A 144179-nucleotide genomic window follows, 5' to 3' on the forward strand; every position below is an offset into this window, starting at 1 on the left:
GCAATGCTCATGGAATCGCCTTATCAGTATATACATCTTGTAAACAATTTAGTTTATTTTAGCCTTATCTTTATCATCGCCTCAATTTTGGAAGTTGATATACAAGACAATGACACCAGCTACCATCAATTTCAGCTGTATTATCTTGTTGACATAAGTATTGTCTAATGATTACTGATTCGTTTAAAGAAAAACTTAACAATTGAACGAAATAGTATAAATACTGATGTTTAGAGGGTGTATGCATCTCAGTTATCTTCTGCATTTGTTCTTTCAACAGTGCTGAGCTATTTCGGGTTATTGAGTGATACATAAGAGGTAATGGTTGAAGCAGTGAAACTACTGTGAAAGTCTTTTGCTTCTAGTGCGTACGATGTGAAATGATAGATAATGTCCAGGATTAATATTTAACAATTCTCTTTATATCTCTCTTTCTGTGTATTTGTGACATCCTTCGAAGCAATATAATGTTAAGTGTCAGCTTATAACACATTCCTCGTTTTTGGATTTTATGCTACTCGGTTATATGTTATTGTGTATTTTTGTAATGAATCTCTTTCAACTTTCTTCCATATTATTATCTTACATTTTCTTTCTATTTCCTTACTAAAATATTTAGAATTAAATTGGCCTGTAAATTTTGAGAGAGAAATCACAAGTTGTCTTTCTAAATGAAGAAATATTCGTTTTCTCGTTGTTTAAATTTCCCTATTTTCTTCTGTTACTCACAGATCCTCGTGTACCGTGGCTTATTCGATTTTATACGAAGACTAGAAGATAACTTGGAAAGAATTTTCACTAGTATTAATAATAATTTAATTGTAAATTGAAATTTGAAGAAGTCTAAATATTTACTACCAAGTTCCAATGTATGTTTAACGACTCTTTTTATCTCCCTATATATCTTTCCAGACCTGATTTAATGTGAAAAAACTTTTAGAATTAATATGTAAATTATATTTTAAGTTGTGATATCTTGATCTTGAATCATTAACAGTTAATTGTTGAAGACTGGTGATTTCTATTCTTCAAATGTAATTTCTACCATATCTTTGTTTGTCACACTCCATTTAATAGTAATAGAATGATTCAATCATATATTGAATATAGGGTACTATTTTACAATGCTTGGAATCTTCGATAGCAAGAAATATGTTTCCACATTATACCTTCGGACGGAATGAGAACGCAACCAATTTCTTACCATAGACAAATTTAGACCCATTCCGTTAGCACATTTTGAAACCAGATGGATTAGTTCTGAGCGCCCAATCATTTTGTTATTCTATGTTTATTGTAACTTCTTTGTAGGCATTGGCGTCAACAGTACATAAACTTTGGGGCTGCAGACTCCATGGGGACTGTGGTATAAAATTAAAAAAAAATAGTATTCGTACATAGCATTTTGACTTAAAAAGCAAAGAAAAACTTTAAAATGTTTGTGTTTTATTTTTACCCTTGATAGTCTAGTTCTTTTTCTTTTTTGTTTGGAAAATTTGGTACTCAAAAAAGAAAACAAAACACTTTACAGTTTGTTCATCAAACATAAAAATTCAACCATTTTTCACAATTTTAGTTAAACTGAAATGATATCAAGTGTATGTCAAAAACAGAATTTGCTGCTCGCTATTTAAACAATCACAGTTTGTTACTTTACGTTTTACTCCACCTTCACCTTCGTACTATTTTTTTATATCCACTTTGTTTAACATTGTTTTGTGAACGTAGCAAACTTCTACATGGTTGAGCCTATTTTGGGTCATAGTTGGCCTAAGTTACTTGAAATATTCGGGGCACGCTCCCGATGTCTCCTCTGGGATTGATACCTGTATTTCTAGGTCTTGCACGTTTTATTAATTCCAATCTATATTCCTTTAGTTTCATGCCCTACGGTTGCATCGTATACGCTTCATAGGGAATACTGGCATGTGTGTTAACTTATCGTTTAATTTTGAAACTAAGTGAATATTTCAGCGTATGGAAATATCATTATAGTTCAGATTTTAATACAAACTCCAGAGAGAATAATTATTTCTATAAATAATAATTCCACTGGACATTATCTTATAAAGCACCACAATGTGTGTTTATTGCCAAATATAATGCGAGTAATTAAATTGAACCATATGAGATGCGTGAAAATGTCGCGAAAGTTAGAAAATGCATGTCCGTTAATAGAACGTTAGGTACAAAGCTTCTTAGAAATGACTCTTCGGTAGGCCGAAAAGAGATTATGAAGATAGTGAAGAGGATCTCAGCGAAGAAGTATAAGAAAAATACAGAGATTTAGTTCGGGAAGGAGAGTGTAAAATATTAAGAGTTTGTTTCTGTGACATGAAACCTTTGGACTTCTTAGACCGCAGAATGTGTTGGTTAGCTATTATCTTATGAAAATTTATTAAAAAAGAATGTTTCTTGTAACATTGTAACAATAGCGTAGCCAACACATCACTGTAATATCAAACTTCGTTTAGTCCTATTTCTTATCTCTTGTTTTACAAAATACAACTTCAATAAACTAACACAATAACATCCTTTGTTTTCCTTCCCTTTTTTAAAAAATAAATAATATACGTCCAGTTGCTTTATTTACTTACCTTACAACATAATGAAAGTTCATACTTTGACAAGTGTAATTGTAATAGAAAAAATGATAGTTACTTTCTTTCTCTCTGTCTTTTATTCACACTCAGAAAGAGATAAAGAGAGAATAGAAGACTTATAATCTTGTACTGATTTGATTTGATTTTTTGAGTTTAACGTCCCTTTCAGCAGCGAGGTTATGTAAGACGTGGACCTACATCTTAACGTGGGATCCGAACCACATGAGCTTCAGCCAGGAAGCGAACCTGGGTCTTCCACTCCAAAACCGCGTACTTTAACTGCTTGCCAACGAGGAATCTAAATCTTCTGTTAAAAACAATTCAGGAACTGATAAGAAAAATATATCATACAGATAAATTATCTATAAGATATTTTTCTAAATATGTCAATGTCTTGAAATTTCCTGATCTTATAAAGCTGATATACGCATATGGAAATCATTGACAAGTTATGCAAAATTATCAACAAAAATTCCCAGGGAGTGATATTTGTCCCAGCTTGTTCCGAAAGGTTATAAAATTATGGACGAGTATTTTCGTACACTTTTGGATACAGAACTTTTTTCCAAAATTGACTGAGAAACGATCGCAAATGGTAAATGGTAATTTCATCCACTACACAGACAATGCACTTCGACACTGTGCTAACATTCTGACATCATTCTTGTCTGACCACGGTATTGAACTTCTGCCACACCCATTCTACTTATCAGATTTATTCCCGAGTGACTTCTGGTTGTTCCCAAACCTCAAGGATTGTCTTCATGGATGCCATTTTGCCAGTAAATCATCCCTGGGAGATGCTATATTCCAGTATCTGAAACATCACCCCAAAGTGAGTATGCAACATGTCACACAAAATGGACGGAGGATAGAAACTGTGTATTAATGTATCAATAAAGAGCGAGAGTTTGTTGGAGAGAGACACATTTTAGTTCCCTATATTTTCTTCCTTTTGGAAATTAGAACTACACTAATTTGGAAACTACACATACTTTTGGTATGCACCTTGTATAATATTGATATTTATTTAGGTCTCTTCATTTCAGACTTAACTCCAGCTTCGAGGCCTACTTAAGAAGAAGTTAATCATGACAACGGACGCAGTTACATTTACTGTGAACGGGAAAACGCATGAAGGTAAAGGAGCTTTTTGTTTTGATTCTTGCTTGTTCATAAAATCTTAACTACCTGATAATACCAAAATAAAATTATTATCTGAGTACTTTCTAGTGATACAAACAGAAGTAAAATGTTTATTATTGTGTCAGATAATAATGTTGACAACTTAGAATACTGTTGTTAACACTTTGTTACAAAACTAATGGTTTCCGTGCCCCTTCATAGCTCAGTAGCTATTGCTCGTGACCGAGGATACAATGCCAGAGTAGTTTTTCGTATCCCACTTTAAATTTTAGCTCCCGTTTTATATAGCTACGGTGTTGAGAAAAATGTTAAACTCCAATCAATTAACTAACGATTAGAATGCAATTATATTTCTTATATTTCTCAGTGGCTATTTCTTATATTCTAGAACAACAACTAACCGAGAACATGTTTGGATGAATTAAAGATTTAAAATTATTGTTATTTGATTTTCTAGAAGAGAAATCACTGTTTATCTTTTATTACATTGTATCAAATCTTTAGTTTATATTGTAAAACGCACTTCTCGAGAGTTGTAAAATTACAATTTGGCAAGGGAAATATTAATGGGAAGAGTAGATAGGAATTTTCCTCTTTCCATAAAATTTAATTGTTGCAGGCTAATTTGAATACTGAAACTCTTAAGTGGATTTCTTTGCTACTAAACATACTTCGAAACTAGCGAGTTTTCGTCTAGCAAGAGAAGATGATTTTTATTGGTTTCAGCAAATCACAGTACAAAGAATGTATAAAATTTGGATTTTATTGTGTTCTTTTATTGTCAAAATTAATTAATCTCTTGAGAAACACCTACAACTAGATGTTGTGAGGACGCATAAATAATAATTTTCTGAGAATTTGTCTCATCATTTACCTTCGGGTCTCTCAAATTAACATATTTGTTCCATATGTATTTACTCAAAAACGCAAACAGTGATTTGTTTTCTTGCAAAATCTTAACTAAGTTCAAGGCCCAACATTGATATTCCGTAACTCGAGAATCAATGGCTTGAACAGGAAAATGCACAGGAATGATATCCATACCAAGGTCTATCTCCTTGCCAAGCTTTTTCAAACTAGGATGATTTCTGTACATTGTGTACGAGATACACTGTCTTTTTGATTGTTTTATTTAAAAAGAAATTTCAAATCAAGAAGGAAATGTAACTCTTTCGACACAGTATGTATGCAAACAGAAATGTAGTTCAGAAAATAGAGAAGAACTCTCTTCTCGGTAAAAATATACTGTTCAACAAGTATGATACATGTCGGTAAAAATAAAAAAAAATATTTAAATAAATAACAACAAAAGAAAAAATCATGCATGATTCTTCATTAAGTAATATGATATCTACAACCATTTAGCCATAAACATTGACAACAGGTTTACCACGTTTAAATTAATATGGTTCGTTTAAATACATAATGATGTAAACGTTTGTTTATGAAAATGACAACTTTTATCATAGAAATTATTTTCAGGAAATCACGTATTTTAGGAAAATTAGAGTAAACTCACAACAAACCCGTTACGCATGATATTCACTGGATTGTATATTGAATTTTTAATGTTTTTATTTTAGATTTTTTTTTAAATAAGTGAATTTGGTTGGTAGAAAATATATGTTATTTCTAATTTTCTTTGAATAGTGTCACATCTTACGTGTATACTGTGTACGCTAATGTTGACTGGCTTCCCTAAAAATCACATCGTGGACCTTTCCACATTAGTAGCTACAACATGTTTTTCATCCAAGATAGTGTCTACCAAAAGAAATCGGATAGGGGAGTTTAGGTTGAAAATTTGTTATATGTTATCAATGCTACTATTCATATTTCCTGAAGTTTGTGCGTATTATGGACTTAGTTTATTAGAATTACGCTGCGCGGGCCTTATAAGAGTGTAGTGTTAGTACTTCCGTTCTTTCATTAGTCCACACGATAATTCCTCAGCAAAAGGAAAATTTTGAATTTTGTTTTTTGTAGTAAACAGTTAGAGCAACACGTTATTATCTTAGGGTAACGGTGATTTTATTGTGTTGTATCTGTTAAAATTATAACATTCCCTGGATTCTATGTAAGCTGTATACTATAATAGCAATTGTTGCTGCGCATAATTAAAGTCTATGCAACTGTTCTTACTCCAGAAAGTTTATTAGCCTTTTTATTAGCATCAGGCTAGTAGATCTTAATGTTAATTCGTACGTATTTTGCACAATCCTCTTTACTATCATTTCCAGAGTTCATTTTTCTTCTCATCTTGGAATATCTTATACTACCTTAAAATACTGGTATGTTATTTTCTTCTTTTCTATTTACTTCACAGTCAGGAATATACCACTGGAGACACCCTTGCTGAGATACCTCCGCGATGAAGCTAATTTGACTGGAACCAAACAACTTTGTGAGGAAGGAGGATGTGGATTTTGTACAGTATCTGCCAGATATCAAGATCCTGTGTCTGGAGAAGAAAGGGTCCAATCAATCAACTCTGTAAGTATTATCATAATGATAGAAAATTGTACTGAAATAAACATATTAGAACATAGTTCCTGAAATAAGAACAGTATAATTTATCTCCAAATATATATGTGGGTTGATCTGTTGAAGTTTAGATCCTTACAGCTTAAATTGGAATCCGACATGATCTTCTGTCTGGAATTGAACCAGAACCTCCCACCGCGAAGGCACGCACACTAACAATATACCCACAAAGGAGCCCTAAATATGCGATTGTCGTGTGATCTTATTGTTTGATTTACAATATAATAATCTAAATTCGAAAGTGTTTCATTATAACAAATACACATTCTCATTGTAAAATAAAGTTATGTTATATCGTCTGTAATTATAACCAACAACAAATCCTAATGTAACGATTGTACCTGTTTCTTTTTACTGCTTTTGTATAAATTCCTCCTCTGTGCGGAGCATCAAGGATATTATTACATACATCCATTTTGCTGTGTAATGTCCAATTGCAATTCAAGTACTTCATTTACATTTATTCCTTTAAAGCAGCTCCGTAACAACAATGAAATAACTGAAACTATATATTTTCATCTTTCACTGTTGTTTCTAAGATAGTTTCCTGGTAATCTTTATACATTCTTACTTACACTATTTGAGTTTTTTCAGACCAAATTTAGGTATATATTTCTTACTCAAATTCGTTCTTCATTACGTTCTTTTATAGCCATTTGCCGTTTCAACACAGCGATTTAAAGAGTAGTACGTATGTTTAACGTATTAAAAATCAGAAGTATTCAACTCTTGTTTTTCCCCTCAATGATCAGTAGGCAATATGGAAAAATAAAACTTTCTACTCATTTAGTGGTAGATGTTTCACATTTTCATATATTCGCCCTTTCTTAACACTTCGTTGTTTCTTTTACAAATCATGACCTCAACTTTTCCTCCCAACCCCATTTTGGTTGGCTAAGTTTATGGGCAATTATACCGTTCTTTTTCTCTATCATGGAAAAATTGCATTAATTCTCATTTGTTTTTATCAATATGACCTAAAATGCTCGTATTTTATGTTCATGAAAGCATCTGATTTTGAATCAGGAAATTTTGGAGTTCCGTGCTGTATTTATTTAACTTATTACATCAATTTAATAATTTCTGTATTTACCATCAAAGTGTCATACAAAATTGTACAGTATTTGTTAAGTTAATTAGCATCAAGTACCAAAATACACAATAAAGCACCAAAAACATAGGCATACGATAAAATTCAATATCGTATAGCACAACAACAACAGCAACTACTACTACTACTACTACTACTACTACTACTACTACTACTACTACTACTACTACTACTACTACTACTACTACTAATAATAATAATAATAATAATAATAATAATAATAATAATAATAATAATAATAATAATAATATAAAGACGGAAGTCAGGAATTTAGTTCTGTCTTTTTGGTGGTCTGGGGTTATAACTTTGCTTTCAAGATTATTATGTTGACATTATTCTCCTTATTTTGAGTAATGATGACGCCCCACACTAAAGTCGACGAAAATTCGTTAATACTGTGCCAGATCCTTCAATACGCCGCTGATAGCTGTAATGGCATGATATGAATTAGTAAATGTAGAAAAGTAATTATGTTGCCTTTGAATATAAATAATATCACATAGAATTAGAAAACAAATTGAGCAAACACTTGCATTATAGAAGGTAGATTTGTTACCATTAATAAGAAAGTTATGTTGTAAAAATAATTATGCTTGAAGTTTTGAAGTTATTAACATGCTTCGGATGTACAAGCTCTTCCTGAACGTGCGATTTGTTATTTTTTGTAAAATCATAGTGAATGCAATTTCACTGCATGTATTTATATTGTCTTAATACTCAAAGCAATTTGGGGCAAATGCCATAACTTATACATTATTCATTTTCATTGGACCAAGTAAACCTTACGTCATGTTATAAAACAGTGATCTTGCTTGACCTCCAATTTGTCATAAAACCATATTTAATGTTTAAAGTAGAGCATTAATAATTTGAATTGTTGTTCTCAGTGTCTCACTCCGCTTTTGGTGTGTGAAGGGTGGAATATCACCACAATTGAGGGTGTTGGAAACAAAGCTGACGGATACCATGAACTACAAACAAGACTTGCTCAAATGAATGGCACACAATGTGGTGCATGCACTCCAGGATTTATTATGAACATGTACAGGTACGCTTTATCCCTATATCGTTTTGCGGTACATTTGTGAGAATATAAACCTAAAACAGAGAACAACATTAAAGTCTTAAGGTCTCTACCTGTAAGGACTAATTTGAACAATATGGGCATAAATTATCCAAAGTGAACCAAAATTTTTATCATGGAGATACATTTGTAATAAAACGTTTTATTCTGTATGTATCTTTCAAACTTGATTATTCTATATATGATCTCTTTTTATTTTTACACGTAATACAATGGAAACAGTGGCGGTGTCATAGAAAACATCTTTTATCTAACTTCCTGCGTTTCAAGTATCTTATTGATGCAATTGTGTTTTATGATTTCCTATTTAGATCATCATTTTTATACTAGACCCCTATAAATGTTTTCATTGATGTGATCGAGATAACCCACACTGGGGATACATAATATTACTTGTATTTTATGTTTAACATGTTAAAAAGGAGAGATTATAGTAATGGACTTAAAAAGATTTATTATATATATGGTTATACACCCTTTAGTTAATGATTGTCACTGCAACATCAGAGTATGAATAATTGAAGACCTGAATTGCAACATCCCAAGTCCACCGGAGTACTTTTGTGATTTTAGAAGAAAGACAAGAAGATTATACTTGGCATGCTATTCTGTTTAGCTGAAGTTAGCTTGTATTTTTTTTTTTGAAGTTTTTGATATGGTTTTACATACTATGCAAGTGAATAGCCCTTAAAACATAGATGCTAACATAAAAAACAAACAACGCAAAATACGAAGAAAAAGAGTGGACTTCGGATGTTATGCAATTCAGGTTTTCAATTCTAACGTTAAATATAAGAGGATATCGACGTACAAAAAAGTTTCAAAGTGAGTGATTTACCAACGATGTAATAATAATAATAATAATAATAATAATAATAATAATAATAATAATAATAATAATAATAATAATAATAATAATAAAACTAACTTATCCCGTTGTAAGTTCCACTTTGTTTGAAACTTACAGAAGTTCAGGGCACTAATTGTTTGTACATACGTTTTTCTTTAGCTTGTTGGAACAAAACCCAAGTGTAACCATGGAAGAGGTGGAGAACCATTTTGGGGGAAACATCTGCCGTTGCACAGGCTATCGTCCAATATTAGATACATTCAAAAGCTTCAGTTCTGATGCTCCTCCTCAGCTAAAGAAGAAAGTTAAGGACATGCAGGTAAGTTCGTTTCCATTTACAAATATCAAGTTCAAAAATCATACTTTTAAAGCATATTTAACCTCTGAAAAGAGAAGAATTTTTTTTTTCATTTAATAAAGATACAATATTACGTTCGTATCTTACTGTTATCCAATTTTTACGTTGTTGCCTCACTTCGCCTCTTCAGAATGACAATGTAAATAGTAACGAAAAAATAAACTCTCCTCTTAATATTAATTGCCTTCTTGCTTCGAGCCAAGACCTTGAATCTTAATATTATTAGATGCTTCTGCGGAAAAAAAAGTCTTCATATAATTAGATCTGTGCTATTTGGAAAAAGAGAAAAATAGTAATCCTAATTTTGAATTCAAATTCTCACACACAAATATATACACCCTCCATTCCAAAAGAAACCGAACGTTTTAAAAAAACAAAAAAGCAATGTACATTTTGGAACAAATCATTTTTACTAATCAATGTATTCCCCTTCTGCATCGATACACATATTTGCACGCTCCAACAAGTTGTCAAACGACTTCTCCATGTCCTTTATTGGAATGGTCTTTAGGACGGCGGTCGTCGCCTTCTCAGTGGCATCAATCGATGCGTGCCACTTTCCTTTCATCGCCAAATGCAGTTTCGGGAACAGATAGAAATCGCACGGAGCGAGATCTGGTGAATAGGGCGGATGATGCAACCGAATAATGTGATTTTTGACCAAAAATTCAGTTACAAGTCGCGAACGATGTGATGGTGCATTATCGTCCAAAAGAGTCCAACTGCCGATTTCGCGATATTCGGGCCGAATACGACGAATTCTTGCCAGCAAACGCTTCATGACGCCCAAGTAAAACTCTCCAGTGACTGTCTGGCCGGGCTGAACAAATTCTTTGTGGATAATTCCTTTTGAATCGTAAAAACAAATCAGCATCACCTTAACTTTTGACTTCACCAAGCGACTTCTTTTGGGTGTTCCTTCATCCGGCGCTCTCCATTCAGCACTTTGGCGCTTTGTTTCGGGCTCATATTCAAAACTCCACGTCTCGTCACCAGTTACAATCGATTTCAAGAAGTTTCGATCCTGCCGAGCACTTTTAACGATGTCTTTGCAATGCGCAATTCGATCAACTTTTTGGTCTTGGGTGAGTTTGTGTGGTACAAACCGCGAATTAAGCTTCTTAAGGCCCAAAACTTCGGTCAAAATGCGGTATGCGGTTGTTTGAGGAATGCCTAATTCCATTTCAATAACTTTCACCGACGATTTTTTGTTATGTTTGATGAATTCACGCATTTTTTCGATGTTTTTTTCCGATAATCCGGTTCTGGGACGTCCTGATCTTTCGTCATCATCCAGCGTCTCTCTACCCGATTTGAATCGCCTGAACCACTCGTAAACTTGCGTACGGGATAGACACTCATCACCATATGCATTTTGTAGCATTTGGTGCGTTTCACTAAAAGTTTTACCCAGATTAACACAAAACTAAATTGCAGCTCGTTGTTTGAAACTTTTTTCCGACCGATGTACACAACACACTGACAGTTGAAACGCAATAAATTTGTTGCCGTGCATCCAAATGTCATGACATTTATACCAGTTGTCAATGAGGGACTACGCCATCTACCGGTAAAATATTACAACAGATGGCACTAGTGGTACTATTTGTTTTCAAAAGTTCGGTTTCTTTTGGAATGGAGGGTGTATATGTAACCTATGCATTAATATCCATTACTATGGAATATTAAAAATTGATTAATTCAAAGCGCGGAAGAATATTAAAGTTCTTTTCCCACGTTCACCTTATCCTTTAATTAGCAAGTCATATCACTTCTACTGAGCCTAAAAAGCTCGAACGAGGAAACTGGAAACCTACATTAAAAAAGTGAATAGTACCATAGTTAAATTTACTAATTGTTTTAGAGAAAGAATCTTCTAATTAATTTTTCTTAAAACATAACGTAAGTGTAATGAATCGATATGAATTACTTACTTTGTTGTATAATACACACACGATCAATATGTGCAAGCCAAAATAAGGAACTATACCTGAATATCTTTATTTTCCATGTAAGTACAAATTAAAACAGTATACTTATGTTTTCTTTTTCATCACAACAGGAGCTTTGGAAATTGAATTTTAGTCAACGTAACGGAATACAATGCAAAGGACTGTGCTCCCGTAAAAATGGTATCTTACGACGCAAACCTGTTAAATATTACCTGAAACAAGGCGAAACCGAATATTACCGTGTGACAACATTAGATGAACTCAACGAAGTCTTCAGCAGTATAGGAGATCGTACTTACATGCTTACATCTGGAAATACTGCTAAAGGTAACCGTTGAATATCACGCAAAGAGATGCGAGAAATTAAATTTACCAAATTTACTAGAATTTAAATACAAAATAATTCTCTAACAGTACTATTTTAGTTTTATAAGAGCATTTTGTGGAATGTTAATATAACATTAATATGTGTAGTGGTCCACTAATTTATAGATTTTTAGATAAATTATTTTAAGTTTTTTGTCTTTCTTGGATGTTATACGAAAAAATTAAAGAAAACTAATTAAATAATTAATTTTGTGATGTCTTTTGTAGTAATACATCAGTGCTTTCTCGTGTGATGCTCTGCCCTACTCCTCTGCAGAGGAAAGGACAATAAAATGTCTTTCCAGTCTTCTTAAGAAAAATTTAGTATAGTGTATACGTAATTATTAACTACATTGACAATATTAAAACAAGTATTCTCAGTATTCTCAGTATTGTTTCGATCTCGTAAAACACTCTATAGACTTCACTTCTTTTAGACTATTATTATCCTTCAATTGTATGTTATTCTTTTGTAGGAGTATTCCCAGATGACGGCCCTTATGATGTATATATTGACGTAAACAACGTAGCAGAACTTAAAAAGTGGAACTTGGACACGTCATTGACAATTGGTGGAAATGTCACACTCTCAGATGCAATAGACATTTTCAAAACTGTATCGGCAGATAATGCAGGATTTTCTTACGCGGTCGATTTCGTACCTCACCTCGAAAGAGTAGCCCATGTACATGTAAGAAATGTAAGTACATTCGTCCTTTACTATTTACAATTTAGTGACTTATTAGTCCCTTACATATCTTGATAAAGAAAAATGGGATGCTAATATTTTCTTTTGTAATATCAGTGTCTTGTCGCTTCACTATAAATTTTATACAAATGCAGCTTCAAATTCTGGTTATTGTATTAATATAATATAATCAAGATAAATGTATTTAAGTTTTCATAAAGGTAATATAACTATAATTAGAAAAATATTCAGCTTGAATCAGTCTTCACTGGAATAAATCATTAATATATTATTTTTCTTATTTCGTACAGAGAGGTAGCTTAGCTGGAAACCTAATGATGAAACACGATCACCACACATTTCAATCAGATGTATATGCAATGTTGGAGACTGTAGGAGCCACAGTCAATATATGTAAGTCAAGCTGGAAAAGTTTCTGTGATTGTAAAGTTCGATATAATTAAAAGTTCCAGTCGTTGATACAGATATTTAATTAAGTCAGAGCTGCCAACCTCAGAGAAGAATGAAACAAAATATGGCGTTCCCTTTCAAGTTTTCTATATGTACTCCTTTTTGAACTAATAATGATTAAATTTTATCACATGGAGATGAAAGAAAAAACTGAGTATATCACTCTAAGGTACTGAACATAACAAAGTAGCCAAATATCACGGTTGTAGAGCAGCTATTTACAGAAGCCATTGATCACAGCCTTGAAACAATTACGAATTTGACAAGGTGCTAGTTAAATGTTGTGAATTTACTTGAAGACTATTTTATTTTATGAATATGTTCGTATATTGTTTAGTTATGTCAAGATTTCTTAATATATTTAAGTATTGATCTGAAATTACTGATTGTTCGTCTGAACATATATCAACTTAATTGCTAATCTTCGTCGCTGAGTTGCAATATCAGTTAGATTTTATGTTGTGTGCATATTACAGAGTCAAAATTTCTGAATAGATATATATACAGGATGTCTCAAAAGTCCCCTGACATAGGGTAACTCTGTTATTATGAGAGTTACAACAAAATATAAGACGGGAAACCGTCTCCAAATATAATTTTTCAATCTAAAGTGAAGGATTTTTTTAAAATCGGATGATCCGTTTGGGCTGTACACTGTTTAAACGCCCAATGTTAAATGAAAATGCAACGTTGCCATTTACCGGGACCCACAACATAAGTGAATGAAGTTACTTTCCTTTACGCTAACGTGTCAATGGCCATCCCTCATTTCAAACATGCTCCCATTCATCACAGTCTTACAAAATTTATCGATCTCCTGGTAAATGGCAACGTCGAATTTTCAACACTGGGCACATAAAGAGTGTTCAGCCCAAACGGCAAGTCCTATGTAAAGTATTCCTTCACTTTAGATTAAAAACATCATATTCGAAGACGGTTTCCACTCTTACATTTTGTTGTAATTCTGATAATAGCAGAGTTACCGTATATCAAGGGACTTTTTAGACACCTTCTATCATTCTATCTATCTATCTATCTATCTATCTATCTATCTATCTATCTATCTATCTATCTATCTATCTATCTATCTATCTATCTATCTATCTATGTGTGTGTGTGTGTGTATATTTGTGTGTTTGTTTATGAGTGTGTGTGTGTAGGTGGGTTGGGTGAATGTATGCGTATAGCACTAGAACTCTACAACGCCTCGAACAATGCAACCAGACTTGTATACGATTCACTTAAAATCAAGAAAAAACACTACGGGTATAAGACACACCTAAGGTGGTTTGGGAAAGACTAAGGTAAAATAATATAAATCTACTGATATTAGTGCCGACTCTATAGTTTTAGGGGTCAGTGAGATAAATAGTAGCATTCTCCATGGTGTTCAAGTCTAAGTTCAACCATGATTGTCCCACGTAGACAGAAAACCTTTCCTCGTCAATCAATATCGACTTTATTTTAGATATGAAAAACTATATTTGGTGTATTAACAGTTCTACCTAATCTTTCAGCTGATGCAACAGGAGCTGTCACAAATGTAAACCTTGTGGATTTCTTGTCCACTGACATGAACAAGAAAGTGATTGTCAGCATAGTACTACCTCCGCTAGGAGAGAATACTTACATAAGAACATTTAAGGTAAGTTATCATACTTTCTTCTGCTGCTTTGACAATTATCAATAAGCTACTTGGTATACTAATATTGCTCTCCTCATTCAAATAAACACTAAACAGTCCATTTTAACTAGACGTTATAAAGAAATGGTCAAAATGTGCATTAAAGGGAAAGAAACATGACCACGTTCAAAAGTTATGTATATACAAGATGTCAAAGGGAAGGACTTACGACAATATAAGACAAAACACTAGAGGGGTGGGAACATCATTTATGTACAACAAGGAAAAAAAGGCATAATTAAAAGTAACGAGCGCAAAGGAACATCTCTGGAGAAATAGACAAATTTACTATTTATGATTTTATTTACACACAATAGAAAACTGAAAGTTCTGTAGGTCTATTGAGCAGGAGTTATTACTGTGAAAGTCCTGCGATAGTTAATTTCAACCAGGTACAATTTATGTGCAACACCAATGGATTTTCTTGTGGACAGGAATACCAGGCTTTTTAGCTTTTCCTAAAGCTACGTCGCAGCTGAAAGCCAAAGTTTATCTAAATGATTTTCAACTTTTCAGAAAATATACTGAGATTTTCTCATTATTTTCCAAGATACTCTATCATAGTTATAAAATTCTGCTATTGTATCATGAAAGTTCAGTATATCATTTTGAATATATTTATTATCAGTTTTTTAAAAGCGTTGGAAAATTCTTTAACTATTGTTATTAATGTTTTTAGTTTCTAGCCTTTGTTCTTACTTTTCTATCTTCTGTTTAGCACATTTGTTGCGTTTTTCTATTGTTATAATAGAGTTCGTCTTGCAGGGAAACTTGATGCATCTTGAGTTTTACAAATTATGAAGGGGAAATGTAATAATATTTAACAAGTATTAAAATTAAAAGAACGTACGTGGAAAATAAAGTATATAAAGTGATTATATTTATATGATACCTTTTATTTGCTAGTTTGACGTTATCTTATTCGCTTTGGAAAATACTGTATAACCTTATAGTGTTTTCGTATTAGAAACTTTAAAGTTGATTTATATTTTATATCAAATTTTATTACATTTATGCTATATATTCTCTGTTTTATAGGTGTCCAGAATGTACCATAATACCTACGCCTACGTTACGGCAGGATTCCTAGCAACAGTGGATAAAGAAAACAATTACACCATCACAGGAAAACCTAGCATTGTGTATGGAGGTATCAGTGGTGATTTTGTAAGTAAATACTATCATATTGAAAAGTTCTGCTTAATCATTTCTTCTTTCTAAAAATGTATGTTAGAAAAGCAATGAGACTGGCAACAATGTACATGGACCAGCAACCTTCCAGCATCTATCTTTTCCCGATGACTCAGTACAAGTTTGAACTTGCTTCAGTCGCTACAGACTTTTGTTGAGTGTCTGAAGGGAAGTTGTTTTTGTGAGGTTTCGACAATCACTGTCAAAATTTTGAGCAGTGTTTTGACGTCAAATTACTTGTAATGATTGCCCAATACGCTACTGTACCTAACAAAAAGCTACATATGGCTATAGAAGACTTTTTCTATCCCAGTCAGAACTATTCAGATGGAGCACCTCCTTTTTAGAACGTCGAGAATAAGTTGAAGATGAATGTACCGGTAATCGTCCATGATAGTCAGCAAAGCCTCACTGACAAGCTAAAAGATATTCCAGCAAAAGTCTTTTAGTACTGCTACGAAAAATAGAAACAACGCCTTGATCGCAGTGCAAATATCAAAGGATACTATTTTAAAGGTATAACTTTGATTTGTATAAACAATAAAATTAATCGTTAAGAGAAAATAAGTCGTATTCGTTTTCTAACACACCTCATATTATAGATATAGATTTAACTAAAAGTGCAAACGAAAGAAAATAATATTTTTAAAACGTAGCACAATTTCAATTAGTTTCTGCATAAATTTAATGCCAAATACATAGATTTGGAAAAAAACATTGATTATCTTAATACATGACGTACTTCATATTAGGATTATGAAAGTTTTAGCTTATGAATATATATATATATATATATATATATATATATATATATATATATATATATATGTAAATTTTTTCTCCGCCAAAATAATATATTATTGTGTTTGGTTTGTTTACGTTTCATTTACGATTCTATTACCAGATTCATGCAACAGAAACTGAAACCTACCTCACAGACAAAGTTCTAAATAACCAAGAGACAGTGACAACTGCATTAGACACTCTTCATTCTGAGTTGGCTGCTTCGGCTACGCAAACCTTACCCGAATCATCTCCTGAATATCGAATAGGATTGGCTGAAGGTCTCTTATACAAAGTAAGTTACAATTTTCTGAAAAAAAAATATTCCAGTAGTAAAAATGTTTTAAATCTATTTAAAGAAAACAAAAATATACTTCGAGTAATGATGCAAGATAACAGGGATTGGCCTTATTCACAGAAACAGAAACTATGTATTGTCATTAATACTCTAAACTCATGTTAACAACTACTAGTAATATCACAATATATTTCCATTTATCAAAAATTTAAAAAAGAAATACTTCAAAGGGTAAAAGAACGTAAATAAATACGACTGCCAAAGTTAAATAAATAACTGTCAAGCAGTCTGTTTCCAGCTAAAGGTAAAAAAAATACGATAATCTAGTTTTGGAATTTGAAAACAATTTGAAATTAAACTATTTATAATGTAATATTATTGTTACTATTGTTTTTAGTGAGCTTCCATTTTTTTCTTTTCAAGTTCTTCTTATACGTTCTGCAAGATGTTGTAGCAGACCAATATAAAAGTGGAGCTAATGTGTTAGAACGTCCTCTGTCCTCAGGAGTGCAAAGTTTCGAGACAGATGAATCGCTGTATCCTCTGAATGAACCTGTACAGAAAATTGAGGCAATAGCTCAAACAGCAGGTAAGAAAACAATGTACAAGTAGCATTCACATTTGAAAATGAAGTTTAAAAATATATTATGAAAGCAGAGTGAGTAATAATATCCCGGAGAATGATTGCCCATTCTCCCTTTACTCAGGTAATGCTTTATTCAAGTATTCATTGTATGTTTCGATTTTAAGGCTTTTCGTTAGGTTTGATGATATTGCTAGTGTTTATAATAAGATCATGAATGAGAACTTAATTGAGAATTTAAGATTATCCCTCAAATTTTGGAAAAATTTGTGCGGTCTTGAATTGATAATTACATAATTCTTTTTTATAAAAGTTTAAATTTATTAGAATATTCGTGTAAAATATGAGAATACATTAAAAGTTTTCATTTTGACAATTCCATAGACATAAAGAAAATTATATTAACACATGAAAAGAAATCTTATTATCATGTGTGTGTTGCATTTCTATTCAACGAACACTGCAACACTTGGACTCACATATGTGTGTGTTTGATTTTTTAAACAATTTTTGCGTTCATAATGATGAAATACAATATGAATTTTAATTAATGTAAATGTGAAAATAGTGACTATAAATAATTTTGATATTACTTGTTCCCAAATTCATTTAGAGCAGAGCTGCTTCTAGGATAATCACTATTGTATTGTTTTGTTTGGTAGGTGAGGCTTTGTATACTATTGACACTCCGAAATTTTTGAATGAACTGCAAGGTGCTTTTGTCGTGTCCACAGTGGCAAGAGCAACTCTTGCTAGTATGGATGCATCTGAAGCGTTGGTAAGTGAAGCTCTTCTCTTAATTGTAATCAGTGTTAAAACAATGTGATAACTACAACTATAAACTTTCTCGATCTAATTATTTAAACTAAATGGTGTAGTTATTAATGAAATATTTTCTAGATAAAATACATACCAAATTATAAGACATTTTTGTTAAACTTCGTACAAGCCACGTTGCCCCTAAAGGTAAATTATGCCTTGAAGAAGAAAAGAAAGAAATTTAAACCATTTATTAGAGTTATTAATGTAATATATATTTATAATATAACAGCAAAATAGCATGAGTCATATTTTACAAAACTCAAATAAACTCACTTTCAAGAGTAAAGTAACCCTTATGAATATTGTGATGGAATTATTTATGCAACATTATACGAATATTAATGAAATATTTATTTATGAAATATGATCAAAATCGCCTGAGCTGTTTTTGGAGGTATAGGCCTGGAAAACTCATCTGTCAAAATAAATTACCAATCGTACACTGTTTCGGGAATTGTATTGTCAGGATATTAATGAGATATTTATTTGTGAGATATGAACAAAATTGCCGAAGTCGATTTCGAGAAAATCGTCCGAAAAATTCAGCCCAAGGGTAAAGTACCACTTCTCGATTTGTCACATAGAAATTACTATCGCAATATCGGGTTGTCAGTGAAAGATTTTTTTCTGAAATGTAAATCATATCGTTCTAGCTGTTTCTGAGATAATAGCATTTGTTTATTTTCCCCCTTCAGTAAAGTACCCTTACTTTTAGAGGTAAGAAGAAACTTCGAAAGGAAACTGGAGAATCACATAGAAGCCTTAAGTTTAAAATTTTGTCTCGGTGCGTCTCGTACGATATGATTCTAGACGAATGCACATCCGAGGAACAGATGGACAAATGTAAAAATAAAATCACTTTTTTGGTTTCTATGGACCATGAAACGTGAAAAAATCCGCTGAAATCTCGAATTTTTTTCTCACGACAATCATAGTTTCTTCTCTTCTTTCGTCGCTTGAAAGTAAATATATTTCATCATAAAGGATTATAGATTAGTGCTTAAATAAAAGTACGTAATAATAATAGCTCGAGTTCGCAAATTATTGAAGAAGGATCATGATTTCTTACATATTATTTCGTTTTACTGTTTTATTACTTACATCTATATTGAAAGTCATTGCTAATAGCTTCAAATAAAATTAAAAGGGAAATCAGAAGGATGCGAAATAACACCTAAAAAGGAAAAAGAAACATGCATTCATATGTTACACAGGATTATTTTTACTTAATTGGAAACGTGTTATTTTGCTATAGTTTGTAAATATACTGTAATATCCTCTGATATAGTATGAAATAAGAAAAATAAACAGTATCTACGAGCAAATATCTCAATCTAATACTGTACTTACAAGTGATTATGGATATTTTTTCTTTTGCAACTTTGAGAAAAGAAAGGTAAACATTTTTGTTGTGTATTAATCAAAAACAGTATACATAAATATTTTGTCTTTGTGCACGGAACAGGCATGTCTAAGAACAATGATAACACATTCGATTGAAAGAAATCTTCCTGCAACTTATAATGTTTCATGTATTTAAACTCCCCTTTTATTGTAATATTGAAAACTTTTTTATATTAAAAATCATTAGAAACTAATATACTACTACTACTACTACTACTACTACTACTACTACTACTACTACTAATAATAATAATAATAATAATAATAATAATAATAATAATAATAATAATAATAATAAAATTTTTTTTCAGGCTATGCCCGGTGTTGTGGCCTTTTTCACTGCCAGCGATATCCCTGGATTCAACTCATTTACTCCAAAGTCGTTGAGCATTCATAGTCCATTGGGTTTTACAGCAGAATATCAAGGAAACGAAGAGGTAATAGACTTAATTTTTGTGGAAAAAACTCTACTTGTCTTTCAGATGTTTTAAGTTTACTTCTGTTAACATTCTATACTTCCTTTATTTTATTTTTTCCTTCACTCTCGATATTATAAACTTACTTGCTGAGGTGTATATATACTAGTTTTAAAATATTTATTATTCATTAAAATTTATTTCATTACAACTTTTGACCTAACTTGTCTTCGCGACTTTGTATAACATCAGAGGAAGCTTAATTAAAACTTAGAAATCGATGTACTTGTATCTACAAATTTGTGTAAACCTTCTTCACAAGTATAAATGTATCCAAGTAACCAAATGTATCGGCCAGTGGTCGGTTTTCGGTGTTGCTCACAAATTTCAATGAGGCTAATACGTTAATAATGTCCATTTTATCTCAGTAATTTTCGACCAACCAATTTTCAACTAAACGACCAACACAACAAATAACCAAATTGATAACCAATTTTCGATTTAATCTATAACACTAAACACTGTTCATACTGTGAAAACTGTTTGGTAGGATTCAACGAAATTAGCAACGACAAATTGTAGTTGAATGAAAAGAGGAACTCGTTGGTTGAAATCAACGGTTTTGACTTCATTAAAATGCTTGTGTCCAAAAGTTGTTTTGTGCACAAAAATCAATAGAACTACAAAGCAACGTAGGGTCCATCATTCTGGTTACTTGGATAAGTACTAAAGAGTAACAAAACCGAGATAACACTAATAGTGTGAATAACAATCTCTTTCAGGTTTTCTGTAGTGGAAATGTAGTCTATGCTGGTCAACCTTTAGGCTTAATAGTTGCAGAAACCTTAGATGCTGCTAAAAAAGCAGCAGCTGCAGTTAAAGTTGAATACACCAACATTCAAACGCCTGTATTGAATATTAAAGATGCAATTGCTGAAGAAAGCAGAGTAAAAACGAGGTTTCATGAAATCGTTGGAAATATGAAAGGTAAATTAAAATAAAATCATTAGGCTACCTCTTTAGTAGACGAGAGAAATATTGATGTCAGGATTATTTGAGAGCATGCAGAAAGTTACCTAAAAGCAAGAGGACAGGTATTTCTTTATTATTTCCGAATAAGATACTAAACATCCGAATGAATTATGTGTATTCAGGAAACATAATTTCAGTATGAAATGTCATTTTCCTTCTATGAAATAAACGATTATAAATTAATAAATTAACTTTATTTTACAAATCAGAATGACAATTATTATGAAATACTATTTAGTTTAAGCTTACTGTGGACATTTTAGGTGACAAACATCTTTATGATGACAATAATGAAACCCTATTTTCCTTAGAAAATTGTTTCCAAATTCTGTAGATTGAGTGCTGCTATTATATAAAAGAAACATCACGATTTTAAGTGAAGTTTGAAAACGTCAGGTAAACTTACCTATTTTGAACACAAGTGCTTTTAGGAAATGTTTAGTACAACAGATACATGGTAATGTGTTTCTTGTTCTCCTTTTCACATTAAACGTCTTGATTATTTCAAGCATTGTAAGCACCATGCACATATAATTTAGAATATTGCATAGTCAGTTGCAAGAAGATAAACACCAGTCAATATTACCTTTCATTGGTCGTGACATTTTTTCTCATTATAACCCAATAAAATTTTGGAAAGTAGGAATATAAAATACACGTTTGACGCATTACTCTTAAATATTGAAACTAAACTATGTAGCAAATTTATTTTATAAAAGTGTTAGTGTTTCCAAATATTAAAAAGATTATACAAATAAAACAGTATGAAAGCAAGTAGAAACAGAGAATATGGAGTAAGAAATGCATAAAATTTATGAAATATAGGATTGTTCGCTATTGTCTAGTGTATAACAACCAACATTTAGATTACAAATTTAACAGAACACAATATAATAAATAAAATTTTAGTTATCTTATCTAACGAGAATCAGTGAGTTTTAATTTATATAAGGAATTAATGATTTAGAAGATATATGTATTGTATATTTTTATTTTCTTTCAAGCTGCAAAAACTAAAGCCACTCAAGTGATAAGTGGAGAGTTTGAAATAGGAAGTCAATTTCACTTTAACACTGAAACACAAAATTGTATTGCTGTGCCAATTGAAGATGGAATAGAGCTTCATAGTTCCACTCAGTGGATGGATGAAGTTCAAAATGCTGTAGCGAGATGCCTGGATATCAAAGAAAATTCGTAAGAGACCTGATGTTTTTAAAATAAAATCTACTTATGTATTTACTAGCATATATTACCCGCTTCGCTGGGTTGAAATGAAAATTTAAATGCACAACTCCATATCTCATGTGTTTAATACCCGTGAAATATGCTTGCAGTAAATGTTAACATTATAGCGCCTGTCATTTATGTTAACCCGCCGAGTGACACGGTCATGCGGGTTGCATATCAATACGTTTATTTTTATACCTATGATGAGCTAACAAAGGATTTGTACGTTATGGACACTTGAATGGTCAATTATCTCAAGACACTGGTAATTAAAAATTAAAGTGATATGATAAAAACCATCTAGGGTCCAAATCCTAATAACCCCCCAAAAATGAAAGAAATTGGTTCAGCCGTATTAGCGTGATGAGCTAACAAAGGATTTGTGCGTTCTCTTTTATATAATAGATTTATAGAGAGTTACAATTTGCTATCTATATTACATCGACGTCGTTCTGGAAGAAGTCAATAAATTCCTTAATCTGAGTTTTTGTATGTTAAGGAGTTGTATGTTGCATTACAGGACGAGAAGAATGAAATTAAGAGTAGGGGTAAGAATATAATATACGATTAGAAAAAATATAGAACGCATGTTGACATTAATTAATATTTTCAAATTGGTTTTAGCAATGATTCGATAATTTTCAAATAGCTACATTTTAAAACGAGTATCTTAAACTTTACGGCTTCTACCAGGATGATGATAACACATTATTTACTGAACTACTGTTCTATATTATTTTCATTATGGACACTAAATAAAATTAATTCAAAATATTTGAAAGTAATGTAATACTCCGGCCTCTACCTTAAGAAACTCTGAGAGCGAATTATGTTATCTCTCGCTGAAGTTGGCTCTCAAAATTATTTTTCAAAAGCGGGGACGTAGCAAAATCACTTTTTTGTACTTCGAAATAGAAAACTCACATGATTTCTAGGAAATCTTTAAGCAATAAATTGAAACGAATACAAATTAATTGTTATTCACTTCGTATAAAATGTAGAATGTAGCTATATCCCTTAAGGGATCTTGGGTTTTGGGGGTACTTTTAGACTTTCAGTCAAGCAGCTACTGCATCGTCACTATTTATCCTAGGATCATGGTCCATACCTCGTTCTCTTTAGAATGAAGCTGGCTTTCAAATGGTACCACTTGCATGCCAATTTCATATACCAGAAGAGGGAAAATTGATGTCAAAGGGAAAATTTCCGAGGGAATTTTTTTCACACTTTGGGCTCCTCTGGAGCGGTCCTGTGTGAACGTACAGATCTCAGAAGAAAATCTGATGAATAGTACTTGGTAGACTAAATGTGTGTGCCAAATTTCAAGCTTCTATCTTGAATAGTAAGAGCGGGAGAAATTTTATCAAGAATCTCTACAATGCCCCAAATTACCGCGAAACACCATGATCTCAGGCAAAAAAAAAAAAAAAAAAAAATCCTGAGACATCCCTAATTACCCTAGGATCATGGTTTGCACATTATTTTCTTCAGAATAGAACTGCCTTTCAGACGGTATGACTCACGTGTCTCCATCATGTATCTAAGGCGGGAAAATTACGAAAACGGGATTTTTAGGGTAAAATATCCCTTTTTTCAACTTTTAGCCCCTCTGGACCCCCCTGTTTTAACGCAGAAATCCGAAAAAAATCTGGTAAATACTACTCGGTGGTCTGAATGTTTGCGCACAATTTCAATCTTCTACGTGCAAAAATAAGCCCGCCAAAAAAATCAGAAAATGCCCCATATTCCCCTATGCAGAAGTATATTTTGATAAAAATTCCCTGACACATCTCTAATTACCCTAGGGTCATGGTTTGCACATCATTCTCTTCAGAATAGAACTGCGTTTCAGACGGTATGACTCAAGTGTCTCCGTCATATATCTAATGCGGGAAAATGACGAAAAACGCACATTTTTGGGTAAAAATATCCCTTTTTTCTACTTTTAGCCCCTCTGGGCCCCCCTGTTTTAACGCAGAGATCTGAAAAAATCTGATAAATACTACTAGGTAGGGTGAATGTTTGTGTACAATTCCAATCTTCTACATGCAAAAATAAGCCCGCCAAAAAATATATAATCCGCCAAAAAATATATATTATATAAAATATATAATGTACCATATTCCCGTATACAGAGGGATATTTTGTAAAAATTTCCTGAGACATCCCTAATTACCCTAGGATCATGGTTTGCACATCATTTTCTTCAGAATAGAACTGCCTTTCAGACGGTATGACTCACGTGTCTCCATCATGTATCTAAGGTGGGAAAATGCCGAAAAATAGATTTTTGGGGTTAAAATATCCCTTTTTTCAACCTTTTGCCCCTCTGGATTCCCTCCTGTTTCAAAGCAGAAATCTGAGAAAAGATTCTGGTAAATACTACTCGGTGGATTGAATGCTTGTGCAAAATTTCGATCTTCTACGTGCAAAAATAAGCCCGGCAAAAAATCATGAACATAGGCTTCATAAGTGAAAATATATTTTAAAATTATGATGTCATCACCTCCTGTGTCTGGACGCAGGAAGGTGTGAAACCATACGTAATGTCTTCTACAATGCCTCTGGACTTGAAAAACAAAAAACAAACAAACAAAAAAAAAACGGACGAAAAAGCTCAAATAGAAGAGTTATAACGCAATGTACCATGAAACACCCGTATGGTACAAATTGTACCATAGGATCCCCAAAGGGATATACAAAACAAATAGGGACTAAATTTTAGCAAAATGAACAGGTGAAAGTCCTCATTTCTGGTACTTTGTACCACTATATCACGTATCATAGAAAAAGAAAATAGTTGAATAAATAACAATATATACTTAATGTTTCTAATTCTAATATTATTGTTATTCTTTTACAGGATTAATATGAGTGTGAAGCGACTGGGAGCTGCTTTTGGATGTAAAATTAGTAGAGCCAGTTTGGTTGCTTGCGCATCTGCCGTTGCTGCCTCAGCACTAAATCGACCTGTTCGACTTGCTCTACCACAGACAATAAATATGCAGGCAATTGGAAAACGTCATCCATACTACAATCAATATGAAGTGAGCATTTATTATTGAATGTTTTTAGCCTTACATTTACGTGTATTAATGTCTAATTATCATTGATACTTTTGTTGCGATTTTAGACATATTAAAATATAACAAGTTTTTAGATTACACTACACATGGGAAACGCATGACGAGTCATTACAATTCACTTCGTAAACGAATACTTATTAGCTCCCGGTGTAAGCATTCGGAAGATTATATTTTCATTCAAGGTGTATGTATATGTATATGTGGTACTTTATTTCTCGGAAACTACTGGGCAGATATAAACAAAATTTAGCAGTCTGGTAGGCTATTGTCTAGTACATAAAGATCGCTATATTTAATGATCGGGTTTGGTCTGGCACAAACTCGGCTTGGCGTGAATGAAGTACGAGGGCTAGTCAAGAAAGACTTGGACTGATTTTTTCTAGGCAATTTATTATTACTCAGCAACAGGCACATGATCCTTTTCAAAGTAGTCCCCGCCCATTTGAATGCACTTTTTCATTCGAGTCTTCCAGTCCTCAAACACGTGTCGCAGGCCATTCTTTGAGAGGTCCTTCAAAACCGCCTCCGATGCCTTCAGAACCTCGGAATTATCGGAGAAGCGGCGTCCACGCAGTCTGGATTTTAGGGCAGAGAATAGAAAAAAGTCGCACGGTGCGGTAGGCGTCTCCACCATCCTCAAACCTTTGCAACAGCTCCCTGCAAGTCTCCACTCGAACGGCCTTCTGCTCTGGTGTCAGGAGTCGCGGAATCCATCGCGCATACACTCGGCTCATGCGGAGGTGGTCATGCAAAATTTTGAAGGCACTGCCATGAGATATGCGTAGTGCGGCTGCCAGATCGTCGATACTGATGCGTCGATCTTCTTTAACAATGACTGCTGCCGTGTTAATGTTCACCTCAGTAACAGCTGACGCTGATACACCTGGTCCACCAGCTTTCGTGATTGTTATTCGGCCCTCTTTAAACTCTTTGAACCACCAGAACACGGTACTTCGTGGCAGAGCGTCATCTTTGTAGGCTGCTCTCAACATTCCTAGAGTTTCTGTTGCACTTTTCCCCAGGCGATAGCAGAACCGTATAGCTGCAAATTGTTCATCTCGTAATGACTCCATTTCTTCTACAGGCGACTTCTAGAGGCGGCGCAGAACATCACCTGCAATAAAAAGTCGTGGTTACCAAACATGCAATGATTCCTTAACAACATTTTATATATATGCACAGCAAGACCCACCCTACTTGTATGCCAAACTATGAAGCTCCAGCGTTAACAGAACTGCCGGGAAAAAAATCAGTCCAAGTCTTTCTTGACTTGCCCTCGTACTTCGTTTCAGAGTAGCTACTGTACGAATCTGAACGGAATTTGGTGGGCAAGTAACCCATCGTTCGAGGAATAAGAATCTATGGATTTGATAGCGGAACTTGGGCAAGGAAAGGCTCGACTCGACTTGTATATGATACTGTATTTCAAGATAAGTACTGGCTGGTTGTAAATAAGATCTAGTGAGCTTATAACCCATATGTAAGGAATAAAGACCTCGTAAAGAATATTTGGTGGCCTAGCTCGGTCAGGTACAGGCTCTGCTTCGCTCGGCTCGGCTAAAACTGAACGACGGGAACTTCTTAGTTGGGTTCGACGACTGTCTCAACCACGTATTTAAATCTCTTTATTTATTTGTTCATTGTTGTGATTTAACTTACTGTATATGTTACTTTGGCATTTGCCATGGTTTCGAAATTTTCAAATCAAAAGTAAGCTGCTTCTCTGTATAAATGCGTATCTAGTATTTTCTCTTGAATTTATATTGTTCATTCTACTAGAGATTGGTAGTAGTATATATGAGAGGCTCGTGCGAACACGACGGTAAGCGCCACTTCCGACGAAATGAGTAATTAGGTGGAATGGATTGGAATCAAACAAAACAACAGTATGCATGTTATTTTATTTCGCAAATGTGGCACAAGCCAATACATTTGCCATGCATGAATATCGTCGGCGGCAATTCAAAACCTGCTATGTGCATTTTGCAGGAGAAGCGAAAAACAGTATCCTGGTTAGCTTTTTGGCTTTATAAAAGTGATGTTATAAGTAATATTTGATGCTGCACGTAACTGGTACCTTCTCAAGTAACTTGAGAAGGTACCAGTTACGTGCAGCATCAAATATTACTTATAACATCACTTTTATAAAGCCAAAAAGCTAACCAGGATACTGTTTTTCGCTTCTCCTGCAAAATGCACATAGCAGGTTTTGAATTGCCGCCGACGATATGTATAACTTTATTGTCTAGTAACTCGTAAGCTAGAAAACGTTACATACTGTTGTGTTTCCTCGAGGCTCTCATATAAAAAAAAATCCTAATGAAGTATTTAGCATATGCTTGTGTGCATACGTTTTCATCCCATTATCCAAATATCGTCATAAACGTTTTGATGCTTGATATTTTTATTAGGTAGGAGTGTCTGAAAATGGTAAACTTGAATACGTATCAGCTAAGTTGTATGATGAAGTAGGATGGACTGACAACGAGCCTACAATAACCCAAGCAAAGAGGTTATTTCAAAATATGTATGATGCCGCAAGTTGGGAAATTACTGGTTCTACTGTCCTTACAGACAAACCTCAAAACACACCATGCAGATCACCTGGTATGTTCATTTCTCGAAATTTTAGTTACTCCTTTGATGAAAGTTTTTTAAACACATTTGTTTATATAGTTTAGAACAATAATGTTTTTAGTGGTACTTCTTTATAATGATAATATTAGAACCTTCTATAGTGATGTCAAGAGAGTAATTAAAATAATTATTTCAATTTTATCTTTTGCATAAATGTTACGCATCAAACATTTCTGTTTAATACATTGTATTCATATTTAGTAACATTATAGAATTACATATTTTCTTATTTATATAATTCAAGTGTAATAATAATAATAATAATAATAATAATAATAATAATAATAATGTTTGTCGAACCATCAATGTTCTAATTATTTTGCACATATTGGTGATATAAATTCCAGGTACGACAGAGGGTATTGCCAACATTGAGGTCATTATGGACCACGTGGCTGTTGCTCTCAATCTAGACCCAACTGATGTGAGGCTCGCTAATGTACTGACTACAACATCTGAGATGGTGGCTGGACCTAGATACTCCCTCCGAGATGAAAGTCCCATCCCACAAATGATTGAACAAATAAAAACATCATCAAATTATGATGCAAGAAAGGAGAGTATTGATGCATTCAATGCTGTACGTATCTACAGACACTTAGTTGTTTTATTTCCTAGTTAAGGCTACATACAAATTTATGACTCAGATGAAAATTCTTCTACTTTGACAATTATTTATTTTCTAGTTTCTTTTTAATGGCAATGTCGTTGAATCCAAATAGATTGAGATGGAATAGTCAAGAATAAAAGTTCCTTTTCCTTCAATTACATTATTTATAATTTTCATAGCACAGCAATAATTACACTTGATTTTTTTTATGTAGAGAATGACTTAAAATTCTTACGATAAGAATTTGAATTAATAGATATGTATCTCTATTAACTTCTGTGTCTTTATTCGTAGGTATGATTCTAACAAACAGATACGTATACATTGTATTCATTCCTCTTTTTCGTTTTTTTTTTTTAAATGAAAATGTACCAATGTTCTATCAGTGGGTGCGATTAGGGTGCCTTGAAATGAAAAGCTGTTGCTTATGTCCATAGAGTTGAACAAGAAATAAGATTATAATTAAGTTGAATAATTTATATGACATGGTGATAGATGTTGAAAATAAATATGGTGTGATATATTTCATCAATTTAATTGATCTCCCACAAGAATGAAATGAAACCGTTCAAAATGTTCTTTGAGTTTCGATAAGAAAGTTTTCCTCCTAGTTTGATTGTAGTGTGTATATATAAATCTACAAGTAAATTAAGCAACAAGATTACAAGGATTGTCATGAGGGAAGCTGGCTGTGTATTTCGCTATTTCAGTAATATATTATTATGGATACCTCTGAAACTTCAACAAGCAAAAAATTTCGTTTTTCTTTTCTAGGCCAACCGCTGGAAGAAGCGAGGAATTGCCTTGGTTCCAATTCGATATCCGCTGGACTATTCAGGGAATTACAGCTCTTTGGTATCCATTTTTCATGATGATGGAACAGTAGCAGTATCACATGGAGGAATTGAATTTGGACAAGGAACAAATACCAAAGTAAATATTTAAGCTTCTTGAAGATACACAAACCGGTTTAACGTACTTTAAAAAACTGAGATCTTGAACTCAAAGCAAAGTTTGACCCAACTGACGCGAACCTCATATTAAAATTTTACTTTGATAAATTACAAGAGTTGAAATATCTGAATTTTTTATCCATCTCGACCTATTCTATTGTCAGTTTGTTCGCTCAGACTTATTTTTGATTTTAAAAATCCAACCTTTTCAAATGCATTACTCTATCCCCAGTAAAAAAGGCTTCTTTTTATTTAAAGAAAATATACATAGTATGTATTAAACACCTGATCTATTATATTTCCTTAGGTAGCTCAAGTTTGTGCCCATGCTCTTGGAATCCCACTGGATATGGTTAACATCAAGCCCGCTTACAATTTTATATCACCAAATGGCTCTGTGTCATCCGGAAGCCTTACTGGTGATCTGTGCTCTTATGTAAGTATACAATTTACTTTACTTTGAAAATATTAATTAATATGAATTTTACGAATCTTTCAAATGAGGCGCCTAGTATCAAAAGTCGCCAAATCCATTTTCTTTTACGGAAATTGAAAAATGAAATGAAATCTTTGAGTTTTACGTCCCACGCTTATGCCGGTTAGGCTAAAGGAGACGGTGATGATGAGTAATGAATGAAATGGTGGAATGAAGAAAGTGGGAGGAAACGGGAGAACCCCGAGAAAACCCACGCACACGGTGTTTGTCCACCACAAAGTTCACTTGGCGAGGGCTGGGATCGAACCCGGGACCCCAAGCACCAGAGGTGAACGCTCTACCACTGAGCCACCGCGGCCCCTTACGGAAATTGAGTTATGTATCGCTTGTTATAAGGAATTCCACGGAAACAGAATTTTATTTAAAAGCTTAATATTTCATACTAAAAAAAAATCAAATATGGAACTTTGTACGCGTGTATATGGAGCTTCACTGGACGTTTTGCGAGATTACTCGAAACTAAGTGAAATGGATGTTGCTGATTTTGATGCTAGAAGTCTCAAATATAAACTAATACAACTATATGGTATGAAGGTCTAAAAGTGTTTCCTTTGTGAAATGTATTATGGAATAGTATTTATCATATGCTTATCCATGGTAATTGATATTCTTGAAGAAGATATCTAAATACTTTGTTAAATCTTGATCTTAAACAATTTTTTTCAGGCTACTTTGAAATGTTGTGAAACACTATTGAGCCGAATCAATCCGATAAAAGAACAAATGGATAACCCTACCTGGCAAGAACTCATTCAAGAATGTTTCAATCAAGGAGTTGATCTCCATGCTGAATACACGTAAGCGATTATTTACGTTTTAATGAACATTCGCGCTGATAAAATTTAACTTATGCTCTACTATTTTTAAATTTGTGTACCAACAATTTATTTTGTACGATATTTACGAAGTTGCGTGTGCATCTTAAATCATATAGTTGGATAGGACATATGTTGAAGTTTTTCTGCGTATCTATAAATGTTTGAAGCATAAAAGACAATTTGTAATGATTGGATTGTGAGATTCAGTGTTGTATACGAATAATTTTTATTTGTAAGCTATAACTTGTCACATATGTTCTCTGTTTTGTAATTTGGAAACCACGTTAGAAAAATTATTATAAAATTCGTAAATACGATTTTCGTTTATATGATATTCGAATTAGAGTTTATACAGGTAGCATCTTAAATAGGCGGAATTATCTCTTTGATGAGTTACACTTAACACGCAACCAAAAACTAATGTGCGTGAAGATAGGGAAATACACACTGCAAAACCGTATATTCCAGAATGTAAACGAATGTGAGTAGAAATCGCTATAAATAAATGAAAGAAACACAAATTTCCAGGTGTAGACGAAATTCTGGCTGAGTTAATTTTAGCTGGAGGCAAAAAATTGTGGAACAAGATACACGAACTCATTCTCCTTATCTGGAACAAGGAAGAATTGCCTCAAGAGTGGAAAGAATCAATAATTGTTCCAACTCACAAGAAAGGCGACAAAACTGACTGTAATAATTATCGAATCATTTCTCTTTTGTCAACACCTATAAAATCCTTTCAAACATTCTATTAGCGAGATTGACCTTATACGCAGATTGGATTGGAGATTATCAATGTGGATTTCGATGAAATCGATCAAATATTGACCTAATATTTACCATTCGACAAATACTCGAAGAAAGTGGGAATATAATACTCAGGTACATCAACTATTAATTGATTTTAGAAAGGCTTACGACTCGGTTAGGAGAGAAATATTGTACAACATTCTTATAGAATTTGAAATACCAAAAAACCTAATTAAATTAATTAAGATATGTTTAAATGAATCCGAAAGTAAAGTTCGGGTAGGAACTTTTTTTTTGTCCACGAGCTTTCACGTCGAAAATGGCCTGAAATAAGGAGATGCGTGTCGCCATTATTGTTCAACTTTGTTCTGGAATACGTTATAACGAAAATCAAAGATAGCAACCAGGACCTAGAGTTGAATGGTGTTCACCAGGTTATGCCGTACGCTGATAATGTAAATTTAGTAGGGGATGATAGGAAAACAAAAGAAATAGATGCAGAGGTATTATTAGACGCTTGCAGGGACATGGGTTTAGAAGTAAATGCAGAGAAAATTAAATACATGGAAGTTCGTCGGGATCGTAATACGGCAAATTATGGATGCTTTAAAATATCGAACAATACTTTTGATAAGGTGCATACTTTCATATATCTAGAATCAATATTAACAGACGAAAATTATATTCACGAAGAAATTAAATGTCGACTAAAAGCAGGGAATTCGTGTTATTATTCAGTTTAAAATCTCTTGTCGTCGCGAATTCTGTCGAGGAATTTGAAGCTGAAAGTATATAAAACGACAACCATGCCCGTTGTTCTGTATGGTTGCAAAACATGATCACTTACTTTGAGGGAAGAACATAAATAAATTGAAAGTATTTGAGAACAAGATCCTGAGACAAATATTCGGACCCAATTGAAACGGGAATAGGAAATGGCGGAAACTTCATAACGAGGAACTACATAATTTATACGGTTTACCAACATTGTTAAGGTAATCAAGTCTAGGAGGCTCAGGTGGGCAGGTCAGGTAGCCAGGATGGAAGAAAGTAGAAACGCTTTTAAAGTTTTAACTGGAAAACCAACCGGAAGACGATAATTAGGAAGACCTAAGCGCAGATGGGAGGACAATATTAACATGAATCTCGCAGAAAAAGTAATAGAAAATAGAAACTTATCCAGTTGGCTAAGGATAGAAGTCAGTGGAGAGCTTTTGTGAACGCGGCATTGAACCTCCGAGTTCTATAGGCCATATAGTTAATTAGTTTATTTATACAAATGTAAGTAATGTAACACCAGCAAATGGGTTAGAAGTCAAATGAAAACAAAATCTGAAGAAGGCGATTACATATAGCATGATACATAATATAAATGATTCTGTTACTTTTGCTTACTCTAACTAACTAATTAAGTCTATGGCCTACCGATCCCTAAGATTCAATGCTGAAATTACAAAAGCTGTCCGTTGACTTCTGTCTGTAGCCAACAGGATTCAGTTTCTTCTTTGTTTTCCTATTTCTTCTATTTCGATCCCAATATTCTCTTCCTATATGCACCTAGGTGTTTCTAATGTTTTCCTTTTATTAATTTTTATATAATTTGGATTCCAGTTGAAATTTTGAAAACGTTCCTACTTTACTCCATCCCGGCTACATGACCTGCATACCTGAGCCTCCTAGACTTAATGATCCTACCAATGTTAGGTAGGCAGTAAAAATTGTGTATGTCCTTGTTATAGAGTTTCCACCATTTCCCATTTCCATCTCCCTTATTAATCCGAATATTAGTCTCGGGATTTTATTTTCAAACACTTTTAGTTTCCTTTCTTCCCTGAAAGTTATAGACCATGTCTCGGAACCATACAACACAACAGGAAAAATATACTTTTATATATGGTAAGCTTCAAATTCTTTTCAGAATTCACAAAGACAAATAAAAACACGAATTCCCTGCTTTCAGTTGACAATTAATTCCGTTGTAGGCTTTACCTGTTAACGTTGACCCAGATCTCTTAATATCCTCTTTGTCGAACATATTACTTGATATTTTAAGGTATTCATAATTTGCAGTATTGTGGTTATGGCAAATGTCCATGTATTATTTTTCTCCACAGTTACCTCTACACCTATGTGATTGCAGGCGTTTAATAAAACCTCTATATTTTATTCTAATCTCATCATATAATCCCCTATCAGATTATCATAATCATCATGAGCTACGACCTGGTGAGTGCCATTCAAGTCGAAACCTGGTTGCTATCTTTAATTTTTGATATGGAGTATTCCAGAGGAAAATTGAATAATAATGACGATAACGCATCCCCTTGATTCAGGCCATTCTCGAAGTGAATTCTCGTGTTCAAGTAATTCTTTACTCGCAAATCTTATTTTGATTTGTGTTTGAGGCCGAAAGAAGGCTATACGAATTAGTTTACCAAAATTTTGAATTTGTGATATATCACTTTTTTTCACTCGGTTTCCAATCATAATTTCCATTATTATTTTAATTTAGAATTTAGGCAAAAGAAATATTGTTGATGTTTCCAATTTTGTAATGCTCAATAAATTTGGAATTTTGATAAATATTCACTTATGCGAACTCGCAAGAAATATTTCCAAGTCTTGCGTTGTTTGCATCTGAAGTTATAATGTAAATGTTTCTGTTTGAGATGGCACACAGATAACTTATTATTTTTTCCGATGTCTAAATTTTACTGATGAGTGTGTGAAGATGACACAATATTTAGAAACTTCATGATTCTATAAATTCATTGGAAAATTTAGTATAAGTTGCAATGTTGTTAAGCTTCCAATGTTACACATGTAAAGAGAATCATTGGAAAATGGCTCTAAGAGTATGTATGTTAATGTTTATGAATTTTGTTCAATGTGTTTAAGTAGATACATAATTTGATGTAATTTTACTTTTAGGTACTCAGCAAGAAAAGACGTTGATGTTAAACCGTACGACATCTGGGGAGTAGCAGTTGTTGAAGTAGAAGTTGATATTCTAACAGGAGAACGCAATGTAAGAGCCTCGTTTCTCAAACAAGAAATAATTTGAAATTTGTATTTTACAGTTATAATTTGTACTCGGTTTAACAATTTATCATTTCAAGTATTTGTATACACCATAATATGGTAATGGTTAGTTTTGCATAATCTTTTGCTCAAGTATGAGGGGGTTAGGACACGAAAGCCTTTTTTGGGTACGCCACTCTGAAATAGGAGTTAGTATTTAAAGTGAGATGTGAATAACTGTGCGGAAAAATGAAAATTTTCTTTATTACGTCCCACGATTACGCCGTGTACGCTGAAAGAGACGGATGATTAATGAAAGTGAATAATTATGAAAGAATTGGTGAATTTATAATGTGGGAAGAAACGGGATAACCCAAGTGTATTTACAGACACGATGTTTTCCATCACGAACCCACATGGCATCCAAGCAAACCAGGAACTATTCGCAGAAGAGTTCAACGCTGTACCACTGAACCACCGTGCCTCCGTACAACTACTCGTGTTTAAATTCGATGCTAGACACAACAGGAACTGAAATTTGGACCACCTGTACAGAAGCATATACATTATCCATGCGGCCGCGAAGGGGCACTGTGAGAAGTTTGGTACATGCCAATACAGTCTCAATAATAAAAAAATAGCTTACATCCTATTGGGCTTTCTAAACCAGTGAGGCTGCATTCCTTCCGAAACAATTCTAGAGACCATGCGTACCATTGAGATTGAATGAACCACTTAGTCGTAAGTTCTAAATAAATAATTGTTTATCAGCCAAAGTAGATGAGTCTCGAACTGAATTTATAATAACTTTTTATAATCCATTTTCTTCTATCTCATTACTAAACATAAAGCACTGTTGTTTTCTCTTAGGCAAATTTAGTGATTATCTATACTAAGACATATCTCTTGTGACTAAAGTTTCCAGAAAAGTCTGTTCTGTCTTGCTTGAAACTATCCTCAGATGTACAACATTTGTTTAGTGTTTTGTGAAGAATTATTGTTATAAACGAACTGTAAATACCATTTACGAATATCTATATAAAGTTGACAATGGCTACCAAAAAAAAGCACAAGGTTCCGTATACTGTCGTATCATATTGATTTTTTCTTTCATTTACTGTTGAGGCAATTTAATTACAACAATCTTTAATTTGGAAATATAAAAGTGAGGCAAAATATATTCTTACATACGTTTTTTTTAAAAATTCAAATTAATATGCAAATTAATTACTTTGTAGCTTATTCGTGCGGACTTGTTGGAGGATGTTGGAAGAAGCTTGAGTCCACTTGTTGATGTCGGTCAAGTTGAAGGAGGATTTATAATGGGAATGAGCTATTGGCTTAATGAGGAACTGATTTTCGATCCAGATACTGGAAGGTTACTCACAAATAGATCATGGGTAAGTTATATGGAAAGTCTACAAGTGTTACTGAAATACTTACAATACGTTAATGGTATTCGAATTTATATATATCGTATCCAATTTATAATGTCGAATTAAAAAAAAATGTTAATATTTAATGTATTGATGGAGCAAGTTTGCCTGCTTAGAAATATGTAATCACTTTTGAAATATTCAGTATTTTTACTCACTAATTACAAAATGATATGTCATTAAGATAGAAGCTGTAGTGACATTGGTTTTAAATTACAATAGTATTGACTATTACTTGCAGTTTTGATAAACTGATATATTTAGAAATACGCTTGTTTGAGTAGAATGACATTGAAAAACATTTTTAAACAATTGTAAAAGTGACAGTGTTGTTTTTTTTTTATCTAGGAATACAAACCATTTACTGCCAAGGACATTCCACTAGATTATAGAGTGTCTTTCTCGCTAAATACTATAAATCCCTATGGTGTTCTTGGATCTAAAGGTGAGAACTTATTCTAGAAGAGTAAGTATGAACACTGGTAATACATTTCCAAATCTACTGCGTAACAATTGATATAAATTACACCTGTAACCTGTTCCTTAAATTTATTACATATTTTTCTAAAATAATACTAATGGCAAAAAAATCTGAGTTAAGGTTTGCATTAATGATTTTTAGTATGGAAATTTAAAGTTTTGGCATTTTTATTGGTAACTGAAAACATGTAGAATATTTATAAATTAGAGCTCATTTAAAACATTTCTGAAAGTTGAAACATTCATTTTAGTTTTCAGCTTTGCATTGTTATTTTCCCAATAATATTTATTTCACCAGTAAAACAGACGTTTTTTGTTTTCACTTTAAATTCGGGTACCACATAAACTTTAAAATAATGTTTGTGAGAAATATGCATGTTATCTAAATTATTTAGTTGATTAAATTTCGTCTCTCTTTTATGTGCTGTTCAGAAATGTATGTCATGAGTGAAACAAATTGTAGATATATGAAAGGAAAACAGGAAAACTATTTGTAATTTACATGTAAGTTGTTCACTTATTTCTATATGTTATTATTTTGTGTACGTAGCAACTGGAGAACCTTCACTTTGCATGGCAATTGTGGCATTCCTAGCTGTCAAGAATGCTTTGTATGCTGCAAGAAAAGATGCTGGAACTCCTGGCTGGTTTGCAATGAGTAAGTATTACAGTAATATTATAATTCACTGAATAATTTTTGTAATATATTTTAGTTGGGTTCTCTGAGCACCGACGCCATATGAGACGTGGACCTGCTTCTTAGTGAGAAATCCAAAGTAGATGACCTTCTGCCGGTCTTCCACGAAGAAGACGCATGCGTTTAACGAGGCATCTTAATATACATTTCTATTCAGATTAATAGCATTCGGAACAGCAAAAGGGAATACTGAATATTGAACAATACCAGCATGTTGTTTCCGGTCGTAATTGTTTTATGAAAGTCTCAGATCACTAACAATTTAGTAACAAGTTAAACTCATGCGTATCCTTTTCAATAAAATTGCTGATAATTTGTTATTTTGATATTTTTTTGTATGTTCTTGTGCGTAATTGATTACATTTTGTGTGGGAAGTATAGAACGACCTAATACTTAATTTATCCTGGCAAATAATATTTAATAAATAAGAAATGTGTATTATCTATCGATTAACTCAGATATAACATTACGGAAAAATAGTTTCTTTCCTTAGTCGTACTCTTGTAAATTATGATGATTATTATTACCTGCAGATATGCCAATTCTTTCTTTGTACGGAAACTATAAAGCTTAATGAATACAGAACCAAAATTTCGAACATTGTAGAACTTATCACATTTCCTCTTTTTAAAGCGTAATTTTTGGAAACTGCAACAAGTTTTCGCTCATCTTCGATAAGCAGTTTATATACCAACTTCTGCATATTCAACTTAAGCAAAACTTCACATTAGATAATTTCTGAATAGAAAATCGTAAATTTAAATAGGCTATTATAAAAATACTGTCTTTTTCCATTGCATGGAGAAATTATCGAAAACGTAGGGACTTACAAGGAAATCTTACGACTAGCCTAAAGTGTCGCAAATGGATGTTACAAAATATACTAACTCTGATTTTAAATTTTACAGAGGCTCCAGCTACCCCTGAAAGGACTTTTCTCTCCAGTTTAACCGATAGAAGCCAATTCTTAATTTAAGATTTGTACTGCTAAAGAGGCTGGAAAGCATCATGAAGAGAAAAAAAGAGCATTTCAAAACTGAAAAATGATAATTCACTTATTTGGTGTCGGTAAACGATAAAATTCATTCCATAAATTCATATATCGATGATTGTTAACTATAATGTTCATTTATCAAGAATGTTTTAGAGTTGGTTATTATAGGATTATAATTAAGCAACAGTATTTTTTTAGTGGTGGTTAACTGAAATTGGTAATGGTGAACTAAAATATACACTTGACTATGTTGAATTTTTGAGCAATTGTTAATTTGAACATTCATGTAACAAAATTGATCTTTCTGTAGATGGTTTACTGTAATAAATTTAAACTGAAGTATGAATAAATTGAAAATTTCAACCAATATTTGAATTATTATTGCAAGACATAAGAGGTTTCTAACATCATCACTACCAATTCATGTTCTAGATATTTCTTTATGGAAATATAAAAGGAACAGCATATGTGGCCAGACCTATCTGTTAAAAGAGAAAACACAAGAAGGAAATCAGAAAAAATCATGGTAATGGAGTCAGTACAAGCGTCTGTAAATATTTATTCTAACGTATTATCCTCTACCCAAGCCGTTGTTACTGTTGTGTACCATAGAACAATAATTGTGATAAAGGTCTTGAATATAAATAAATAGTGATAGAAATTAGTTCAAGCTATTGCTTACAGTGTTTATAATATGGAAGTAAACCTATGTGCATGACTAGATTTTCTTGGAAAATTATTTCCAGAAGGGATTTGCATGACCTCGAGCACTCAGAACCACAGGAAAGTGTGCTTAGAATATAAAGGAAGCAAATTAGCCCAAGTGGTAATTCCTGCTGCCGACCATCCTGACTAGGGTTTTCCAGGGTTTCCCCTCAGTCCTACCAGGCAACTGCCGGGATGGTACCTACTAAAACAGGCCCTGGCCAATACCTTCCCAAATCCTCTTCATTGTGTTGTTGTTGTTATATATCCAGTATAAAATGGCTTGTGAACTGTATCTGGTGATTGTTAAATAAATAAATAAAACCACTCATCTGAAAAACAATGGCATCATCTATTCTCATACAAAGCTGCGTGTCTTACCACCATAGTTATTTGAATGATCATCTACGCGAGGTGTAAGAGAGGAACTTTGGTAACGGCAGGAAACAAATGTATATATATATATATATATATATATATATATATATATATATATATATATATATATATATATATATATATATATATATATATTGCAATGTCGGTACCGGTTGTTATATTTCCCTCTGCTTAAAATAATTATGCTATCTGAATAACATCTGAATAACAAACTTTTCTACTGACCTGCTGATGTTGCGCCGCTACTCAGTCCTCAAAGTCCAGGTGTGGGATTTGAATAAACTGGTCAAAGCAAAGTGGAACAGAGGAACAAAACAAAATGCACATGTGACTAAAGCCACTTTTTAACATTGGATAGCACTTCTTCATCCAAACAATCCAATATCAAACGCTATATTATGGGGAAGCAGTCAGATTCTTGTTGCTTTTTTGGGTTTAGTTTGACGACGTGCCCAACGGTGGTGACTGCGGATCCATGCAGAATATTGAAATTACGAAATTGTTTGAATTCGCCGATATTATGCCTGTGGTACCACAACCTCGTCCTTTATTTGGTTTCAATAAACATGCCATTACCTGTAACTATACAAAAATATTTTCTGAAAGCAATCTTAAATATTGGAGTTACAGATTAGCGAATTACCAGAAATAAGTGAAAATAGTGGTTTATTATTATGTGAGATTTTGTTAAAAAAATATATAGAACAGAACCTAGCGTAATCTTATGTAATTTCTGTATTATGTTTAATTAAGTGCAAAGGTGGAATTCATGAAAAAATCCAGCGTGTTTTAACTATTACTTCAGATTGGCAATATACTTTTAAAACACTTCTGGATGAATTTATTACATCATTAGTTAGTATGGAATTTTATAATAGAAGAATATAGGGTAATGGGTGAAAATGAATCTCTTGTAATCTTTATTCGTGAAAAGGAAGTAGTTTAACGTTTGTTAGATATGCCAAGTCATGAATTTTGTCATGTAATTGATAATTTAGTTGCACCTGAGATATGGGATCTTTTACTTTTAACAAATTTACTGTGAAAGAATTTATGGAAACTGCTGAAAATTACGAAATGAATCGTCAATGTACTCCCGATTATAATAAAATTATTAAAATTTAATACAGTAATAGTAATACTAACCAAACGATCCCGAAGGGAGGTTGAAATTATATTCAGTCAGTAAGGACAAGATGGAACATATATGGCTTAAATACACATACTTAGCAAAGGTGTAAACACAGGATAACTTATATACAGGGTGGTTCAATGAAATTGACCTCGAAGAATGAAAATTCAAATTATTTGTTCCGAATGTCAATCTCTATTTGTTTTAATTTATACCCTGCAGTAATTGGCACTGGTTAAACATTGCATTTATGCGAAACTCACTTATTAGAGAAAGTACTTCAAAAATGTCCACGAATTAAATTAGTGAACTATTCAATTTGTTCTCTGGATAATGAAAGTGTGAATACGCACCAGATGGTTGAACTGAAATTTTTCATAAATGGTGTGTGTTTCATCACATGGTTTGGAGTTATTCAACATTCCATTATTAAACTATTGATAGAATTATCTTTTCTAAATGACAACTTCGCTCATATAAGTATTAGAAACGAAACTTCCCTATTTGAAAAACTTAATATTAGTAAAATTAGTGGATTGCAGACATCTAGGTTCCCCTCCCAGAAACCGCCTTTCCTTGAGTTTTTTCCAGGGGATTTTGCCCAGCTACTATACCAACTCGTACAAATGATATGGGGAAGAACAAAAGTTACAGATCTGGAGTTAACGTTGTACTAGCTTCGTTCCGAGTGGAACATTGTTAGAGAAAGATCAGATGTTAGGAGAATATGGTTCATCCAGCTAGTTTAATAATAGGTTCAGCAATGTATGAAGTGGGAGGCAGTGTCTAGGGGCAGATTAACAATGACGATGGTACCATTGAGTCGACATCAAACAACGTGCAGATATCCACTTCGCAGATGGGTCAACTTATCTGGAAGCCACATCTTAGGAGAGATTGGCCATTATTCCAAATGCATTGCAATCAACTAGTGGTGATCAGAGAGTACAGGTACCGACTACACGACAAAGGTTCAGATCCAGACGAGACGTCCAGTTTCTATTCTTCAGGAGTCTCCAGAACTTCGAAGAGGTACCGTCATAGATCAGCACGAAGAATCCCAGGAGACAAGAGTTCCAGTATTTCGCTGACGACATGGAGAATGAATTTAAAGGAATATTTATTTAACAACTGACATTATTTTACTCTCTTTAATACTTCATATAGAAAATATTTTAAAGAGTTTAATGATGTAAGTACCGAAGATTTATGCGTCCTTAAAGTGTATGAACGCGATATCATTTTAACTGATTCTCGCCCTTGTATTTCGCATCCGTATCCGATGTCCAAGCACAAGTTGAAAAAGATGGATACTTCCATAGATTCTTTAATTGATGAGTGGGAGCTTGAGGAAATTCAAAGTTCGCCATACATCTCACCTTGTTTTATGTCCAGTGATACCGCAATTACTGAATACGCCACTGAATTTTTGGATAGACAGTGTATGTTGTAAATTGTCTGACTAAAGACTGGATTTGGTGAAAAGAAGAAGAATTAAAATAAAAAGAAAATAAATAAAAAGGACTATAAAAATATACTAATAAAATTAAATATGAATAGGACATTACAAGAAAGAAAGAACGTATTTAAAAAAAAGCATTGTGTGTGATGTAGAGATGTAAAAAAGCCGGCTTTTTTGAATCGATGTTTCTTTGCACATAAAAAGTCGGCTTTTTTGGAAAAAAACGAGAATTTTGGAAATTTTGGCTTTTTTCATTTTCATGATTTTCCTATTTAAATAGCTTTCTTATAGTATATTCTAAAGTTAAATAAGATTTCATGATCTGAATGCCATATTTCGCTCTGGAATTCACCATCATGATGGATGGAGCACATGGTTTATGAATTAAAATAAAAATAAAGTACGTAGTATTTGTGGGTAATTTTAGAAGCTATTTAACTTGATTTTAACTTCTGAATTATTGACATTTTTTCTTCTCTAGATCATTTCTTTTTAGTCATCCGTGTTTCACTTCTTAGAGCGTAGTACTCTAGCTTCTAGCACATAATTAAACTTATGTTTTTCAATATATCAATCAGAGCGTGCGTTTTTCATTATATCTGTCAGAGCGTACTTCCACATTTCCGTTATACTGTAGCTATGCAATGATTTAATAGTAATCTTCCGGACACAACCTTGAATACCGTTTGATAGAAATAATCAGTATCGGATTTAGAAAAATATTTGGAAGGTTTTTTTTTCTGAATAATGTTTGGTTTTTCTAAAAATTTCTAACTTTTATTTAAGAGGAGCTTAAGTTTATGAGTACAGGCATAACAAATATTTCGTTTCGTTTGTATATTCAACTATAATCTTCCAGATACAACCTTGAAGACCATTTTATACTGATAATCAGTGGCGGATTTAGAAAAGTATTTTGGGAGGGTTCCTTATTAATGCTTAGTTTTTCTAAAATTCCTAATTTCTTATTTGAGGACAGCTTGAAGTTTATGAGTAAAGGCAAAACAAATATTTAGTTTGTTTTAGAAATTGCGTAATATCGGAGTAGAGGCTTCAATCCGAAAGACATCCCCACCCTAACCCTCTTCGCAAATCCATCACTGCTGGTAATTAATAATAACAAAGATTTAAAAACGATTAGAAAGTAAGTCGGCCAGGACTCACAGTACACGCACTATCTCTACATTCACAGATGGAATTAAGAAAAACTTTTGCCAAAATGGTCGAATGCGGGATTGAATCCCGGACTTCACGATAGAAGCGCGAAAGATAACCACTCACTCATGTTTGTTGTGCACTTGTGCTTAACTTAAATGTATTCTCTCCCTCTCTCTCTCTTTCTCTATGGCCACAAAAGCTCTTCATTGACTTCTGTCCTTATCCATTTCAATCCAGTTTCTACTCTGTATTCCTACTTCTGCTAGGGCCTAGATTTTCCTAATGGGCGTTTCCCGATTGGGTTTCCAGTTAAAACTTCGAAAGCGTTCCTACTTTCTTCCATTCTGGCTACATGACCTGCTCACCTGAGCCTCCTAGACTTGATGACTCTAACAATGTTTGGTAAACCGTATAAATTATGTAGTTCCTCCTTATGAAGTTTCCGCCATTCCCCATTCCCGTTCCTCTTGGGTCCAAATATTCATCTCAGAATTTTATTCTCAAATAATTACAGTCTGCGTTCTTCCTTCAGCGTAAGCGACCATGTTTCACAACCATAAAGCATAACAGGCATGATTATCATTTTATATATTTTAAGACTTAAATTCCTTGACAGAATTCGCGACGACAAAATATTTTGAACTGAATAATAACAAGAATTTCCTGATTTTAGTTGACATTTAATTTCTTTGTGGGTATGATTTTGGTCTGGTAATACTGATCCAAGATATTTGAAAGTATCCATTGTGTCAAAAGTATTAATTGACATTTTAATGCATTCATAATTTGCCGTAACTTCCTTGCATGTAGATTTCTCTTCATTTATTCATGTCCCTTCAAGCGTTTAATAAGGCCTTCGATCGTTCTATCACATTTACATCATCAGCATATACCATAACCTGGTGAATACCATTCAGCTCTAGGCCCTGGTTCCCATCTTTGATTTTTCTTATAGCGTACTCGGGAACAAAGCATAATAATAAGGGCGATAACGCATATCCTTGTTTCAGGCCAATCTCAACGTGGAAGCTCGCATTTTTCTACTCGGACTTTAGTCTGGAATTCATTTAAACACTTAATAAACCTAGCTCTTTCGGTATTCCAAATTCTGTAAGAATGTTGTACAATGTTTTCCTCCTTACCGAGTTGAAAGCCTTTCTAAAATCAATAAACAGTTAATGTACTGGGTAATATATGCCCATTTCTTTTCGAGTATTTGTCGAATGGTAAATATCTGGTCGGTTTCGACTAAATTCACACTGATAATCTCCAATAATTTCATCTGCGTATGAGGTCAATCTTATTAATAGAATGTTAAGAGAAATACCTCGATAATTATTACAATCAATTTTGTCGTCTTTCTTGTGAATTGGAACAGAGATTGATTCTTCCACTCTTTTTAAATGTATTCCATATTTTTTTCTATTTTGTAAAAAAAAAATCGTAGGGGAAGGCGTTGTACCTGTGAACACTTTTAGAGTCTTCGAAATTTTGGTGCTAATATTCAGCACTTTTCCCCAATTTTTGTCGTACATTTGAAGTGTCATCTCTTTGCTATCAGATAAGATGATTTTTAAACGTGTTACATAATTACAATACCTTTTATAAGATAAAATAAGAACAAATCCGTTTTGTTCACAGGTACATTATGGTCGTGTACCTTTGAACAGACCCTCTTGTACCTGTGAACAGTGATAATTACAATGTTTTTTCCGGCAATAACATAAAAAGAAACCACAAATATTAACAGTTATAAATTGCAATAAAAGGTTTAACTATAAAAAGCTCCCCAGAATTAAAATTTTATCAATTAAATTAAAAATTGAAGAGAAGTTCTAACAAAAACTTGTGAACAATAAAGTTGAGCATATACAAGTCTTAACATTATGTTATATAATAAGCGAATATATATAAACTAATTAAAATTATAATTAATAACTTTATATCCTAACCTAACCTATATAAAATATATAAATTGTTTTAACTACTTACATTGTATAGCTTTAAACAGTATTATTTATCGTTCAAAGGTACACGATGCATTAGTGTTCATAGGTACAAGAGGGTCACCATTACGAAAAAAAGTTCTCCACTAGCTTAAATATTGAACAGAAGTTAAAACTAAAAATATTACTCTATTCACCAATGATTCTACGTCTACCCCAAGTTTGGACAAATAAATATCAGAAGTTGCGAAAACCGAAGAGCACAAAACTCAAAAGGTAACTACAAAAAAATCTTCGTTTTGGGGGTGAAAAATTTAAAAGGAACATTAGTCGACACAACACTCAGTAAACAACAGCCAAACGCGTTTGTAGTGCTATTTTTTATTTAATCTTTCAAATGAATTTTAATCATTGCACCTAGATAGTTCTGAATTCGAGAAAAGCACAGGTGTTCAAAGGTACATTGTTTCAAAGGTACAGCGCCTTCCCCTAACTATATGTTGAATTTTCTTGTTAAAAATTTAGAAACCTTTAGCATTGGATATATTCTACAGCCTAGGAAACCATACGCTCCGATGAATCGTCTATTACGTATATGATCCATGAACAGAAGATTCGATACTTTCCCGATTCTGAACAAGCTTAAGGAGCAGTCAGTGCATTACAGAATTTGGAGCTTTACCGATTTTGCAGATCCGAAGTACCTGATAGGTGGTAACAGATTATTACGTATGTGATCAATCAGTGAAAAATTTGTTCGAAATATTCATACAATGTATATGAAAGTTAAAACTTAACTGAAAAATTTCAAGAATGTACAGAACCACCCGAAACGAAGTTCTTAATGTACAGATTTCTCTCATGTTTTTCTTTATTTTGCTTCAAAAAGAGGGTGTGTGATATTTTGAAGTAAAAATACTACATACAATCTTGCTAGTTATTTGTGTATCATTTTTAAAGTACTTATTGTATATAAGATGTTAAAATATTATTACATATATTGGCTAATCCCTTGGAATTCGTAATATAAATATGTTAAGAATCTTTAAAAAAAATCTTTTTGAAATTCATGGTTTATTTTCGAGGTTTCATATTATTATCTGCATCAGCCACTATTTAAATGAGCTTTCTTTTGTTGTAGAGAAGCAAAACAAAGTCTGCTTTATCAGTTTAAAGCAAAATTTTCAAAAAAGCCCAAAATTTCCCAAGCAAAAAAACGAAGCAGAAAAAAACGAGTTTTTTTCAAAAAAGCCTTTTTTTTCGAGCCCTTGCATCTCTAGTGTGATGTGACAATTGCTGAAATGTTAAGAATGTTTTTGTATTTTCTTTCTCCCAACTAGCTTTGGTATAAAACAAAGAACTGTAAAGCTCAAAGCCTTACTGCTTCAATAACGCGGAAGTGTGAGGCATACAGCAGCGAAAACTGTGTTTTCGTGGTGAGTGGTGGCCGATTGTGGAGTTGAGTTGGAGCTTAATATTTGCTTCGAAAATGTCGTATTGGAGTGGAAATGATGGGATGCTGAAGTTACTGTTGAAATCGATAGAGGAGAAAGTAAAAGTACTCGTAGGTGTTTTTCTTTTTTTCTTGTGGTCATTAAGCTTTGGAATATTAAAGGCTAGTACGAAAATTTGAAACGAGTGTTTTTAGCTATTCTTCGATTCTTTTCTGGATTCTTTATAGATAGGCAGTAATTGTATCTTTGAGAGCTAATTGATTATTAATAAGAGGTGGCATGTCCAGTTAGTAGCGGATCCAAGAACCCAGCTGAAAATTTTGATAAGTACAAAGTAGTTAATTAAATTTAATGGTATATTCTTGGATTCCTAATTTAATTTGTTTCATCTTCTTATAGTAGGTGTCTACAGAGTCGTGAATTACTTAGCAGTTGGTACCATTGAAATAGGTTCTATATAGTTTGAATGGTCCTATTGGTTTTCAATTGTTTATTAGAGATTCAATCTAGTCCCTATATTAATTAATTTTATTCTGTGTTGAGGTATTTAGATTTTCTGATAGGTGTGGATCGGTTTCTTTGAGTCTTGATTATCTTCCTAGCCTGCCGTTAAAAATCCGTGAGTTTATCTTGTAGGCTAAAGCTGGGAACTGTACTTTGTTAATTGAATCGGGACAATTAAGTATTTGACGGGTTGATTTTGCAAAGCGCCATTCTTAGTCAATATGACAATGAAGGTTTTGTGACAAGTAATATTTGCGAGTGAAATTCTACCAAGTTTAGATTGGTCAAAGAATAATTTTGAACTAGAAATGAAGAACTTGCTTTAATGTCTTGGGAAATTTGATATATATGTACATCATAATAAGTTCACTGTTACTGTGATAATGCTAGTTTAACTTGGATTCGTAAAAATCAAAAAGACAAAGAAAACATGCCTCTAAATTAAAAAAGTAAATGACTTCAATATAGTTCATCTCAGCTGATTTTATCAGTCGTATGTATAATTTTGTTGATTTGAGCCTCCAAATAATGATGTAGAAACAAAGTAAATAATCAAAATGTTCAGTTAATGTTTGACAATTTTTTGAAACTAATTCATTTTAATGAACCTTTAGGGAATTAGAGAGGCTAGATCCTAAGCTGAGAGGTGTTATTCAATCGCTTGAAAACAAACAAGTAGTAGAACGGGATATTTTTAAAAATGATGTTTTGTTAGAGTATACATAGGCAAAGTTCATGGCGGTCAGCGTGCTTTCGTTCCATATATTATGAAAGAAAGTATAATGAAGTTTGTTCTACGACGAACTAATTGGCGGGGGTCAGAGTTGCAGATCGAAATGTATTGTGAAAATTGCTAGTAGATTTAAATGAGAGAATATGTATATTACTGAGTTTGTTGGTCAGTGATAATATACATATGTTAGTGTATGCTAACACACAATAGATAGGAATCAAGATTTATATGACACATAGTTTTCCCAGAAAGAGATGAAAGCTAACGCATGCTTACATACCGATGTTATGTAAAATTTGTGTTAGTGGCTGCTGATGTGTTTTCAAGATTTGTAATTATTGTACCTCTTCGAAAGGTAACTTCTGAGATTATATTGTCGCATGAGAACCAGAGAAACGTAACTTCATTTTCGTAGGTTTACAGGCTAGAGGACAAAAATATTATTTTTTTTTTAAAAAAAAGAAATGTGTTTTAATAAGATGTCAAATGAGCTACGTTACGAGAGACGATCGACAAGGAGAGCAGATGGCGTTACGTTCCATTTACACCAAGTGGGCCTTTCCAAATTATGTCCAAACATGAAAAAAACAAAAAACTGCAGTTTTGGAGTTACGTTCCTTTGGTTCTCATATGACGATACTCGAATGTTCTAAATTAAACAAATTTTTTATATGTACGGATATCGTACCCGCATTTTGCACTATAACGCATCTTATTTTCGAAATGATTTGTTTAATCTAGGATGATCAATTATGGAGCTTTTTCTTTCAGGAATCCTGAAAGTAATGTCTTAAAAAATTCCGGAATTCGAAAAATTCCGATTTCGAAAAATTCCGGAATTCGGATTTTTTCCTTTTTTATAATACTAAGAATTTTGTTCTAATACAAAGGAAAAAATTCCTTTTTGTAATCCTAAGAATGTATGATGGAAGCTAAGCTGAAACATATCCTGAAGTATACACTACTCAATATTTCCATGGTTAAGAGATGCACCCCAAAAGTTTGATGTACTCCTAATATTTAATTTTTATTCTACTATGATAGTGTCCAGAGATAAGACATATATCACACCGAGATAAGCAAAATGACATAACGAAGGTGAATTATCATGCGTACTTTTCGAGAAAATCGTCAGAAATAAACTTTTATGAAGTTAAAATATGCGTCGGTTGTGGCCAGTGTGATACAATTGATGAGTTTTATGCTGAAATAGTATTATTATTATTATTATTATTATTATTATTATTATTATTATTATTATTATTATTATTATTATTATTATTATTATTATTATTATTATTATTATTAGTTTATGTACTGTAAAATAAAAATATGAACCGTTAAGTAGCAGGTTTTATCTATATTTCTTATATATTCTAACAGTAACGCACATACTACATGTAAATACTCAATGACTATCAAGGACAACCCCATATTAATATAAGGAATGCTTTGCAGACAAGCAATAAATAACAGATAAACAATAATTGCAATTACGTAACTAACTTGGCCACGTCAAGCAGACGTCCAAGAAGTTGACCCCTCCCATTGGAGCACTAATGATATCTTCTAGTGCAATCGTTAGTGCTTCGTTAGTGCTTCTTAGAACACCAACTCCCAACATTAGTGCTTCAATAGTTTGGACGCTAGGAGCAAAAAAAAACTTTGGGGGGCTGCAACTTCACGTTATCCCCCCCAGAAATCACTAACGATTAAACCTAGTGCAATCGTTAGTGCATCGTTAGTGCTTCCAGAAAACACGAATACTTTCGTTAGTGCTTCACAGTTAGTGTGGCTATGGCCACTTACATGTCACGAAACCCCCATAAGGAATACATGGGGAAATTTTAATTGGCTCCAATTCCCGCCAATTTCAAAAGCGCTAATGATGTCTTCTAGTGCAATCGTTAGTGCTTCTTAGAACACTAACTCCCAACATTAGTGCTTGAATAGTTCCGACGGTAGAAGCAAAAAACTTTTGGGGGGGGAATTCACATTAGCACCCCCCAGAAAGCATTAACGACTAAACCTAGTGCAATCGTTAGTGCTTCCAGAAAACGCAAACAGTTTCGTTAGTGCTTCACAATTAGTGTGGCTATGGCCACCTACATGTCACGAAACTCCCATAAGGAATACATGGGGAATTTTTAATTGACTCAAATTCTCACCAATTTCAAAAGCGCTAATGACCTCTTCTAGTGCAATAGTTAGTGTTCCGTTAGTGCTTCTTAGAACACTAACTCCCAACATTAGTGCTTCAATAGTTTGGACGCTAGAAGCAAAAAACTTTGGGGGAGCAACTTCACGTTACCCCCCCAGAAACCACTAACGATTAAACCTAGTGCAATCGTTAGTGCTTCCAGAAAACACGAATAGTTTCGTTAGTGCTTCACAATTAGTGTGGCTATGGCCACTTACATGTCACGAAACTCCCATAAGGAATACATGGGGAATTTTTAATTGGCTCAAATTCCTACCAATTTCAAAAGCGCTAATGATCTCTTCTAGTGCAATCGTTAGTGCTTCTTAGAACACCAACTCCCAACATTAGTGCTTCAATAGTTCGGACACTAGAAGTAAAAAAATTTGGGGGGGCAACATCACGTTAGCCCTCCCAGAAAGCACTAACAATTAAACCTATTGCAATCGTTAGTGCTTCCAGAAAACACGAATAGTTTCGTTAGTGCTTCACAGTTAGTGTGCCTATGGCCAATTACATGTCATGAAAAGCCCATAAGGAATACATGGAGATTTTTTCATTTTGTCAAATTCCCCCCAAATTCAAAAGCGCTAATTATATCTTCTAGTGCAATCGTTAGTGCTTCTTAGAACACCAACTCCCAACATTAGTACTTCTATAGTTTGCACACTAGAAGCAAAAAACTTTGGGGAGGTTAACTTCTCGTTAGCCGCCCTCAGAAAGCACTAACGATTAAACCTAGTACAATCGTTAGTGCATCGTTAGTGCTTCAAAAACACTAATAGTTTCGTTAGTGCTTCACCATTAGTGTGCCTATGACCAATTACATGTCCTGGAAAGCCCGTAAGGAATACATGGGGAATTTTTCATTTTGTCAAATTCCCGCCAAATTCAAAAGCGCTAATTAAGGGCCGCGGTGGCTCAGTGGTAGAGCGTTCACCTCTGGTGCATGGGGTCGCGGGTTCAAACCCTGCTCCTGCCAAGTGGACTTTGTGGTGGACAAACACCGTGTGCGTGGATTTCCTCGGGGTTCTCCCGTTTCCTCCCATTTTCTTCATTCCACCATTTCATTCATTTCTCATAATCACTGTCTCCTTTAGCCTAACCGGCATAACCGTGGGACGAAAAAACTCAAAAATTTCAATTCATTTCAAAAGCGCTAATTATATCTTCTAGGGCAATTGTTAGTGCTTCCACAAAAAACACTAATAGTTTCCTTAGTTTTTCACTATTAGTGTGCCTATGGCCAATTACATGCCACGAAAAACCCATACATGGGGAACTTTTCATTGGGTCAAATTCCCGCCTAATTCAAAAGCGCTAATGATATCTTTAATACAATCGTTAGTGCTTCGTTAGTACTTCCTAAAGCAGTAACTCTTAACATTATGCTGCAATAGTTTGGACGCTAGAACCAAGAAACTTTGAAACGATAAAAGTCAAGTTAGCCCCCAGAAAGCACTAACAATGATACCTAGTGCAATTGATAGTAAATTGTTGGTGCTTCTAGAAAACACTAATAGTTTCGTTAGTGCTTCATTATTAGTGTAGGTATGGCAAATTGTATGTGACAAGACACACGTAAGAAAAACATTGGGAATTTTTCGTTGAGTTAAACTTCCGCCAAATTCAAAAGCACTAATGATCTCTTCTAGCGCAATCTTCTTAGAGCACCAAATCCGAACGTTAATGCTTCAATAGTTTGGATGCTAGGAGCAAAAAGAAAAGAAATAGGAGGGCTAACTTCACGTTAGTTCCCCAGAAAGCACTAACGACAAAATCTAGTGCAATCGATAGTGCATCAACAGGACTTGTAGAAAACGGTAATAGTTTTGTTTGTGATTCTCTATTAGTTCAGTTTTGGAAGATGAATTTCATAATATTTCTAAATTTTTCGTATGAAAATGTAATCTTTTTTCCTTGGTTCATATATAAAGAATCATTGTATTATTTTTTCTTCTGCATTGTTTTACGATACGATAAAAATTAACTACAATTCTTTGCTAATTTTAATATCTTTAATTCTGTTTGTTAAGTATGTAAAATGGCGTTTACGGGTTTTGGAACGCAACGTTAATCGATCTTTTACAATAGTGTTATTTATTTGTGAAGTTTAGGCTTCAAAGTTGTATACAAAGATGAAAATGCTAAGACTGTGCTTAAAACAAGATAAGTGTCTTTACAGTTAATTAATGTGAAGTAACTGTTATTGATTAAACTTTTGCACACAAATTCTTGAACTATTCTAATAAAGAGATTCCTGTTGTCACAGATTATGTTTCCTGAAATTATGGAAACTACATGGAATTTATACTACATTACGAATACCAAAAAATATTAAATTTGGAATTCTCATAGGGAATAGGATGTAAAACGGGATCTTGTAGGGAGGAAACTACTAAAATGATCTGTTATAATAATAAATTTGAATATAGTTGTTTAGTTAATGAAAAATGTGTTCGATTTACTTAGAACATAAATAAGACTGGACATTACCAACAGCACCGACTTTCCAAAATTTATGTGGATGCATATCAATGGCGGGACGTGTTAGCCTATATGTTTTCAGGAAAGTCTCGATATTTGACTGATTTGTTTTCAGTTAAAATCTTATATGAACACTGTTATAAAGGACTGTGTTGTAACAAAGTAAAATATACCGGTACTATAAGAATAAGTTGGGGCTGCTCTAGCTCAATCGGTAAGACTTCTGATTTAAACGCAAGAGAAACAGGTCCAACCCCGGGTAGAAACTAAAAATCTTGTGGGTGCGGTGCACCCCAAGATTATTTCTGTGGGTGTCGGAGACCTGGAGCACCCACGTAGTCGGCGCGCATAGACATTACAATAGTAATTTAAACAGTAGACAGTACTACACGTGTATATTGCACACACATGAATGCAATATTTACATACATTTGTTGATTTCAATTACTGTATCATGTAAAAAAAACATTTTTTTTCGCACAAAAAATGAACGAGAAAGTTATACAATACAATTTAGAGGAAATGTGTACTTTAGTATCTTCTGAAGTCCTCGGATCCCTTTATATTTATAGTAAAGGAAACATTACAAAAATTACACATTAGAACCTGAATACTATTTTCTCAGTAATTATCTGATAAGCTGAATGTAATGTCTCACTTCTTCGATGAAAACAGTTCTTTTCTTAATGAGTATTTTATTGCATACACACACGAGAACGTGAATGATGTTATTGACCTTCAATCCACAAGGTTCATCACACTGAAAGTTTTATAATTTTTGGAGATGGTCGAGCAACCATTTTCCCCATCTTTGGACACTTCAGATGGATTGACCCAGGCACGTTTTATTTTATTTTATTTTATTTTATTTTATTTTTTTTGCTTCTATTACTCCGATAAACGTCACTAGTTGCATTTTTTTATTTTTTTCTTATTGTTCTCCTGAAATATCTACAAGTTCGTCTCCTTTTTCTCGAAATCACTAAAATGTAACATATATCGTTGTTCGACGAGGCGCTTCAATTGCTCTACAGCACACTGTTTCTATACTTGACTTTTCAATTCCTGTTTTGTGAATCTAACGGTAAGAGGGAATATTTACAAAGACAGACATTTCAACAGGCACAATAGTCATGAGTGTGATGTTGGAAATCTGGAAATCTCCATTAGCACATGCTTTCATTAAATGTATTATGTGATACAGTGCAGGTCCACATGACTGTTTCATATTTGTTATCTACCATTACCTTTATAAGTGCCATCTTGCTGAAACTTCTAGAGAATGTGTCATTAGTAGTAAGGCAGCAAATGTGGTTGAAACATGACAAAGCTCCTTCCCATTCTGATGTGAATATAAAAAAAAATCTTAAATCAAATATTGATAAAACTTTGAATTAGCAGCGATGGGCCTGAGTCTTGACTATTAAGCTCACCTGACACTGCAGTTGGATTTTTTCTGCGAGGTGAGATGAACCATCTAGAACCTATTGCAATATGAACCTCAACAATTCTTTTTTATTTTACATTTTCGACATTCTGTAAGTCTAAAATTAAGCGATTTAGAGCACATGCTTACTGGATTTTTCTTGTTTGTGTAAGTAGATTTCTCTCCCAACTGTTGTAAATAACATTTAAATACATGCCATATACTAGGTCAGTGTTTACTACCATGTCAAGTTTGATTGCGAGCGAATGAGTTCGGGGTATGATATTTTTGTCTTCGAAAGTATACTCTACGTTCTCCGTTCGTAACACGGGAACCGAATTCCTGCACAACATTATCTATCACATTGTTTTATCAACTTATAGAGTAGTTCGTGGTTTACCATCATGCCCAGTTTGATACCGATCGGATAAGTTTGGCTGAGCTCGTATGATATCAAGTATTCCCGATATTTCAATGAAAATCAAGTTATGGACGAGAATAGAACGGTTACGAAATTTTCGTGAAACCAACCATTTATTTTAATCAGTTAGGTGAGGGGAGTTCACTCCATCATTAATAATTCTAGCTCCTGACGTTGAGATGATTGGGAAGCCCCAGGAAAAGTATATATGCCATATTGCAGAGAAAGTGAATATTTTTACACAATTTACAGTAGAATTGTTTTTAATCAAAGGAGGAGGAGAGTTTTACGTCCCTTACAGGCTGCGTTCAACTCCCAGCAGGAAGGTCTGTGGAAAAGACTCATAGAAGACATACACCATATTGTATATACAAATGTAGCTAAATCAAATCATTTCCTCGACAGTTATCGTGAGACACAATTCCTTATTGGGGGCGGTTAGAAGAATTAAATTTGATCAAGGAGAAGTTTCAAATATGTAATACACTATATTATATCAAAATCGAATAATATTTGCAAAAGTTTTCGTAAATTATTTTAATCAAGGAAAGGTATCCACCGATTAATTCTTAGCTGATTTTATCTCAATGGAATGGGGATGATTGAAAAAGACTCTCAGAAAATGTGTCACACTGCATCAAAGGTGAATCTCCCCATATATATATATATATATATATATATATATATATATATATATATATATATATATATATATATATATATATATGTGTGTGTGTGTGTGTGTGTGTGTGTGTGTGTAGGTGTGTGTGTATGTATGTATGTATGTATGTATGTATGTATGTATAAAGTGTTCTAAAAATGGCAACAATGGCGCCCACGGACCACAAAACACAATTCTACAATTCAAAATAAAACGAAAACTGTGGATATATATAATTGTATACCTTTCGAGTCGTCGTTTGAAGACGCGAATTGCACTATGTGGCAATATCGCAGATTGAGAACTCTAGAGAAGATCTATCAAATAGTTAGATCGATTCTTTCCAGATTGCGGTAAAAGTTTATAGATGTTGATGCTAATACCACATATTATCATCATAACAATTGATGTAACTGCTTGATGGATTCGTAGAAGAATGCCAATGGTCTTAAGTTATTCTGCGACGTGGCCACGTAGTGAAATTCTGATTCCTATAGCGGCTGGACAAGCCTTGTAGGATATGCGAGGATTTTCGGAGAAATTTTTCGCTTTATTTTGACCTGAAGAATAGCACTCTTTGTTCATGGGCGACATTTTTAGAATACCGGATATGGGTGATTTCAGAAAAAAACGTAACTTTCCGTGTCCGGTAATAGCGTTCCATTATTGTTGAAAGAAATAATGCTTTCCTGACATCCCATATAGAAATTGTATTTTACTTAATAGCCCAATTAACATTATTTTTGAAATTATCACTTTAAGAGTTTTGTTGTTTTTAGAAGTAGCATTTGTATACCTCCATTACCTGTTCCAATGTCATTTTTACCAACTTCAAGCTGTCTGCTCTCAAATATGAAATAATACATTAATCTAATTGCATGTTTGAAGTGGAGGAGGAATATTCTTGCTGTCTTTGGATTACTTTTCGTCACAGAAATACAAACACCGTATGAAGTAATAGTATATTTAGAAGTGTTCCACGATTTATCCTTATCCTCCGTTACTGGGGATGTCGTTATCAAATACATCAACAGTTGGTAGCCCTGCGCCACCAAACAAACACCAATTGTGCTCAGTAAACAACTGGTCAGAATGACGTGAGAATTCGAGTGAGCTTGTGCTGTGCAGAGGAGATATCCTGATATAGTGTGTTAAGTTTTCGAGGGCGTCCTGGTAAATGTGTATCTGCAGTTCCACGTAAAGGAGGTGAGTTATATGAGCAATTGAAATGAAATGTAGATATAATATCAGTGTAGCCTTTTGGACATAGTTGATTTCCATCATACTTTCATTACATTTCAGTAATAATAAGTGCGGTTTATTTTGAAAATTTAACAATTTGTATCCTCCGTATATGTATCTTCCGTTACCACTATTGGGGTAACGGAAGATACGCTGGCGTAACGGATCATACAGGATTGATGTGTGAGTGTGTGTTCATGCTTATTTTTAGTTTAATGCATTTTTGCTAATAAGCTTGTTTTGTTTTTGAGAAAGTTCAACCAAAACTCATGATTATTTTACATACAACAAAATATTAGTCAATCGAAGAAAATAGATGTATATATGTAAATGGTGAGGAATTTCCTTCATTCAGGGGTCAAACTTGCAAGCGAAACAAGTTAAGTCACTGGCATGGAAAATATGAAATGCAAGTTGGAAAAATTGCGACACAACCTGGGATCAAATCCGAATTTCTGGTTTCCGTGTCACGAAAAGCAGAAGATCATCAGTCGAGCCGCATGTTTTCAACTTTCATTTGGGCAATAAGGACAAAGAAACGTTGTTGAATTAATTGAGTGGGCATTGTGTGTTATATATAAGAGGATTGAACTATTTGAGGTATAATCTGTTTGGAAAGGATACATGCAATGCAATTTCTTTTGGACGAGGAGGGTTTGATTACTGATTCTCAAACACGAATTGATAAGAGGTGTTCAGTTGTTTGCATTTCCTGTAAAATTTCATTTGCTGACACAATTCGTTCCGTTAAAAGCAGGAGGTCATAATGTACAATGCATAAATTTTACTGAAGCAAATAAAAGTTGCTTCCAAAGAGCTCATTTAATCCCATAAAAACATCCATGATTTGTGGTTCTCAAAGCTAGACGAATTCAGTGCAGCTATCACGATTTGCCACCAGGTGTAGACCATCAAAGCCGACAAGAAAATATAAAAATGTATTTCCGAAAAAACGGCAATATACACCCTCATGCTTTGAAAGCTACGATCCACCTTTCTGTATATTAGTTTACGACTATTTTCATTACGTACGTATTGGGATAATTCTTTGCATATGTGTTTCTTTCCAGAGAGATGGGTCTCTCATTTCTTTCCTGAATGAGAGAAGAGAATTAGGTAGTAAAAGCAGAAGACATAGAAACACACTAAAAAAAGGGAAAGAAATCAAACATTTAGAACAATAATTGAAACGAATGTCTAAAGATGTTGGAAAATATTGAAAGCAATGTTGTAGGCTTGAAAGGAAAGGCACAAACAATAAAGACAGCTCAAGGACAAATGTAAATGTTTGCTGAGATCACAAAAAGTATCTCCGACGATTAGGAAGAAATTGTTGAAGAAATTGTCATGGAGAAGCAGATAAGAGAGAGTTTTGCAGAAGAGATGTTTCGAAAGAGAGGAAAAGATTTTCTGGCAAAAATAGTAGGGAAAATAGTGAAAAAATATAAATGTCTCTACTACCTGAAATCACTTACGTCGAACATAGCCACACCAACATCTGCTCAAGAAATTAAACATATGGTAGAAGAAGGTTTATCTCTGAGGAAGAAAAAAATTATCCAGGAATTCTTGGAGAGTGATGAGAACAGTAGAATGACTCCTGGGAAACAGAATACGATTATGCGACATAAAGTTGAAACACACAAGAGATTGTTGAAGGATACGATGATACATTTATATGCAAAGTTTAATAAGCAATGCCCAACTTAAAAAATTCATATACATTAGTTTGCACGTGAAAACCATTTTGGATCATAGCACCAGTGGTAAAAGATAGAGACATTTGTCTGTGTGTGTAACATGATCCATATTAATGTCTGCCATTGCTTATGCTAAATAATTATTTAAGATCCAAAGCATTCATAAAACCTAAACCGAATCTTGAAACTCTTCGAGAGAAATGTGATATTTATGTAATAATTTTGTGTCGTTCCTAACAACACAATTAATACTCATTTTTCATGTTTAGAAGAAGGAAGTCTTTGAATTTACCTTATTGTGAACTTCCGTTAAGAAAAGAAGTCCTTAAATAATTATATCAAACACTTTTTATTTTGCGAAAGCATTCATTTTTTATTTTGCGAAAGATTTACAGCTATATCGTTAAAAATGTAGTACCTCTGCTCTCAGACTATACCTAAAACTAGAGTTAAGAAATGTAAGTTTATATATTAAATAAACAAACCATAACATATATTTGGTATTCATTATGTAATCAATCTGTATACCTCCGTTACCATTTCGTATACTCCATTCCTGTTGGAAATTTAAACCTTCTAAAATTAAGAAATAACAAATAGTACTTGAGTGACCATATAGTGTGTAGTAATTGTTAGGCAAAATGGAATATAAAAATAAATAATATCAATCAGGGTGCGGCACGTAAAACCGGTCCGTCGTAATATTCTGGTATATTGTGTGTTTGGCAACACTTAAATAATCTACCTTCCTACCAAGAGATGGCGTGTCGAGGTCGGGTCGACTTACGTGACCTGCAGCAGTCACGTGCAGCCGCAGCCAGTGAAACTTGTCGAAACCAGTTGAGAAAAAATGCCTCGTTGTGTTAAGCCGGGTGAGTGTCAGTGTGTGATAATGCCGTATTCGATACCCGAGCGTGTTGCCATTGTTAAAGGGTTCATTCTCACTGGATCTTTTGTGAAAACAAAGAATTTGTTTCGGGAGAAATTTCCAGGACGTTCTGTGCCAGAAAAAGCACCATTCAGGAATTGATTGAAAAAAGGCGGCGTACAGGATCGGTTCAAAATGCTCCCAGGAACAGACGACCATCTGTCTGCACACCTGAATTAAAGATGCAGGTGGAGGAGATAATGACAAGAAGTCCTCGAAAGTCAACCAGGAGATTGAGTCAACAGGTTCATGCGAGTGAGAGAAGTTGCAGACGAGTTTTAAGGGGACTGAAGTTAAAACCGTACCGGATAAGTGTTGTGCAAGAACTGAAGGAGCCTGACCTGCAGAAGAGGGTGCATTTCTGTTCATGGCTGTTGAGCAACGTTGCCAGTGGTTTCTTGGATCCACTAATGCTCATCATGAGTGACGAGGCGTGGTTCCACCTGTCTGGGTACGTAAATTCCCAAAACAACCGGTATTGGTCGACAGAAAATCCACACGCAATCTACCAGGTACCCTTGCATGATGAGAAGATTGGTGTTTGGTGTGCCATTTCCGCCACACGCGTTATTGGGCCCATATTCTTTGAGACGACAGTGAACAGTGACGTGTATATGGGAATCCTGGAGGAGTTTTATATACACTTGGCCGAAGAGGAGCGTCAGTTATGTTACTTTCAGCAGGACGGTGCAATATGCCACACATCAGCTGCATCATTGTCCCTTGTGCATGAGATATTTACACCAGAGAGGACAATCAGCAAAGGCTTGTGGCTTCCTCGGTCACCAGACTTGTCCACGTGTGACTTTTACTTATGGGGACTGTTAAAGGGAAGAGTATACGAAACAAATCCACACACAATTGAAGAACTCAAGACCAGGATCCAGGTTGTCACCAATAGCATTACAACACAAGAACTGACAAGGTATATATGAATCTCCTCAATCGTGCTCACATGTGTGTTGAAGTGGGCGGAGGACACTTTCAGCACCTGCTGTGAAGGCTGCTGTGAAGGTGAGTTGTCATATTCAATACATTACATTTCATTTATGTGTTGTAGTTAATCATATTCAATACATTACATTTCATTTTATGTGTTCACTTTACGGGCAGGTTTTACGTGCCGCACCCTATAACATTTCCGGTTCCCTCCGCAACAAAATATTTTCATAGCTTTTTCGGTCTCGAAAAGAACGTTATTTCTGACATGACCAATATACAGATGGTCATCAGGAAAATGGAAACACCTGAACGAAATTGCAACTTACCAGATTAATATGGTGTCGGGCCACCTTTCGCCTTCAGAACAGCCTTGATGCGACGTGCGATGGAGGCATAGAGATCGTGAATGGTAGCAAGTGGAATTTTACACCATTCCTCGTGCAGGGCATCGGCCAGTTCTGTGAGAGAGGATGGAGGTGGAAATCGTCGCCGGAGTCGTGTTTCCAAGATGTTCAATTATGTTAAGATCTGGGCATTGGGCGGGCCAGGGGAGGTGTTGAACTTCATCTCGATGTTCCTCAAACCACGCTGCAACAACGCCAGCTGTGTGAATGGGTGCATTATTATCCTGGGAGATGGCGTCATTGTCCGGGAACAAAATCCGGATCATAGGATGCAAGTGGTCTCCTAAAATTGCGACATAATCGTTGGCCGTGATTCGTCCGCTAAGTGTGACCACAGAACCCAATGAAAACCATGATATGGCGGCCCACAGCATCACGGAGCCGCCGCCATATTTCACAGTTGGTCGGAGACACTGCAGATCATAAGCTTCTTTGGGCGTTCTCCACACATAAACACGGCCCATGGTTGGGAGTAGGGTGAAGGATGACTCATTCGACCATATCAGACGTTTCCAGTCCTCAACGGTCCAAGTTGCATGGTCGCGGCACCATTTGAGGCGTGCGAAAGCGTTCTGGTCCCTGATGAGCGGTTTGGCCCGTGCAACACGACCCCGTAAGTTCATGTCATGTAATTCGCGGCGGACTGTGATTGTCGAAACAGGGTGGGGGAGGTGTTGATTGAGTTCCTCCGTCACTTGCTCCGCAGTGGCACGACGGTTCTGCGTCACAATGCGCTTTAATACCCGGCGTGACCTGTCACTCATGATTTTCTTCCGCCCACTGTTCCGCTTCCCCGATGTGGTTTTCCCATGTGTTGTGTAGGCCGTCATCGCCTTCGACACTGTCCCACGCGACACACCTAACACAGTAGCCACTGCCGTCACACTCACTCCACATAACCGCTCACCAACAATTTGCCCTCTTTGAAAACCTGAGAGGTTTCCCATTTTACACTACCTCCGTCTGCTGCAGCCACTGAACACTGCTGTTCCACTGCGCCTGACGTAGTATGGAGACCGACCTAAGACACCACCACCAGCGGTCCGGCGCTGCGGGCGCCACGACACCACTGCCAACCCATACATCTGACGTCTTGCCAACTACAGGTGTTTCCATTTTTCTGATCACCATCTGTATACGTGGTGGACTATTTATTCTGTATTGATACGCCTCTGTAACTTTTGAAGTAATGTACAAAAGCGCTGACATTTTGTGCCATGCGAACATCGGCATGGAACATTGTTTGACATAAGTTGTGGTACCACATATTTAACAGTGTTGCCAACCAAACATAAAATTTTATATTTTGAAATGACACTACATCAAGCTCTTATACGTTTCAAATCTACATGTAAAAGAAAAACATACAATACCACACTTGACATGTAGTGTTTCATACTAGGAACGCTATCTTCGGAAAAGTCACTAAAAAGCGATTCTAAGGAAACAAATGAAGAAAATTAATATTCATTTTCATCAAAAGTAATAATTAGAATGTTTTCCAATACAAGAAAGCAATTTAGTTATATCCCAGCTTTGAATACTAACTTATGGTAAATGTTTGAAAACCAATTTAGAGAGCTAACGATTTTTATAAATACGAACATAGCAAATTACATTAAATTTATTACCCTGCAGACTAGAACTCTTTCAGATATATATTATTTCACTACACCCGTAAGCTAACATAAACACCATCTCCTGTAAAAATTTGCGTATATACATTGTTCTTACTATTAGTGTGGTATGTTAGCGTAAGTATCCTGCATTTCCGGTTAACAGCATGAAAGTTTGTCATTTTGTTACATGTCCCATCAAGGTTGGAAAATTATCGGGAGACAGTTCGTAGGATCATTAAGGTCGACACTGGATGCCATATTGGAAAATGGCTAACTTCTAGCAACTCAATCTAAATATTTACATGAAAGCTTTAGAAAACACTTTTCTTCTTCTCCAGTCTGCTGTCAAACAGAATAACAAACAGTTAATACCAAAAAATTTTCGATTTTAGTCATTTAACCCTTTGGGGGACCGATGGAACAGATCTGTACCATAGCGTCGACCTTTGGAATTTGCCTTATAAGTCTCTAGTTAAGCTTTTCACACCGAGTTTTTTTGCATTTATTCAGGCATGGAAGCATCAAAGAACGTGTTTCATGTGCATTTTCCAGTCACGCGTGCGATGCCTACGGGTGGTGACGTCACGAACATTGAAGAAGAAAAATTGGGTAAATTTTAGAGCTTTTTGGGAATTTTTTGACACGTTTCTATTTATTCCAGGATCATGGTTGTACCTCGTTTGTTCGTAATGAAGCACTCTTTCCAACTATATTATTACAATTTCCCTATTGTGTATCAGAAGCGAGAAAATCGCGTCCAAATTTAAAAAAAATGAGACTTTTTCAGGAAAAAATTCCGTTTTTCGAGATTTACCCCTTAGGGACATGATAGGGTCATATGAGTGATATCATTTGAAAGCTACCCTAATTTGACACGAAATCGTTTGTGAATTATGAGCATCGGATAAAAAGGGACGTGTCAGGGATTTTTTTTCCCTTAAAGTAATTCGGGTTATGCTTTCCACGTGGGGGAATTTTCTTTACCGCCCTTAGTTTTCAAGATATGAGATTGATATTTTCCATAGATATTACATACACCATGTAGTATGTTTTAGGCGATTTTGAGATCCAAGCGTTCAGGGGGAGAGGAAGCCAAACTTGAAAAAGAGTCATTTTTTCTGACAAAATTTCCCTTTGGATATAATTTTCCGTCCACAGGCACATGATACCCACATGCAAGTAGTTCCACTCGAAAGGTTGATGCATTCTAAAATCAACGAGGTACGATTCATGTTCCTACGAAGAATGGCCTTTATGCTCATTGAAAAACAATTGACTGACAATGTATTGTTGGGGGAAATTGATTAATCGGCTAGAGCATCTACACTAATTTTGAGGGGACCATTCTTCATACCTCATTCTATTCACTATAAAGCATTTTTTTTGGTACCACTTGCATGTTCGTGTCACGTACCATTTTCATGTTCGAGAGAAGATATTGGTGCCATTTTTTTTGTAATTTCCGTTATTCCCACTTTGGGCGGGAATTTAACGCCTTAGGTACAAAATAAGGTAATTCGACTAGTTCAGTTGGAAACACAGCTTTATTACAAAGAAACGAGGTATGAATCATGATCCTACGATAAATAGTCTCATTCCAATAGCTGTTTGACTGAAACTCTAAAATTTACCTAGAAAGGCAAGGTCCCATAAGGGTTAAATGCATGAATGGCCTCCCCGGTCACCCGATCACACTGTGAGTTTTTATTGTAGAGGTATTGTATATCAAGTACAAACTAATACAATTTATCATTCTACAACTTTAATACGTTTGCTACAATGTTACATATCTACACAACTCATACACACTTTCACACTGTGAGCATTGTCCTTCACATTCGTAAAGCAACGTACAGACGAGGCCGCTCTTAATACATTTCCCAGTACAGCGCAGTATGCAATGGCATGTCACTAGTTGTCGACTGTTATCAGACATACTCCTCAACGTAGTCCACACAGGTTGGTAACCGAGTCCGTCATCTGTTTCCTTCCTGACCCAGTTCAGGGGTTCAACATCTTGCACATCCTTTTCGAGGCACTGTCGTCAGATCTTGCACTGAAGAGTTGCTCTTCTTGTATGGAGATTCAATACGTCTTTGGTTGGAGGTATTCTGTCTATTGTGCGATTTTTCTTGCTGAATAGAATACGCCTGGTTTCGTTGACTTCCTCGCAAGTACTTGATCTGTCGTACATGAGCGTCACAAATCGCTGGATTACCATGGGAGATTGGTAGCTTACAACATCTTGAGAATGAACGACTGACAGTTCCGGGAAAGCTGTATCCATTTTTCTAAACGCCATCCACGTATTTCATGCACTTGTCTTGCCAACGCCAAGGAAGGCTGACACTGTGTCACAGTCCATAAAACTGTGAAAAAACGGCAGCAAATCTATCGTTCCAGAAGATAAGTTCGTGCACATGTTGTGTATAGGAATGAAACGTCGCATTTTTGCGGACCCAAAATCAATCCATAGTTTCTCCAGAGTGGGTGACAGATGCAGAAACGCAAAGAGAGCGATAACAACAACATCGGAGTTAACTGTACGAACTGTAAAATTTTTGTGTTCCTTCTCGGCGGCATGACGGACGTGCAGAAGGATTCTTCCATCAGCTTCTATGTGGGATGAGGGAGAAATGCCAGTAATATATAAGTCTGAGGAAGAGGATAAGACTTGATTTCCTCTTGTGCAGAATATTTCTCATTCTGAAATATCAGCTGCAGTTATTGTTTCGGCTAGGTAATGAAATAGCCTTTCCTTGTTGTCATCGTTTGCAAGGAACTTCTGGATTTTTTTTTTTTTTTTTGGAAGCGGTCCCGTTGGCTTGGTAACAAAGCGGTCGCCCTGCCCATGCTTCTGACGCGTCTGTGTTTTCAAGCTCTTTTCAATGTAGCGGTCAAAGACCACGTCTAAACGTTTAGTGTTTCGAAGTGTGAAAGAAACCCAGTTATTCACAACTGCAGCATATTCTGCAAATGTTTCCGCTGCTTCTGGTTGCAGATGGTGTATCAGCATTGCTCCATCGACGACTAGACAAGAGGAATGCGGGATGATAGTACTTGTACATCCATCAAATATTTCAAAACATTTCAAAATATCTGATTTAGAGGTAGGAAGTCTGAGATCTCAAAATTCAGATATTGATGGAGGATAAGTTGTGTTCTCATCAGAAAAGAATTCTATGATTTCTCCCTCCCTTTCCTGACATGCTATGAACATGTTGCAGAACAGGTTGGAATCTTTGTGTGCACTAGCAAGTTTCATCTTATCTTTGCCACGAACTTTCAACGAGCTACAGTTTAAAAGCTGCATATTAACTTTCTTTAAAACGTCGTGTATGGACTGCTTGCATGTCATTAGACTATTATAAACGAAGTCCTCATACATTTTGGTTCCTGTGGTAGCTGCGATGTGGACAGACTGGCACGAATCTTCTGGTGCTATACGTCTGGTGAACCCAACTGTAGACAGATGCTCTTCTTAAAAAGGATTGCCAGTATCACGAAGTACATTAATTAGGTTCTTCACATTTGTCCTGTACTTGCTTTGGAATGCATCCGTGTCCTCGTGGTGTGATCTCGATAGTGCAACTCAGCAGAGTAGCTGCCTTCATACTCAGCCAGAAACGAGCGATTTCGGGACAACTGACTATTTTCTTCCAAAGAGTAAATGGGTTATCGGGAGCTCCCCATAGAGAACCATTTTTTTTATCAGTTTGTTGTTCTGTTCGTGAAGCTGGTCGTCCGACATGCGTGAAAAGTGCCGGTAAGATTTCCTACTGGTGAAATGTCCCTTAGGGAATTCCTTAAATACATCAGGATGACGAACTGGAAGTTGCTTCAAAGTATAAAGAAAGACTGGTAACCATCGCCCGTAGTGTGCGTGGTCCATAGCTATGTACCAAGAACACATGGACTGGAGTACTTCTACATAAAGCATGAAATTACCATCACGCACACTTTTCACAAACAGTAACAACAGTGCTTCTAGCTTCATAACTGTAACTCAGTAATGGAATTGAGCTGAGTGCGGCCTCTGCTGGGATATCCACATTACTAGTTTCGGAAGCTTCATGATTGGAAGACTCGTAGGTCTCTTACAGTAGGGCGTGTAGCGCAGCAATTGTGATTTCATGGTCATACCTGGCACGTTTTACGTGAGATGCTGTAAAGAGCGCATCAGCTCGACCGGGCGTTGTTACTCCAGCTTGAAAAAGTACATCAGTCCATCCGCTACCAGTTAACCATGTGTCTGTGACAAATTCGAACGACGTTTCGATGTGTAATCCACCTAGCATTAATATAACCTTATCCTCACCATAACACTCTGGATATTTTCATTGTATTTGTTTAGCAATGGCGTACACAGGCTGATCAGCAGTAATGACAGGAGCTTGCAAAGGATTTAATTTCTTAGTAGTCCGTATAATAATGTCCATAAACTCTCGTATTGTAGCAGGTGAATTTATATTTTGGGGCAGGAGAGGTAACACTGCTGAAAGGTTCTTCACATAAATAGCGTTCTGTTCAGTTAATCTCGAATTGTAAGCTGACCACGACAAGTCGTTTGCAGTATTGTTAGTTTGAAAGAGCCATTCTTCAATGGTTGGCAGTGGCTGCACTGGTGGAAGGTCTATACCGTAACAAACGGTAGCTACTGCGATGTCACTTCGACATACAGGAGTTGGAGTAAGTTCCAAATAAGACGATGGAAGCGATGTAGACACTTTGTTCGTAAAGTCTTCTTGACACAGCTTGATGGAAGCTTTATTCATAGTTGGTTGCGTGGGGTGTTGAATTATTGAAATTTCCTTCCCGTGAAACGATTGTGATGACTTATTAGAGGAAGGGCTATAGTAGTAAATGTTGTGAATTGCTCTTGTGGTGAAGAGATTCTCTTGAAGAGTAGGTGGGTAAACAACGTCATCTCCTTCAGAAAACATAATGCAAATCTTGTTGGTTAATATCGCTTCTATTTCTTGGGCACTGTTGTACGACACAGACAAACCTAAAATTATGTAATGTTTCAACTAACTCCCTCTGTTCTGTGTGTGCGTGCACCAGCAATCCAACGTACAGAGGTAGTGGAGTTTCCCTCTCGATGGAGTGTTTTTATATTAACTGTAATATCTGCTCTTGAAGCCTACCGTGAAAACTTTAGGGGGCAGTAGAAATTTAGGGGTGGCCCCACATGACCCCCGTGGATACGGGCCTGTCGTGAGCCCCCTTCCCAGAGATATTGACTTGATATATACTTCAAGTAACACAATAGTCTTATTTTTGGTGTAAACAAAATAACTGCCCCCCAGAAAACCTGTGCCCCTCAAGAAATTATAGCTATTGCCCTTATTGTCTAGCCGTTCACAGTCTTCTATAGTCGTTTTGCCTGTGAATTTGAGCCGAAATACGGTGTAAATCGGACAAAATTTGGGGAACTTGTGAAAGGTAGGCCATTTTTCAAGATGGAGCCCAGAGTCACACGAAACATATTGAGAAGCTGCCTCCCCGCTTTTTTTTCTCATTTACATGTCACGTTAAACACTCTGACCAAATTTCGTGCTGGTAACCGGAAATGCACGATCCATACAAATTATTGCACTTACGGACTGCACTATATGCAATACATAGTTTCAATATGAATAGGGGAAGTGGTGTTTAAGTGTACAGGGCTTTCTTCTTGTTCGGAGGGTTCTTGGATTGATTTCACTACGAGCGAGTAATTGGGCCTTCGTTGGCTTAGTGGTAGAGCGTTCACCTCTTGTTCGTGTGTTCCCTGGTTTGAACTGAGTTCGCGACAAGTAAACTTTGTGGTGGACAAATACCGTGTGCGTCAGTTTCCTCGGGATTCTCCCGTTTCCATCACTTTCAAAATTCCATCATCATCATCTATCTCATCATAATTATGGAACGCTAAATTTAAAAAAATGCAAGTTTGTATTAGACAACATTATATCCGCGGGTTTACCCGGTGTTCTTCTTCTCCATATTTTCATTCAAAAAATCATTTCATATAATATCTCACTTTCACCGACTATATGTCTCTTTTAGCTTACATCGGACGTAAAACTAAATATTTCATTTCATTTCACTTTACAATATTATTTTGCTTTCTTACAAGTCAATGATATATCATACACAAAATTTTCTCATCAGCATTTTCTGTTTGTAGTTAATAACTACTCAAACTACGCGAGAGTATTAACACTACTTTAATTCATCTATTCGATTACTCTATAGAATTTTCGAAGGGCATTGTAAGATTAACAATGGATTGTTTGTAGAAAATTATACACGCGAACAGAATGTAAGTTTTCTTCAGTCTATCAGAGTTTATTTTGTTATTCTTGAATAAAATTAACTAACAACTGTCGTCATAGTTTAATGATTGATGTAATATTACAGATTTCATGAGTAATTTTCTTAATTATATCTAACATATTGTCTGTAACGCTCATGGAATCAGCTTATCAGTACACACATCTTCCAAACAATTTGGTTTGCTTTACTCTTATCTTTATCATCACCTCAATTTCGGAACTTGATATACAAGACAATGACATCACCTACGATCAATTTAACCCGTATTGTCTTGTTGACATAAGTATTGTCTAATGATTACTAATTCATTAAAAAACTATAACAATTGAATGAAATAGTATAAATACTGATGTTCAGAGTATACATGCATCTCAGTTTGCCTCTGAATTTGTTCTTTCAACAGTGCCGAGCTATTTCTGGTTGTTGAGTGATACATAAGAGGTAATTGTTCAAGCAATGAAACCAGTGTGAAATTCTTTTGCTTCTAGTGCGTACAATGTGAAATGATAGATAATGCCTAGGATTAATAGTTAACAATTCTCTCTTTGTTTAATAGTTAATGTATCTATGTCTATCAATAGTTAACAATTGTGTATTTTCGTAACGAATCTCTTCCTTCTTTCTTCACTATCATTATCTTATATTTTCTTTCTATTCTCTTACTAAAATATTTGAAATTCCATTAAATTGGCTTCTAAGAAGTTGAGATAGATGCCATAACTTGGCTCCATTTCTAAATGAATATATATAATATTCACTTTCCTCTTATTTAAATTTCTCTCTCATTTCTTTCTTCTATTGCCCACAGATTCTTGAGTACCGTGGATTATTTAGTTTTGTATGAGTACTAGAAGATTACTTCGAAAGAATTTTAAACAGTATTAATAACTATTTAATTTTAAATTTAACTCTACAAAATTCTTAATAGTTATTACTGGGTTACAGCGTATGCTAAGCGGCTCTCTCATTCCCATATATAACTTTTCAAACGTGAATTAACTCAAGGAAACTACTGGGATTAAGATGTAAATTAATATTTTGAATAATAACATCTTGAATCATTAATAGTTAATTGTTGGAAACTTCTGATTTCTGGGCTCAGTGGGAGAGCGCTTATCTCTGGTGTATAGGATCCCTGGTTCGATCCGGGCAAAGTAAGTTTGTGATGGAGAACACCGTGTCCGTGGGTACTCTCGAGGTACTCACATTTTCTTCCACAATCTCATTCTACTTATTCTTCCATCATCATTCACTTGCTTCAATCACCCGTCTTCCTTAGCCTAACGTTAAGTTGAAAGATTTCATTTCAGAAAGATTTACCTCTTTCAGTTACGCACAAAAAGAGATAGAGAGATAATAAAACACTAACAATCTTCTTTTAAAAATACCGGAACTGATTAGAAAAATATATAACACAGATAAACAATCTATCTGATATTTTTCTAATTATATCAATGTCATGAAATTTATAGTTTGATCGTATAAAGTTGATGTGTAGGAGATAAAGTTCATTAACTCGTTATGCAAAAGTATTGATGAAAAATAAATACGTAAATTGAACTACTACAGCTGGAAGAAAATTCATTGCAAAGCATTTATGAGTGTGACATTAAGTGTTAAATATTTTAACCATCATGAAGTAACGTTTCTCTTGTCAAGAAATTTTATTTCTATTATTTTAGTAAATGTCACTCTCGTTTGTAAGGCGCTATTGAAAATGAACACGTATTATAAATGTTCAGTATTTCAAAATTTATTTCTAAACACCTGAATTACTGAGCTATACCACAGTATCTGAACAATATCTAAACTATGGCTGTGGGGCAGTTTCAAATGTTTATGATTTCCAATAGAAGAATTCGTAAGTCAGAATATTATCCTATATTCTTGGAAAAGTATATTTACATAGATATTTTATTTCTCATGAAAAAAGATTGCTGTAGACTTATAGTGTGTGTTTTAGATGTGACTGGATACATTACATATAACAAAACGCTAAATTATTTCAATTACTATAGATATACATATTATATTTTTTTCGTAACTTTTCGTACTGTAATATAAGCACGAACGTTTTAAAGTACTTTTCATCCCTAGACAAAGCAAAAATAGAACACCCCTATAAAAAAAGATTGAATACCCCATGGATTTCATTGTTATTATTTTTCTCTCTTTCTTTGGCAAGAGGGTAAATTATAGAAGTCACCGCTTACATTCTATAAGAGATGACGTAACAGTGTACCTGATATGAGCGCAAAATTGTTGACGGTGAACCAGGATAAAACCAAATAAATCATTAAGTTCAAACAATCACAATTTTTCAATGATTATTTTCAGTCTATTTTACCAGTGGTTGGGCTCTCCCTAGAGATTAGCGAGACTAGGCGGGAGCTTATTCTCGCCTCGTGGTAAAGCCACCACGGAATGTAAGACCTCTGATAGTAAATTTCAAGCCTTTTAACTTACTTATTTACTCATGGAGTATGTTTGGTTTCAATTCAGATAAATTTCATCGTTTACATAAGCATCTTCCGATTGCTAAGTTTTTTCCGTTATCCTTATCTAAAGCTTCCGTCTTTATATCTGACAAATTATATATATATATATATATATATATATATATATATATATATATATATATATATATATAACTTGAAATTTACTCTAATGTGCATTATAATAGAACTAATAGATTACAGGATAACGTTTAATGTAGTGGCAAAAAAGAACATAATAGAAAGAGAAACATACTAGTTGTTATGCCTAGGTAAATACTTCCCAATTTGAAAAAAAAAATATGTTTAATCAAATCCGAGATACAAAGTACAATACTTCATTTAGTTCTCTTCATTTCAGACTTAATTCCAGCTTCGACGGTTTCGTAAGAAGGAGTTTGACCATGGTGATGGACGCAGTTACATTTACTGTAAACGGGAAAACACATCAAGGTAAAGTAACTTTTCGTTATGATACTTGCTTATTCTTAAAATCTTAATTAAGTATCTATTAATCCCAAAATAAAATTATTATTTGAGTACTTCGTGATAATAGAAACTGAAGTAAATTTTATGTAGATATTGACAATTTGCACTAGTTAAGTATGTTGCATATTATTATACGTTTACCGATATTCATGATGTTATCAATTTAAAATACGGTTGTTAACAGTTTATTAAAAAACTGATTATTTCCGTGCCCCTCTATGGCTCAGTAGCTAATGCGCGTGATCCCTGCGTGGAGTGCACTTAGCGCCCGTAGATTTAGCTCCCACATATAATATCGTGTACTTAGCGCCCAGAAAATATTTGATGCTTATCAGTGTGCTAGGGTTGACCAAAGAGAGAACTAGTTTATATGTATAAATGTAGTTTCGTACTCAAATCATCTATCCCATCCCCTCTCTTTTGACGACTAAAGAACAAATTTTTTTCACTTGAAAGATCCTGCTATTCTTGCTGCACAATTGTCATGTCACTTTTAAAACCCCTTAGGCAAGTTGAAAGAAATGTGTTCTTTTCTTCCTCTTCTGTTCATCACCGTCAGCTATAACACTCTGACTTTTCATGTACATCTGTAATTACGTACAATTTAATTACGACTTAAGAACATTACCATATCACCTATGATATTTTCATATATGGATGTGAATTCATGTGCCAGCGTTATTTTAAAATTTATATAGTTTTAAATAATAATAATTACACGCACCTTAATGCAAATACTACTGCATGTAAAACAGCAATTATTTGTGCACATTGCATAACTTCATTTCCTATCGTAAATACAGGGTGTCAAAAAATTCAAATGCCAAAATTTGCTGGGTAATTCTTTATATCAAATGAAAATAAAACGTTCTAATGAACATGTGTCAAGTGTTATAAGCCGTCATTAGGGGGGCAAAGAGGGCAGTTGCCCCTCCACTTTTTTGAAATGACCCATTAATGTATATAGTTTCATTTGGAAATATAAAGTTTTGTATGTATTATTGGTTCATAGAATACAAATGGTGCCATAAAATATTTGCCGTTCCATGAGTGCGTATTGGTTATCTTTCCGTGAAGTTAAGAAAACTACAGAAATTGCGTTTTAAAAATGCCACTAAAAATGGCCCAAAAATAAGCTATTGGAGCGAGACAATTCGAGCGTACTTTCATTTCATCTTACAAGGGCTCGATATGTTAGTCAGCCGCTCTGGATCTAATTGAGATATCATTTCGCAAGAAAAGAAGTCCTTCACAAGTTATTCTTTAATTGCACAAAAATTGACAGTTCCTAAAACAGTTCTTTTCTTGAAAAATTGACAGTTCTTTTCTTAAAATTGACAGTTCCTAAAACAGTTCTTTTCTTGAAAAATTTACAGTTCTTTTCTTCTTTCTTATAGTAAGGAATATTTTGATTTGATTTTTTTTCAGTTTAACATCCTGTTCAGCAGCGAAGCTATATGAGACGTGAATTTAATGATTAACGTAGAGTCCGAACCACGTGAGCTCCCTCCGGGAATTGAACCCAGGTCTCCCACGTCAAAGGTGCGTACGTTAACCGCTTAGCCACGAAGGAGCTCAGTAAGGAATATATAATTTTGCAGTGTAATATACGAGTTTAGGGGTGTACATATACAGTTTTGTTATACAATTAAATTTAGAAAATTCAACATAATTCTAGGTTTTAGGATTATTTTGTATAACTGGAATGTGGAGTGACTCTAAGTATTGTTGAGTTTTGATGTATTCCAAGAAAATGAAAACTGTATCTAATGGCAACGAACATGTTTCGGGAAGCTGCAAAAGTATTTCTTTGAATGTCGTAGCAATGCTTGTAGTATTCACTGTCTTTCTAAGAGTAATAATACATATAATAGCATACGTGGAATTAAAAATATAAGTTGTTCATTAATTTCCAGTTTCAATATAACTTTTGCAGAACAAGCCTTATTATCCATTACTATGATTATTTGATTAATATTATCCTTTCTATTTATTTGTTTTGCAAATTTGTTATTAAATAGGTCCCTAATCTGATCACACAATTTTCCAGACAGAATTTTAAGATGCATGATTTTATGATTTTTTGATTTCATGAGCAAGGAATCAAATCTCTTCTTACACCTTCGTTGTATAAGAGTACAAAGAGTTAGTGTCTTGTGTTGCTCTTGTCAATTTACGTAACAAAATATGAAACAAGATATACGGTATTTTAACTGAAAAAGATAGTATCCTAATAGTTTTACAGCCTTTAGTCTAACAAAGTGTTACAAGCAACCAGGAAAAGTAACATTGACATACAAATATTCAGATCATGTCTTGCCTCCACACTTTTAACGTCCAATCGCCGCCACTGCCTAGGAGTACCAGGTGGGTCCATTGCACTCGTACGCATACTTTCTTTAATAATTACTAAATCTTAGTAAGTATTGAGATTCTATGACATTTCCCTGGTTGTGTTCTTGTATTATGTTATTTAAGTTGGTTTTTTTTTTCATTTCCGTGAGTTAAGTGATAGTTTTTAAAATTTATAGCATTGGGTACCGAGTGGGTCCATTAAACTCGAGCCTTAATGAAGAAATATGAGGATAGATTCAGAATAGATCGAGAGTGTGGCTCGTAGCGGAGTGAACGTTCTGATAATGTTCTAACTGTCCCAATGAAGTCAGATACAACATATTGCAACTTTATGTTATTATTATTTAGTTTGATTTAATTATTTGCAATTTTGCTTATTTTAGTAGCAGCTTTTCTTTATTTATTCACTTATATAAGTTCATTGTCAGAAGCATAATAGTTGCTTTTGTCTATCAAACTGTATTAATTTTTCCATTGTATGCAGTTGCGTATCCAAGGGGTTTCCCGGGATATGAACTCCCAAGAACCAAAATTTTAAAAAGTTGCTAGAATAAAATCTAAATTTGCGCTTTCAGTCTCCACATTGACAAAAAAGTTTTCCGGAGTAGGACACGGACCCCCCCCCGAATAGAAATCCTGGCTTTGCCACTGTTTGTATGTAAAGTTTTGTTTATTGTTAGTGTGTTTTGATCATTGCACGTGGTAGACTAACAGTTCACTAACAATACACGTCACTATTGATGGAAGAGGGGGAACATTTTTGGTAAATCAATAAACGATGAAGAAATTGATTCCCGACAGACGATAAGATATTAGCAGACTTATATACAAATGCAACTGAAGTTTCTTGTTCAGGTACCGATATTGAAATGAGACGCTGAGTAGTTTCTTATTCAGAGAATGGGTTAGAAGTTTGAAGCGTAGCACCTATAGCTAATGCAAAAAGCACGTGATAATGCAAAAAGCAAAACTCCGGAGAAAAGCGATCCTACAAGGGCTGCATTATGTTTTGATGACAACATCGGCACTATTAGAATACCTGATGACGAACTGTTCCTAATTCGTGAAGTTGCAGATTCTTCACACACTCTGCAATATAATTTTATTCTTACATATAATATGACTGTAGACGAACAACTTCTCATTTTTTGGGTGCGAGACATTTTACAATTGCAAAACACAATGCACAACTATCCTGAAGTGGTCACTTCTAGAGCGGAGGTTAAAACTCAGTTATCATATATTACAGCACAACAAAATCAGACGTTCACACTAACAATCATATAGCTCGCGGTTACACTACAAAACAATGAACAAAATGGCCTATGACAGTATTTTACATAACTGATGTAAGTTGACTCAACATTTATGGTATTGTATCATCAAAGCGTAATTTCAAACGAGAAACAAGCATTAAAAAGTTTGAAATGCCGTAAATTCTTCATTTCGTCTGGTTAGCAGTTCGCCAACGTTGAGAAGAAATCACGGAGAATAGAAGCTTCTCAGCATACTGAAGAGAAACAGCCTAAGAAAGTCTCTCCACAAAACAAGAACTTTCTGTCGCAAATGCAATAAAACAATTACCTGTGACTAATTAATTTTAAATTTTGTTACGCAGAAATAAGAAATAAGTCACACGAACACGAAGTACATACTGCAGCAGTTGGGATTGGCGAATTTCTACAGGGAGAATGAGAAAGTCCGATTTCTATGGAATGGTGGACGGATTTGTTTTCCTTCTCTCTGACAAGGGTCAGAAGGGATGGATTACTTACAGCAAATCGTACCAGAAGAAACTGAAGAATTCCTAATTTATTTTGATCAACATTACGTATCAGGTAGTTTCTGGAGTATGCGACTTTCATCTTATGGTGATCTTACGTTTCGATTTCTTCGCTAGCCTCTTTTGTTTCCTCGCAACATACCCGTTCATATAGCAACATTACAGAAAGAGACACGAACGAGTAAATTGACAGAAGCTCCAAAAGATTGAACCTGTCCATCCTTCCTTGTGGATGGACATTGGAAAAGGATGAGGCCATAGTTTCAACTGCATCGAACAAGTGTAGCGAGATGAATTACCGAAGAAGAGAGTAAAATGGAAGACGACTAGCCTTCAAAGGCGCTTGTTCAACTTAGTGATGGATTATTCTCAAGGAAACAACATACTCGTTCAATATCTGATTGGAATTGATTACTGCATAAGGCTGTAACTTTAAGGTATAATGTGTACAATAAGGTTCGTAAAGCGATTAACTTATTGGTTCGTAAAGTAACGTTCTTTTTATTATAGAACGTTACGTTGTTTTTCAGTGCTTGTAGTGTATGATATCAATTGCTTAACTATAGATTTATATTACGCACAAAGTTATGAAATATGTATCAGGCTTAATGCGGCTAGCTTGTTAGATGTTTTTTCTGAAACTGTGTAATACCATATGATAATTTGACTTTCTTTCTTTTTTAGTATCGAACCCGATGTTGTTATATAGTCAGAGTTACCATATGTCAGGTTTTTACCGGGACAGTCCCGATTTGGAACCTCTTGAAATGAAATGAATCTTTGGATTTTACATCCCACGATTAAGGAGATAGGAGTAGGATAGAGGAGACGGTGATTGTGAGAATGAATGAAATGGTGGAATGAAGAAAGTGAGAGGAAACGAGAGAACCCCGAGTTTATCCATGCACGCAGCGTCTGACTACTACAAAGCCCATTTGACGCAAGATGGGATCAAACCAAGAACCCCATGATCCAGATGTGAGTGCTTCTACCACTGAACCACCGTGGTCTCCATGAAGACTTTTATCCCGGTGTTTCGCCAGTTTACATTTTGTCCCGGTTTTCAGTCGTGAGAATATGTTCACCGTTTTTTGTATGCCTTATCCTCATTGCAGTATTCTAGATTACGTCTGTTTTACATATTTTTCACATTAAAAGCTACATATGTAATCCTGGTTTATAGTACATTTAAATATTGGTAGAGCATTGAATACCATGGCGTACAGTTATACAATCTTTGGATCTAATATGCTTGTTACTTTCCTAATCATCATCATTGATACATCCAATAGAAATTAAATAAAAATGTCTCTTAAACTGCTTCTGTCGATGAAAAGTGGTGGCAAATAGTGCGTTTTGTCGAATTTTAGTGGCAAATTGTCCCTCAGCCCCCGTTCTTCCAGACATATTCTATCATAATTTATTTAAAGTTATAATAACTTATAGTTTTGGGTATATAAAAATACTACTGCCCTCCTAAAATTTTCTCCGCCTCCCCCCAAGACGTTAAAGCTGGCGTCGTTATTGGTCGATCATAGCGCCAGGAAATTATAGTTTGGTTACTAGTTATTGATAATTATGCCCATAAACTTCCTTTGAGGTCCCGCTGGCGATGGTAGAGCGTTCACATCTGGTGCCTGGGGTCCCTAATCGATCCCAGCTCGCTCTAAATTGTCCTTTGTGGTGGACAAACACCACGTGCTTGGTTTTCTAGGGGTTCTTCCGTTTCCTCACATTCTGTATTCCACTATTTCATTCATTCTCATTTTACCATACCTGGCACAACCGTCGGACGTAAAACTCAAAGATTTCATTTCATAAACCTCCCTTCACACTTTCTCCAGACTTAGGACTGGTTACATTCCTTACAGGAATATAGGCTTGTTAATTTTTTTTTTTAAGTGAACCTTGCCATGCTATTTTGATTATTGTTTTAGCCAATCAAAAACATTTTCTTTATACTTATGTATTAATTTTCTTAAAATAATTTGCAGATATTACCCTTGTCAGTGATGATATTCACAGGAAGCGTGCTTTCATTTGTTACCCTATTCGCATACTGTCTCTGACTACAGTCAAAATGAAATTACATAGTTAGCAATTTGTTCGAACTTCTGGACATAAGCCAAAGCAGTTAAACAGATCCTTTGTTTCCTCGTATTTCTCTAGAATATTCTTTATTCTCTTGTCGATGTTGATACACCTTTTTGCTCTTTTGGTGCCTGGCTCTCCAAATTTCATTCTTCTCCGCATAGAGGTAGTGTTTACAGCTTCCTCTTTCAGCTTCTTCACCATCAAAAATATGTTCGGATGTTTTCTCCCTATGATGCAATTACGTTTTCCATTCCATTTTTCCACAACGTTATTTGTTCTATGCTTTTCTTTATAGAAATTCCAAATCTCAATTGGCCATGTAGTGTTCTCCAAGCACTGATCTACAAAATAATTTGCAAACTCTACTATTTTCGGCGAGTCAGGTGCGTTCGACATGATTATAAACCATCCTTCATCTATATCTTCTTTGGGTATAAAACTTAAAACTCTACATCTTCTACAAAATAATTTAAGTTCTTCACTTTCTCTATAATCTTGTGTAAGTCCAAGCTCTTGAATTTTTCGCCACAAGCATTGCATGAAATGGAAATTACATCCCAAAACTTTTGTTTGTGGGACGAGATCATTAAGAACCTTTTTTACAGCCGCTTCAAAATCAATTTTTAAAAGCTGAAGACTTCACTCTGGAGCCCATCTCTTGAGCAAATTGAAGAATCTCCTATATATTAATTCGGTTTTGCTTGGTAGTAACGCGAATACAACGAGGAAAATGCTGTTTACCTCGTTAATACTATCTAGCTCCACATGGATGGAATATAATTGTTGAAATTGTTGGGAGCAGTTACTGAAAGTTCCATCCATAAAAAAAAACGATTCAGCAGCATACTGGCTTCCTCAACCGCAAATATTAATATTCTTTGATCTTCAAAAACGTCGTCCACTACAAGAAAATTACCGTCATCAGGTAGACTTAAAAGTTCGTCCGGAAAACTTATGTCCAAACTTGTTGCAGGATTTTGATCTGTACCTAAAGCTTCTCTTCTTAATTTACAGAGATCAGACTTAACATTTTCATATCTCCAAACTTCTGTCACCAGATGAAAACCCTTTTCTTTCAATTCCTGAACCAAGTGAAGAAAGAAAACCTGTATTGTTAAGTTAGACGATACCAAATACAAATAAAATGATGAACTGAGTACAGGCACACACACACACACACACAACATATATAGGGGGCACGGTCCTCCTAAAGCTTGTCTTCTCTCTCCAAATATTTATTGAAAATTATATGTTATTCCATATATACATAAAATGATTATATATATCGGGGGTCATTAAAGGCTTGGGACAACATAGTGTTATGCCATATTTATGTTGTTTCGAGAAAAGCAAAATTCAGCAGCAGGAATATCACACAACTTAATGGAGGCAAGAAGAACACTATGATGCTTTACTATGCCGTCTAACTCCGATTATTGCAAGCCTGTCTGCGTGTCACCCTCTCCTCCGGAGGCGATGATTCATTGAAGCGTCATAATCAGTGCTATCGGCTGCTCTCTCTCTCTGTGTCTCTCTCTCTCCCTCCTCATAACAATTTTACTTAGTGGACGCTAAGTACACTGAACATGGATGCAAGAAAATAACAGGAATTAACGACCTGTGGAAAGAGTGGTAAAATGAACTGGACATCCCTGATTATGAGATAAGATCAATAGAAAATTCCTTCTGTGAGCCAGAAACACTGGGCGCTAAATCTACGGGCGCTACATGCACGGAACCGATCCCTGATACAATTCCAGAGTAGTCTTTTGGATCCCACTTGAAATGTAGGCCCCTTTTATGCAGCCACGGAGTTAAAAAAAAAAGCTGAACTCCAATCAAATAACCAATGATTAGAATACAGTAATATTTCTTATGTTTCAGTACAACAACTAGCCGAAAGCATGTTTAGTTTGGATAAATTAAATAATTTAAATTATTGTTGTTTGCTTTTCTAGAGGGGAAATCACTGTTTATCTTTTATTACATTGTAGCAAATTTTTAGTTTATATTGTAAAATGTACTTCTCGAGAGCTGTAAAACTTCAATTTGGAAATAGAAATTTTAATGGGAAAAGTAGATAGGAATATTCCGCTTTACATAAAATTTAATTGTTCTCGGCTAATTTCTATACTGAAGTTCTAAGTGGATTTTTTAATACTAAACACACTTCAAAACCAGTGAATTTTCATCTAACGCGAAAAAAATGTGCTTCATTGATTTCAGTAAATTGCAAGTACATAGAATGCATAAATTTCGGTTCTTATTGCATTCTTCTTGTTATCGAAATTAATTAATTTCTAGGAAAAGCGTCTACTATTGGCCGTTGTTGTGAAGATGCAGAAAAAAGAATTATTTGAAAAATTGTCTTATCATACCTTCGTATCGGTCAAATAAACATTTATTCCAAATAGCAAACAGTGATTTGCATTGTTGCAAAAATTTAAGTTTAAATCGCAATGTTGATGTTCCGTAACTCGGGAATCAATCGCTTGCGTAAGGAAATGTTCCATATTCATACCAAGGTCTACCTTGTAGCTTAGTATAAACAAGCTAAGATGAGTTTCGTACATTCTGCCTTTTTGACTTCTTTATTGAAAATAAAACCGAAATCAAGGAAAATTGCACTCTTTCGACACAGCGTGTATGAAGACAGAAATGGAGTTCCCTACATACAGTGGAACTCTTTTGTCGGTAGAAATACACTGTCCAACAAGTATGATACGTGTCCGTAATAATAAAAAAATCATTTATAGAAGAACAACAAAACATTTAAAATGTTCCTGGATAATTTTTCATGTACTCATACAACAATGCAATTAATAGGGTATATGATATATGATATATACAACTACTTTAGCAATATACATTGATAGTAGCGTTATCGCATTTAAACTATAATGTAGTTCGTGTAATGATGTAAACGTTAGTTCTTAAAAATGATAACATTTATCATGAACTTTACTTTACGGAATTATGAATTTCAGAGAAGTTTAGAATAAACTACACAATTATACCGCCTGACAACCCCTCTATACATGACTTTTATTCATATTTCTTACAGTTTATGCGAATTATGGGCTGATTTTTATTAGAATCACGCTACGTGGGCCTTACAAGAGTGTAATGTTAGTACCTCCGTCCGTTTGTTACTCCACGCGATGACTCTTTAAACGAAAGAAAATTTTGAATCGTGTTTTTCGTAATAGACGACTAGAGAAATTATTTTGATCGAATGCGTTAATACACTCAACACGGGTAACAGCAAATTTAATTTACTGTATTTATTAAATTACATAACATTCTCTATCTTCTATGCAAGCTGCACACCATGAAGCACTTGTTGGTGCCTATAATTAAAGGCTATGCAACTTTTCTTATTGCAAAAAAAATCATTAGCCATTTTATTAGCATGAGAGTAGTTTCTCTTAATGTTAATACGTACGTCTTTTGCGTGATATTCTTTATTTTGTTTAACAGAGTTTATTTTTCTTTTAAACACATTATAGTATTTTTAAAAAAATGTTATTTTCCTTTTTTCTATTTACTTGACAGTCAGAAATATTCCACTGGACACACCCTTGCTGAGATACCTTCGCGATGAAGTTAATTTGACAGGAACGAAACAACTTTGTGAGGAAGGAGGATGTGGATTTTGTACAGTATCTGTCAGATATCAGGATCCTGTGTCTGGAGATGAAAAAGTCGAATCAATCAACTCCGTAAGTAGTATCATACTCATAGAAAATTGTACTGAAATAAATATATTAGAACATACTTCCTGAAATAATAATAGTATAATTTATCTCCAAATATCTTGTGTTAGTCAGTTGAAGTTCAGATACCTACAGCTTAAATTAGGATCCTCATTACCTGGGCTTAAATATGGAATTCAATGGAAATCTCCTCCGCGGAAGACACGCACGCTAACAATATACCCAGAAACGAGCACTGAATATGCGACTGTATTGTGATCTTATTATTTGATTTACAATATAATGATTTAACTCTAACGTATTTCAGGTTTATTTTTAATTCTTTAATAATGTGCTATAATGCTCTAACATGTAATAGGATATATTTCTTAAAGAGAAAAACTAATTATAATATACCCATCTCAATGGAAAGTAAGATCATATCTTCTGTAATTATAATCAGTAAGAAATAGTAATGTAAAAATTGCATTTGTTTCTTTCTACTTTATATACGACGTGTGATTGGAAAGTTTTAAGACTGTGCTTGTAATTTAAAAATGGTAGTACTTACAGGCTATTGTGATGGATCTCCTTCAAAGTAATCTTCTGCTGAATGAACACTCCGATTCCAACGGTGTTTCCACTTCTTGAAGCATTCCTGAAAATTATTTTCCGTGATGGTGTGAAGCACTCTCTCCGTATTTGCTTGAATGTCCTCAATTGAGTCAATCTCTTCCCTTTCAATGACAATTTTAATTTAGGAAAAAGGTACAAGTCGACGGGGGTCAAATCTGGGGAATACGGGGGTGCGGAATATATAAATTCATTGTGAAGGATCGAAAATGTTACTACATACATCTATCTTGCTGTATAATGTCCATTTGTAGTTCAAGTCTTTCATTTAGATTTATTACTTTAATGCAGGCAGCTTAGTAACAATAATCAAATCAAATACTGAAACTATATATTTTAATCTTTCACTGCTGTTTCTAAGATAATTTTCAGATAATATTTATACATTGTTCGATACATTACTTGATTTTCTGTTTTCAGATTGAAGCTTAAGCATATATTTCTTACTCAAATTTGTTCTAGATTAAGCCCTTCTGTAGCCATTTACTGTTTCAATACAATAATTTGGAAGGTAGTACGCACTGTACTCAAAATCAGTAGTATTCAACTCTTCTTCTTTTTCCTCAAAGATCAGTGGGCAATATGGAAAAATAAAACTTTCTACTCATTTAGTAGTAAGTGTTTGACATTTTGATATATTTTCCCATCTTAACACTTCTCTCTTTCTCTTTCAATTTCGGACCTCAACATTTCTCCAAGTCCCATTCTGGTTGGCTAAGTTTATAGGCAATCATATTGTTCTTTTTCTCTATCGTGGCAACATTACATTAATTCTCATTTGTTTTTATCATTATGACCTAAAATGTTCTTAATTTATCTTCATGAGAGCATCAGACTTTTGAAACGAGAAATTTCAATGTGCAATTGTCTATTTAGTTTACTTATTACATCAATTCAATAATTTCTGTATTTACTATCAATGGATCACGCAAAATTGTACGGTACTTGTAGAGCTAAGTAGCGTCAATTAAAAGATATACAATAAGACACGGGAAACAAAGGCATGGAATAAAAATCAATATCGTATAATACAACAACATCTAGCACTACTATTACTATTACTACTACTACTACTACTACTTCTACTACTTCTACCACCAATAATAATAATAATAATATAAAAACAAAAGTCAGGAATTTAATTCTAGCCATTTGGTGGTCTGTGGTCATAATTTTTCTTTCAAGATTATTATGTTGACATTATTCTCCTTATTCTGAGTAATGATGATGCCCACACTAAAGTCTTGATAACGATTCATTAATGCTGTGCTTGACCATTCAATACGACGCTGATAACAGTAATGGCATGATATGTACTATTAAAGGTAGAAAAGTAATTATGTTCTCTAAATATATAAATAGTAACCACATAGAGTTAGAAAATAAACTCAGCGAATACTTGCATTATAGAAAGTATTTTTCTCATTGATAATAAGGTTGTGTTTTTGACCTATTGTTGACGAATTTTCAATTGAATAGGAGCACTTTTTGTAAGAAACTAACATGTTTCTTTAATTTTTGATGTTATTAATATGCTTAAGAAGGTAGACACTAATGCTGAACGTGTAATTCGTTATCTCTTGTAAAATAAAAATAGTGAATGTAATTTTAATGTATTATTTTTTACTTTCTTCATTCTCAAATTAATTCGGGGCAAATACGGTAAGTTATACGAAGGATCTAACTGTAAGCACTAACATGCATGCCAATACGGATTTCAAAATCTGGTAGATGAAGCATAATAATAAGATCTTCTGAAGAGAAGAACAGATGTTTAAGAAGAAAAGATACCTCGTTTAACGTGATCTGTTGATAACAGTTTACTTCCTCGAATTTCTGCACGCATTAAAGTTCCTTTTTGAAAGAATATCCGGCTTCATTGAAAGCAGACCGTTGACTAGTATTTAGTCCAGCTACATGAGCACCGTATTCATATTGTAATAAACGCATGAAAGCATAAACGAATAAACTTTAATCGAAATAAAAGAACAGTATCTATTCTCATCTGAAAGAACAGAAACCGAATGACCGTTGGATTGTACCAGTAACAGATAAACAAAGTAAGTCATAGTGAGGTACTGGTACTAAAAAGCATATCAAGATAGGGATATATACAATTGAAGATTGAATATTCTATATATCAGAAGATAAATGCTACCTTTGAATGAAAGTGGGGAATTATTCTAAGTTCATCACAGTGTGAAGCTGAGCTGAGTGATTTCTCTAACTAGTTGTATCAAAGTTGTCCACCGTCTTCTAAACCGCATACTGGAACCACGTAGCTTTATCTAGCGTTTAGTGGTCTATCGTCTTATTTCCCCTAAATGAGGAGATCTTGCAGATGTCTATGATAATATACGGTGGAGCTGTTCCATGATTGAACGCGATAGCTGACAGAATTTTCTGTCGAAGTAGACAGAAGTAATTATATTAGTTTTATTTGACTTAGCTTTACAGTGATAATGTGTGAAAAGAGTATAAAATCTATCTTCTCTGTATCCTGTGTAATAGTCTATTTAATAAATTTAATACTTCAAGAACAAACATAGTATGGAGAAAAATAATTTAGGTCAGAAAATAATTCCTATTTGTAGAGCTGTTTTGTATAGATAATTATAACTAAAATATTCATTCAACAAGTTCATAAGTTTGTGGCGGACGACACCGTGTCCGTGGGTTTTCCTCGGAATACTCCTGTTTCCTCCCACATTCATATTCCATCAAGTATTCCATCATCATTCACTTGTTTTAATCATCCGTCTCCCTTACATTAACGGGCATAATTGTGGGACGTTAAACAGAAAGGCTTCATTTATACAAGTTCATAAGACACTATTGTTATTCCAATATGTGTTCTCGAGTCCTCAGCCAGGTGAAATGATTGATTTCCAATATTTCGAATCCTGCTATTGCATTCATCTTCAGGAATTAATATGAAGACACCACAAGTCAAAAAATGGAACAGATGTCTCGACACATACACACACACCTGTTGTCATAAAATTATTTCCTTTGTTTAAAGCTCAGCATTAATAATTGGAGTTGTTTATTTCAGTGTCTCACTCCGCTTTTGGTGTGCGAAGGGTGGAATATCACCACTATTGAGGGTGTTGGAAACAAAGCTGACGGATACCATGAACTACAAACAAGACTTGCTCAAATGAATGGCACACAATGTGGTACATGCACTCCAGGATTTATTATGAACATGTACAGGTAAGCTTCATCTCTATATCGCTCCGTGGTACATTCGTAAGAATATCAAACTAAAACAGAGATGAACACTTATATCTTAAAATCTCTGTCTGTGAGGACTAATTTGAACAATATGATTATAAGAATCCAAAGTGAACTCATATTTTTATCACAGAGATACGTTTGTAATAAAACGTTTTATTGTGTATGTATCTTTCAAACTTGATTATTCTATATATAATCTCTTTTTATTTTTACACGTAATACAATGGAAACAGTGTACGGTATCATAGAAAAGATCTTGTATCTAACTTCTTGCGTCTCAAGTATCTTATTGATGCAGTTGTGCTTTATGACTTCCTATTCATATCAACATTTTTATACTTGGTATCTATAAATATTGTTTCATTGATGTGATTGAGAGAACCTACACTGAGGATACATAATATTACTTGTATTTTTTTGTTTTATATGTTAAAAAGAAGAGATTATATTAAGGGAGATTTAGGGTATATCATATATATGGTTAAGAAGCCTTCAGTTAATAATTGTCACTGCAACAGCATAGTATGAATAATTCTAACGTTAAAAATAAGACTATTGACATACCGAAAACGTTTTAAAGTGAGAGATTTACAAATGTTTTAATAATAATAATAATAATAATAATAATAATAATAATAATAATAATAAGAAGAAGAAGAAGAAGAAGAAGAAGAAGAAAGAAGAAAAAGAAGAAGAAGAATGTAAAAAAATAACTTGTCCTTTACAATTTTTCACTTTGTTTGGGCGTTACAGAAGTTCAGCGCACTAACTATTTGTAAACATTTTTTTCTTTAGTTTATTGGAACAAAATCCAAGTGTAACCATGGAAGAGGTGGAAAAACATTTTGGAGGAAACATTTGCCGTTGCACAGGCTATCGTCCAATATTAGACACATTCAAAAGCTTCAGTTCTGATGCTCCTCCTCAACTAAAGAAAAAAGTTAAGGACATGCAGGTAAGTTTGTTTCCATTTACAAATATCAAGTTCAACAATCATTCCCTTAAAGCATATATAACCTCTGAAAAGAGAAGAAAAATTTTCAATTTAATAAAGGTATAATATTAGTTTTTATCCTATTTTCGAGTTGTTAATTATCATTTCGCCTCTTCAGAATGACAAAGTAAATGGTAATGAAGAATAAGACTTTCACCTCAATATTAATTACATCTTGCTTTGAACCATGACCTTGTTGATTACTTTGTTTAGATCTTATGTGAAACAAGCTGCAAAAAATGTTAATATAATTAAACCTGTGCTATGCTGTGAAAGGCAAAAAGGTATTCCTAAGTTTGAATTCAAATACACATAAAACTTAGTTGAAATAGAAAATACAAAAAAAAAAAAAAAAAAAAGACTTTTACAAAATTTTAAAATAATATATACATGTGTAACCTATGCATTAGTATTTATAAGTATGAAATATCCAATACTACTTTAAGAATACCTTAATGAAAAGCGTGGAAGAATATCACATTTTCTCTTTCCGCGTACACCTTATTCTTTAATTAGCAAGTAATATCACTTCTACTGCGTCTGAAAGATTCGAATGAGGAAACTAGAAATTTACATAAGAGAGTGAATATTGCCATACTTAAATTTATTAGATACTTTTAGACAAATAATCTTCTAAATAGATTTACCTAACAAACACAAAGTAAGTGATATAGCAATGAATCAATATGAATTACTTTCTTTGTTGTAACATACACGATTTATACGTGCGAGTCAAAATAAAGAACTACATCTAAATAGCTTTATTTTACATGTTAATAACAATTAAAATAAAACACTTATATTTTGTTTTCATCATAACAGGAGCTTTGGAAATTGAATTTTAGTCAGCGTAAGGGAAAACCATGCAAAGGACTATGCTCCAGTAAAAATGGCATATTACGACGCAAACCTGTTAAATATTATCTGAAACAAGGCGAAACCGAATATTACCGTGTGACAACATTAGATGAGCTCTACGAAGTCTTCAGCAGTATAGGAGATCGTACTTACATGCTTACGAATGGAAACACTGCTAAAGGTAATTGTTGAATATCACGCAAAGAGATGTGACAAACTAAATTCACCAAATTTACTACAATTTAAATAAAAATAAGTCTTTAACAGAACCTTCTAAGCTTTATTAGACCATGTTTTAGAATGTTAATATAAGATTAATGTGCGTAGTGTTTCACAAAATTATAGAATATAAGTTATATATAAATAATAAGGCCTTTAGTAAAACGTAATATTAACGTAACAATCAATAGTATCAGTGTACGTAATTCTTAACTTCACTGCCCATATTGATTTGATTTGAATTTGAATTTAACGCTCCTTTCAACAACGAGACCATATGAGACGTTGACCTACAGCTTAACGAGGGCTCTCCATCAGCTTCAGTCGGAAACCGAACCCAAAAACGCACACGTTAACTGCATAGCCACGAGGGAGCTGTCATTGACAGTACTAAAACAGTATTTTCAGTATTTTTCGATTTTATATTAAATACTGTACACTTAACCACGTAAAACTTTAAACAATTATTATCCTTCAATTATATGCTATTTATGTAGGAGTATTCCCAGATGACGGCCCTTATGATGTATATATTGACGTGAACAACGTAGCAGAACTTAAACAGTGGAACTTGGATACGTCTTTGACAGTTGGTGGAAATGTCACACTCTCAGAGACTATAAACATTTTCAAAAGTGTATCGGCAGATAATGCAGGATTTTCTTACACGGGCGATTTCGTACCTCACCTCGAAAGAGTAGCCCATGTACATGTAAGAAATGTAAGTACATTCGTACTTTACTATTTACAATTTAGTGGCTTATTAGTCCCTTATATATATATATATATATATATATATATATATATATATATATATATATATATATATATATATATATATATATATATATATATATTGATAAAGGAAAATGGCATACTAATATTTTGTTTTGTAATACTAGTGTCTTGTCACTCCATTACAAATTTTATACAAAGAAAGCTTGCAATTATGTTTAGTGTATTAATGTAATATAATCGAGATAGATGTATTTACTGTTTTCATAAAGATAATATAAATATAATTAAGAAAATGTACGCTAAGAAATATTCAGCTCGAATCAGTTTTCACTGAAATAAATCATTAATATATTATTTTTCTTATTTTGTATAGAGAGGTAGCTTAGCTGGAAACCTAATGATGAAACACGATCACCACACATTTCAATCAGATATATTCGCGATGTTCGAGACTGTAGGAGCCACAGTCAATATATGTAAGTAAAATAGAACAGGCTTTTGAGATTGTAAAGTTCAATACAATTAAATGTTCGAATCGTTGATTCAGATATTTAATTAAATCAAATCTGTCAACTTCAGAGAAGAATGAATCAAAAGAGGGTGCTGCCTTTCAAGTTTTCTCTATGTACTCCTTTTTGCACTAATGATGATCAAACTTTATCACATTAAGACGAAAGAACATGTAAATAAATCACTGCTAGAGCACTGAGTCGAACAAAGTAGGTAAACATCAAGCTGGTAGAATAGCTTCTTACAGCAGAAATTGATCACAGCCTTGAAACAATTGCAAATTTGACAAGAATGCTAGTAAAAATTATGAATTTTTTTTAAGACTATTTTAGTTTATGAATATGATCGTATAGTGTGTAGTTATGTTAAGATTTCTGTGTTGATCCGAGATTATTGATTGTTCGTCTTAACGTCGTAATTTCTTCTATCAAATTAATTGCCAACCTTCGTCGCTGGCTAGGAATATAGGTTAGATTTCATATTGTATTCATATTACAGATCAAAACGTTGCTAGTTGGTGTTATATATATATATATATATATATATATATATATGTATCTCTGTGTGTGTGTGTGCAAGAGAGAGAGAGAAAGAGATAGTTAATGTATATATACAGAGTGTTTCGAAACAACACCGACAACGTTTGGAAGGTGATTCCTGACACCAAGATAAGACAAAATAGTATAGACTAACTCTGGTGTACAAATGCTTCCTTTCGGAGTTATACGCTGCCAAAAACATGAAAAAATGAACTTTATCGGTACATAGCTCCGAAACTATGGAACCTACTGTAATCGGGTCAAGACTTCACTTAGGAACTAGTATGTGCCCTAACCAAATATCCAAGTTTCGTAATCCTGCGGTACTTCCGCAACAATTTTTATAAAGGTAGTTGGTGAATACTTTCAATTATATGCCAGCAGTCAAACAGCCTATATAAAAAATTGTTGCGTGCGTACCTTAGGATTCTGAAACATGTATTTTTGGATAGGGCACATAGTAGTTCCTAAGCGAAGTCTGGATCAGACTGCGGTAGGTGCAATAATTTTGGTGCTATGGACCTGTAAGGTTCGTTTTTTCATGTTTTCGGCAGCCTATAACTCCGAAAGGAAGCAATTGTGCACTCAAGTTGGTCTATATATATAATCGTGAAACAAAGTAGTCAAGCATTATTAGGAATGACATGTTACTTTTCTTAGTCCATTTGCAAGACTAACAGGATATAATGTACGCTATGAATAGGGATAAATTATCTTCTTTCATTCACGAAGGCTTAATACATTACAGAGATAATCTTATGATCTCTTGTACAGTGTTTCCTTTTCTAGAAATATTAATCAAATGCTCCTCATTTATTCTTTTCTCTATCTACTTGACTTTAAAGATTATGTTCATAAATACGGACAAGGAGATAGGTGAATGAAATAAGGTAATTTCTCTCTTCCTTTGATTATCACAAGTAAATAAATAACCACGTACCTTCCTCCAACTCATATACACCTTGCTCCTTATTGCGTAATAGGTTATATATCTACGTATCTCTCTCTCCCTATAAATAATATTATTACAGACATAGCAAATAAAAGCCTCGTTTATGCGCGTATCCCAACATATATTCAAATGGAGATCACGAGTATACAATTAATAAAAAAAATGAAACCATTTGTAAATGAAACAGATCAAACAAATATCTTTCTGTGTTTTTCAAGGTATATCAGGGTCGTTCAGTATCTGAATTTCGTTCCTGTCCTATGTATACAGAAAGCCCTTTCCTCTTTAACAAACATTGACTTCCCTTTAGACATGAAAAGCTATATTTGGTGTATTAACAGTTCTACTTAATATTTCAGCTGATGCAACAGGAACTATCACAAATGTAAACCTTGTAGATTTCTTGTCCACTGACATGAAGAAGAAAGTGGTTGTCAGCATAGTACTACCTCCGCTAGGAGAGAATACTTACATAAGAACATTTAAGGTAAGTTATCATACTTTCTTCTGCTGCTTTGACAGTTATCAATAAGCTACTTGGTATACTAATATTGCTCTCCTCATTCAAATAAACATCAAACAGTCCATGTTATAAAGAAATGGTCGAAATGTGCATCAAGGGGAAGGAAACATGACTACGTTCAAAAGTTATGATGTATATACAAGATGTCAAAGGGAAGGACCTACGACAATATAAGACAAAACACTAGAGAGGTGGGAACATAATTTATGTACAAAAAAGAATAAAAAGGTATAATTAAAAGTAACGAGCGCAAAGGAACATCTCTTGGGAAATAGACAAATTTATTATTTATTATTTTATTTACACACAATAGAAACTGAAAGTTCTGTAGCCTATTGAGTAGGAGTTATTACTGTGAAAGTCCTGCGATAGTTAATTTCAACCAGGTACAATTTACATGCAACACCAATGGAGTTTCTTGTGAAGAGGAACACCAGGCTTTTTAGTTTTTCCTAAAGCTGCGTCGCAGCTGAAAGACAAAGTTTATCTACATGATTTTCAACTTTGCAGAAAATATACTGAGATTTTCTAATTATTTCCCAAGATACTCTATCATAGTTATAATATTCTGCTATTGTATTATGGAAGTTCGATGTGCCACCCTCAATATATGTATTGTCAATTTTCAAAAATATGTTTTATAAAATTTATTAACTATTCTTATAACCGTGTTCTGTTACAAAGGTTTGGTCTTACGTTATTACTGCTTGTTTAGCGTATTTATTTTGTTCTTTATTGTTATAACAGTTCAACTTGAAACATCTTGAATTTTAGAAATTATGATTGGAAAATATTATAATATTTAACAAGTATTAAAATTAAATATATCGAAAATAAGGTACATAAAATTAACATACGTATATAATATTTTGATATACTAGTTTGACGTTATCTCATTTGCTCTCAAAACTGCTGTATAATCTTATAATGTTTTACTATTAGAATTTTTTAATTCGATTTATGTTTTTATATCAAGTTATATTACATTTATGCTATATATTCATTGTTTTATAGGTGTCCAGAATGTATCATAATACCTACGCCTACGTTACGGCTGGATTTCTAGCAACAGTGGACAAAGGAAACAATTATACCATCACAGGAAAACCTAGCATTGTGTATGGAGGTATCAGTGGAGATTTTGTAAGTAAATGCTACTATTTAGGAAGTCCTGCTTAATCATTTCTCCTTTTTACGACTGATGTTAGGAAAGTAACGAGACTGGCAATATTGTACACGAACCAACAAAGTCTTATGCCCCAGCTTCACACACCAGTTAACTGAATCCTTGCCGTTAACTCAGTACAAGTTTGAACTTGCTTGTGTCACTACACACGATTCTTGAGAGTGTGTGAAGTGAGTTGTGTGGTTTCGACAATCACTGGTAAAAGTTTCAGCAGCAATGTGACGTTAATTATGTGTAAAGCTTGACAAATCCGTTACTATAATTTAGGAAAAGTTACAAAAGGCTTATGGAGAACATTTTCTATCCCGGGAAAAAGTGTTCAGATGACACAATTCCTTTTAGTAGGCCTAGAATAAGTGGAAGATGACTCTAATGCGGAAAGACCTTCAACTTCAAGATCGGATGACAATGTCCAAAGAGTGAAGTCTCTTGTAAAGCAGACCATGGATTGACAATGGGTATGATCAGTAGTAAGTAAACTTTAAAAGTGCTTACCATCAATCGATTTCAACACAGGTTTGGATATGAGAAAAGTTTGCGCCAAGATATTTCCAAACAACCCTATCTTACGGCAGTCTTCATCAAAAAATATTTGTCAGAAAATATTTCTCCTGTAATTTCTCAGCCTCATCTATTCACCGAATCTCAATCCCGGTGGCTTCTTTAATTTTGTTTACTCAGAAAGCACTTGAAAGTGTGATATTTTGGTACTTTTAATGATAATCAGCATGGCGTAACCAAAGAACTGAAAAGTATTCTAGCAGACACTTTTAGTACTGCTACGAATAATAGAAAGAACGCCTTTATCACGGTGTAAGTGTTCAAGAAGACTAGGTTGAAGGGAAAAATCTTGATTTGTAAAATAATAAAATTAATCGTTAAGAGAAAGTAAGTCTTATTAGTTTTCTAACATAACTCGTTGTATGTTTACAGATTTAACTAAAAGTGTAGTTAAATGCAAAAAAAGATACGAAAAAAAGAAAAATAGCATTTTTTACATGTTGCACATTTTTAATGTTGGTTACTATATAATTTTAATGTCAGATTCTTAGAATTGCAAATAAACTCCTTTTAACATTGATTAGACACATAAATATATATATATATATATATATATATATATATATATATATATATATATATATATATATATACATCTAAAAGTGTATATATGTGTATATGACATTCTTCTCCACGGAAACAATACATTATTGCCATTGATTTACTTACGTTTCATTTACAATTCTATTTTCAGATTCATGCAACAGAAACTGAAACCTACCTCACAGACAAAGTTCTAAATAATCAAGAGACAGTGACAACCGCACTAGACACTCTTCATTCTGAGTTGACTGCTTCGGCTACGCAAACCTTGCCCGAATCGTCTCCGGAATATCGAATAGGATTGGCTGAAGGTCTCTTATACAAAGTAAGTTACACATTTCTGAAAAATTTTAAAATATTCCAGTGGTAAAAATATGTTAAATCTATTTAAAGAAAACCACATTTACTTCGAGTAAATATGTAAATTATCAGTGATTAGCCTTATTCACAGAAACAGAAACAATGTATTTTCATTAAGACTCTAAACTCTTTTTTAACAAGTATTGCTAGCAATATCACAATATATTTCTATTTAAAAAAAATCCAAAAATAAGAAATACGCCATAGGATAAAAGAACGTAAATAAATACTACTCTCAAAGATAAATAAATAACAGTCAAGCATTTCGTTTCCAGCTAAAGTTAAAAAAAATAATATCTAGTTATTAAAATCTATTTAAAATATTAAAATATTAAAACCTTAGAATACATTTTAAAATTAAACTATTTAAAATGTGTTATTATTGTTAAATGTGTTACTATTTGGTTAGTGAGCTCCCATTTTTTTCTATTCAAGTTCTTTTTATACGTTCTGCAAGATGTGGTAGCAGACCAGTATAAAAGTGGAGCTACTGTGTTACAACGTCCTCTGTCCTCAGGAGTACAAAATTTCGAAACAGACGAATCGCTATATCCTCTGAATGAACCTGTACAGAAACTTGAGGCAATAGCTCAAACAGCAGGTAAGAAAACAATATGCAAGTAGCATTCATATTATAAAATGAAGTTAAATTTTATTACGAAAGCAGAATATCCCGGAGAATGATAGCCCATTCAACTTTTAGTCAGGTGATGCTTTATTCAAGGGTAGTTTATATGTTTCGATTTTAAGGCTCTTCTTTAGGTTTGATGATATCCTAGTGTTTATAATAAAATCATCAATAAGAACTTTGAGAATTTAAAAATACGTCTAAGATTTTGCAACAATTTGTGCGGACTTTAATTGATAATTATACACTTCTTCTTTACATACGTTTAAATTTATTAGAATATTCGTGTAAACTATGAACATATGTTAAAAGTTTTTATTTTGACAATTTTGTAGACATAAATGTATTTGTATTAACACATGTTTGTGTTGCATTTCTATTCAACAAGCACGGAAAAAACTTCTACACACATATGTACGTGATTGTGTTTATGAGCTATTATTTCGTTTATAACGATATAATTCAAATTCTATTTAATGCTATATGAGAAAATATTGAGTGTAAATAATTTTCATGTTACTTGTTCCCAAATTCATTTGTAACACATGTGTTTCGAGAATATTCACGATTGTATTGTTTTGTTTGGCAGGTGAAGCTTTGTATACAATTGACACTCCGAAATTTTTGAACGAATTACAAGGAGCGTTCGTCGTGTCCACAGTGGCAAGAGCAACTCTTGCTAGTATGGATGCGTCTGAAGCGTTGGTAAGTACAACTCCTCTGTTAATATTGTAATCAGTGATAACAGTCGAAAAACGTAGGACCCACCACACTAAACATTCTCGCTCAAATTCCTTAAACTAAATCATGTTATAGTGAAGTTGTCAATGAAACACTTTCTAAGTAAAATGTGTGCCAAATTATAGGACGGTTTTGGAAAACTTTGCTAAAAGAAAATAATCACCAAAAGTAAATTATCCCTTGTAGATTTGTTCATATTAAATGACTTATGTCATATGTTAGGGTTATTAGTAAAATTTATTTTATCAAATAACAAAAAATATCGTGAGTCATATCTTAAAAAATTCGAATATACTAACCTCCAAGAGTAAACTAATAGAAGCCAAGAAAAGAAAGTCTCTGACAGTTCATAGCGGCGTTCCCATTACTTACGTATCAAAGGTTTTTTAGGTGCATTAATAGTGGCAATTTAATTAATGGTATAAGAGAGAGTGACCGTAGTTGGTAACAGTAGCACCAAAGTATGGGCTGCATTTTCCATCAGCATGTGGTAAGAAGCTTAATGCAACATTATATGAATATTAATGACATATTTATTTATGAAATATGAACTAAATTGTCTGAGTTATTTGTGAGAAAGTATCTTGGAAAAACTCACTCACCCAAAAAAAATACCCATCATATATTTTTTCAGCACTAATGAGTTGTTCCATATTGTAAGGTAATTAGTGAAATATTTATTCATGAAATATGGAAAAATTGCTTGGATTGGTTTTGATAAAGTCTTCGGAAAAACCTCACCTCAAGGGTAAACTGACCACCCTCAACCTTTCTCAGAAAAAATACTTCACAGTATTTGGTTGTTATTGAAAAATAGATTTCTGAAGTATAAATCAAATCGTTCTAGCCATTTCTGAGATAATGGCATTGTTTGTTTTCACCTTTCAGTAAACTACCCTTAGGGGTAGCAATAAAATCTGAAGAAGAAACTGGAGAATGACTTAGGAACCTTAAGTTTAAAATTTTGTCTTGATACGTTTGAAGAACGGTATTACCTCTAAGCAAATGATTATCAGGACGGAGGGATGAACAGATAGGCAAATGTCGAAAAATCACTTTTTAGGCCTCTATGGCTTGTGAAACGTGTATGTCTGTTGAAATCTCGAATTCTATTTTTTTCACAACCGTCATACTTTTTTCTCGCCTTTCGTCGCTAGAAAGTGAATATAGTTCACCACAAAGGAATATAGATTAGTATAAAAGAAATACATAACAGTAATAGACCAAGTTCGTAAGTTATTGAAATAGGATCATGCTCTCTTACATGTTATCTGTTTTACTGCTTTATTATCTACAGCTATTTCGAAAGTTATTTCTAATAGCCTCAAACTAATTAAAATGGAGATTGGAAGGAAGGGAAATAAAATTTAAATAGAGAAACATGCATTCATCCAAATGTTACACTGAACTATTCCTAGTACGAAATTGGAAACGTATATTTTTGCAGTAGTTTGTAAGAATATTATAATATCTTATGATATTTTTGTATGAAAATAGTCAAATAACCGTATCTACGAGCAAATATCTCAATCTAGTACTGCATTTACAAGTGGATATGGATATTTTCCCCTTTTACAACTTTGAAGAGAAAAGGAGAAGTATTTTAATTGGATATATATATATATATATATATATATATATATATATATATATATATATATATATATATATATATATATATATATATATATACATTATTCCAAAGTAGTGTGTTATTGTGTCTTTGTATACGAAATTGATATTTTTAGAACAATGTTACCACATTCCATTGAAGGAAAGCTTCTTGCTGCTTATAATGTCCCATGTATTTAAACTCCCCTTTTACTGTAATATTGAAGTCTTCTTAATATTATAAAACATTAGAGACTAATGTTGAGTTGATTTTGAGTTTAACGTCCCGTTCAGCAGCGAGGCTATATAAGATGTGAACCTACTGGTTAATGTGGGATCCGAACCACATGAGCTCCCACTGGGAATCGAGTAGAGACTAATGTACTACTACAGATACTACTACTACTACTACTACTACTACTACTACTAATAATAATAATAATAATAATAATAATAATAATAATAATAATAATTTCTTTTCAGGCTATGCCCGGTGTTGTGGCCTTTTTCACTGCCAATGATATCCCTGGATTCAACTCATTTACTCCAAAGTCGTTGAGCATTCATAGTCCATTGGGATTTACAGCAGAATATCAAGGAAACGAAGAGGTAATAGACTTGATTTTAGTGGAAATAAAACTGTTCTTGCCTTTAAGATATTTTGAATTACCTTCTGGTAACATAACTATACTTGTTTTATTTTATTCATTTATTTATTTTTCCTTCACTCTCAATATCTGGATAAAACTACTTGCTGGGTTATTTACACAAGTATTAAAACATTTATTATTAATTACATAGAATTTCGTTACTACTTTTGAACTAAACTTATCGTCACAACTTTGTACGACACTAGATGAAGCTTAATACTTAAAAATGAATATACTTGTATTTGCAAATGTATGCAAAGTTTCTTTACAAATATAATTATTATTTTCTATCCAAGTAACGAAATATATTGCCATTGGTTGAATTTTAGTGTTGTTCACTATTTTTCAACAAGGGTAATAAGTTGAAATGTCCAATTTGCCTCCGTAATTTTCAACCAACTAACAGGAAAAACAATCAATTGACAACAGTTTGTGACTTAATCACTGAAAATAAACATTGATAACACTGTTTATATAGTTCGACTGAATTTAACTAAATTTGTAACCGTAAATTGTAGTTGAATTAAAAGAGGAATTATTGAATGAAATCAACACTTTTCACTACATTAAAATGCTTGTGTCCTAAAGTTGCCTTCGCACAAAAAATCAATTGAACTACAAAGCAACGTTGAGTCGATCATTCTGGTTACTTGGGTAATTACTAAAGAATAACAAAACCAATATAGTTCTAATGGTGTGGATAACAATCTCTTTCAGGTGTTCTGTAGTGGAAATGTAGTCTATGCTGGTCAACCTTTAGGCTTAATAGTTGCAGAAACCTTAGATGCTGCTAAAAAAGCAGCAGCTGCAGTGAAAGTTGAATACACCAACATTCAAACGCCTGTATTGAATATTAAAGATGCAATTGCCGAAGAAAGCAGAGTAAAAACAAGGTTTCATGAAATCGTTGGAAATATGAAAGGTAAATTAAAATAAAATCATTAGGTTATCTGATTAGTAGACTTTGGAAATCAGAATGAGAATATCATTATGAAATACTTTTTACTTAAAGCTAACTATGGGTATTTTGCGCAAAAAGACCTTTATCATTACAACAATGAAACGAATTTTTTCTTAGATTTTTTTTCCAAATTTTGTATATTGATTGCCGTTTTTATATATAAGAAATAGTACGATTTTAAGTAAAGTGTGGGCAACTCTGATAGAATTACAGATTTTAAACAAAAGTGCATTTACGAAGAATTTGGTACAACAGATAAATAGTAACGTGAACGTTCTTCTTTCGAAATTAACCGTTTTGGATTATTTCGACCATTGCAAGCACCATGCACGTATAATATTATAATATTGCATCGTTCATTAAAAGGAAGATAAAAAGAACAGTGGATGTTTCTCTGATGTTTCTCATTGTAACCCAATAGAAATTTGAAAAGTAGTTACATAAGACTCTTAAATATTGATACCAAACTACTTACTGAACTCATTTCATTAAAATGTTAGTATTATTAAATATTAAAAAGATTATACAAATAAAAGCTATGAAAGGAGGTAGAACATAGAGAAGTACGGAATAAGAAATATATAAAATTTATGAAATGTCAGAGTGTTTGTTATTGTTCGGTGTATAACCACAAACATTTAGATTACAAACCTAACATCATTGTTTATGTAATAATGAAAATTTGAACAATTCTATCTAACGATAATCAGTGGGTTTTAATTTGTATGAAGAATTAATGATTTAGAAGATAAGTATATTGTATATATATTTTTATTTTCTTTTTAGCTGCAAAAACTAAAGCCACTCAAGTCCTAACTGGAGAGTTTGAAATAGGAAGTCAATTTCATTTCAACACTGAAACACAAAATTGTATTGCTGTGCCAATTGAAGATGGAATAGAGCTTCATAGTTCCACTCAGTGGATGGATGAAGTTCAAAATGCTGTGGCAAGATGTCTGAATATCAAAGAAAATTCGTAAGAGACCTGACTTTTAAAAATCTACTTCTGTATTTACAGTATATATAGACAGTTAAAACTGCCTATCTATATTACATCTACGTCATTCTGAACAAGTCACAAATTCCCTTAATCTGAGAATTTGCACGTTAAGGAATTGTACGTTGCGTTAAGGACAGGAATAGCGAAATGAAGTGTAGGAGTAAGAACATAAAATAAGATTAGAAGAACATAAAACGCACATTCCCATTAAGTAATATTGCCAGAATGAAATTAACAATGATTCAATAATTTTGAGACAGCTATAAATGGAAACAAATATTTTGCATCTAGTGACTTCTGCCAGGATGAAGAATATAAGCACTATTTACTGAACTTGTCTTCTATAGTAGTTTTACGTATAGAATTTAAATAAAATTAATTACAAATATTTGGAAGGAATGCGATTCTCTGAGTTCTACTTTAGGAAACTCTGAATGCGAATTATGTTGTTGTCTTTTGCCCAGATTGTCTCTCGAATGAATTTTTCAAAATCCGGGACGTAGCAAAATCGCTTTTTTGCATTTAGAAATGGTAGATTTATTTCGTTTTATGGAAATATTTAAACAACAAAGGAAAACGAAAGCAAATTAATTGTTATTAACTTGTACATATATTGCTCTTTTTTTTTTTACAATATTGGTAAGTTCCTGGAATCTAACTTGACGAAACGTAGCTTATAATTATTCTGAAACTATAATAAAGTTATTTTAAAGCATCATTGAAATTGTCTTTGAGTTAAATAAAGCTAGGTATCAATACCTCATTAAAAAATAGTAATTGTATTTTGATATAACTTTTCTCTTCTATCAGTTTGTTCTGCCACTCTAACAGCAGCAACGTTTATACATAATTTGATATAGGATTCCATCTGCGATTTTGTATAAAGTGTCGAATATTTTTAGGGAAATAGATACAAAATTTTAGCTAAATAAACAGGTGAAATTCCTAATTTCTAGTACTTTGTAACACTATATCACGCATCTTAGAAAAAGGAAATAGCTAAATAAATAACAACGCATATTTAATGTTCCTAATTCTAATATTTATTGTTATACATTTACAGGATTAATATGAGTGTGAAGCGACTGGGAGCTGCTTTTGGATGTAAAATTAGTAGAGCCAGTTTGGTTGCTTGCGCATCTGCCGTTGCTGCCTCAGCATTAAATCGACCTGTTCGACTTGCTCTACCACAGACAATAAATATGCAGGCAATTGGTAAACGTCATCCATACTACAATCAATATGAAGTGAGCATTTATTATTCCATTTTTAACCTTAGGTTTATGTGTATTATCTTTAATAATCAGGGATAATTTTGTTGGGATTTTAGACACATGTTGAAAAATACAGTAAGTTGTTAAATTACAGTACACATGGGAAACACGTAACAAGTCATTAGAATATCACCTAGTAAAAGAATACTTACTAGCTCCAGGCGTAAGCATACGGAACTTTATAGTTTCACTCTAGGTGTATGTGTGTGCGTATGTGGTACTTTATTTCCGGAAACTACTGGTTAGATTTAATCTAAATTTAGTAGGCAAGCAGAACAACGTCCAAGGAATAAATATTACTATGTTCTGTGGTTCAATTCGGCCACAGACAAGCTTGGCTTAGCTCGGCTCGACTTGTACGTGGCATATTATTTCTCGGTAACCATTGACAGAATCTAAACGAAATATGATGACAAGTAGCTCACTGTCTAAGGAATTAATATCGCTATATTTCATGGCCGAGCTTGGCCTGGGACAAACTATGCTCAGCCTGAATGTAGTACTTTGTTTCTGGGTAACAACTGTCTGGATTTGAATGAATTTGGTGGGCAAGTAACCTAAGTAACTCTGCCAGGAACAGGCTCCGCTGCACTTGTATGTTCTTTGTTTGTAGGTAACTACCGGCTGGATCTAAACCAAATTTGTTGAGCTTGAGGCCCATCATGTAGATAACAAAGATCGTGGTGGAATATTTGGTGGCCTAGCTCGTCAGGGACAATTTCTGTTTGGCTCGGCTTGGCCACAGACTTGAACGCCGGAAACTTTTGAGTTCGGATTGGCAGCTGTCCCAATCACTTGTTTAAATATTTTTATTTATTTATTATGCATGTATCTAATTATTTATTGTTGTTATTTGACTTGCTGTCATGTTTCTCTGGAAAACTTCAAGCATTTTACCATGGTTTCAAGGTTTTTCAAATCAAAGTAGATTGTTTCCTTGAATAAATGTGTATCTAGTCAAAATAAGTTGTTTCACTGTATAAATTCGTGTCTAGAATTATTGCTTAGATTTATTGTGTAGAGTACATTCTACTACAAATTACTAGGAAACGCATATGAGTGGCTAGGAAGAACATAATGGTATGCGCCACTCCAAGTGAAATTGAGTTATCAGGTGGAATGTGTTGGAATCGAACCAAAGAACGACATGTAGATAGTTTTATTTCGGAAATGTACCTCCAGATGTCAGGGGAAGCTTGTTCGATATATGCCCTAGCATTTTGTTACATGAAAATGTATAACATTTTTCCCGGTTTACTCGTAAGTTATAAAATGTTACATATCATTGTTATCCCTCAGGGCGCTCATATATCAAAATCCCTAATGAAATAATATCTACCATAATGCTAGTGTATGTATATGGTGTTATCCCATTATTCAAATATCGTCATAAACGTTCTGATGCTTGATATTTTTATTAGGTAGGAGTGTCTGAAACTGGTAAACTTGAATACGTATCAACTAAGTTGTATGATGAAGTAGGATGGACTGACAACGAGCCTACAATAACCCAAGCAAAGAGGTTATTTCAAAATATGTATGATGCCGCAAGTTGGGAAATTACTGGTTCTACTGTTCTTACAGACAAACCTCAAAATACACCATGCAGATCACCTGGTATGTTCATTTCTCGAAATTTTAGTTACTCCTTTGATGAAAGTTTTTAAAACACATTTGTTTTATATAACTGAAGAAGAATGATATATTTAGTGGTACTTCTCTAGAATGATAACGCTTAGATATTCTATAACGATGTCAAGACAGTAATTAAGATAATTATTTCAAGTTGAATTTTTGCACAAATGTTACGCATCAAACATTTCTGTTTAATACATTGTACTCATATTTAGTAAGATTATAGAATTACATACATATTTTCTTATTTATATAATGCAAGTGTAATAATAATAATAATAATAATAATAATAATAATAATAATAATAATAATAATAATAATAATAATAATAATAATAATAATAATAGTTTGCCGAATCTTCAATGTTCTAATTATTTTGCGTGTATTGCTGATATATCTTCCAGGTACGACAGAGGGTATTGCCAACATTGAGGTCATTATGGACCACGTGGCTGTTGCTCTCAATCTAGACCCAACTGATGTGAGGCTCGCTAATGTACTGACTACAACATCTGAGATGGTGGCTGGGCCTAGATACTCCCTCCGAGATGAAAGTCCAATCCCACAAATGATTGAACAGATAAAAACGTCATCAAATTATGATGCAAGAAAGGAGAGTATTGATGCATTCAATGCTGTACGTATCTACAGGCACTTAGTTATGTTATTTGCTTGTTAGAGGCTACATGCAAATTTGAGACTTAGATGAAAATTGATCTGCTTTGACAACTCTTCATTTCTTTTTACGGCGATGTTGTTGAATCCAAATAAATTGAGTTCGAATAGTCAAGAAAAATAAGTTTCCTCTCCTTTAACTACATTATTTGTAATTTTCCTAGCACATCGAATAATTTGACCTGAATTATTTTGTTGTTATATAGAGAATGACTTAAAATTCATACGATAAGAATTTGAATTAATAGATATGTATCTCTATTAACTTCTGCGCCTTATCATAGATATAATTCTAACAAACAAATATGCATGTATGCTTATGCTTTATTCAATACTCTCTCTCTCTCTCTCTCCCTTTAAAAAACAGTGTATCCATCTTCTATCAATTTAGTGTGAGTAAGGAGCCTTGAAATGAAAAGCTACTCTTTATGTTTATAATGTTATAAGAAATAAGAACATTTATATGGATGCTGAAAATAAATTTAGTGTAATATATTTGATCAATTTAATTGATTTTCTACAAAATATAAATGAAATCGTACGTAACGTTCTTTGAGTTTCGATAAGAAAGTTTCCCCACTAGTTTGATTCTACTGCTTATTTATAAATCTAAGGTCACTTAAGCTACTAGATTACAAGGATTATCAAGATGGAAGCTGGCTATGTTTATCGCTACGGCAGTAGTACATGAGTATGGATACCTCTAAAACCTCAATAAGCAAAACGTTCTTTTTCTTTTCTAGGCCAACCGCTGGAAGAAACGAGGAATTGCCTTGGTTCCAATTCGATATCCGCTGGACTATTCAGGGAATTACAGCTCTTTGGTATCCATCTTTCACGATGATGGCACAGTAGCAGTATCACATGGAGGAATTGAATTTGGACAAGGAACAAATACCAAAGTAAATATTTAAGTTTCTTCAAGATCCAGAAATACGTTAAACGTACTTTTAAAAAAATGAGATCTTGAACTCAAACCAAAGTTTGACCCAACTGACGCGAAGCTCATATTAAAATTTTACTTTGATAAATTACAAGAGTTGAAATATCTGAATTTTTTATCCATCTCGACCTATTCTATTGTCAGTTTGTTCGCTCAGACTTATTTTTGATTTTAAAAATCCAACCTTTTCAAATGCATTACTCTATCCCCAGTAAAAAAGGCTTCTTTTTATTTAAAGAAAATATACATAGTATGTATTAAACACTGATCTATTATATTTCCTTAGGTAGCTCAAGTTTGTGCCCATGCTCTTGGAATCCCACTGGATATGGTTAGCATCAAGCCCGCTTACAATTTTATATCACCAAATGGCTCCGTGTCATCGGGAAGCCTTACTGGTGATCTGTGCTCTTATGTAAGTATACAATTTACTTTACTTTGGAAATGTTAATATGAATGTTGCTAATCTTTCAAATATAAACTAATAAAACTATGTGGCATGAAGCTCTAAAAGTATTTTCTTTGTGAAACATGTTATGGAATAGTATTTACAGCATAATTATTTATGGTAATTGGTGTTCTTGAATAAGATATCTAAATACTTTGTTAAATCTTGATCTTAAACAATTTTTTTCAGGCTACTTTGAAATGTTGTGAAACACTATTGAGCCGAATCAACCCGATAAAAGAACAAATGGATAACCCTACCTGGCAAGAACTCATTCAAGAATGTTTCAATCAAGGAGTTGATCTCCATGCTGAATACACGTAAGCGATTATTTACATTTTATTAAAATTCATACTGATACATTTTAACTTATGGCGTATTATTTTTTTAATTTCTTTCAGAAAAACGTATTTTGTATGGTATTTTTCAAATTTACGTATGCATGTGTTAAATTATTCTTTTTTATGAATGCGTCAAGCATAGATGACAATTTCTAAAGATTGGATGGTAAGATTCAATGTTTTCTACGGATAAATTTTATTAGTAATAAGTAACTGGTCATGTATGTTCCCTTTTTGTAATTTGGAAATCAAACCAGAATTGACTTATTTGTGAATAAAATTCGTAAATTAAGATTTTTCTATTCACGACATTCAAATTAATGTTAACATATAAAATAAAACTAACATGAACAAATGAGTTAGGAGCGAAACGGAAACAAAATCTACATAAAAGGTTACATATAGCATTATACATAATATAAACGATTCTGTTAATCTTGCGTGTCCTAAGTCTATGGCCTATGGAACTCAAAGATCTAATTACAAAGGTTTTAAGACTTCTATCCTTAGCCATCTGGGTCCAGATTCTACTTTGTTTTCCTATTTCTGCGAGATCCATTCTAATATTCTCTTAATATATGCATCTAGGTTTCCCTAAAGGTTTTTCTTTCCTTCCTCTTTTTATAATTGGGTTTCCATTTAAACTTTTGAAAGGGTTCCTACTTTCTTCCATTCTGACTACACGAGCTGCCCACCTGATACTCCTAGACATAATGACCCAAGCAATGTTGGGCAAGCACTATAAATTATGCAGTTCCTCGTTATGAAGTTTGTACCATTTCACATTCCAATCCCTCTTGGGTCCAAATATTCGTCTCTTGATTATATTTTCAAATATTTTCAGTCTGAGTTATTCCTTCAAGGTAATCGACCATGTCTTGGAACCATACAACAGAACAGCCATAAATGTCGTTTTGTATATGTTAAGCTTCAATTTTTTAGCAGGATTTGCAAAGACAAATAAAAACATGAATTCCCAGCATTCAGTTGACATCTAAATCCTTTGTGGGCTTGGTCTGTCAACGTTCATCCCGATATCTCAATATCCACTTTGTCGAATGTATTACTTGATATTTTATGGTATTTTTAATTTGCAGTATTGTGGTTATTGTAAATTTCCATGTCTTTAGTTTCCTCTACTTTCCTTCTATACCCATGTTACTCCAGGCGTTTAATAATATATCTATACTTCATTCTATTCTCCTTCATATAATCTCATATCGTATCAGATTGAAATCATCATCGTCATAAGATACGACTGCTAAGTTCCATTCAACTCAAATCATAGGGGCCGCAGTGGCTCAGTGGTTTCTTCTCCTGATTTGTTATGTTGTACAATGTACTATTCATGTGAAATAAACCAAAGTGAAAAAAGTGGTAGAGCGTTCACCTCTGGTGCATGGGGTCCTGGGTTTGATCCCAGCCCACGCCAAGTGAACTTTGTGGTGGACAAACACCGTGTGCGTGGGTTTTCTCGGAATTCTCCTGTTTCCTCCCACTTCCTTCATTTCACCATTTCATTCATTTCTCATAATCACCCTGTCGTTTATTTTAGCCGGCATAATCGTGGGACGTAAAACTTGAATTTCATTTCATTTCAACTCAAATTGATGATGATGATGATGATGATGATCAACTCAAATTATGGTTGCTATCTTTAGTTGTACTTTACTGTATTCCAGAGCAAAGTTGAATAACAATGACGAAAACGCCAATTGATTCAAGCCACTCACGACGTGAATTCACGTAGACAAGTACTTCCCTCCTTGGACTTTACTTAGGGTTCATTTAAATATATCTTAAGTAATATATCATCTATCTTTTCTGGTGTATCAAGTTCGGTAACAGTGCTGTACAATGCTGTAGGATTTTCTGAAATCAATAAATAATTTATATTTGCCCTAAGAGAAATAATTCTTATGAAAAATAATTAATTTGAACTGCAAATGCAATATTTAAAAATTCACCTAAATACTGTTTTTCCTTTTGTCTTTACTGTCATCATACAGTCCATTTCTAAGGTTCTCACAATATTCAATTTGAGTCTTTCTTGCTCTTTACTTTGGAAACCTGACCTCGAAGATCAGAATGAAAAAAGTAGTACTCTTACAAGTTTGCAGTATCGGATGTACAAGTTTGCAGATCAAAAAAATCGGATGTATGAGTATTCTATACTCTTATAGGTCCTATTTTACGTGTATCGTTGAGGATTGTTAAGTTCGCAATTTAACAATCAACAAAGGTGTTATCTTAGTTTGATGGGTTTGAGAGCGAAAGAGAGTTTCATAGGAATCAGCTTACCAAAATTTTGAATTTGTGATATTTCAATTTTATCCACTCAGTCTCCAATCATAATTTCCATTAGTAATTTAATTCAGAATTTATGTAAAAGAAAATTGTTGTTGTTTTCAATTCTAATGTTTAATAATTTTCGAATTTTCCTTAATCTCTTCTTCTGCAAACCTCGTAGGAAATACTTCCAAGTCTTACGTAGTTTGCATTTGAAGTAATAATGTAAATGTTTCTACTTGAGTTGATACACAGATACCTGATTGTTTTTCCGATGTCTAATTTTACAGATGAGTTGGTGGAAAGGGCACAATATTTAGAAACATCATGAATTTCTAAAAACGTTGGAAAATTAAATGTAAGGAACAATGTTGTTAAGCTTCCATTGTTACACATGTAAAGAGAATCATTGGAAAATGACTCTAAAATTATTTGTATTAATGTTCATGAATTCTGTTCAATGTGTTTAAGTAAATACATAATTTCATGTAATTTTACTTTAAGGTACTCAGCAAACAAAGACGTTGATGTCAAACCGTACGACATCTGGGGAGTAGCAGTTGTTGAAGTAGAAGTTGATATTCTAACAGGAGAACGCAACGTAAGAACCTTGTTTCTCAAACGCAAACAATGTGACTTTTTTTCCTTACAGCTGTAATTTGTACTTGGCTTAATAAGTCATTACAAAGCACCAAGGAAAAGCCTGTAAACAAATTTACGATAAACATAGGTTCATAAATTGCAGCAAAGTGATAAATTTTAATGGAAGGTGTATATAGTTTAACTCTTCATTCTATTTTAAATGTATTTCATTGACTCATTTTTGGAATTGATTAATGACTATTTGTTGAAAAAGGATTAGTTTGTAGGTTGGACTCTCAAGTTACGTTTAGTTTAAAGCAATATGAGACAGCTCTGGGGTACGCAGGAATTCGTCAAGAAGAACTTCAAGCTCCAAAGTTCATTATCATTTCAGGTATTTGTACACATCATGATATGGCAAATGTTTAATTCTGAATAATATTTTGCTCAATGAGGCTTATGACACGGAAACCTCTTGTGTACATCACTCTGGAAAAAGAATTAGTATTTAGAGTGAGATCTGAATCTTTACTCGAAAAATGAAAGTTTTCAGTATTACGTCCCACGATTACGCCGTGTACGCTAAAGAAGACGGATGATTAATGCAAATGAATGATTATGAAAAAAGTAGTGAATTAGAATATGGATAGAAACGGGAAAATCTCAAGAATATTTACGGACACGGTGTCCTCCATCACAGACCCACATGTCGTTCAATCGAACGAGGGACTCTTGACATCAGAAGTCAGCGCTCTACTACTACTAAGTCACTCTCCCCTGAGCTACTATTCAGCTTTATATTTGATGGTAGATTCACAATAGGAACCGAAATCTGGAGCACCTGTACAGAAGTATGGGCTTTAGGCGTCCACGAAGGGGCACTGTGAGAATTTCAGTCAATGCAAATACAGTCTCACCCAACAAATTTTTCTCTTACAGCTTTTTAAATTAATGGAGACTGGATTCCCGCCGAAATAATTTCCGATACTATGCATAACATTGTGATTGCGTTAACCACTTAGTCGAAAGTTCTGAATAAATAATGGTTTCCATCATTAGTCAAAATAGATTACTCTCAAACTAATATTGTATTAACTTTCCATAGTTTATCTTTTTCTCTCTGATTAACACATAGAGGATTTTTTTGTGAAGTAAATCAATATCATACCAAGGCATATATCTTGTCATTAAAGTTTTTAGAAAAGTCTGCTGTGTCTTGCTTGAAACTATTCTCAGATGTACAAGATTTGTTTAGTGATTTGTGGAGAATTACTATAATAAAAACGAATTGTAAATATCGTCTATGATTATCTTAATAAAGTTGAAAATAACATCTAATACAACCATTAGGTTCTGTATTCTCTCGCATCGTGTTGACTTTTCTTTTACTTACTGTTGAGATAATTTAGTTGCAACAACCTTTCATTAGGAAATATAAAAGTGAAACAAAATATATTCTAACGTTTTCTTGGAAATTTAAATTAATATGCACATTCAATATTTTTGTAGTTAATTCGTGCGGACTTGTTGGAGGATGTTGGAAGAAGCTTGAGTCCACTTGTTGATGTCGGTCAAGTTGAAGGAGGATTTATAATGGGAATGAGCTATTGGCTTAATGAGGAACTGATTTTCGATCCAGATACTGGAAGATTACTCACAAATAGATCATGGGTATGTTGCATGAAAAGATTACGACTATTATTGGTACATGTGCATGTAAATGTTATTCAATTTATATATTTCGTAATAAAAATGTGTTACGATTCAATGTATTGTTGGAGAAAATTTACGTATTTAATATATATATATATATATATATATATATATATATATATATATATATATATATATATAATCTGTATGTTTACTCACTAATTACAAAACGATATTTCATTCAGATAGAAGGTGTGTGTTTTAACTTAGAATAGCATTGGCTATTACTTGCACTATTTTGAGAAACTTGATATATTTAGAAATATGTTTGTTTGAGTAGAATATCATCGTAAAACATTTCTAAATAATTGTAGAAAATGACAGTGTTGATTATTTTCCTTTTATCTAGGAATACAAGCCATTTACTGCCAAGGACATTCCGCTAGATTATAGAGTGACTTTCTCGCAAAATACTATAAATCCGTATGGCGTTCTTGGATCTAAAGGTGAGAACTTATTTCTGGAAAAATAAATATGAACACTGGCAGTACATTTCGAAATTTACTGCGTGACAATGGGTATAAATCACGTTTGCAACCTATTCCTTAAATTTATCACCTACTTTTCTAAAAATAATACTAATGACAGAAAAACGTGAATTAATGTTTGTATTTAAAATATATTTTCGTGTGAACATTTGAAATTTGCTATATATTTTGGTGACCGGTGATAAATTAGGTCTCATTTAAAACATTTATGAAAGTTGAAACTTTCATTTTGATTTTCAATTTTGCATTGTTATTTTCACAATAATATTTATTTCAACCGTACGACAGGCATGTTTCGTTACTTTAGATATGAATACCACATAAACACTTTATATTATTGTTTGAGAGAAATGTGCACGTTATTTGCAGTATTTAATTGCTCATATTTCGGCTCTCTTCTGTGTGCTGTTCAAAAAATGCATAGCATAATTGAAACAAAATATACATTTGCGAAAGGAATACTATAATTGTAATTCAAGCATTTATTATAAAGACAATATATAAACATTTTTTTTGGGGGGGGCAAAATATCGGTCAATAGCTCGTTTTCAGTTAAGTATTGAGTTTAAATGAAACATCTAACTTCCAGATACAAATAAGTTGTTCACTTATTTCTATATGTTATTATTTTGTGTACGTAGCAACTGGTGAACCTTCACTTTGCATGGCAATTGTGGCATTCCTAGCTGTCAAGAATGCTTTGTATGCTGCAAGAAAAGATGCTGGAATTCCTGGCTGGTTTGCGATGAGTGAGTATTACATTAATATTATAATTCACTGATTAATTATTGTGATATATATACATAGTTGGGTTCTCTGAGCACCGAGGCCATATAAGACATGGATAATGAAAAATCGAAATTATATGACCTTTTACCGGATCCCGTACGCGGAAGGCGCATGCGCCAACGATATTATTACGAGTGAGCTTAATATACATTTCTATTCAGATTAATAGCATACAGAGTAGCAAAAAGCATGTTGTTTCTGGTTGCTATTGCTTAATGAAAGGCAACATTCAAACAATAAATATAATCGCTGTCAACAATAAAAATTATTATTTAAATATAAATATCTTAGATCATTGACAATTTAGTAATAACTTTAACTTATGTGTATCAATTTCAATAAAATTGCTGATAATTTGTTACTTTGATATTTTTATATGTTCTTGTGTGTGATTGATTACATTTTGTATGAGAACATAGAACGACCTAAAACTGAATTTCTCCTGTCAAATAAACTTTAATAAATAAGAAATGTGTATATTTTAATAAGCAATATGCTAAAAGTCGATTAATTCAAATACAATATTACGGAAAAGTAGTTACTTTCCTTGATCGTACTGTTGTAAATGTGAATCATCTACTGGTAGAAATGCGAGTTCTTTACACGGAAAGGATAAGGCTTAATGAGTGTAGAATTTGAATACTGTGAAAATTATTGTCTTTCCTCTTTTTGAAGCGTAACTTTCGAAACTGCTGCAATAAGTTTTCACTCATCTTTGATGAACAGTTTACCTAGTATATACCAACTTTTGCACATCCAACTTAAGGAAATCCTCACATTAGATAATTTCTGAATAAAATATCATAAATTTGTATATTATAGAAATTGCTCCCTTTCTCCCTTTAATGAAGAAATTATCGAAAGTATAGAAATTGACCAGTAAATTTTAAAACTATCCTTAAATGACGCGCATAGGTGTTGAAAAATATTCTAATTCTAATTTAAAATTTTACAGAGGCTCCAGCTACTCCTGAAAGGACATTCCTCTCGAGTTTGACTGACAGAAGCCAATTCTTAATTTAAGATTTCTTCTACTAAAGAGGCTGTAAAGCATCATGGATAGAAAAGAACAGGATTTCAAAACTGAAAAGTGATAATTAAGTTATTCGGTGTCGGTAAACGTTAAAATTCATTTTGTAAATTTATATATTGATGACTTGTTAACTATAATGATTATTTATCAAGAACGTTTTACTGATAGTTATATACAGGATTCATTAAACAAATACGTTTTTTGGTGATGGTTAACTGAAATTGGTAATAGTTAACTGAAATGTTGAATTTTGAACAATTGTTAATTTGAACATTCATTTAACAAAATTGAATTTTATGGTGATGGTTGACAGTAATAAATTGTAACTGAAGCATGAATAAATTGGAAATTAAAGAAAAGAAAAAACATTTGAATTATTATTGCAAGACAAGAATTCCCTAAGTTCCACTAACAATTTGTATTATAAACATTTATTTATGGAAAGATAAATAGAACAGTATATGAAGTGAAACCTGATTGAAAAAAAGAAAACACAAAATGCGAATCAGGGAAAACAAACATAGTAACGGAATAATTACAAGCGTCTGTAAATATTTATTGTAACATATTCTTCCCCCTCCTCTGCCGTTTTCACTGTTTTGTGGGATAGAACAATAATTGCAAAAGAACAAGCCCTTGAATATAAAGAAGTAGTGATAGAAAGTAGTCCTAGCTATGGTTTACATATACGCAAATAAACTTACGTACATCGCCAGATTTTGTTAGGAAGTTATTTCCACTAAGGATGTTCATGACCTCGAACACTCAGAAGGGGCCGCGGTGGCTCAGTGGTAGAATGATCACCTCTAGTGCTTGGGGTCCTGGGTTCAAACCCTGCTTCCTCCAAGTGAACTTTGTGGTGGACAAACACCGTGTGCGTGGGTTTTCTCGGGGTTCTCCCGTTTCCTCCCACTTTCTTCATTCCACCATTTCATTCATCACTCATCATCACCGTCTCCTTTAGCCTAACCGGCATAACCGTGGGAGGTAAAACTCGAAAATTTCATTTCATTTCATTTTCCGAACACTCAGAACTTCAAGAAAATGTGCTTAGAACATAAATCGTTCATCGTAAAAACAGTGGTACAATCCATTTGCATGCAAAACTAGGCGATAATTACCACAATAGTTATTTGAATGATCACCTATGCAAGGTCTAAGAGAGGAACTTTAGTTACAGAAAGAAACAAAATATCGATAGAATAGGACTAAAAGGACGAGGATTGACTGAAAAGTTTTGAGCCTTGAGGAATCTATAAGAAGTACAGATTTGGTAATACCTTTATTTTTCAACATAATCCCCTTGGACAGAAACACACTTGTTCCAGCGGTGCTGCAGTTCTCTTATCCCAGTAGAAAAAAATCCTTAGGTTGTGACCACAGAAATTCCTCTACGGCTGTCATGACGTGATTATCCCTTGCAAAACGTCGTCCTACTAGAGCCTTTTTAAGATTAGGGAACAAGTGGCAGTCTGAAAGGGTCAGATTTGGGGAATAGGGTGGATGAGGAACAAATTCAAAGTCCCATTCTTGAATAGTAGCCATGCCAACTGCAGATGAGTGGCCTGGAGCACTGTCATAATGGTAGAGTGCGCCTCTGGACATTATTTGAGGCCTTTTTTCATGAATTTGCACTCGAAGTTTTTTCAAAAGGTCACTATAGTATTGTCCTGTGATGGTATGACCCGTTTGCAGGTAATCATTGAATATCACACTTTAGGAATCCCGAAATCCAGAGGCCATCACTTTGCCAGAGAAGGGATAAGCTTTGACGTCTTTGGGAGAGAGGAGGTGGGGTGATTTCATTCTTTGGATTGTTGTTTTATTTCTGGCTTGTAATAGTGTACCCAACACTCGTCCGTAGTGACGAATCGACAGGGAAAATCATCCACATCACGTTCTAACAGTTTGAAATTGTCCACGAGGTACCAAGAAGGGAGTCAGAAGACGTCGGGCCCATCGAGCAGAAACTTTTGATTTAAAAAAGCCCATTCTTCAGAATATGATCTGCTCGTTCCTGTGATATGCCCAGCCTGTCTGCTATCTGTCAAATTAACAATCGGCGATCTTCCATGATAATATCAAATACCAGACAAATGTTTTCCGTGGTGGTAGCACTTGATGGTCTCCCAGATCTCGGCTCATATTCAACACTCTGCCTACCATGCTTGAATTCCTGCACCCATCTTCGGTAGTGGTATATGAAGGGGCAGATTTACCTACGCTATTGATCTGGTGGATCTCAGATGCCGACATTCCTTTTAATTGCAGATACTTGATGACTGACCTTGTACTTACTTTTTTCCATTTTCCCAACTCCTGCCATCTCAATCACTTCAAGAGCCTGTAAAAGACAAAAGAAATTACTTATTATATTGAGCTTGATACACATTAATATTAAATGATGTGCTATTCTAATACATATATTCTAATATATAAATTATTCTATTATAGATTCTCATTTCCTATGTTAATCTCAAAACTTTTCAGTCACCCCTCGTACATATACTGCACCGACTGCAATATTTCCCTCCGCTTAAAATAATTATGATGTCTGAACAACAAACCTTTTAAGCTGACCTGCTGAAACTGCTCCACTATTTAGTCCTCAAAGTCTAGGTGTGGGATTTCAATAAAGTGGTCAAAGTAAAGTGGAATAGATCAAAATGCACATGTGAATAAAACAAATTTTAAAGATACAACAACACTTCTCCTTCCAATAAAATCCAATATCAAACGCCACACTAATTACATTTTTAAAGGATGATATTGGTATGTCAAGATCACTACCTGCTTTTTGCCAAGCATATTGTAACATAGGCTTCACAGCAGCTGTAGTTTTCTCGCCTCTGTGACATGGTGTTGACAATGAAGACATGTCATAATTAAATTGACATTTGTCACTTTTACAATAATTTTCTTTGTGCACACTCCCGTCTGTTGCGTATTTGTTTACTTCCTCCACAAACATTTGTCCCTTCTGACGAACACTACGATGTTCGTGTATGTTCTTACGTGTAATGAATGTAATAATATGTCTGGAAGAAATGCCATATTAAGCCTTAAGTTTGTTGATAAAATAATAGAAGCTGTGAAAATGTCTAAGCTGACCTCTTTAGACACTTCTGGAGCCCATATTTGCAGATATCAATAGTGTCCAGCAGATCCGTACGCTCTTGCTCTATCAAATTGAGACATTACACACTCTTTATGTTTTACTTGTGACAGCCTATTTCCATTGAAGTGAGTGCGATCTCGCCTTTTGCTAGTCATATAATCTGATATTGACTGATATAATCTGATGCAACTTGATCTACTTCGAATGCACTTATAGCGCCTCATAAATTTACGCCCATTTAGACAGCCCCTCCACCTCATCATAATCAGTCAAAAATGGTGTCAATCCTTTGTTGGTCTCTTGTGCAGAAATATGCAAAACGAAATTTCGTTTTTTCAATAATGAACAATGAGTAGATCGAAACAATGTGGTGGGGCTGTCTAAACGATAGCCCGCCACCTTGTCAAAATCGGTGGAAAATGGTGTCAATCGTATGTGTACCGTTTGTACAGAAATATACAGCACAAAGTTTTCTTTGTGTCAATGAACAATAAACTAGAACGAAAAAGTGGATAGCTGTCTGAACGATAGCACCCCACCTTATCAAAAACGGTCGAAAATGGTGTCAGTCGTTTATGCATTGTTTGAGCAGAAATATGTATTCGTAATAATATATTTTCATTTGTGCAACAATAAACAATGCGATAGAACAAGAAACAAAGCGGAGCAGTATAAATTGTAGCCTTCACCTTGTCAAAATCGGTCGAAAGTGGTGACAATCGTTAGTGTAGAAATGTGACACAAATTTTCGTTTGTGCAAGAATTAACAATGAGTTTTAAAAATGGTCTGTACCGTTTAAAGAGGTCTCTACCTTCTTATAATCGGTTGGAAATGTTACCAACCGTGCGCGCAGAAATTTGGAAAAGTTTTTTTTATTGTCAAGCAATTTACAATGATCTACAAGACAGCAAACGTGAGTTTGTAGCAATTAATGTTTTCCCAAAATATTTTGATAATGATTCCAAATGTGGTCCAAATGTGCACTAGTTATGGAGAAATGTTTAGCAAAAATCGTTCCTGAAACAATGCAAATTTAGATAGGTAATAAGTAGAGTTATATATGGTGCTTCAACTTTTGACATTCATCTGAAAATAGTGTCAATCGACAGATTTCAATTCTATTGTTAGAAAAATATGTCAAAACTAAATTAGTTATATATATAAAAGTGTTCTTTGATAATTATAAATTAAGAAAAAGAAACACTACCAAACTTACAACATTCGTATTAACATTCTATTAATATTTACAAACTAGTATATTTGACATTTAAAGAAAAGTTTATACATATATATAATTCATGGATTCTTTTGCTGCGACAAAACTCTTTTATTAACTTTGTATATCTCGTAAGTGTTTTTTCTTCTGACCCTTCGACAAAGGTTTCTTCTTATAATACTCAGTTTATCACAAAACAATATATGTATAACAAAACCATTAAAACAAACATCAATACTCCTTCAAATACGTTTCATAAGCTATGGATACTCATATTCTGTATATAACCAACTTAATTTAAATACTCTTTAATAGTTATAAATTTAGAAAAAGAAATACTATGCAATTTACAATATTTACAAGTTTACACAGTTTTTAATTTAATGTTTGTCCTCTGCTAGGGGCACATACTCTTTAATTACGTCCAATAATATTACATAACTTTCGTCAGTTTTAATCGGGTAGTAAGTTTTCTCTAAATATAGCATTTATAGTTTGTATCATAGAACAATATCCATATTAAAATAGTATCATAGTCAATACAAATATTAACACAATCTACGTGTAAGCAAACATAACTTCTCATTAATATCATTGGAATAATCGATTACTGAATGTACTTGAAGGATCTTGGAAAATATGCAAATACAACAGATGAGCATAGATTTGAAACATTCACAACCCTTGTAAAAATACATTGTACACTATGTGTACAACAAAATTTGGCAGTGCACTAACTTTGATCGTTTTCACTACTTTTTATTCTTGCATAAATCGTTACATATATAATTTCCAATATTCTAATGAATGTGTACAAATTAATATATTGTAACTTAGAGAGTTATAATTTTGGAAATTGTTGTTTAGCGAATTTATAACTCCTCTTAGTTCAAATGCGTTACATTGTAGTTCAAGTTTGGAAGTTTGGATTTTCGTGGAATGAAGATCTTCAGCATTCTAAAACAGAGTGGTTTAATCAGTGCCGTAACTTAGATTTTTTCTGGTGAGGCAAGCATTAATACGCGTATTTGGGCCCCCTAGGAAAAGTTTTTTTTTTATTTCTTGGGCCCCCTCTTTCCATCTTTCCCTTACTCTTTATGGCCTCCCCGGAGCCTGTTGTCACTCCCGCACGGCAAAGTCTGCGAGGACGTTAGTTACGCTCCTGGACCGGTTCCATACATGACAAATTAATTATGGGAATAATATTGACAAACCTCAAAGCCATATGAATAAATATTATTTCTAAGGCCCCTAATAGTAGACATTTTTTACTGAAATGGGCCCACGACTCATTTCTGTCTTATTTACGTTTCATATGCTGTTTTGTTTATATAATATAGTGGGCCTGTTTGATGCATCATTTATAATTGCATGTAAGTATCGTATATGAATTTTAAAAGTCTTAAAGTTGGCCCCCTCACGAACGGTGAGAAGCCTCACTGGGAGCGGTTGCCCCCTGCCCCCTACAAGTTATGGCTCTGGGTTTAATAGAAAAAACAGAAGGCTCAGGCGAGAGAGGAATATCAGCTTTAAGTGTCGAATAGGTTGTCGGTTTTAGAAGGCTCGGAATGGAATAGTGTTCAAGATACCTGGATTAAAATTAGAGCTACCATTAAATTTTAAGGAAAAGAAAAAATGGAGCACACGGAAATACAAAGAAACAAACCACGAGTCAACCAGGAATGCACTAAGAACACAGAGAATAGAAAACAGGCTAAACTGCGTTGCCTACAGAATCCCAACGATGTAGCTACACAAAATTTCGTTGACATGAGACGCGAAAGTTCCAAAACTTTTGGAACAAACAAACGCATTAAAAAATAAAATTAATTAACTTGAAGGTAATAGTAAAAGTAAAAACATTCGGGATATGTATAAGGGCATGCTGACGGAACAATTGACAATGATACAGATAACATTTTATATATGCAGATTGAAAGGTTTCTTTGACAATTTGCTTAACAGGAAGCTAAAAACTAATGTTCGCAGACAAAGGGAATTGCACAGGTGATGTGGTTTTCTTTCTAAAAGAAATATTTACTTTAATGTCAGAACATCGACGTCAAAAACACCACCACACATGGAGTAACAATTTTAAAAGAGTATTACCAAATAAGAAAATAAAAAAAACAGACAAATTAAGTTATTACTTTCCATCAAGAAATATTGAAATTGTTATATTTTTCATGTGAGTTTTTGTTTTAATTTTGGCAAAAATATTTTATTATTACTACGAACAAAATAAGTTGCCGGTGATGTTAATGAATAATATCTCAAAACTATTAGTTTGAAAACGTTATTTATGAATTAAAAATATATGGTTCTGATAGAAATATACGCTGTAAAGGCTTGAAACTGCGTAATTTACTCTTCAGATTTTTTAAAACAAAAGATGACAAAAAATAATAAGGATATCGATTAAAAAGTTTATAATTTCAACTATGGTTTTAACAGTTAGAATCACATAAAATGTAAATTATGAACGATACATTTTATGTTCTCCGTCTAACGTATGATCTCCATCTTTACGTTATTATTCTTACCTAAGTCTCTTTTCTATTTAATTTATTACATTGTAATTTTTATTTAAACGTTGGTAAACAAATCAAGATGGAATGTATGAACTTTTGCTTCTTGGTGTACTTGGAGTATATATCTATGTACGTAAGCTTCTATTGCATTGCCCTCTGGTGGTAATTTTCATGGTTTCTGGCCCTTGTCATCGATGACCAGGTGAGAAGCCATGAAATCTACTTGACCGACGGGGGCAATTTTTTTCTTCTTCATTAGCAGTGCATAGTAAAGGGGTTGTTTGTTAGTGCTATATTCTGGGTGAAAATTATATACAATATTTCATTATTTAATATGGTGAACCACTGAAAATATTTAGTCGAAAGCATTATTAAGTGTGTTGGTTTGATAATTGTAACTTTGTGTTGGCATTAGACGGATTTATCAACCATATGCCCTACGTGATCCAACAGGAAACGTAAGTATTGCATTTTTTCTCGTTTTCTATAATTTAACTAGTTGCTTTCAGTAGTCATATTTTGCTTGCTTAATTGATTTTTTTTTAAATTTAATTTTGCTATAAATTACGTACTTTCTTTGGTCTGTTGTATCACGAGGCATTTCTGGTTTATAATCCGTGCTGGTGACCTATCGAAGTACGAGAGTATTTGACCAATGAAGAGTCTGTAAAGTTAATATAATGCTATTCTCACAGAGTACCTTAGATTTAGAGCATTTTGATGTACTTAAAATTATAGTTGGATTGTTATTATTTTTTGTATCGTTAATTTTGTTGGAGAATTTGTTTCAAATATATGCCTCACACATATTTGTAGTAAGTTTGAAATTATCATTTAAGTCAAAATTATATTCAAACCTCATATAACTTATTTGAGTAATAACCCATTTATTGCTAAATTTATTAATATATTTTCATTGGACAGACTTGATTTATATTGGTGTGGGGGAGACCTTTATTCATATTGCGTATCCCTCTCCCGGATGTAGGCCTATTTGTGTTATTTAATTTAACACTCAGCCTCACATTACATCCGGGAATGACTTCCGGCCCCTGGAGGGTATTCCATACTTCAGACTGCTAGTAAGAAAATCATGTCAAAGTAAAAATGCTCCAGTAGCCAATTTTGACTACGCTATTTGATTGAGCGAGGGAAACTTCTTGGTTGAAGGGATACTGCAAAGTTTGAAGAGAACTTGTTCAATGAATCTTGAGAAGCTTAGTAACACTGTTTTGTGATATTCACTAAAAATAAAAGGGAAACTTAAAGAACTTAATAAACAAGACAAAACAAAAGAATTTATACCAAAAGCACATACATTTTTTTTGTCAAATCATTTCTTTTCTCGTGATTTGTGTAGATGTCATCCGCAATTTTCTATACGTCTATCTATATAATATAGGGATTTCCTACACATCCGAATTCGATTCATTTCATTTTGTGGACTCAATTCCTCATCTATTGTAGGGAAGAGAGAATATTTGAAGTTAGAAGTGAGTGGAAGTGTGTATAAGCAATAGGTATTCCTAACAACGGAATATTGTTAAGAATATAAATAGATGGCCCACCTTGAGTCCACCTACGTCAAAAATTTCTGGGGCCACTTGTGTATTATCAACTAATTGAGAATTTTTGTTTGTAGTTAGCATAGGTTACCAGGCGTATTCTTTTAAGGGTACATGTGTTGTTTTTCAAGGTATACAATTTTGTACACTCTTTTTTTTCTAGTAAAGTACTCTTTTGTAATTTTTGTAAGTACCCGTAAATTACCATACTTTTGTTGTAAAGAGAGAAACTTCCTCTGTGCAAATATTTTTTTTTGCGTCTGTTAACTTTCTTAGAATAACTTTTTTTATTATTAATAAAATACTCTCTCATGCGATAACGTATTCTTGATAGTCGACACTGGCGGACTTAGATTTTGACTCCTGATCTCATAATATGATAAATATTATTTATTTCTCTTTCTTATTTCTACATTAACTAAATTCAGCTTCAGACTTCAGTTGTATCCAGTTTTACGAATGCTGACTGAAAGTCAAGAAATTAGTTCAGAATATAAGAAATTCGTCAAAATAAAATTAATTTCCAAATTAAGCTTAGTCAAAGGAAATTATCAAGTAAACAATGCAAGCAAGATAACTATTGAAATTAGTAATTATTGTTATTATTACAATTATTTGTGTAAAGATGCACAAAAGACTGACACCATTTTCGACAGGTTATGACAAGTTGGGATTGTACTGTTTAGATAGCCTCTGCTTTGTTGTTTTTCTAGTTCATTGTTCATTGTTGCAGAAATGAAATTTCTTGTTGTGTATTTCTGCACAAACGATGCAAAAACGATTGACATATTTTTCTACCGATTTTGACAAGGTGGGGGCTACAGTTTAGTCAGCTGCTTCTTTTGTTTTTGTTCTAGCTCATTGTTCGTTGTTGCACAAACAAAAATGTGTCCCCCATTTTTGCACTAACGATTGACACCATTTTCGATCGATTTTGACAAGCTGAAGGATACTGTTTAGACAGCTCCACTTTGTTTTTGTTATAGCTCATTGTTCATTGTTGCTCAAACGAAATTTTGTGTTGCGGATTTCTGCACAGACGACGCCAAAACGATTGACACAATTTTCTACCGATTTTGACAAGTTGGGGGCTATTGTTTGACAGCCCCACCACTTTGATTTTATTCTAGGTCATTGTTCGTTGCTGCACAAACGAAAATTTGTGTTACACATTTCTGCACAAACGATTGATACCATTTTCGGACGATTTTGACAAGGTCGGGGCTACCCTTTAGCCAACCCTACCATTTTGTTCTGGTTCTAGCTCAATGTTTATTGTTGCATAAACGAAAATTTGTGTTAAACATTTCTGTACAAACGATTGACACTTGTTTCGGTCGATTTTGACAAGGCTGGAGGCTACCCTTTAGGCAACCTTACCATTTTGTTTTTGTTCTAGCTCAATGTTTTGTTGTTGCATAAACGAAAATTTGTGTTACACATTTCTGCACAAACGATTGACACCATTTTTGACTAATCTTGACGAGATGGGGGGACTGTCTAAATAGAAGTCATAATTTTGCTATAGGAGTTGAAGCCACGATTGTAATGGTCTTCACAAATGTTGTCCAGTATGTTGTCATCGATATCTTGTAATTAAGGCCCAGAGTTTATAACATATACTTATTTTACATGGAAATCGGATAATGGGGTGAGATCTTCACGTATCAGGCGAAAACCAGTTGAAATAATCAAAGTTGATAGGACTATTTTGTCATATTTTCCACATTTTCCAATTTGGAAACATATTTTTTCACTTTTCTAATGATAAGGCATATTTCTATATATATTTTGCAATATACTTCCACAAAATCGATAATTTTTAAAACTTTTTCTTATATGCCTTCTGCCAAAGTAATAAAATTCGCGTTCTCACTGTGGTCGATTGAACTTACATCAGACTATGCGAAACGCATTTGGTTTTCTACCAGGTTAAAACTTAGTACGGAATAAATAATACCGCCTTGCGTTATAATGTCGAAAATCGTTTAAAACAAAAAAGCACTCTGGTCACTGTTGAACGTGCGCACGACAATCACAACTGTTCTTTTTTCTTTGTATTTTTCCGTTTTAACAAAAACAAATTAGCATTTTGTGCTGAAAAAATAGTTATTTTTACGTCAGTCAAAATCAACAGTAGTTTTAGCCAGGCGTGCAGCGGAGTAAATGTAGAGAATGCCTCTTATGAAGCAATCTGTTTCGTTGAAGTTTAGAGCATACGTTGCAGAAATTGGGAGCGATGTGTTCTCTACAAATGACAAGATATTGTTCTGTAAATTCTGTGAATCCAGTGTGGGATATTCGAAGAGATCTGTATTGTAACATTCAGATACGACGAAGCATAAAAGAAATGTGTGTAGGAAGAAAGCGAAATCACAAACGCTACTTCAACATGTGACATCGTTCCAGAGCAGTCGAATGTTCTCTTTCTCTAAGGACCTGTGTAAAACATTTATAGCATCTGATATCTCTCTGTGGAAGTTGGAAAACCCTAATGTTCGTGAGTTTTTGGAGAAGTACTGCGACAAGGAAATCCCTCACGAATCCACACTTAGGAAGGCCTATGTGGAAAATGTCTATAATGAAAATATGTGTAACATCCGGCAGAAAGTGAAAAATAAAAGTTTCTGGTTATCAATGGACGAAACGACAGACTGTTGCGGACGTTATATAGCAAATGTTGTGCTTGGTATTTTGGAAGCGGAACAGGCTGGAGAAATTTTCCTTGTGCATGTTCAGCAGTTGGAGAAGGTTAACCATTCTACAATCACTGGCTGTATTGAAAACGCAATGCAGGTGGTTTTTCCAGAAGGCAATCCTCGTGACAGGTTTCTCGTACTGGTAACGGATGCAGTTAGGTATATGGTGAAAGCAGGGAAAGCCTTGAAAGTTCTATATTCCAAAATGATCCACATTACCTGTCTGGCACACGGAGTCCACAGACTATGTGAAGAAATTAGAGCAAGATACCCCAACGTAAATCGCTTTGTGTCAAATATGAAAAAAAATCTTGAAGTGTCCATCAAAACGCCAGGCCCTAAAGGAGGCTGCCCCTGATATTGCTTTGCCACCACAGGCGGCGGTGACACGGTGGGGAACATGGCTTTAAACAATTCAATATTACTGCGCCAATCTGCCTATTTTTGCCAAAATAGTTGCTGGATTTCAAACTGAACATGCAGCGTGTATTAGTGTTGTTCAGGAATTGCTTAATGATATTAAATTAAAAGATGATATTGTGTACATTTCTGCAAATTTTGGGTTTTTGGTGTCATGCATTGAGCGGCTGGAGACAAATGGTCTCAGTGTGCAAGACTGTCTTGAAACAACGTGTTAGAACAAAGTTGTCAACAGCAAAGGGACCAACAGCAGATTTGGTAAAAGACAAGTTCACTCTCATCCTGAACAATAATCCTGAATATGGCACTTTCACCAATATCGCCGCTGTTATGAGTGGTGAGGAAGAATTAACTCTCAAAAATGTTGAAGAAGAGTTAACACCTGCAGATACAGTATGTTTGAGGTTTGCTCCTTTGACTTCGTGCTATGTGGAACGTACATTCTCACGCTACAAGTCGCTGCTTGTAGATAATAGGCGAAGTTTCACAGAAGAGAACCTGAAGAAGATCTTCGTGTCACAATACAATGATTAAAATTACTTTTGTCTATTGATTTTTCCGATCTTTATTTTTCATTTTTAAGTGTAGAGCATAGTATGACATTAAAACATATACATTTTCTCCATTTGTGTGTGTGTCTGTATGTGTGTGTGTTCAACTAAACGAAACTGAAATCACAAGTTCAAGAGATTCGTTACAAGCTGTTCAAATTAACACGAAAAACCTTCATTATTGTTTGATTGAAAAATGTTTCTTTTGTAATCGTAAGCTAAGTAAAATAAAACATTAAAAATACGATAGAACTTTCCTTTAAAAAATATGATTATAAACACAACTGGGAAATGTTCCTTTTGTAGATGTCAACTAAACTTTATGGCCTATGGAACCCGGAGGTTCATGCCGCGCTTACAAAATCTCTCCACTGACTTCTATCCTTAGCCAATTGAATCAAGTTTCTACTTTGAATTCCTTTTTCTGCGAGATTCATCGTAATTTTGTTCTCCCATCTGCGCCTAATTCTTCCCAATGGTCGTTTTCCGATTGGTCTTCCAGTCAAGACTTTGAAAGCGTTTCTACTTTCTTCCATTTTGGCTACATGACCTGCTCACCTAAGCAACCTAGACCTGACGACCTTAACAATGTTGAGTAAACCGTATAGAATATGTAGTTCCTCGTTATGAAGTTTCCGCCATTCTCCATTCCCGTTCCCCTTGGGTCCGAATATTCGTCTCAGGATCTTGTTCGCAAATACTTTCAGTCTATGTTCTTCCCTCAGAGTAAGTGACCATGTTTCGCAACCATACAGAACAACAGGCATGATTATCGTTTTATATATTTTAAGCTTCAAATTCCTCGACAGAATTCGCGAGAACAGGAGATCTTGAACAGGATAATGACACGAATTCCCTGCTTTTAGTCGACATTTAATTTTTTCATGAATATGATTTTCGTCTTTTAATATAGATATTTGAAAATATCTACTTTATCAAAAGTATTATTTAATATTTTAACGCATCCACAATTTGCCGTATTACGGTCCCGACGAACTTCCATGTATTTAGTTTTCTCTGTATTTACTTCTAAACCCATGTCCCTACAAGCGTTTAATAAGATCTCTGCAGTTCTTTCTATTGTTCTCCTATCATCCCCTATTAAATTTACATCATCGGCTTATGCCATAACCTGGTGAATACCGTTTAACTCTACGCCCTGGTTGCTATCTTTGATTTTCCTTATTGCGTATTCCAGAACAAAGTTAAATAATAATGGCGACAACGCATCTCCTTGTTTCAGGCCATTTTCGATGTGAAAGCTCTTGGACAAAAATTTTCCTACCCGGACTTTACTTTGGGATTCATTTAAACATATCTTAATCTAATTAGCTTTCTCGTTATTCCAAGTTCCATAAGAATGTTGTATAATGTTTCTCTCCTAACCGAGTCATACGCCTTTCAAAAATCAATAAATATTTGATGTACCGGGATATTGTATTCCCACTTTTTTTCGAGTATTTGGCGAATGGTAAATATTTGGTCGATAGTTGATCGATTTCGTCTAAATCCGCACTGATAATCTCCAATAATTTTAACCGCGTATGGGGTCAATCTTGCTACTAGAATATTTGAAAGGATTTCATAGGATGTTGACAGAAGAGAAATGCCTCCATAATTATTACAGTCAGTTTTGTCGCCTTTCTTGTGAATTGGAACAATGATTGATTCTTTCCACTCTTGTGGCAATTCTTCCTTGTTCCAGATAAGGAGAATGAGTTTGTGTATCTTGTTCTACAATTTTTCGCCTCCAGCTAAAAGTAACTCACCCGGAATTTCATCTACATCCGGAGATTTGTGTTTCTTTAATTTCTTTATAGCGGTTTCTATTTCTATTCGGTTGGGTTCTGGAATATACGGTTCTGCGTTGTGTATCTCCTTTTCTCCACGCACATTAGTTTTTTCTGCGTGTTCAGCGAATCATCAAAGAAATCTTTCTACCTATTTAAGATGCTATCCGTATCAGTGAGAACTGTTCCGTCAGCCTTCTTTAATATATAGGCACGAGGTTGATAGCCTTTCTTAAATTCGCTGATCCCCTTATACATGTCCCGAATATTTTTATTTTTACAATTATCTTCGAGTTCCTTAATTTTAGCTTTCAAAAAATTGCGTTTCTTTGTTCTAAAAGTTTCCCGCCTGATATCTGCGAAATTTTGTGTATTTATTTCATTCGGATTTTGTAGCCAGCGTTATTTTGCCTGTTTTCTCTTCTCTACTAGTGTAATGCATTCCTGGTCGAACCATGGTTTGTTCCTACGTATTTCCGCGTGTCCCAATTTTTCTATTTCTGAACCTTTAATACTATCTCTAATTTCAATCCAAGTATTATCAACACTAGTGCACTCCGAATCTTCTAAAAACCGAGAATCTATTCGAAACTTCAATCTGGTATTCCTCTCTTACCTGGCTCTCTTCTAATTTCTCTAAATTAAATTTCTCCGTTTTCGGACATTGAATATTACCTTTATTCAACGATAATCTCTCTCGTATTATCGCTACTACCAGGTAGTGATCAGTGTCACAATCAGCCCCTCTAAACGACCGGGCATCAATTATGCTAGATTGCCTTCTTCTATCTACTAAAACGTGATCAATTTGATTATGTGCTTTTTCCGTCTGGTGATGTCCAAGTGTATTTATGAACGTCGCGATGTGGGAATTTTGTACTCTTCACGATTAGGTTGTTGGATGTTGCAAAGTTCACGAGTCTAACACCGTTGTCATTAATTTCCTTATGCAGACTTTCGTTCCCTATAATCGGTTTGAAAATATCCTCTCGTCTTACCTTCGCATTGAAATCCCCTGATGGTATATATGGTATTGAGGGATTTGCTGAAATATCCTTTCCACTTCTTCGTAAAAACTGTCTTTTATATCGTCATCCTTATCTTCAGTTGGAGCATGTACATTTAAAACAATAATATCACACCACCGTCCCTGAAGAGTAGTAAAAGAAAGTCTGTCAGTAACAAATTCAATTCGTTTAATTGCTGGTAACATTCATTTGTGAACGAAAAACCCTGTTCCTAACTGGTGATTTTTATTTCCTTCCCCGTATAAAAGAACGAAAATTTCCGGAATTCACAGATCCATTTTCTTCCCACCTAACTTCCTGAACTTCTACTAGGTCCATCCTGTATTTCTCTAACTCACTCATTACGGATTTTAACGCGCCTGCCCTATAAAGACTTCTAATATTCCATGTTCCAAATCTCATATCCATTTTCTTTTGCTGAGATCGTGCCAAGTTATCAGTCCTTGTACGAGGCTTTTGTGAATGTTTCTCAACAAGTGCTTTTTTTTATAGGATGTTAGCTTTACCCAAACCCCCAAGCTGGAGGACCACTCCTAGTCCTCTGTCCGAGACTGCTTATTCAGTATATTCGCAGCTAACCTCTATATCTACAGGCCTTCTCCTCGATCCGCAACCTGAGGACGCGCCATGCAGTGGTGACAGAAACCCACGTTACACGGCTTAAAATTAAACTATTTAAAATTCATTATTATTATTATTATTATTATTATTATTATTATTATTATTATTATTATTATTATTATTATTATTATTATTATTATTGTGGTTAGTGACCTTCCATTTTTCTTTTCGAGTTCTTCTTATACGTTCTGCAAGATGTAGCAGACCAATATAAAACTGGAGCTACCGTGTTAGAGCGTCCTCTTTCTTAAAGAGTGCAAAGTTTCGAGACAGACGAATCGCTGTATTCTCTTACTGAACCTGTACAGAAACTTGAGGCAATAGCTCAAACAGCAGGTAAGAAAACAATGTACAAGTAGCATTCATATTTAAAAATGAAGTTAAAAGAATTTTAAGAAATCGTAGCGAGTAACAATATATCGGAGATGGCTGCTCATTCAGCCCTTTTAGACAAGTGATGTTTAATACTTGCATATTGAAGAGTACTTTATATGATTCGACTATCAGTCTTTTAATTAGCTCTGATGATAATAGTATTAATAATAAGATCATCAAAGAGCGCTTAAAAGAGAATTTAAGAATAAGTCTCTGATTTTGCAACAATTTGTGCTGACTTGGTTTGATAATTATACACTTCTTCTTTACACTCGTCTAAATTTATTAAAATATTCGTGCAAACTATAAAAATATGTATAAAAAATTTTCATTTTGACAATTTCGTAGACATAAATCTATATTAAATATTTCGTATACTATAGTAAAACATTAAAAGAAATTTTATTATCATGTTTGTGTTGCATTTTTATTCAACAAACACTGAAGCACTTCTACACACATATGTATGCGTTTGTGTTTTTAAACAATTACTTCGTTTATAACTATAACATCCAAATTTTAATTAATGATACGTGAAAAAATATTGAGTATAAATAATTTACACATTGCATGTTCCCAAATTCATTTGTAACAGACGTGTTTCTAGAATATTCACGATTGTATTGTTTTGTTTGGCAGGTGAGGCTTTGTATAATATTAACACTCCGAAATTTTTTAATGAACTACAAGGTACATTTGTGGTGTCCACAGTGGTAAGAGCAACTCTTGCTAGTATGGATGAGTCTGAAGCGTTGGTAAGAACAGCTCTTCTCTTAATTGTACTCAGGTTATAAACAGTTGCGGACTCCCACACTAGACTTTCTCGCTCAAATTCCTTAAACTAAATCATGTAATATTGAAGTTATTTATGAAATGCTTTCTAGATAAAATACGTACTAAATTATAAGACGTTTTTGGGAAACTTCGCCCAAATAAGATCACCACCAAAAGCAAATTATCCCTTGCAGGTTTTTCCATAAGAAGAGATTTATGACATATGTTGTTGTTATTAGTGAAAAATTTATAAAATAACAACAAACTTGCGTGAGCCGTATTTTACAACACTCGAACAAACTCACCTCCGAGAGTAAAGTAACACTTAAGAATATTTTGATGTATGTGATTTCTGCAACATTATACGAATATTAAAGAAATATTTATTTATGAAATATCAACAAAATTGTCTGTCATTTTCGAGAAAATCGCCGGAAAAACCTCACCTCAAGAATAAACTACCCTCATACATCTTTTCAGAACAAATGAGTTATGCCACATTTTCAAGTTATTAATAAAATATGTATTTATGAAATATGAACAAAATCGTTTGAGTCGTTTTTGAGAAAATTTTCCCAAAAATCTCACCCATAAATAAATTACCCCTTCACGATTTTTGTCAGAAAAATGGCATCACAGCATAGGGTTGTTATTGAGAAATTGAATTCTGAGATATACATCAAATCGTTCGAGCTGTTTTTGAGATAACAACAATTTTTACTTTCATCCTTCAGTAAACTACCCTTATTCTTAGGGGTAGAAAGAAAATTTTAAAAAACTGGAGAATCACATAAAGAAACTTACCTTACGTTGTCTCGATACGTTGAACTATATGCTCTCTAGGCGAGTGCACATCAGGATGAACAGGCGGACAAATGTCGAAACATCACTTGTTTAATATCTATGGGTCACCGAAGTGTAAACACGTTGAAATCTTGAATTCGACTTTCTTTCACGACCATCATACTTTCTTCTATCCTTTTGTTGCTCGAAAGTAAACAAATTTCTTCATAAATGAATATAGGTTACTTTAAAAGAAGTACATAATAGACTAATAATAGTCCAAGTTCTCAAGTTATTCAAGTAGGATCATCTCTATTATATAATACTCCGTTTTATTGTTTTATTACCTACAGCTATATTCAAAGTTACTGCTAATAGCTTCAAATAAAATTAGAATGCAGCTTAGAAACAAGGGAAATCTTTAAATTGAGAAAGAAGCATTCGTTTAAATGTTACACTGAACTATTCCTACTTAATTGGAAACGTATATTTTTGCAGCAGTTTGTAAGAATACTGTACTATCTTTTCATATTTTAGTACGAAATTAGCCGAGTTGTTAATATCTACAGTCGAATATCTGAATGCACGGAATGAGTATCGTTCAAACAACTATACAACATTCGATTGAAAAAACTTCTTGCAGCTTACAATATTTGATGTATTTAAACCCATCATTTACTGTTATATTGAAAACTTTTCTTAATATTAAAAAGCATTGGAGATTAATATCCTCCTCCTCCTTCTCCTCCTCCTCCTCCTTCTTCTTCTTCTACTTCTACTACTACTACTACTAGTACTACTACTACTACTACTACTACTACTACTACTAATAATAATAATAATAATAATAATAATAATAATAATAATAATAATAATAATAGTAGTAGTAGTAGTAGTAGTAGTTTGCCGAATCTTCAATGTCCTAATTATTTGCGCGTATTGTTGATATATCTTCCAAGTACGTACGACAGAGGGTATTGCCAACATAGAGGTCATCATGGACCACGTGGCTGTTGCTCTCAATCTAGACCCAACTGATGTGAGGCTCGTTAATGTACTGCCTACAACATCTGAGATGGTGGCTGGGCCTAGATACTCCCTCCGAGATGAAAGTCCCATCCCACAAATGATTAAACAAATAAAAACATCATCAAATTATGATGCAAGAAAGGAGAGTATTGATGCATTCAATGTTGTAAGTATCTACAGGCACTCGGTTGGGTTATTTGGTTGTTAGAGGCTACCTACAAATGTAATACTCAGATGAAAATGCATATAACCTATAAAACTTATTTTTCGCATAGTGTAAATTACAACATTGAATACCCTGAAACATCATTAGTGTGAGGCTTTCACATCAAGAACGTTAATTCACTGCTATTAAATAGGTTTCATGAACGAACAATAAAAATCTACGAAAGATAACTCTTCTTCTGTTCTGACAATTATTTATTTTCTCGTTTGTTTTCCACGGCGATGTTGTTTAATCCAAATAGAATGAAATCGAATAGTCAAGAATAAAAGTTTCTTCTTCTCCTAAAATTACATCTTATCCTAAACTCTTCTCCCACGCCTTACCGGGTCTTTGGCGTGGGAGATCCGGTTTCGATTCCCGACGAGAGCTCATCTGCTTTGGATTCCACGTTAATCAGTAGGTCGCCTCTCATATAGCCTCGCTCCTGAAAGGGGCGTTAAACTCAAAATCAACTCAACTTAATTGCATTATTCATAATTTTACTGGCACATCGTATAATTTCACTTGCTATATTTTCGTGTTTCCAGTATATAGAGAAGGACTGAAACTTCTTATGATAAGAGTTTGATATAATAGATATATGTATCTCTATTAACCTCAGCGCCTTTATTCATAGGTATGATTGTAACAAATGTATATATCCTGCATATTCCTCATTAAAAGAATGTTTAAAGCTTCTATCAATGAGTGCAAAGAAAGAGCCTTGAAATGAAAATCTGTTGTTTATGTTTATAGAAATAAAATGAAATCTTTCAGTTTAAAGTCCCAGGATTATGCAATTTAGGCTAAGGGAGACAGATCATTAAGGCAAGAGAATGATGGTGAAATAATAGTTGAATGAGAATGTGGGAAGAAACGGAAGTACCCCGAGAAAACCCACGATGTACACCAGAATCTTACTTGACAGGGGGTCGAATCAGGGATCCCACGTATCAAGGATAAGCGTTCTGCCACTGAGCCATCTTGTCCCCATTTATAGAGATGAATAAGGGATTTGAATATTTATAGGGCATAGTATTAGATGTATAAAATAAATTTGGTGTGATATATTTGATTAATTTAATAGATTTCCCAACAGAAAAAAATGAAACGTTCTTCATTTTGGATAAGCATTTTTTTCTCGTGGTTTGACTCTACTGCATATATAAATCTACGCTATGAGTCACTGAAGCTATAAGATTACAATGACTACCATGAGGGAAGCTAGCTGTGTATATTGCCATCGCACTAGTGAATAAGTATGGATACATCTAAAATTTCAACAAACACAACATTCTTTTTCTTTTATAGGCCAACCGCTGGAAGAAGCAAGGAATTGCCTTGGTTCCAATTCGATATCCGCTGGACTATTCAGAGAATTACAGCTCTTTGGTATCCATCTTTCACGATGATGGCACAGTAGCAATATCACATGGAGGAATTGAAATTGGACAAGGAACAAATACCAAAGTAAATATTTATGCTTCTTCCATATCTATAAAGATGTTTAACGTACTTTTAAAAAATGTCTTGAACCCAAAGCAACGTTTGACCCAACTAACACAAGAACCATATTAAAAATTTACTTTGATAAATTACCAGTTAAAATATCTGAAGTCATATCCGTCTCGAACCATTCTATTAGCAATTTGTTTACTCAGACATATTTTTGATCATAAAAATCTAATCATTTCGAATGCATTACACTTTTTCCAGTAACAAGGGCTTCTTTTTCATTAAAAAATATATAAAGTATATATCAAATACTTAACATTAAAATTTGTCACTTAGTTACAATTTATGAACTTGTGTTTATCGTAAATTTGTTTACAGGCTCTTCCTTGGTCCTTTGCAATGACTTGATCTTAAACATTTTTTTTCAGGCTACTTTGAAATTTTGTGAAACACTGTTGAGCCAAATCAATCCTATAAAAGAACAAATGGATACCCCTACCTGGCAAGAACTCATTCAAGAATGTTTCAATCAATAAGTTGATCTCCATGCTGAATACACGTAAGCTACTATTTACATTTTAATTAACATTCACCCTGATAAAATTTATGCTCTATTATTTTTAAATTTCTTTACGAGAAAACACAAAGAAAGAACATAATACGTAACGAATTTCTTTACGTATTTTGTATGGTATTTACGAAGTTGCGTTACATTGTAAATCGTATAGTCGAATAGAATTTATGTTAGAGTTGTTGCTCTTTTCAATAAAGTTTCAAGTATAGAAGTGTGACATTTGCCTCATTCATTTCTATTTAATTTTAAATCAATTCTTTTAATTCAATTATGCATATAATTAAAACAACTTTAGCGAATGTCTTTTTAAATTTTGTGTGTTAGAAAGCAAAGCTAACTGAAATAGCATTCTTTATTTTCTTTTCCTATCCAAGAGTAAGATGCTTTTTTTTTAATTCTGTATACCTGTCGTTGCAACCAGGAATTCAAGCTACCCTTCTTTTGTCTCTTAAACAATGCTCGCTGAACGTCTGAAGCTACACGAGACCTAAGCAAAGAAACAGAAGAACTTTTAACATCTTTCGGTGAAAGAGGAGAAAAATAGTAAAGTCTGCTCAAACTGAATAGAATCGCATTGCAAAATAATCTCTATGAATTTGTTAAACTCACATTTCCATCAGGATGTCTCCACATAGAACTTAGATACAATTTTGGCACAGGTTTGTAAGTTGGTCCAAGAGCACGAACCAGACAAAAAGTCTCCAGATGAACTTCCATAAAAATTTTAGATACACCTTATGGAATTTAAAGAAATCACGTACGTTGGAAAAACGAAGATCGAGCATCGTAAATGGGCGGATACGAATAAAATAGAATTGAGGACGCAAAACAATTTGACGAATGAGAGAAAAGGAAGGAAATCAAAAACGCACTTAGAGGCATGTCCTAAAAGATCGGCGAGTTGAGAATTCAAGAATTCCAAATCAATCGTAGTAAGTTGAAGACCGAGAACCAGTGCGTCAAAAATATTCAAGTACGCCCAAAAGTTTCACACACACACACACTGCACTTCAAAACATACCACACTTTAATTAAGAGACATAATGATCGGCTAAGTTAGAAAACAGCCCAGTGGACTATCTTCGACAGCACTAAAATATAGACATTTATACGTAGATTTTCTTTAACTAAAAAACTTCAAAACTCCGAAATACATTAAAATATTTACATACCTTTTGTGTGAGTGATACATTTTCACGCATATATATATATATATATATATATATATATATATATATATATTTACGAAAGATTCCAAACAACAAGCGTTAACGGACTGGTTTAGCTAAGATTAGTAACGAGTCGGGAAAACAAACTTGAACGTTGCTTACACATTTCTAGAAAGCACTTAGGGTACCCTTAAGAATACGCGATTAGTTTGCATTACCATGAACACTTCTTAAAAACACTTAATATAATTAGTCCGTGCAACACTACACTCACGATAGAAAGAGTGATGTTGGTGCAGTGTGATAATTGAAAGTGCTAGTGCAGAAAAGTGCATTGTGGAAGAGATGAATCGATGGAAGTCCTGCTTTGATGGAGATAGACAGACCAAAGCGCGCCGTCCCTGGCAGTTTAGGAGGAAGACACAGGAAAACTGCGATGAGAGAACCCAGGATCCAGGACATTCGTCGCGCAGGCAAGAAACAAGAAAACGTGAGGACCCCTGTCTATGTGTGGTCCGCGCAGTGGCGACAACGAAAGGTAGGACCCACATAAATTATTTCTTGGCGTTGAAAGACCGATTCTCAGCATTAATTGAAGATGCAAGACGTTCTCCGTACAGAAATAAAAGCCAGAAATAGTTGATATTTCAAAAAAATAATTTCATCGCATTGAGATTAGGTACTCTATTTCGAACTTTAGCTATCAAAGCTTAATTTTTTTATCTTAAAGTCGGCTAGCATTGAAGTATAGAGACACTTTAACAATTTTGTTTATATATGTGATATTAGTGACCGCATCGTTCTCATTAAAGACATATTAATTCCCGTAATTTTTATTTTTGTCAGTTATGATTCATAATTGTGGATAAAGGAAGATAAACTAAATGTAAAGAAAATAACATGTAGACTTTTAGTGGCTCGAATTGTGCAATTTTTGATAAAAGAATGCAATCTAAGTATTTAAATTAGAATGTTTAAATTTTGCATGGAGTGAAAGTGTGTCATCTACGCTATTGACAGGCACTCTTTGGATGTAAGATAATTAAGAACAACGCTAGATATATTTCTAGAAGTGCATTCAGTGTATTGTTTAAATTGTATAAAATCACTATGTTTGTAAAGTTATTCACATAGGAGTTGGTAACTTAATGAACTTATTTCAATCAATATGCTAATAGGAGCTTAATGAATAATCTGCAGTAATGCCTCAATAAAAGTATTTGACGTAGAGAGCTCAAAGGTTAATTAGTGATTAGAAAACGCAAATAATCTCATAATCCGTCATTTTTGTGTTAGAGATACGGAATCCGTCAATAAAACGGAACAGATATTATATTCTGTCATGAAGAATACGTATTGGCTAGTAACCATAAACTAGGCTAAGCAAAGCCGCATTTAATGTATCATTCTGATCCTCTAAACAATAGAGCGATCGGAATTCTATGCGCATAGATCACACTAATGACGACACCCTACGGCTATATGCACATGCTACTGTTGCAGCATAAGGAAAACCCTAGAAAATAGACACATTTGTCTGAGAATTCTTTTAAAAGACGTCTTTGCATTTAATATGAATATTTGAGTATTAATTGTCTTCTGTGTATGTATGCATGCCTACATTTATGATTTACATATATATATATTTGTGTCTTGGTATTTTTCTTTATTCGCCAATATGTGTGTATATGTTATGCATGGTTAAATAACAATAATACTCGCATTGATATTATGAATGTATGGTGTATTCTTGTTGTTTATGTTAATATCAAATTTCATAATGTATTAATTTCATAATTAATATCGAATTTATGTTCTGGTGTAATTATCTCCTAATCTCAGTTATGATTAGAAACGATTAGAAGCCAGGCATATCCTTACTTAGTTTCCTTAGGTCATTCCATTTTTCTTTCAAAAATTTCTCACTAAATCTCAAATCGAAGTCATGGCTCATTTCAACTAATTTCAACTTATTTTACCTTATTTCACATTATCCACCTATTCTAGATTATTCCACTTATTTTTTTCACTCAACCTAAATTGTATGTATTCAGATTCCACAAAACTATACCATTCTTAAATTCAATATTTTAGAAAATGTCATTAGTCATGAAGTATCAGCTGATCAACGTTAAACATATGTTTATCATCCAATATCACATAAATAAATATTTTCAAATGTAAGTTGTAAATCAACCAGTTTTGTATTGTACACAGTGGCGGCCGGTGGTTTGTGGTTTCGGGAGTTGCCGTACGAACGATCGGAGACAGAAGATAAAGTGGACTCATTGACTAATCAGCATAAATTTAGATACAAATGCTATGTGACATGTTAAATTAAATAAAAATCTGTTTTTAAAAAATAAAAAATGCAGAACATTTAATCCGATTAATCACCTTATTTAATTAGTAAGTTCATTCTTCTCTCTTTGATTGGAACAAATCTGCCTAATCCATGCTGGTTGAACTCTAGTATTCTTATTGTCAGGTCTTTTTCGATGGAAAGCATAACCAATGGTGATAACCTTTCTTGGTGATAACCTTTCAATTTCTTGAAAGTGTCAATTCTTTTTTATGTGAAAAAGAACTTTTCTTCTTTTACTGACGCCATAGGTACAGTTAATATTAATTGCAGAAGCTTTGTAGATTCACTAAATATTTATTCTAGATTTTTGTGAACAAGTCATTCTAGCAAACTCAGTCCCTGGCAGTGATTCGAACTCCTCTTCAGTGTAGACTGAAGAGAGTTCGTAGCAGAGATTAATGTTATAAAAAAATGTACATTGAAGACGCTTTATTCACAATTTATCTAGCAAAAGTTCAAATAAATTGTGGAAATGTACCTAGTACATACAACATTACTGCCATAAGGTGTCCTGTAAACTTAAACTTTTTTTTTTTTTGAACACTCTCCTGAACTGCACTTTGCTTGTTTTGTCTAAGCCTTAATTGTAAGTTTTTCCTCAGTTGAAAGCTGGGCATTTTTTTTTGTAAGTTATTTACAGAAGTCATGATATACAATTCATTCAGAATTTGTAGGTTATGTACAGAATTAAAGCACACACAATAAAATTAAATCTAGTAACTAATAACCAAAACAGCTGATACAAAAGAGATACTAGTATATGAATTTCGAATGTCACATATTCATACATAGGGCTGTAAACTGGCCGGCTTTTCATTGGACTGGCCGGAAAAATTGATGTTATTTTGATTAAAGCCGGTGACGGGTACAAACTTCTCACCAGCCCCTTTATAGCCGTTTTTTTTTTTCAAATTCGTATCTAGTTCGAAGTATAGATATTGAAAAGTAGCTGTCATTCTGTAAACTCAAAACTGTTACCTTTCACCATGTATCAACGATTAATATATTTTGTTCATCTTTTTAGAAAATTTTAGAGAGATGACAGGGACTGTATCAGGGAAAATTTGAAATTTACTTTCAAGGAATTTTATACATTTATTAAGAGTGGAAAAGGACTTCTTAAAGCAATTTCCGATAGTTGAAGTAGAGACTATATGTTTAAAGAGTGAATTTCATTTCCCAAATCCAAAATTGTCACGTAAAGATTATTATACTTTTGTTCATCTGTTTCGATAATTTTAAAGGAATGGTAGTTACTGGTAAATACAATAAATTGATCAATGCCGATTGATCAATTTCAGTTTCTCATTTATAGCACAATGTATCTATTAAGGTTATTAGTGAATGTTCTAAGGACATATATAATATATGTGTTAATGCACTTTCGTTCACGATAGTACATTTCCTTTCCATCGATAGGTCCGAACAGAGATACTTCACGCTGAGACCTATATCACAGAGAATTTTGAGGAAGTGTCGGTTCTTTTTATTTTCCAGAGTTGGCAACCTATTCATATATCAACACACACACACACTTGTGCGTAAAAGAAAAAAAAAGAACTACATTCCAAATCATCCGTCTTGGTTGTTACGCAATGCACGATGAACACAATGTACTTCCATATGAGGCGAAACAATGTTTATCAACGTTCTGGAAAGCAACCTTGAAACCCGCCAGATGTAGGAACAACATGTTAGCTGGGAGGGGTCCAAAGTATTTGAGACATATTTTTCCGCCATATTTTTGGCAAGACTATTCTAATGTATATTTTAGTTGTGTGGTTTAGAGTTTAAGGTCTTTTGAGCACAGAGGTCAAATGGGACGTGGACCTGTAGCTTAATGCGAAATTTAAAGCACATGTTCTACCGAGTCCCCCACGCTGAAGGCGTATGTACTAACCATATACCTACGAGTAAGCTTAATACCTAGGTATATATTTTTATTCAAATTAATAGCACACATAATATCGAACAGAAATATAGCGTACTGTACAATACGAAGATGATTTTGGAACTTATTCTTTTATAAAAATAGCCCAGATCTATTATGGATGGTTACGATCGCCGACGATTTAGTAATAACTTGAACTTATATGTATCAGTTTCAATAAAATTGTTGATAAGTCTGGTGTTATATACACTATGTGATCAAAAGTATCCGGACATCTGGCTGAAAATGACTTACAAGTTCGTGGCGCCCTCCATCGGTACTGCTGGAATTCAATACGTTGTTGGCCCACCCTTAGCCTTAATGACAGTTTCCACTCTCGCAGGCATACTTTCAATCAGGTGCTGGAAGGTTTATTGGGAAATGGCAGCGCATTCTTCACGGAGTGCTGAACTGAGGAAAGGTATCGATGTAGGTCGGTGAGGCCTGGTACGAAGTAGGCGTTCCAAAACATCCCAAAGGTGTTCTATAGGATTCAAGTCAGGACTCTGTGCAGGCCAGTCAATTACAGGAATCTTATTGTCGTGTAACCACTCCGCCACCGACCGTGCAGTATGAACAGGTGCTCGATCGTGTTGAAAGATGCAATCGCCATCCCCGAATTGCTCTTCAGCAGTGGGAAGCAAGAAGGTGCTTAAAACACGAATGTAGGCCTGTGCTGTGAGAGTGCCACGCAAAACAACAAGGGGTGCAACCCCCTTCCAAGAAAAACACGACCACACCATAACACCACCACCTTCGAATTTTACTGTTGGCACTACACAAGCTGACAGATGACGTTCACCGGGCATTCGCCATATCCACACTCTGCCATCGGATCGCTACATTGTGTACCGTGATTCGTCACTCCACACAACGTTTTTCCACTGTTCAATCGTCAAATGTTTACGCCCCTTTCACCAAGCGAGGCGTCGTTTGGCATTTACCTGCGTGATGTGTGGCTTATGAGAAGCCGCTCGACCTTGAAATCCAAGTTTTCTCACCTCACGCTTATCCGTCATAGTACTTGGAGAGGATCCTGATACAGTTTGGAATTCCTGTGTGATGTCAGGATAGATGTCTGCCTATTATACTTTACGACCCTCTTCAACTGTCGGCGGTCTCTGTCAGTCAACAGACGAGGTCGGCCTGTACGCTTTTGTGCTGTACGTGTCCCTTCACGTTTCCACTTCAGTATCACATCAGACACAGTGGACCTAGGGATGTAAAGGAGAGTGGAAATCTCGCGTACAGACTTCTGACACAAGTGACACCCAATCACCTGACCACGTTCGAAGTCCGTGAGTTCCGCGGAGCGCCCCATTCTGCTTTCTCAAGATGTCTAATAAATACTGAGGTCCCTAATAATGAGTATGTGGCAGTACGTGGCAGTACACTTCACCTAATATGAAAAACGTATGTTTTGGGGGTGTTCGGATACTTTTGATCACGTAGTGTATATGTTGTACATGATTGATTATTCTGTGTGAGAAATATATAATTATCCAAGACTGAATCTTTCATGCCAAATAAAGATTTATAAATAAGAAATGTATATATTTAAATAATCAATATGATAAAATCCGAATAAATCATATACAACATTACGGGAAATTAGTTTATTTCCTTAGTAGTACTCTTGTAAGTATGGATTATTAATATTACTTGCAAAAATTCCAGTTCTTTGCACGGAAACGATAAGGCTTAATGAATTTAGAGCAGACTATTTGAATACCGTAGAAATTATCACCTTTGCTCCTTTTAAAGCAGAATTTTCGAAAACGCTTCAACAAGTTTTCGCTTATCTTCAAAGAACAGTTTATAAAGCAACTTTTGCACATCCAACTTAAAAAATTCTCACATTAGATAATTTCTGATTTTTTTAAATGTTAATTTGAGTGTTGTAGAAATTGCTCCCTTTCCTCTTTAAGAGAAAAGTTATCGAGAACGTTGAAACGCGTGTTCAGTAATTTCTAATGAGAAGTTTCTATTCCAAGTTTCATTTCTCTAACTTAAGGGATTCATGAGATATTCTATCCTTGAAAAAAAAAAAGTACTTTTATTTATCGCCTTACGATATACAACAATTTTTCATTTTAGAAATACTTATCCCTTGCTTTCGTGACAATGACAGTATTATGTCCAAATTTAACATTTCTATGTATATTAGTACGGCCTGGACATTAATGAGTAAGTCGCTTTTACTGCTTTATACAATACATATTGTTAAGGAAGTGTTTCTCTTTAGTTTAATGTTTCAGTGTTTTTTTTTTTCTCTTTATGTGACAGTTTTATGATATTTTGATAAATTATCAGTTTAACAACTTACAAATAAACTCATTGAGAATTTATTATCTCCGTCACTCTCTACTAGTACAAGCCGATAATAATTAATAACAGCAATTTGCTTTCTGTTAATCATATTAGGAACTTACTGGAAAATATTAAAACTAGTCCTAAGTGACGCAAAACATAATATCTCTAATTACAAAACATAGTAACTCAAATTTTGTATTTTACAGAGGCTCCAGCTACTCCTGAAAGGACTTTCCTCTTCAGTTTAACTGACAGAAGCCAATTCTTAATTTAAGATTTTTGTTGCTAAAGAGACAGAAACGCATCGTGACGAGAAAACAAGAGAGCATTTCAAAGTGAAAAGTGATAATTAACCTATTTGGTGCCGGTGAATGATAATATTCGTTCCGTAAATTTGTATATTAATGTTGTTAACTATAACGTTTGCTTATCAAGAATGTTTTAGCAATAGTTAACTATTGTATTCATTGAACAAAAAGAATTTTTGGTGATGTTTAATGAACTACAAGCTTAACAAAGTAATTTTTGATAATGGTCAATTGAAACATACACTTAACAATTTTAAATTTTGATTAATTTTTAATTTGAATATCCATTTAACAAAATTGAATATTTTGGTGATGGTTAACTGTAATAAATACAAACTGAGATGTGAATTGAATAAATTGAATCTTTCAACATAGCTCTTGAATTATTGTTACAAATTATAATAGTTTCCTAATAAAATCACTATCAATACGTGTTATAAAGATTTCTTTATGAAAATATAAATGGAAGTACGCATATAGCTAAACATAACTGTTCGAAAAAAGTAAGCACAAAAATCGGTAATCAGGAAATATCATGGTAATGGAACAATAGCAAGTAAATCAGTAAATACTCTTTCTAGCATCCTCCCCTCCTCGTTGCTGTCATTGTTATGTATAGTACTACTACTACTACGTATAGAAAAAATAAGTGTGTAAAAGTTGTCCTAGAGTATTCAGAAGTCTTGATAAAAAAAGTAGTACTAACCAACGTTTATAGTGTTCATTTCTCTAAAGTTTAACGTCCCAGGATTATGTATCAAGGCTAAAGGAGATATACAGGGTGTTAATGAACTATACCGACAAACTGTAAGAGGTGATTCCTTACATGAAATTAAAAGAAAAAGTTCATATGGACCTATGGTGAAAAGTGTATAGTTTCAGAGCTAGGGCTGTCCAAAATCGCGAAAGAGCCAAATTTCAAGAGGCCCTATTTCGAATTCGAGAGACTGTAGATGGTGGTCCTTCTCAGCGTAAAGTAAGTCACTCATACCCAATCCAAAAATGCATATTTTATTAATATTCAATGGGAGTAGAGATTATTTCCTGCAGGGTGAAATTCAAAGATATGCCAACAACACAATTTTGAGATATGCTCTAACATTATGATTGGTACAAAGTAGGCAAACGATAAACCTTGATAGCAGTGAACATGGTATCCTTTGGCGCGATGTAGGAAGTGTTAAGGATCGTCGGCAGCACGGTCTCTCGTACTCGGGAAAACGCATGGTGTGATGTTTACTTTCATGCTTATAAGTGAAGAAAACGTGAAAAATACCGTGACAAAATACATATCATCACTCGTTATTTCGAACACAAAGAAACATGGAACTGCCAGTTCCTAACACTTCCGCCTTCCCTCCGAAGCATTGGATGCGCATTGTTGTCCGGGCTTACCTCCTGCCTACTTTAGACCCTTATTGAAATCAGGGTATATCTGAAAATTCTATTGAAAACATACCTGAGAATTACACCCTGTAGGGAATACCCTGTAGGGAATACACCTATTGATAATTGATGAAATATGCACTTTTGGATTGTGTATGCGTGGCTTCCTTTACGCTGGTAAGAACCACCATCCACAGTTTCTGGAATTCGAAATAGGGCCTATTGAAATTTGGCTCTTTCGCGATTTTGGACAGCCCTAGCTCTGAAACTGCACTTTCTGCCATAGGTACATATGAACTTTTTCTCTTATTTTGATGTAAGGAATAACCTCTTACAGTTTGTCGGTATAGTTCATTAACACCCTGTATATCTCATGAGATGGATGATAATGGTGGAATGAAGGAAGTGGAAAGAAACGAAGGATTCTCAAGAAAACCCACGCGCAGGCTACTTGTTCCCCGCAAAGCTCAATTGGCGATTACAAAGTTCATAAAATACAAATAAATCATATGTGAATTGCCAAAATTTCTTGGGAAGTTATTTCATCCAAGATAAGTTTTGTGTTTTTTTTTTTTTGTCTATATTTCTTAGATAATTGAAGACTCGCTTTAGAAAACAATGCCACCTTGAAATTGTCTCACTTATTTTATTTTTTAAATACGCTTATGTCTTACAGAGTTGGATTTTCATACTTCCTTATATGCTAGGTTGTGTTTCTAAGCAATAGTATTCTTTATTTCGTGACCCTTGGGTACAATTTACTATCTTTTGTCTCTACTGCTACAGTAACTATTGCTTTGGCACTTACATTATTTTCTACAGCAAGTCTTCAATTACAATAATTATACCAAATGTTTAGGCAGTAAAATTTTGAATTACTTTGACTATAAACCAATAAAAATCTTAACATTCGTTTAATTACAAACACATCATTAACAGTAATTACAAGTAATTTGAACTTGTATTTCCAATATTCTTTAAGATTGAGCAATTGCTCCGATCAAATTGGGCAATTTTCTCTCTTTGCAAATCATTGGGGTGTACCCATAGAAGAATTAGTGTAATATAAGATAAGTATTCCCATTTGTCATATTTAATCTAAAAAGCCTCGCGTGTCATAGTCTATGAGGCAGGAAAACATATACTGTAATTATTCACCTAAAGAGTTCGAACAAGGACAATGTATGTACCGAGTGCGAACGGACGCATCTACAGCTTGCCGATAGCGAGACGATCTTCACAAGCAAATGTTCTTACCCAATAATTCCAGAAGATAGAAACTGCACAGTTGGAATGTGGTTACAATGGAAAACTGTTATTTGGAGCAGTTCAGATGAGATTCAATGGCAAGCAATGCCTGTTGGCAGTCAACACGAAGATAAAAATCATCAGCTATACAAACACACTTGCACTTTACAAATGCAATTGTGTCATATCTGTAGTACTTGCCGTTCACTCTAAAGTCAAAACAGAAGTCATGTGGGGAAATCCAAATCTAAGGTTTCTCTTTTAAGTATCAAGCCTTGTAAGAAGCGAAACGAATCATGTTCTGAAGTGTAGTGCAGAAAATTGGTAGAAAGTGAACTAATGAAGCCATAGAAACTTGTCGTCTTGTCAAATATGTTCCTCCGACTGAGATCACTGTATTAGTGATGTATATGACGAATAACTTGAAACTCGGAATAAATGAATATCTTGAGGCTGGATTAATGCAGCCACCAGGAATGAGACTTTTCATCAGCTTAATTGGTTCTGAAACAATCTGACGAGTAAGAGTGTCATCCGTACTTGCTGACCACGAATCAAGTAAGAGAACTGTCGAACGTTCAACAGAAAGACTAGGCTACAAACAGTTGTTGTAGAATCTTATCAGGTCTGCTTTGTTCATATTTGAAGACTTCTTTGCAAAGGATTTGATGTTTTAAAGAGCACCGGGTTTAAATGCGGAGAAGGATCCAGATGTTTGAGGCACCAGTACATGCATAAGTCCCATGATATCTCCAATCATTGGAAGATCATATACAAGTGCATATTGTGCTGATGGATTCAACAGAAACTCGGACATGACGATGAAGAGACCGTAACAGTGTAGTTCTTTCTCAAAAGTTTTCCATTCAACACATTCTTAGGCTGCAGTTCTTCTATTGATATCAGCTCACGAATATGACATTACGAAGCCATCGACCACTTTTGAAAGTTCTGCCACTTTTGGTCTCTAATATTTGCTGACGCGATGAGTTATGGCAAAGCTGACGATCCTATTCCGATGCTTGAATCGGACAACCCAGGATTTCGATGCTTTAAAGTTTAGAGTGTTGTGTGGATTATGACTGCTTTCATTTGCAAAAACCACAAACGCAGCATATGGTCGTGAATTACAGCGCACTTTCCCACATTTCTGTAGTACTGCTCGTTTAATAGCTTAAACGTTGTCTTTGGCTCATTACGGACCTTGTCGTACTCATACAACGTTTTCATAGTTTCGATCAACTTGAACTCGTTCATAACAGTTTTTCAGTTTCTTCTTTCCGATAATCGCGCCACTTGAAACGGTAGTCTAGTAAAGGCACGCTCTCTCTATTTATACTCCTCATCCGGAACAGCTCTTTTTCTCGTTGTGGAAGGAGCCTAGTCAAGATCTAGATGAATAAGTTTGTGATGTTTGCGCATACTGCAAAGCCTGTGAAGCTGAATTCATTTTCGTACCACCGCCATCTCCGAAATCTATTTTATCATCACTGCCTTTAGAATCCCCTTTAAATCCCATTGTTTTGACCTCTCCATGTCCACATCCATGTCTTCTGGCAGAAGCAACACAATTTGATTGAACGTTGCCACCTCCCTGCTGTTCACTTCAAATTCAGTTGAACCATACTTGTTCATCAGAGAGTAACTAAGGACTTTGGATGCATTTATTTACCTGTAAACAGTGTAAGTACAAAGAAGATGAGTCAGATGAAACAAATATACA

At 34.0% G+C, this 144179-nt stretch overlaps 2 protein-coding genes across 2 annotated transcripts; both read left to right on the plus strand.

Moving 5' to 3' along the window:
- The first annotated feature begins 229 nt into the window (after positions 1-229).
- Positions 230-38959, plus strand: LOC145688274 (uncharacterized). The gene is made up of 27 exons (XM_081762270.1): positions 230-318; positions 3653-3743; positions 6076-6242; positions 8292-8452; positions 9498-9657; positions 11759-11975; positions 12491-12714; positions 13014-13116; positions 14691-14818; positions 15896-16024; positions 16953-17126; positions 17553-17718; positions 18375-18490; positions 20250-20375; positions 21137-21341; positions 22391-22580; positions 25477-25660; positions 28111-28306; positions 28684-28916; positions 29721-29879; positions 30207-30335; positions 31062-31192; positions 34895-34991; positions 36223-36384; positions 36769-36865; positions 37451-37558; positions 38507-38959. The coding sequence occupies exons 2-27, from the start codon at positions 3695-3697 to the stop codon at positions 38572-38574; spliced, it is 3879 nt and encodes a 1292-aa protein (XP_081618396.1). The 5' UTR covers positions 230-318; positions 3653-3694; the 3' UTR covers positions 38575-38959.
- A 32339-nt stretch (positions 38960-71298) lies between these two features.
- On the plus strand, positions 71299-111341 carry LOC145687726 (uncharacterized). The gene is made up of 26 exons (XM_081761180.1): positions 71299-71381; positions 81205-81371; positions 85033-85193; positions 86013-86172; positions 87034-87250; positions 87786-88009; positions 88400-88502; positions 90387-90514; positions 91565-91693; positions 92992-93165; positions 93636-93801; positions 94418-94533; positions 96664-96789; positions 97548-97752; positions 98578-98767; positions 99855-100038; positions 101487-101682; positions 102106-102338; positions 103120-103278; positions 103606-103734; positions 103957-104087; positions 106902-106998; positions 108489-108650; positions 109042-109138; positions 109822-109929; positions 110925-111341. Exons 1-26 carry the CDS (start codon positions 71333-71335, stop codon positions 110990-110992), a joined length of 3879 nt encoding a protein of 1292 aa, XP_081617306.1. The 5' UTR covers positions 71299-71332; the 3' UTR covers positions 110993-111341.
- Positions 111342-144179: the final 32838 nt, after the last annotated feature.

This window comes from Thermobia domestica, chromosome 6 (assembly GCF_964235325.1).
Source record: "Thermobia domestica chromosome 6, izTheDome1.hap1.1, whole genome shotgun sequence".
NCBI lineage: Eukaryota > Metazoa > Arthropoda > Insecta > Zygentoma > Lepismatidae > Thermobia > Thermobia domestica.

What these genes read in the sequence shown, in the direction of transcription:
- LOC145688274 (XM_081762270.1), top strand. Translation starts at nt 3,695, where the DNA reads ATGACAACGGACGCAGTTACATTTACTGTGAACGGGAAAACGCATGAA. An exon ending in TACTCACAAATAGATCATGG is followed by an intron (nt 36,385 to 36,768) that starts GTAAGTTATATG and finishes TTTTTTATCTAG; the next exon opens with GAATACAAACCATTTACTGC. An exon ending in TGGTGTTCTTGGATCTAAAG is followed by an intron (nt 36,866 to 37,450) that starts GTGAGAACTTAT and finishes TTGTGTACGTAG; the next exon opens with CAACTGGAGAACCTTCACTT.
- LOC145687726 (XM_081761180.1), top strand. Translation starts at nt 71,333, where the DNA reads ATGGTGATGGACGCAGTTACATTTACTGTAAACGGGAAAACACATCAA. An exon ending in GACAAGGAACAAATACCAAA is followed by an intron (nt 103,279 to 103,605) that starts GTAAATATTTAA and finishes ATATTTCCTTAG; the next exon opens with GTAGCTCAAGTTTGTGCCCA. An exon ending in TCCTGGCTGGTTTGCGATGA is followed by an intron (nt 109,930 to 110,924) that starts GTGAGTATTACA and finishes AAAATTTTACAG; the next exon opens with AGGCTCCAGCTACTCCTGAA.